Source organism: Pholcus phalangioides, unplaced genomic scaffold, assembly GCF_987345545.1.
Source record: "Pholcus phalangioides strain wild (caught in Gottingen) unplaced genomic scaffold, Ppha-v1.0 ptg000019l_1, whole genome shotgun sequence".
NCBI lineage: Eukaryota > Metazoa > Arthropoda > Arachnida > Araneae > Pholcidae > Pholcus > Pholcus phalangioides.
The window spans coordinates 6651250-6795428 of record NW_028301612.1 but is presented as its reverse complement, the minus strand read 5'-3'; the positions used below and the strand labels follow the sequence as shown (position 1 = coordinate 6795428).

Here is a 144179-nt window from a genome sequence, read left to right as displayed (position 1 = left end):
GCACATTAATCTTGGGGTCCCTACGAGGCTATTAGGATGGATTTATGGAAGAATCACAGATAAACAACTCACTGACTGCAGTTCATCACCAGTGGGTGAGTGAGTGGTCGAGTGATTGAGAAAGTGAGTTAATGCATGAGCGAGTGTCTGTGAGTTGCTGAGTAAACTAGCAAATAAGGTAGTGAGTGAGTATCGGGAGCAGCAGATTGCGTAAGTTCATTTTCTTGTCCTCTGCTTTGCGGGACAAATTTTCTCGTATGGTCTAGCTCTTTCTGGAGTTACGGTTGTTCACTTTGGCCGTGCCTGGGTGAAGACAAATATCTGTGGCTATGAATGGAGCCAAGGCAGACATCTTCAGCTGCGAATGGAGTGGAAGCAAATATCTTCAGATGGGAACAGATTGAAGGCAGACATCTTCAAATGGAGCTAAGGCAGACATTCAGCTGCAGATGAGGCTGAAGACAACATCTTCATCTGCAAATGAAGCTGAGATAAATAAATCTAGGGCGATGCATTGGAAAAGCCATGATTGTATAAGTTGATCAGATCATCCTGTATTTTACGGGAAAGAAAAATTTTCCCTATATTATTTGGTTCCTGGGAGGGGTGATTGGCCCATCTCCCTCCCTATGTATTCTCATTTGTGAGTGCATGAGTGACCAAATATGACGTGCGTGATATGATGTGCGTGAGTGACCATATGAGTGGGAGTTTGCATGTGAATGAGTAACTGAGTGAGTTTGTGAATGAGCAATTTGGTGACTATATTAGTCAACCAGCGAATGGGTGAGCGATTGAGTGAATTGGTGAGTGATAGTATGAATGAGTAATTGAGTGAGAGTGGATGTATGAGTGACTCACTCACTAATTCCCTGGCTTGCTTGATTAATCACTCTGTTAATTAACTGTTGATGAATTTTCCTAGTGGTGAATTTTTGTCAGTCCCAAACTTTTTTTTTGACTTGCCTTTTTAGAACTGATTTCTAAGACGGAACCCAATAGGCCTCTTTTTATATTTATTCACTGATTTTATTTTTCCCGGACTGCCGTGAAGGGACCACAGGCTTTGAGTTTCGCCAACCTTTCATGGTCCAAGTACTTGTTGGAGATGCTTCGCTGCCTAGAAGAGGTGAGAAATGAGGACCATTTCTCACCTCTTCTAGGCAGCGATACCACTTCGTCTGGCTGACTGGTATGAAGGCTTGCATACCGCAGTGCCATCTTCATGCATGGGTACTCCTCTCAGGGTAATTTAACCTGGTATTATTGAAAGCCTGAATGAAATTGTTAGGTGAATAATTCAAGCCCACAATATCATTTGGCTTAGGGGCCTATAATATGTTTATTTTGGTGTACCCCTCCTTCCCCCCCGATATTACCAAAGAAGTGGATGAATAGAGGATTTGACTTTCCCCCCCCCTTTTGATCCAGTGCCAGGTGAAAGCGCTACTACCATATTTAACTTTGAAATTACTCAGGAGTATTCACTCTAAAAGTTTCTCTATGAATTGAAGATGTTGCATAGAGGATCAATAGCAAACGAAGTAGCGTTTTTAAATATTCTCGTTGATAGCTCTGGAGCTGTTGCATTAAATCTAATGCAATTTTTTATTTAAATCACTGTTGCAATGATAACCATCAGCATTGGAGTTTTTGAGATAAGCCTGATGCAGTCCCTTGCAGATGCATCTGCAAGGGACCTGCACCAGACCTTGGTAAATGTGATAGATGTAGGAAATATATACTGCATTTCTATGTATAATTTATCACATTTCTTTGTTTTTTGCAGCTGGTTCTTCTGGTATGAAACGACAAAAAAACGTTGTTTACAAAAATCCGATGCAGCCTGGGCAGTTTCAGTATCCACCAGGACAGTATCAACCTGGGCCTCAACTGTTTGAAGACACGAGCGGTGCTTTTCAACCACAGTATCCTCAGGGAGCAGGCGGTCCTGGTATGTATATGCAGAATATCTCTATTAATACAATATGGTCATTTCTCCTCTTATAGCTTTTACAAAACCGATTAATACACGTTTCTCTCACTTCATAATAATTCTGTCAGAGGTGCCCTTGAAGCAGTGAATAAGATGTAATGATCAAAACTTTGAAAACAAAGCAAACGTATACAAGCCGAGGAAATACTCGAAAAGATTCCAATTACAGTCTTTTGCATATCTAGTTTGGTAAAGGGATTACTGATTTACCAATACCAATTGGTAACAATTTATTCTTTTCCGATTTAATAAGTTCATTTCATTTCATGTCTTTTATTATGCTTAATATCTTGATATGAATCAATCATGTGCTAATTGAGCATATTGGACTTTCAAGGCCATCAATAGCACTATGATTGAGACATCTGGCTGTTCGGCGGCATCAAGAATGAATCGATAAAATCAAAGCTTTGAATGTACAAGTCTAGGATCAGCGATCAATTGATGCAAAGTTGAGTATGAAGCCTGTAATTATGCAGTTGTCCGGCTATGCTTGTATTGTGATTGGTCATTAGAACTTGAGCTATTTGATTTAAGCTCCTATCCCAGACACATTGCTGCAGTGTGCCTTCTCAGGGTGGGGCAGACTTTTTTTTAGGCCCTTCCGGAAAGGGTCATTATGTAAAATAAGTGTAATTTTTTTTGTCCCCCCATTTGGCTTATGGGCCTGCCCAGATGATTTAGGATTCAGTCATGATTTTATAAGTCTAAGCTTTTCTCATATTCTTAAATTATAATTGCCTCTTGTTTCAAACAAAGAACAAATTTATAGGTATTACTTTGAACCCTAAAGCAGAATGTGTCCAAATCTGCGACGTACGTCACAGAACAATTAGCACTACTGCAGAACAATTTGGAAGAATTTTAAGAAAAAGTGCAAAAAAACACTATTACATGTATGGGGATTTTTACCGCAGAACATTTCCAGTCAGCTGAGGGCTCATCGCAGAACAGTGCTAAACATTCTGTTTTGGGGACTCTGAAGGAAAGTATTAATATTAAATATTTAACACTAAACAGGAGGCATATGTTTGAAGAAAATTTGCCAAGACAAAAAAGGTGCGTAAAAAGATGGTACTGATATAATGGAAGACTATCCTGATCTTTCTGTGGTTTTCATGAGAAGGGGTGCAAAATTCACAGGAGCAAAGCCGCATGACATAAATATGGGGCTTCTTTCAGAATTCCCAACACTCCCGACTTCCATTCTCGACTTTCCACTGCTCCTGAAGATGCTTGACACTAGTCCGAGCGAAACGTTGAGTAGAAACTAATCAAGACAGCTGTCTTACAGTTCAAAAAACTCTGATAGCTTCCCAAATGATCAGGCCTTTAGCCAGAAATTTTGTTGAGATGGGAACCACTTGCAGTTTTAGGGGGGTGGAGAGTGATAGAAAAATAGATTTGGAAATCTTTTCCCCCTTTTTATCAGTCATTTTCTCACATTTCGGTTGGAGGGGGGGGGGGCAACCAGACCCGCATGACAGTCCCCTCCCCTTGCTATACCCTTGCAAACAATAGCTGCTAAATCCTATATACCATAAGTTTAATATTGTGACTTGATACAGCACTTCATCTTTCTAGTTCTAGATATACTCTCGATCGGTGGGTCAAGCTATTTCAGAAAATTTTCTTTGCCTATTTAAGGAATGGACAATTGGAACCCAGCTTATGGCTCACCGCAGTATCCCATGCAGCAGATACTGACGGATCCGATGGCTTCGATGGCCATGCAGTATGGACAGACTATTGCTGGTCAAGGAAAAGTTATGATGGAAGAAAAAGTAATTTTTTTCCCTAAGTTCATTATTCCTTCTGTTTTATGGATACAGTCACATTATTTCATTACCGATTAGAATATTTATGGTTATTTGGGGGGGGGGGGGGCTGGAATTGTGGAGTACCACTTGTCTACATATTTTCTTTCATAAGTTAATTAGCATATGTTTCAAATTGTGAATATGATATTGAAGCTCTCGCAACCAGGGCCGCCCTTACCAGATGTGGGACCCCCATGCAAAAATAATAGTGGAGCCCAAGCGTGGATCTATGGGGAGGGGGGGGGGGGGTGATCACCCCAATCACCCTCCCCCAAGCAAAATGTGAATATAATATTGCATGATGTATCTACATTTTTGATTAATTCACAAATTCAAGAAATCTTCAGACTAAAAAACTGGGACATTTTTTTTCACAAAAAGTCAGGACGGACAAAAACTGACTGTCCCGGAAATATGAGACAATGCAAGAAGTATGGTTACATATCCACAACAATTTGAGAAATTACCCCTCCCAACAGGGAGCTCTAGATCTGCCCTTGGTGGCGCCTGAGATGTCTTAATAATTTCAGGGCTCGTTACCCTCAAATTCATATATATTTTGCAAAAAATAGAGGATTGCCACATCCAAAAAATTTTATACAAAAAGGATATAGTCACACGTTGAATTAGCAAGAAACATCTAATGGAAATTTCTTACAGAAATTTTTTTCTTAAATTGATGAAAGAAATCATTTCAAAACCAATTAAAATTGGGGCCTAATGAAAGAAATCATCTGAGAACTGATTTATATTCAGAATCGATGAATCAAAAATGAGAAAAATAAATTGACAGAGAAAATCCCATCAACCAAGAAAATTCAGAATAAATGAAAAAAATAATTCCATACCTGATGAAAATTCAGAATAAATGAAAGAAATACTTCCAGAATTGACGAAAAAGTCAAAATTCCAGAAGCAACAAAAATTCTAAGTTTTAGAATTGATGAAAATTTGAAATAAATGATAGAAATAATTCCAGATTCGATGAAAATTCAGAATAAACAGAATAAATGGAAGAAAAATACTTCCAGAATTAACAGAAAGGTCAAAGTTCCGGAATTGATAAAAATTCAAAATTTTAGAATTGCTGAAAATTTGAAATAAATGATAGAAATAATTCCTGATCTGATGAAAATTTGTAATAAACAGAATAAATGGAAGAAATACTTCCAGAAATGACAAAAAATCAATATTCCAGGATTGTTAAAAATCCAAAATTGTAGAATTGATGAAAATTTGAGATAAACAGAATAAATGGAAGAAAAATACTTTCAGAATTGACAAAAAGAATTCCAGAATTGACAAAAAGTCAAAACTCCAGAATTGACAAAAAGTCAAAACTCCAGAATTGACAAAAAGTCAAAACTCCAGAATTGACAAAAAGTCAAAACTCCAGAATTGACAAAAATTCTTAATAAATGTAAGAAATAATTCCACACCTGATGGAAATTCAAAATGAACAGAATAAATGAAAGAAAAATATACTTCTACACAAATGATGAAATTCCAGAATTGATGAAAATTCAGAATTTATGAGTTATTGTCACCTTCTCATCTACCTATTCACTCACTCTATCAATCATTTCTCTATTACATAAGCAGGGATGGACTTAGTTTGCGGGGAAAGGGGGGCACAGTGATAATGATGTCAATTAATATATACACACATGCGTTAGATCAGTCGACTCTACCTTTGACACTGGGGGAGCAATGCCCACCCCCGTATCTCTGCCCACGGTCTACTAACTTGCTCTTCCACTTACTAGGCCTATGCCACTTTGTGGATGCATTGTGTGGTTAAACTTGCATGGCTGAGTGATGTCTATTAATGCCAATAAATGACCCATGAAGGATAGGTATGAAAATTTGAAATTCAAATTTTCATACTTAATTCAATCTTCTCAACTGCAGTGAAAGTGTTGAACATCTCTAGTTTGTGTGTCTAAAAAAGGTGGACGGATGTCTGATATTCCAATGGCAGCATGGGCGCCAGGTGCTGAAGCATGCACGCACATGACATTCTATCCAAAGATGCACCTGAGTACCTATGTGCATGCATGAGCACATGGGCCCCATGTTACTTTTGAGATATCATTAGATTTTAGACATGCCTCCTGTGTGTGAATGTCGATTTCTCATTTAGTTTAAGGTTTTTTTCGTTATTAATGATTTTCTTTTTTCATTTCTGTAGCTGGAGAAATATGTCTCAGTTTCAAAGATGAAATATTATTTTGCTGTCGATACAGGTTACGTTATGAAGAAATTGGGTCTTATTTTCTTTCCTTTCACTCATAAGGTAACACCAAATATTGATTTCTTCTTTTACACTTTATATGCAGTTAAGGAACTTATTTTCAAAAGGGGGACATTTCCACTTTTTTTTAGAAAAGCAGTTTTTAATGTTTTCTAAATCTTTGCGATGATCTCTGGGATTATGCAACGGGAAATATTTATTCATGCGGGAGTATTTTTTTGGTAGAAATTATGATGTAAAATTAGTTGTTTCTGCCGAAAGAGAACATATCCACCTTGCTCATTTACTTTGATATTTTTCACTCAAAAGGGAACATAACAAAGCGGTTGCCCTGCTGGCATTAAGGGAATTTTTCAAAAAAGCACATTTTTCAGAAGCACTGTCAAAGTCACATTCTACGGTAGAACCTCTCAGTAATGTACACCTGTGGGACCAAAAATTTTGCCCATGAACGAACAGTGTCCAACTAATTAGTTAGTAAAGTAATAAGTTAACAAATAATAAAATACATTGAGTCCCATGGATATAATTGAAAAATCATCCATTAGTGGAGGCATCCTGTAATGGGAGTGTCTGTTATGGGAGGCTACACTGTGGAATGATCATGGTTTCTTATGTTACTCATAACAGAGTTATGACTATACCTTCCTGACTTTATCAGCTCCAGTTTTAATCAAAAGGTAATATTTCCTCTAATATTCTTTTGAAATGGAATATCTCCCAAGTTTAAATCTAGATAACTCCCTTGAATACTGATCAAGAAACATACCTTGGCTCGTGATACCTCAGCTAACTATCAGCAAAAGATGGTCCAGAATCAAGTTTGTTAGCCAAATGTTATTTTCTATGGTAAGTTGTTTGATTCATTCTGCCCAAAGTTTAAAGTTAAGTTTTTAAAACGCCAAGGAATGATATAAAAAAGACAATAACTGATCAGGGGCTTAAAATGAACAGCTTCGAAGTTGGATAAGTGAGAATCTACAGGATGATGAGAGATGCTCAATTTTTTTTCATTTCATGTTAATGTACACAACAAATGGAACATCTACAGAATTAAACATCTCAGTCGAGTTCAAAGGGGGTTGTCATCCATTTGAGATTTGGTGAGCTTATTTCTGCGTCTGATACATTCAGAAAAATAGATAAGCTCCCAAAATGTGTCTAATCTGTTGAGCTTAGTGCTAAGAGTCTTGCACTTAAAGAACTTGTAATCTGAGAACAAAAGATCTTTCAATGCAATCACTGTTGGCTGAATCTTTCGTTTTACTTGAAATGATTCAGAAAGAAAAGTGGAGTAACATCTCTGAAAACAATTCCGAGTTGGACACGAGTTATTTAGGCTCAAGTGACAGTAATTCTGATGATGATTGATGCTAAAATGCAGTACATGATGCAGATGTTTTATGTTAGCATACACCTCCATGCCAGAAAAAAATGTTTGTGAGTCAAGGTGGAAAAAAATCACAAAAAAAAAAAACCTTCATTAAAAATTTATAAACCAAGGCTTTTATTAGTCGAGGTATTACTTATTTGAATATTCTTATACCAATCCTGTATGGTACGTGTTAGGCTATTTCCCACTTTTCCAAAGCAGTCTATTCTGGATAAAATAGGTTTTCCCACATCTACTTTAAATTAAGTAATTGTGAAAATGTTCACTTTTGAAAATACACTCCTCATTTGTAGTAGTACTTTTCCTTGCACTGTGCTACATTTGCTCACAAGGAAGTTTGCATTTGAATGCATAGAAACCCTGTTAGAATAGGACCACCATATCTTTAGAATACAAATGCTCATGTGCATGGTTCAAGCACTTGATACAGCTTGTAGAATCCGATCAAAATGGTAGAGTTGCATGAATCAAGATGATGATCTTGATGAAAAAAAAAAATGCGTCTGTAAAAGAGGGTTGACCATAAACAAGGGGTGCACATTAGAGCACTAATTTCTATGGTTGGGCAGATAGTTGGAATTTGCCTGAAAATCAGAAATAGATTGAGCAAGTTACACTCATCTATAGACCATGAAAGCAGTTTAAGAACTACCGTATATTCTCATGTATAAGCCAAGTTTTTTGTTGAAAAATTAGTTCCTTAATTTTGGGGGCCAGTTTACGCACGGGTCAGTTTTTGAGGAGAAATATCGATCCCCACACTTTACCAAATCATATAGCTACATGATCTCAGCATGGCTAGTTTGAAGATCTGCTATGCCACAGGCTAATTTAGAATGGTGTCAATAATCAGTAGAGTAACTTTTACAGAACCAATGATGTTGTTAAGTTAAAGCTAAAAAATTGAAAATGGCATTGGCATGGATACCTGGTCAACTAATGCAGATTTTACAGCCTTTAGATGTGAGCATCAACAAGCCTTTCAAAGATTATTTGAAGAATTTATGGAACGAATAGGTTAGTTCCCAAGATTAAGAAACAACAAAAAGTGGTGCCTTAAAGAAACTCAACATTTGCCTAAATGTACCAGCAGGTTCACAAGGAGCAAAATTCTGTTTGGACTGAAATGATCAGATTTTTAAAAAAGTGTTGCATGAGTAAAGCGATGGATGGAACTGAAGACAACATCCCTCTTTGAAACTGACAACAGCAATGACAGCACAGTTGAGGATGAAAACAGATGGCACACCATATGATGACAATATGACGACTTAGCTTTTCGATTTTTTAATTGTAACATTTATCAATCATTTGTAATTGTAACATTTATTTCATGTGAAAATATAAGAATTTTTGTCTCCTCTAAAATTCGCTGATTTTTTTGGTGTCGACTTGTACACAGGTTTTCATTTTATTGTTGTTTTGGGGTCCTGAAGTGAGTTGGCTTATATGCACGAATTTAAGTGGTAAAACAATTGAGTTTGAAATGAAAGCAATTTTAAGACAATTTGAAGATTGCATGTGAAACTAGTACATACCATATTTTAATATGTAATAAGGAACCCCCCTTTTTTTTAAAATTAAAAATAGGTGGTTTCTTATACATGGATTGTATTATATATAATAACGTATTACTCAATTCCTGGAAATTTATGATGAGAGTAAATCTAATGATGATGGTTGGTGTAGCTGATTGTGATGTATCAGATGAGAGCAGTGAGGGTTTTTATAATGAATAAAATACTTTTTTCATACCTTAAAATAAAAAAATATCTTTGAAACCTTTTTTTTTATAAATTTAAAGCTTAAAAAATCAGGAGGGTTCCTTATACACATTGAAATACTTTATTTTTGTACAATTTAATTCGCAATGGAATGCTACCAGAAAAAAAAAACTAATTATTTTTTTGTAAATAAGCTGCAATGCAGAAAAAATAGCCATAAGAAAGCTGCAAGTTATTTTCATTTAAGAACTGTCAAAACACTAAAAATTTGAATAAAACTTTGTACACATTTTGCTTGAGTGTTTTATAATGATATTGATTAAGACATTAGACATTATCCTGGAATTGAAAAAAAGAATTTTTTCTAACCTTAATGAAAATAAGAACACAATTTTTTAAATAATTCATTAGAGTCCCTTGTATTAGGAATGAGCTTTATTGAATAAGCCATGGCTTTTCGAAGTAGCTGCTTGCTTCCCAACGTAACTTATCAAGTATCTGGTTGCAGTTGAAAAGTATATTGAAGCATTGTGAAATTTTAAACAACTCATATTTATACCCAAATAGGAATGGTCTGTACATTATAATAATCAGAACGAACCGGTGCCTCCAAGGTATGATGTGAATGCGCCAGATCTGTATATTCCATGTAAGTTTTCTTATTTAGCTAGATTTTATAGAAATTTGATAGTTTCTCTAAAAATATTTTTGTGTATATAAATGACTTAAATTTATCTGACTGTGGCTTTTGTCCTAACTTAATTACACAGGCCTATAATGCATATTTTCACATGATAAAGCTAAATTAGGTTGATATAGTGAAGCCATGGCCATCAGATTAAAAGAAAAACGTGAAAGAAGTTTATGATCAAGGGAAACAGGGAAGTCAGTGGTAGCTTATCATCTAAAAAACCAGCTTAAAGTCAAATTCTCTGAGACCTGGGTACTGACAATTGAAGACAGCTTCTTTCCTCAATTGAAGGGCTTGCCGCAAGAGAGGGTTAGCTCCATTTTTGACTCTTTTGAGTTATGCCCATTTTCTTGTTAAAAAAAATGAATAAATCTTTTTTTTTTTGTTTGGTGTAAGAGGAAGATAACTCCAGCAGCTAGTTCCCATGTTTTTCAGTAGATAGAACTAACACCATGGTAGCTTTGGGCCAAGGAAGGGAGGAGTAAAACTTTCCCTTCTTATCCAACGTAGGTCTGCTATGCTTCTGATGTGATTTCAGGGCGAAATAACTGGGTTTGGACTTCAAATAACAAACACTTTATTTTGTTCTTACTCTCTAAATACCCAAGGAACACCGTCATGTCTCTTTGAGTTGAAATTTCAGAATAACAACAACCTATTGGATAATTCTTCATCTCCTGTTCAATGGCAGCCTTTTAGAATCACAGATTTATGCTCATGAAGCATTGGTTAACCAGTCACACATGTCATGGACAATCATTCTAATAGTGGGAATGGCATCTATAGTCATTGTGCAGATTTTTGGTTCATTCACCATTCTGTCTAAAGGTATGTCTGAATGTATCAGTTCAATGTTTGAAGAAAACAAAACCGTAACACCCCCCCCCCCTATTATTGCTTTGAATACCCACAGATTCCACTTTGCGATTTAAGTACTTATATGTCTGACTTATATGGCCATGATGACCAGTCAACCAAGGCAAAGTAGTGCCCTTGCAGCTGGAAAACCAAGTACATACTGTGAAGTCACAAAATAGCCTTCATTTAAAGATGTAGAGCCTGGGAGTGATCGTTTTAATCATAATGTCATGGTTAATAAGAGCACTGGACTTGGTTCTGCATCAGGTATCACATTTTTTACAAGTGACAAATCTGGAGACCTGGCTACATTTTGTATATGGAATTTTTTCGATTAAATACAGTATTTGAAAAGGCATTTGTATAATTACTATTTGTTTCTTTGAAATTATATTTTTCTATTGATGCATGTTTTTTTTTTCTTCGGAATGCATTCGATCAGTCCAATGTGGTAAGCTCATAAAGTTTGGGATTGAGGGCAACTTGTTGAATTGGACAGAATTGTGGTTGAGAGATAGTTCACAACGGGTTATGGTGAACAGGGAAATTTCTGATTTGACAGGTGTGAAAAGGGGAGTCCCTCAAGGAAGTGTCCTTGGGCCCATACTTTTTCACTTTTTATAGATAAACGTGATGAGGGTGTCGCTGGGATTGTTAGCAAATTTGCCAGATGACGTGAAGCTAATGGAGGTGGGGGGTTAGTCGAAAGTTCAAGTGATGGGGAGATGCTCCAGACAAACTTGAATATGATTGCAGCATGTGATGATGAATGGCACATGACTTTTGTTGTTGATAAGTTCATTACCACTTATTTTGGTTCAAACAATCCACTTTTCACTTATGAGTTGAATGGTATTACTACCCAGGATGCAACTAGGGTCACAGATTTGGGAATTCTCATCGACGAGCGGCTTAGGTTTTCTGAACATTATTTAGCAGGGGTCAGAACAGAAAATAGAATGCTTGGTTTCATTTTCAAAAAAGTCTCTTTGTGTTGTCCTAAGGTCATTCTTTCCACTTTTCAGAGGCTTAATTTGTCCTGCATCAGAGTATGCTGTAAGGTTTTGGAGACGACCACCTACAAAAGGACATGGTTGAGGGGGAGTGTGTGCAGAGAAGACCTGTGCGTGCTCTTATTTGCACACGGCTTGAGTTATGAAGAGAGACTTCATTTTTTTAATATGTTTACATTAGAGGAACACGGTGTCTGGAGGATATGATCAATGTTTAGGATTTTCAATGGGATGGATAGGATGGACCATGAATTATTAATACGACATCAATCAACTGCTTTGACAAGGGGTCACCAGTATCATTTAATAAGGGACAATTCCAGGTTGTGGTGTTGCAGGGAATTTTTCTCTAATAGGGTAGAATAGCTTACGTACGGGGGTTGTGAATTTTGACACGATTTACACATTTAAAAAGAATTTTGATAAACATAGTGGGATCAATTGGGAGAATCTATCTCTGTACTTAAGAATAAGGAACCAAAATCTCTTTTATTATGGACAGTCAGTGCATTATATATTACTAATTATTAGTTTTTCTTTTGTGATATATGCTTTTGTATTGGCTTGCTTTGTTTTATATTCGGCATCCATATTTTTATGGACATTTTTTCAGCCATCTCATTGGGCAATTTTCCTGTTGTGGCCTTTGTGTTTGTATTAGATGTATTGTCCATTAGATGTATTTTTTTCCTTCTAAATGAAGGATGAATCTTGATTGAACCCACATTTCTGTTTCCCTTTTTTTCAGCGATGGCTTTTGTAACATATATATTAGCTGCTGGGTACATCTTAGGATCTCAAAACAGGTATATCAATAGTTTAAAATTATTTTGGACAGCTGTTTTTTAATACGTGAAACTGCCGAAATTTCTATTTAGACTTATCTGTGCATATGTGATATTTTTTTTTACATTTTGGTTAACATGATTGATCTATCTCATAGGTTCACACCGGAGCAGCTGGGTATGCAAGCGAGTTCTGCAATGGGATGGTCCATGGTTGAGATCTTCATCTTGTTTCTGGCGTTATATGTATTGAATGCTCTGTCGTCGCTGAAAGTTCTTGACTTGATTGCGTTCTGTAGCTACAAATATGTATGGTATGTATCAATGTGGATTGTATTTTTTTTTCTTAATGCTTTATGCTTAATCGTTTCAGTGGTTTTGATATGAACAGTTTAGTATGAATGTGCATTAGGCCAGGATTATACCATAAAAATTATTTTTTTAACTTGACAAATGAAACCCATAAGTGTATTGGTTGCATTTGCTCGAATTTAGCTGATAGGCTTTTTGGTTGTATTTTTCCAGTTTTATAAAAGAACATTTATTGTGTATATCAAGCCTAAGACTGGAAGTTGTAGAAGGGCTACTACAGCCCTTATTGTTGGTATGAGTTACTTGGAGAGAAAGATGATCTCAAAGAGCTTTCAATATTCTGAATATGAAAACAAACCATGTCATTTACGAATTGTTATCATATTTTTTCAGAGATAATTTAGCATTATGTTTGTTAATGATGAGATACAATTGTTGAACTGTATGCACTATACACGGCCACAACTAGGGCTGCCCTGGATGCTGAACTAGAAGGGAGAGGGGTGACATTCATCATTTTTAACTGTTCCTTCTACATTACACAAGGGCATCAAAATGCATGCTGGCCAACGGCCGACTCAACACAAGGCCAACAAAGCTAGATCACATGACTTTATCCATCCAACCTAAGGAATATATTCCCTGCAAATATGAGTATTCTCTACAAATATAATTTTATTCCCTACGTTCATCCCCAGCGTGTCAGACAGAATGTGTCGTGTGATCAAGCACATCAAGTCGGCATGCCAAAGGATCTGATGGATAAAACCACATGATCTCTAGCTCCGTTGGCCGACAAAGTATCTAGTTGCAGCCCTGGTACTACAGGCAAATGCACTTAAATCAGTGTTTCCCAAAGTGGAGAATATTACCCCCTGAGGGACAATGGAATGGGTCCAAGAAGGTGGGGGGGGGACTATATGGGTTCAGTTTAGGATCCTATAGGTTAACTTGGAAGAGATGAGAAAAACATTTCTTGAAGAGATGAAACAAATTTTGGGAAACAATGCTCAAATGGTGGTCAAGATTTGTTTAATTGTTAGGGGGGTGGATCAAATAAGGCATCACAAACTTGACACCGCCTTCCCCAAGAAGACAACATGCTTTTTTGATCCCTTTGGTGCAGTGATTATCAAACTTTTACTACGTGCTGCTTCCTTGTAATGATGTTCATTCCATGGCTCCTAAGAATAGTCTAAAAATCAAGAACTTCAAAGCCCCAAACAGGGGCACTTATCAATGTCATTGGCAAGCCGTGATGCTTGGGACAAAGGTTGGCGATGTCCCCTAAGAGCTGTGATTCACACTTTGAGAACCATTGCCTTGGGGTGTTGAGCTATCGAGGTTTCACTCAGAGCTGGATTTAGGCAGATGTGAAGAATGCAGTTGCTCTAGGCCACTAAATTTTAGGTGCCACAAAACAGTATAAAATACTTTGATTACATTTTGACTTTAAAATTCTTAACTTGACATTAACAAAGCAAATAGGTTGAAATTCTGTCAAAAACTCAGACATCAAACCCTATAACCTAGGGTTTTCACAGTTCCTTCTCTCCAAGCCAAGAGACAAATGCTGGTGGATCTATTGTGCTGAGAGTTGGACCAGTGGAGGTGTAAAATATTTGTTTGAAATTATTCAAAATTACACAAGGGAGGCATAAAGCATGCTTTTCCCAGCTGAAAGTATTTAGTTTTGGCCCTGGGTAAACAATCAGCTCTCTAGCACCCAACCAAATTTAAGTATTCTGGGGCCCCACAAGGGTGAAGCTGACAAGGATCCAGCCCGGGACAATTCTCATTTTTTTTTCCACGCTGTCAATTAACTAAAGAAAGGCCTGTGAAAAGTCTGGCCTATGGGCCTGCAAAAGATCTCGGCCTAGTGGCCCAACTCCAGGTTGTGGGAACCATGGTCTGGGGGCAAGGATTTTTTTTCATGACCTCCAAGTACAGTAGTTCAATATTCATTCTGGGATGCCAATATAAATCAGCCATGCATCAGGATCTTCATGTTGCGAAACCCGTTTTAGAGGGCCGCAAAATACTTAAGTCTGTCTTTGGTTCCTCTGCATATTAATTAAAAAAGTCCAGAATTGTAGTACAACAGTTACTGGAAGAGCAGCTGGCAGTTGTTTCTTCATGCATACCATTTTTATTTTCTGTAGCATGGTTGCTGTATTGCTGGGATCTGCCATATTTAAGTCAGCTGGGTACTATTCGTTGCTCGCTTACAGCAGTATTTCGCTTGGATTCTTTCTGGTAAGTTTAACGATGAATTTCTTTTTATTTTGGATTAAAAATGTGTCTGGGCAATAGTTGTTTATCCATTCTGATTTCAATCACGAGAAATGTGTGGCTACCTTCAAGTAGATTAAACCTAACGAGTTCAAAGAAAAAAACAAACGTTTCAAATTATTATAAACCAAAAAGGTCTGTTTCCTTAAACTTTATTCAGACTTCACCAATGATGGCTATGAAAAGTACATTCAGTGAAGCATCTACATAACAATACTCAAAGGGACATATCAAATATCATTTTTCAAATAAGTTATTGTTATAGATAGAATATAATAACACACTGTGAAAACTGCATCAAGACCAGAGATTAATATAAGCGATATTGTTGTAGAGGGTATCATTATGAGAATTTTCACAGTATTTGATGGATTACACTCCTTGCCATTACACATATCGTCTCCCAGAAGCGTGGGAGAAGCCAGAAGCCTCGTGCCAGAAGCGTGAATGTGTACATTTTTATGTTGTAGGTTCATCAGCTGGTTGAGTACCTTATTTTGTCAGGAACACGGATGTTTAAGCCCCCCCTCCATTGAAACACATGTTACAAAGCATTTTAGGGAAATAATGCTCGTAGGGTAACATGGGGAGAATAAACATTCAAATGTCATTTCCCATGTTTTAGAAATTTCTACATTCATACTTCTGACATTGGGGGGGGGGGGGGGATATGTAATATAACTTACAGAGCGAACATGACCTAATCCCTAATCTGTCAAATGGAAGAGGATGACATATGAGCCCAAGGGGAATATGAATCTCTATAATCCTGTCCTAAGCCTAACCGTATTTGAGTTATGGTGGGTAACGAAAGAAAAATGCAACAAGTTAGAAAAAAAAAACCCAAATTCATGAAAAGAGGTATTTGGGCTCAAAATACCCAAATTCATGGTAGAGGTGGTATCACTTAATAGGATTTTTTCTGCAATAGCAACTTGTTGCTAAAATCTGCAACCGGAGATTCCAAAATCTTGCTGAATATTTAATTCGACAAATGTTGATTTCACTGATGTATTGCAAACAAAAACCTGAATTTCTCCTGAACTAGAACACTAGTATGACTTATTGCAGGTTCTTTCAAAAGCTGTTGCAAATGGACAAGTATTTTGTAAATTTGACCGATTCTAGCTAGAAGGATGTTTGGGGAATTGGTGATTGCAGTGTGGCGACATTTCAATTTCATATTCTGCCAATCTTTCAGTGCTTTTAGCTTGCTATCAAATCCAGCTATTCTGATGAGAATGGTGTCACTTATTGGGTTTTTTCTGAATTTTTTTAAATATATATATATGCATAGTTTGTGTGCATACACGTTTTTCAGAAACTTCACAAATTTGGGTTGATGCATTTTTCTCGTATAATCTTTTCTCCATCATAACTCAAAAACTGTTAAAAATAGGACACTATTTTACTATGGTTTTTTATATTCCTCTTGGGCTGATCAATCACCCCCCTTTCATTTGGCAGAATAGGTCACATTCACTCTGTATATGATATCTGATACTACTTTTGTCTTGAAAATTTCTCGTTCATGTATCGTTTTGGTTCTACATTAGTTGAGGACTTTACGGATGATGATCCTACCAAAGACGACGCCTGATCATTATTCAAGTAGTGGGAGACACAACTCATACCTCCTCCTTGCCATCTGCATCGTTCAACCATTGATGATGTATACATTGACTCATCATTTAGCTCTGGCTTCTGTACCCAACAGTGTGTGATTATTTACATTAAAGTATTTATCTTTGCAAATTATTCGTCTCTGAGAATTTTTGTGAATTTTTTTTTTTGTTGCATTCATTGTGTATGATGGGTAGTATTATCAAAAGATTGTATTACATCTGCTGACAGACAATTAATAAGTATTGAAAATGCATTATTTCTCTCCTTCAAAGGTTTCACTGTAGTTGAAAGGATATATATATTCCGATATAGTTTCATAAATTGGTCACATTATAAAATAAAGATGTAATTCGCTTAACGCAACAAATTAATTCTACAAAATAATTACGCAGGCAAAATTGTATAAAGTGAATTGAATTTAACATGTGAGTAAGGGGTTTTCTTCAGAGGTTAAGAAAAAAAAATTAAGGCAACTGACTGTGCTGGGCACTTTTAAAACACTGATTTTTACAAAGCAAGCGAGTTTGAATCAAAATACTGTATAAAATAAGAAAATCCAGTGAAATATCTTTAAAACTTTTTGAGATATTCTAAATCAGTGGTTCTCAACCTATTTTTGTCCATGGCCCCCTTTCAACCATTTCGCATTCCTATGCCCCCCCCCCCCATTTTTCCATTAGAAGATAGTTATTCAAAAATTGTCTGAAGTATATAAATATGTTTGAATTTAATTTGATTAATTTTTAATTTATGAAAATAACGAAGGAGCCAAATAAACGTAATAAAATACAGTAAAAAAATAAAAATAGAATAAATTATTTTCAATCAATGTAAATTCTGCGCTTGCAGATGACACAATGTCATCAAGTTGCTGTAAATATAAATACAACGCCACAACAGGCAAAATGCCCAACGAGGTGGCTGAGAAAAAGATGCCCATAAAAATATGGATGTCATATATTTCAAAAATACAGCAACCCAATTAAAAATGCAATTAACAAAAATTATAAACAATATATATATACATGATTAAATATTATACAATGCCCATAAAGAATACTTATGGTTGTCTTATTCTAAGTATGGATAGCTTCTCGATTTACCCTAACATGTTTATCGTATTTTTTCTTAAACGTGTCAATTGTGTTACAATTTACTACCTCCGGGAGTAAGCTATTCTATTTATTAACAGCCCTATTAGAGAAAAATTCCCTGCGACACCATAACCTTGCATTGTCCCTCACCAATCGATATTGTTGTCCCCTTGTAAAAGCAGTTGATTGGCAGTGTACTAAAAGTTCATGGTCCATCCTATCCATCCCATTGAAAATTTTGAACACTTCGATCATATCTCCTCGACACCTGCATTCATCCAATGTAAACATATTCAAAAAATGAAGTCTCTCTTCATAACTCAAGCCCCGTGTGCCAACAAGGACAAGCGTAGCTCTTCTCTGCACAACTTCAACCAAGTCTATGTCCCTCTGTAGGTATGGTCTCCAAAACCTTACAGCATACTCCAGTCCAGGACGAACTAAGCCTCGAAAAAGCGGAAGAATGACTTTAGGAGAACGTGAAGAGACCTTTTTGAAAATGAGGCCGAGCATTCTATTCGATTTTTTTACCACCGCTGAACAATGTTCAGGAAACCTAAGCCGCTCGTCACTGAGAATTCCAAAATCGGTGACCCTAGTTGCATCCGGGATAGTGACACCATTCAACCGGTAAGAGAACCGTGAGTTGTTCGAACCAAAATGAACGAACATGCACTTATCAATGCTAAACGTCATGCTCCATTCATTTGCCCATTCTGCAATCCTGTTTAAGTTGGTCTGGAGCAGCTCCCTATCGCATTGATTTCCGATTACTCCCATTAGCTTCACAGCATCTGTGAATTTGCTAGTAATCTTATCGATAAAAAGTGAAAAAAGTATGGGGCAAAGGACACTTCCTTGAGGAACTCCACTTGTGACGCCTGTCCAACCAGAGAATTCTCCGTTCACCATAACTCGTTGCGACCTATCTCTTAACCACGATTCTTCTATTCAATTCAGCAAGTTGCTCCCAATTTCAATCTCGTGTAAACGCTTCAAGAGTTTACCATGTTGGACCCGATCGAATGCCTTCTGGAAATCAAGGTAAAAAAACATATACATTTTGGGTGGTGTAGCAGTAGTAGGTAGGGCCTCCAAAAAATGGCTCGGGGATCCATGATGTTCTTAAGTCAGCCACCTCGTTGGACAATTTGCCTGTTGTGGCGTTGTACACTGCTGGCCACCGTAAATGCAACACCCTGAAGGAAGCATGCAAATAATATGAAATTTACAACATGCATTAGCGGAGGTGAGATATGCAAATGATTAGAATTTCAGCGCCGACGCACATCACGCGCGCCTGTGGCGACACTTCAAAGCGCTATTTAAGGCTTGGAGATTTCGACGATTTGAAGTACGGCAATTGTGTTTTTCTTGTGGTTTTTTCAAAAAAACGATCAATTATGCCACGTAGAAAACAGCGATCATCTTTTGATCAAGTATCCGAGTTCAACAGAGGAAGGATAGTGGCCTACCGAGATTGTGGATTATCTTTCAGGGAAATCGGTAGTCGTGTTGGACGAAACCAAACACCTGTAATGCGGATATGTGATCGTTGGATGCAGAAGGGTACGACGGACCGACGTGTTCGATCGCATCCACCTCAGTGCATCACTTCACGTGATGACAGGCGTATTGTGCGTATGGCAGTGACGGATCGCTCAGCCACATCACGAACCATAGCACAGCACATTCAGTCTGTACCGCATCATCCAGTGTCTGCGCGTACCATTCGACGCCGTTTACAGCAGAGTGGTCTGTCCGCAAGACGTCCATTGCTTCGTCTACCCTTGACGCAGAACCACAGACGTCTCCGCCGCCAATGGTGCGATGAAAGAAGGATGTGGACGGCACAATGGAATGAAATTGTCTTTACTGACGAGTCACGCTTCTGTCTGCAACACCACGATGGTCGGATTCGAGTCTGGAGACACCGTGGAGAGAGGATGCTGAACAGCTGCGTTATGCACCGCCACACTGGTCCTGCACCGGGTATTATGGTATGGGGCGGTATTGGATATCACTCTCGCACTCCTCTAGTACGCATTGCCGGTACTTTAAAAAGCCAGCGCTACATCTCCGAGGTGTTGGAGCCAGTTGTCCTTCCTTACCTTCAGGGCTTGCCCACAGCCATATTTGAACAGGATAATGCGCGACCACACGTGGCACGCATTGTCCAAAGGTTCTTCGTCAATCGCCAGATTGAATTGCTTCCCTGGCCAGCTCGCTCTCCGGATCTTTCGCCGATGGAAAACATGTGGTCCATGGTTGCTCAACGATTGACCCAGATTACATCCCCAGCTGCCACACCAGATCAACTTTGGCAACGCGTGGAAGCTGCTTGGTCTGCTGTACCCCAAGAACACATCCAAAGTCTCTTTGAATCAATGCCGAGGCGTGTGGCAGCGGTGATCTCCAACAATGGCGGCTACTCTGGCTACTGATTTTGGCAGGAACCAAACTTCACAGAAGTCTATAAATTTAATCATTTGATGCTTGGTCAACATGTTATCTACAAAATAAATATTGTTGCGATATCTCTTGTCTTTCTTGGTGTTGCAATTTGGGTGGCCAGCAGTGTATTTGTATTAGATCAGTCGACTCCACCTGTGACGCTGGGGGGGGGGGGGCCCGTATCTCCGCCCATGAGATAAAGGTTACGCACGCTATCCGTGAACCGGCTATATTTCCGTAATCGGGTTTCGTGCCAACTTGGCGAAATCTCTGTAACAAGTTTGGCGAGTTTCATATTACCCATAATTCCTCAAGAATTATAGCTATGGTAACCCTAATAAGACGTGGAGCAATGATATTCCCTAAATTATTAATTTTTGATCATGCCACGCACTGAAACTAACTTTAATTGTTATATATAATTACCTTTCATCAATTTTATGATAAATAATCTTTTATTGAAGTGATGAATTTAAACTAAAGGTAATATGAGCGTTTTAATCTGGCTATATATTCTTCCACAGGGGCGCCATGTTTCTTTTTTTGTTGACATCTGGAATTCGGACGCCCTTGACCACCTGTGCGGCTTTGACGAATCAAATACTTGAATTTCGCTGTATTTTATGGTATTTATAACCACGACAGCGATTGGCCAGACTGTGACGTCACTTGATTAATATGAATAACATTAATTTATTACATAATAATATTAATTATTATTTAATGAAATAAATATTCTAAAAAAAACAGTATAAAGGTAATTATACAGTTTATAAAGATTATTTTATCCTTACTGGATTACAGATCTCTTGGTGCTGTTGGAACAAAGTCAATAGTTACCCAGGGCGACCGAGCGTAGCGAGGGAGCTGTGCCCCGCGACCCCCACGCCCGAAGGGCGGGTCGCCGCAGCCTGCTGCGGCGAGGGAGCGAGCGGGAAGCGGATATATCCGCGGCGCAAGCGAAGCGCGCCGCGTTACTTGTTGGTCGATTTTCTTGCTACAGGGGTTTTCTACAGGTATCATGGTCATTTTATCAAGAATGACCATGAATGACCATCTTGCTTGATCCAATCAAGCAAGAGAATCGACCAACAAGTAACGCGGCGCGCTTCGCTTGCGCCGCGGATATGTCCGCTTCCCGCTCGCTCCCTCGCCGCAGCCTGCTGCGGCGACCCGCCCTTCGGGCGTGGGGGTCGCGGGGCACAGCTCCCTCGCTACGCTCGGTCGCCCTGGCTAACTATTGACTTTGTTCCAACAGCACAAAGAGATCTGTAATTCAGTAAGGATAAAACCCGACGAAAGGAATGTACCGACAGTCCAATGAAGTAATTAATAACAATAATAACTTATAATTACTGACTATAAATATAACATAGGTTATATACATCAAAATAATAATTATTATAATAATATTTCTTAGTTTTATTATATTAATTTGTATTTCTTATTATTACAGTATAAATTACTAATTACAATTGTTAATAATAACATTTATAATAAATATAAATTATTATTAATTATCTGACATAATAAATCAATTTCAATTCATTAGTTCTCATTTAATTGTAAAATCGACCTTTTCTGCATATTCGTGACGTCACATAGAGCTGTTCTAACACAGCTACCACATATAAGCAAGTATCACACGTTGGCGAGAAAAAAAATCCGCCAAGTTGGCACGAAACCCGATTACGGAAATATAGCCCGTGAACCATAGAGGGTGCGATGTACAAGTACGCTTTTTTCGAACAAAGGGTATGACGTCGTGCACAACAGAGGACAGCTTCGTACTAAATTCTTCCCATTGACTTACCACCCCTACTGATTCCAACCAGTCTTTGAAAACTTCCTCTCAAAACATCAAAGTTGGTTCTTCGAAAACAAGGAACCAGTCTTTTGTTATCGACCTTACCCGAGGAAAAGTTGCAGTGAAATCTGACTATACGATGATTACTGAAAGAAAACTCTTCCCCTACCGAAACATGTTCAACTAGATCCTCAGAACTAGTAAGAACTAAATCCAAAATAGCAGTACCCCTTCTGATACATGCTGATACAAAAAATTTTCGAGCACCAACTTAAGAAAGTCTCTTTCAAACTGATCTCTAGATGAAAGGTTCACCTAATCAATACCTGGGTAATTGAAATCCCCTAGTATGAGAACCCTCTTACGCTTACACATGTAGGAAAATTCACCATGGATGAAATTTGTATTATTTCAAATTAGTTTATTTTTGTGTAAATGATTATGGTTTCGTTGAGAAAATGTCAGTTGTGGCTTCCAAAATACGCACTCTTGTAGTGATAAAAATCACAAAAAGTGATAGCAAGCAGTTTTATTAATTTTATTCTCTTCATGCGGATAAAAGTAGTTAAGAGTAGCCACACAAATGAATCACAATTGAAAAGTTCAACCTTTCACATCGTTTTCAACAATAATACATGTACAGGGTGATCAGCGAATAAGCCCTTATTTCAAAATTAAATATGTCTACAACAAAGATCAATAGAATTATGCGGTAAACGGTACGTTTATTAGCAAAACTGTAAGAATGTTATACAGAAATTTCGAAAATTTAGTTTTTTTTTAATTTTTTAAAATTTAAAAAAAAAACCGGAGATTTTGGGGTTCCGAAAATCCTCATTTGTGTGAAGAGAAACCACTGCATTCGCCTAAAGTTACTGCATGGGCTGCGGTATGCGCCATGTGTGCTGACAAATTGTTCCAAAATTGTAACGTAACGTTCAGTAGTAATCGTTTCTCGCACGAAGAAGGGGCGATAATGCCTCTGGCGCATACCGCAGCCCATGCAGTAACTTTAGGCGAATGCAGTGGTTTCTCTTCACACAAATGAGGATTTTCGGAACCCCAAAATCTCCGGTTTTTTTTTTAAATTTTAAAAAATTAAAAAAAAACTAAATTTTTGAAATTTCTGTACAACATTCTTACAGTTTTGCTAATAAACGTACCGTTTACCGCATAATTCTATTGATCTTTGTTGTAGAGATATTTAATTTTGAAATAAGGGCTTATTCGCTGATCACCCTGTATCAAGGATATAGGTTCATGTTGTAGCCCTACTATAAACTTTAAAAAAATGAACTAAAATAGGTGTGAAAAATATTTAAATATTTGTTTGAAACATTCATTGCAGAGAAATCATGTACGCAGTCACAGGGCCGGATTAACCATTAAGCAAAATAAGCGGTTACGTGCCCTGTGCGACCGTGCTCTGTGCGACCAAGATAAATATCGTCGTGCCCTGTGCGACCAAATCCTTTTCTATTGTTCACTTCCACAACAAGGGGCCATCCCTTATGTCGTGGCATTATAATTGAATTCCTATTCTATTTCTGTAATCCATCTACTACAGAGATTATGTAACATTTAGTTTAGTATGTGATGGAAAGCAAAAAATATTTTTTTTAATTTATTTAAAATCGTTTTTATATTTTTTATACCGTTCAAATCGTATGAACGTCATCGTCGTTCATCGAGACGAAAACTTGAATATCCATCTTGAGAGTAACATTATACAGTAAGACTTCAGTATAACGTTGACCACGTTTAACGTCACCCCGCCTATAGCGTCAGTTTTTTTTGGTCCTGTTAGTACAATTTGTAAAAAATTTTATTCGTTATTATGTCACCCCGCTTATGAAGTCATTTTTATTCGGCCCCGAGGCGGGACGTTATACCGAAGTATGGCTGTAATATCAATTAAGACAGTTATTTCCAACGGTGTGTTGCGTGTCACGTTAGGGTACTTAGAGATCAGAAAGGGTTGCTCGCTAAGTTCTTCAGATATTATTTTCATAACTTAGGGTTTACGCTCACCAAAAAGTTCCTGTGGAGAACATAATATTTAAAATTCAGCCCATCACATCGTTTGACAAGCTGTTTTCTTACTAGACTCCAAAGACAGTTGCGGTAGTATAACAACTTGATGAAAATGAGTAAAAAAGTAGGTCGAAAATTTATTATCCGTTTATCTTGAAAATATGTTCATATTTGACGATTTCGATGAGAAGATGACTAGTTCAATGTTTCACAAATACTTTCGCTACAGACAATTCGATAACATAACATAGGAAAAACTCAGTCATTAGTCATTACAGTTTTGTGAAAACTTAAAAAGTGTGAAAAGATTTTCTGAAGAATTTGGCGATGGGACAAAAAAAGGTTGGGAAACTGATCTAGTGCAAAATAGAAGTTTTGTTACAGATTCATAAAAGGTGACCAAACGTCCCGTTTTCAAGGACAGTACCAGTTTATAACTAATGTTTAGAGGTGTCGCGAGTTCCGATATCCGTTTCGTCCATGTCAGAAACTTTCCTGACACAGGGGGTACTACAGAAATGGCAACATGACCACCGAAAAAGATTGCTGCAGCAGAGTCCCACATCGATTGGTTAGTGCATCAACTGTTCGGTGAGTATGAAAAAAAAAGTCCGTCGTTCTGAAAATCGGCAATAAATTGTAGGTCCTGGTCTAATTAGCCCTCGTGTGCAGAAAATTACCGTGGTTCGACAAAAATGATCAAATGACATTTTGAGCTTCTACAAATCGCTGTAGAAAAAAATTATTTCAGGAGAAAAAATCATTCATCATGGCGTGGTGATCATATTTCGTTAGAAAAAGATGGAAAATTACAATTTCATAAAGAAAATACGGGACATCACTGAAGAGGTTGGCAAAACTACCAACTGTTTGTTTTAAAATTTCTGAAAAATTAACGAGGGGTGAGCAATGACGGGATAATAGAAATCGCAGCGAATTGAACTCTAATTAACCGAAAAAATGTTTAGTATGGAAAATACACGAGATGAGAATTTAATAATTATCTAAATATTTTATAAATTATAAAAATTACCTTCATTCACAATTTCAGTAGAAATTTTAAATTCAAATTAACATTGATGGAAATATATAGGAAAATTGTATAAAGTCGGAACGGCCAAATTTACGTGAAAGTACGAGAATGTCCCGTAAAATAAAGGACACGTGGTTACCCTACTGATAATATGCTATAAATTAGTGTAAAGTTGAAAAACGCGATTTATACTTTTAATACTATTTCTATGGTTGTCATGTAGCCTTCTACACTTATTATAATAAAATTATTTTTCAATTATGCTGATATATGTGGGATGACTATACGTCCTGTATTTCTCGGAACATCCCCGTATTTTCACGTAAGTTTTACCATCCCGACTTCTTGGGGGGAAAAAAAATGTCCCGTTTTTTCTCTGGCATTTTTCAATCAAGCCAACTTGAATTTTTATTCTTCATTGAAATCAAGTACTAAAACTATCTTCCTAACTCATAAACTATAATACGATTATTACGACTATAAATAAGAATATTCATCTTGAATATGGCCCGTGATACACACGCTACTAAGTAGCACGAAAGTGGCATGCTTTCGTGCTATTTGTAACATGTGTATCACGGGCCTATTTCCCCGTAGTTTTTCTTGAAGAATTGATTTCAATCCACCGTCTTTTACTGATAAATACACTGTCTTGAAATCTATGGCAATAATAAAATATGATTTTCAAATGTTTCAATCTATCAAAATTGTAGAACTTCTCCAGCAGTGACATTCAGAATTTTAAGTGAAAATTTTTCATTTTATCTCGAATGCAATTTAAACTCAGCAGAGAACTGGTTACGCAATTTCTCGGTTAATAGTGATGGATTCAAACAATGAGGAATAATGTTTGCACATAATCAAGACTTGAAATAGATTCTTTTACATGTAAATTTGCGGATGCGCCCACGAAAGCATACCCGAATTTTTTGTAATTTTTTACTTTTCCTCACGAAATTGAGGAATCAAACTACACTAAATTATTAATGTAGCTCAATGAATTGAAACATTTCCACGCCTTCTCCTCCCCCCCGTATCTCCAGCCATGTTGGCATTGCAGTCAGAGTCGACATAATTGAAGTTATTTGTCGTATAAATGAAAAATTTTAACATTAAAATCTACAGGGAGGAATTGTGACCAGTAATATCGGAAAAAATAATTTTCAAGAATAATTTCACCCCCTCTCCAAAATTTTAAGGGATAATTTTGTGCAGAGATGAATATTTATTTTTTATTAAAATAAAAAATAAGTTAGATACGACTACCTTTTCCCAATTTATTATTAGCATTTTATAACAATTTTACATCAATTAGATTTTTTCTTCTTTATTGAGGAATTTCCCTCATCATTGGGGGAATTATATAATTTATGTCAAAATATATTTCCATATGTTCATATTTTATAATTTATCCCGCAAAATTATTTCTTTTAGTATTTTAACGATAAATTAGTCGACATATCAGCTCAAAATAGCGCACTGAAAATGTAAAAATAATTTTAGCCAGGTTTTCGGGTAAAATACCTCACTATGCGTCGTATAAATGTGAAAATCCCATAATAGAGATAAAGAAGGTCGTATAAACGGTATTTACTGTAAAGGAAACAGTTATTTTCCGGATATGATACTGAGGTGAACTCGGAAAGAAAAGTCATCACGTCTCCGCCGGGACTCGAACCCAGGCCCTCTTGCATACCGGGCAAGCATGCAGGTATTTACTGTATTCCTATAGTTCCACCTATATTGGTGATATGAGGGAAGTTTCAATTCAAAGGAAGAAAGGGAATGTAATCGAAAGATTATTCACCAAGATATCACAAAAGAAAGGATTTGTCCCAGTAAAGAATGGAGAAGGATTTGGTCGCTCAGGGCACGACGATATCCATCTTGGCCGCTCAGGGCACGGTCGCACAAGGCACGACACCAAATAAGCATGTGCTTAGGACATCAGTACAAAAGGGGCATCACAAAAAGGATCATATGGATCATATCATATGGTTTTTTTTTTGGGTTTTTTTTTTCCGCGATTTTTTTTTCAACATCGATCATCCGATAGAAGATCCTAAAATTTTAAGAACACTTGATTGTATAGTTGAAGATCATTATCACAAGAATGGCACGAAAGATGAGAAACTAATAATATTGCAAACTAGAGCACATTATTTTGCTGAGTTTTTTTGATTAGCTTTTCACAATTTTCATAAAGTACGCCCAGGGCTGTCTTAACATTATCACACGCCCACATACAAAGCGATTTTTCTGAGATAGGCACTACAACCTAGCTAAAAATTCCTACCTACCTATTTGCATATTTACTCTTGAAAATCGGAACCAGATCTAATTGTCACTTGGTTGCCAGAAGTGCTCAGGTGGGCCCACGCAGTAAACCAAGTTCTACAGAATAAGGACATGATTTTTGTGGGTCATTAGTAGGTCAACTGTGTAGTTTGATCTATAGAAGTAAAAGAAATACTACCAGGTGTAAATTACGAACTTGAGAATGTATATAAAAATAAAAAATACCCAATATATATAACGGTGATTCGTCAGAAATAATATACCTATTGGCAGGGCCGCAACTGGATACTTGGTTAGCCGTGGCAACCGCTCATTTACCACCCACCCACCCCCCCCGTAATGTTGAAGGATAGGTTGAATGGTTAAATCTGCGTCCCCTTTTTAATGTGCCCGGGGCACCAGATTCACCTGCTCCCCACCCCCCCCCCCCCAACTACTTGCGGTCCTGTCTATTGGTAATATTATGGCCATTCTAAGATTCAATGGTTTCTCCTTGGAGTGTTGTTACAGCCTTTATCTCATCAACCGTTCGTCGTAGTGGTATGGCTCTAATCTTAAAAATTCTCAAAATGTGACCAGAAATTACCCTGTACGAGTTTTGAGGATGAAAATACAGTACACACAAAATAAAAAATGAAATTTTTATACGATCTCTCCCCTCCCCGCCCCCGTCCTCTAACTTCAAATTAGACAGCTGTTGCTCTCTCTCTTCTGAGCCCAACAAACAAATTACATGTTTTTAACTGCATTATTCCCTGAGATATTTAAATTCAAAAATCGGAGACAAGTCCGGGCTTAGGAGAATTTCACTGCCAAATGCAAAAAAAAAAAAAAAAAAAAAAAAATTGTGGCCCCCTCTAAAATTTTTTTATGCAGTTGCTTCCCGACTTACAAACTTTTCGAGTTACGAACATAAATCTTGAAGAGGAAATTTAGTTTTCACGAAAAGAACGAATTCTATCACACTCATTTTTTTTTCATTATTTCAGGAACGCGTTGATAGTCTGGATCGTAATCAAACACGATCCATTGAGAGGGAACGGAATTTGAATTAATTTTACAAAATTCATAAATTATTAATAATAATTAGCACGTGGTCCACCTGCTGACACTTCATCGGGGCTCGAACCATATTGAACAGACATAAATTTTTGTCATACTTTTAAAGCGCTTCATCATCTCTTTATCAAATATATGTTGCAATTCGATAACTTTGATCATTTTTCGAATTTTTTATTGCTATTTTTGTGTAATTAATGTAAATTAATAGAAGTAAAGGAACCAAGTACCAGTGGCGGATTACCGCACAGGCGCATGAGGCGCGCGCCTGGGGCCTCGGCAGAGCGGGGGGGCCTCAAAATAGTTGTGTGCTTCTTCCTACATATGAATTTACATGCGCATCAACAAATCTCTTGAACTAAGTACAGTATCTGCTCTCCCTATTTTTTTTTTAACCGCAATTTTTTTTTTTTATGTATACTGTACGTATAAGAGTTATGGAAGAAAAACGGGAACTGAAAGAAAAGAACAATTTACAAGACGCAGCTCTCAAGGGCCAGTTCTTCCCCGACAAAGAAAGAAGAGACATTGTAAAGCGATCATTCAGGGAGGGTCATTTTCAAACAGTATTTCCCTAAGGGCACAAGCAGGAGGAGGGGTGAGAACAGCAGGTCCTAATGTCTGTCCGAAATGCAAATTGGAGTGAAGGCATAAACAGATGTCTCATTCCACAGTATTAAATGCTTTTATGGGCGCCGATAATATGACAGCTTTGGTGTAAGCTTTTGTATACAGTATAATGGATGGCAAGATGGCTATCGGCAAGCGGCGACATCGACAGGAAGAGACACTCGTACTAATTAAAATGAATGTAGTAGAGCTCTTATTGTGATTTTGTCTCCCACTTGTTTGAATGAAATACTATAAGCTGGTTCAAACCACATATACATTTGCAATCTATGACTGGAACCATAAGACCATATGACAAAAAAAAAAGTGGGGTTTGAAATGAATGCTGAATGACATGCATTCTGAATCACGTGATTTTTCTGTTGCTCTTTTAACACTCCCTCCCCGGCTGAAAAAAATCAAGGGGGTTTCTTTTCCTTCTTTCTAAAAAAAAAAACTACATTTTTGAATTGGTCAAGGAGGCTTGGGTAGACAACATCTTTGTGTCAGACCGAAAAGTGTTTATTGTTAATGTAATTGTAATGTGTGTTATTGTAATGAAAAAAAATTTCATGCCGATCCTCAAGATTTCCTTTAGGATTTAGATTGCAGAATCTCCAAAAATAACGGTAAGCAAAACTAAAAATATATAAATTATCTGATAAATTTTTATTTGAGCATTTCAATTCAACTACAGTAGTCTCTCGAGAATTCGGGCGTGCTCTAATCCAGCACGTCCAGTAGTCCAGGATATTTAGGTGGTGTGGTGTCACTTTTCTCCTGATGCCCTAACCCCTTAACACGTTCTAATATTTCTTAATTGCTGATCAAGTCCTGACTATGTCTTTGCACGAAATTTCATATATTATTTCAATGGGTTTCTTCAAAGTATATCCAGCAATTTCGGTAAAATCTGGCACACCGTGGTCTAATACGTACCGGATTAGCGAGAGTCTACTGCAGTGGTCTTCAACCTTTGAGGCATAGCAGGCCATATTGAAACATTTTATAAAGTACGCGGGCCACAATGTTATACTGTGGCATTTTTCGTTATTAAACGAAACGGGGGGGGGGGGGCATAATATAGAAGATTTTTATTCACTCTGAATACAAATAATACAAAGGCAAAGGCCACAACAGGCAGAGTGCCCAACGAGGTGGCTGAAAGAAATAATAATAATAATTCATATAATAATAGTAAAAATAAAATAGAATAAACAAATAAAAAATAATAATTTAAAAAAAAATTTTTTTAAATAATTTCTTTCATTGACAATAATTTTAATTCATTATGAAATAATTTCTTTCATTAAATTTTATTCATTCTGAAATAATTTCTTTCATTAAATTTTATTCATTCTGAAATAATTTCTTTCATTAAATTTTATTCATTCTGAAATAATTTCTTTCATTAAATTTTATTCATTCTGACCTAATTTCTTTCATTAAATTTTATTCATTCTGACCTAATTTCTTTCATTAAATTTTATTCATTCTGACCTAATTTCTTCCATTAAAAATATAATTCTTATATTTACTCTGATATAATTTCTTCCCTCTATTGAAGAAATGTTTTTCTATTAAATATTATCAGTATCTTTATATCAAATCAAATATATTATATTTGAGATATTATCAAATCTTTATTAATCAGTAATATTAAATTACTAAAACTATGACGGATCTCCATTTTTGCCGTGTGGCTGAAGGCACCAGGACGGACATTTTAGATTACTAAAAATATGATGCAGAATTTTACTGCGATTTTTTTTTTTTTAATGGGAGTGTGATTATTTTTCATCTAGTACCAGAGAATATCATTATATTTCCTTATCTTATTTTTGTGTTTATGGTTTTGGTGATGCAAAAATAAAAAAAAGTTATGATTTTCATAATATTGTTCATTTTAGTGAACCACCTCGTTCTTATTAGGGCCAAAAGGGTGCAGTGGTGGATAAACGCAAATTTGTGGGTGGGGGCGGTGGTTGTGACCATGTGTTCAATTTTTCAGGACGGTTCTGATTTTTTTTGGAAAAAATTCTGAATTTTCCCCCTTTTTTAAGCAAATTTATTTTCTTGGTTTGTTATTCAGTCGAAAACGTAGAAAAAATATTTTTTTTCCATTTAATTTTTCTGCTCTCGGGGGGGGGGGGGGGGGGGGGTGACAGCCCGTACCTTTAATCCGCCCCTGATAGGGGGGCCTCCAGATTAGGTTGTGCCTGGGGCCTCCCAAAATCATGATCCGCCACTGCCAAGTACTGGAATTCCACGGCCCCCACAAGAGTGGGCAGGATCGTCGTAATAGCATCATAGGCTTCCGAGCCAAAGGATTTTTTGGAGGCCCTACCTGAAAAATTCGTAAATTGAATCTGGTAACCCTATCTGAAGACCACATAATCCGTGTTTTCACTTATTTGTTCGATTATCCATATTGTCCGAATGTTTTTGTGGAAAGAAATAATTATTTTTTTCTACATAAAATCGATTATTGCAAATGTACAATTTTTGTTACCAAAATTTTCGTCTCATAAAAAAATGTTATGCCAAAAAATAACAAAGAACTCTCTTTCATCATCGCATGAGTTGCCTGAAATTTCGAGATTAAATGGCAGCACCAATAGTATATAAATCAAGCCTCCGGAGAGAGTATGACGTCAGCGGTCTCCGCCTTGGCAGTGCTGAGAACTGCCCCCCCCCCAACATATTTCGTCGGAACATCACGTGACTCGGCGAAAACAAACACCATCCCCCGTTATTTTCTTATGGCATAAATAGGAGTTTAAAACAATAAATGAAAAAATAATTTCAGCTTGGACGAGATAATTCCAAAATTAATGAAAGTTATAATTTCAGCATTAAAGAAAAATAATTTTAGCATTAATGGAAGAAAATATTCTAGAATTAATGTAAGAGATAATTACAGCATTGATAAAAGTGATAATTTCAATAACAAAATTAATGGAAGATAATTTCAGAATGAAGGAAAGAGATAATTCCAAAATTAATGAAAAAGAGATAATTCCAAAATTAATGAAAAAGAGATAATTCCAAAATTAATGAAAGAGACAATTCCAGAATTAATGAAAGCAATTATTTCAAAAGTAATGAAAGAAATAAAATAATTAATAAAGGAAATAATTCCAGAATTAATGAAAGCATACTAAAAAAATAATGAAGGAAAATCCAGAATTCATGAAAGAAAATTCAAGATATGATGAAAGAAATTATTCCACATTAATGAAAGGAATGATTCTAGTATTAATGAAATAAGTAACTTAATCTTTTTTCACCTTTAGATGAGTTCTTCTATCCTTTTTTTAAATCTTTAAAACCCAATATTTAGAGACCGAACTGAACATTTCTATGGAGCAATTGTCAGGCGGGAACTTTGTTTTGACGGAGTGACGTGATTTCCCTGCATTTGATGTCGCTGCAGTCGCGGTGGCTGGATGCTCCCTCCAGTAATATATAATCTCTGTCGTCTGCTTCTCTCCAGGTTACTTGTTTTGGGCGTCTCCTTGGGTCCTGAAAATATTACTGAACTGGCAGTTCGAACTTCCAGTTCTGTTTGTGAGCTTAGCTTGTAGGGAACCGACTTCTTCTGTGTCGTCTGCTCATTAAGAGGCTCTTTGTTTTGGACGCCTCCTTATGCTCAAATAAAATAGCCGAACTTTCAGTTGAAATATCCAGTTCAGTTTATGAGCTTTGTTTATAAGGAACTCAGCGGAATAAAGAATATAGTTTTTCTACTTTAAACTTCATCATCACCACATGAGTCGCTTTTAAATTTGACATTAGATGGCAGCACATTACTATAAAGTGGAGAGTGGAAAAATTCACTTTTTACAGTCTTACCTGTCGTTTGCTTGTGTGGAGGACCTTTGTTTTGGATGTCTCCTTGGGTCTTGTTGAAGTTTGATCTTTCAGGTCAGTTTATAAGTTTTGTTTATAAGGAGCGTAGCTGAATGAAGAATTTAGTTTTTTATACCTGAGCTTCGTCATCACCACATAAGGCACTTCTGATTTTGAAAGTAGGTAGCAGCACCAACAATATTTCTGAAAATGAATTTCTTAAAGTATTAAATTAATTTTAATTCCCTTAAAATTGTTAGTGCCATTGTGAATTCGCTGCAAATGCTACAAGGCAAAAAAAAAAAAAAAACTGCTTTGGTGGCGTAACAGTTCGAGTCACCCAGTATATACGGGTTTTGTCATTGCGTAACGCAGTGACAAAATTGTTCGTGTGAACATAATAATGATTCATTATCAGGATTTCAAGCCCATCGGAAAATATAAATAAGGGGCCATTCAAGTATTACGTAAGCAGATTTTCAGCCATTTTTGACCCCCTCTCCCCCCCCCCGTTGTCAGCAAAACACTGATCCCCCTCCCTCCCCTGTCAGCAGCTTGGAATATTTCATATCTTCAAAAATGGATGGTTGATGACGTAAGCAACCTTCAACCCCCCCCCCCCAACAGTTTGTTGACTTCAATTTCGATGCGGTGAAAATCTGATATTTCGTTGGATGACAAGCTACCTGCAAGTGGCTTTTTGGTTCATAATGTGGCCGCTCTCTCGCAGGCGAACGAAGCAACGAGCGAGTTGGCTTAAACACAGCACAATCAAAGCCTCCTAGATACTACTAGGAGGTACTTCTAGGAGGCTTTGGCACAATACTTCACATAACAGTCCGTACTATATTTAATATACAAGGCGCATAGGTAACGGGGCATATGGCATTTTAATGGCGAACCATTGGTCCTACTTCCATTTGGAAAAAGTACCCGAATAATGCAGTGCCGTCTTAACGCATGGGCCCACCAGGACACGGTCCGGGGGCCTCAAGAGAAGAGGGGCCTCACAAAAATGAAATTTTGGTTGAAATTTTCTGGAATTTACCTGGTAGGGCCTCAGAAAAACCACTTGGCCCGGGGCCCATGATCCTCCTAAGACGGCCCTGGAATAATGTGTAGTACTCAGATATTTGATTCATGTTGCCAGGGGTTATATAGTTATTAAAATAAAAATATTAACTTTTTATGTGGACACCCTGTGCCCCAAAACCCAATTGGAAAGTTGTTTCCCGGTCTTCAACAAAAAAATCCATCGTTTCTACGAGCAATATTCACGAGATATTCGAAGAACGTTGGAAAAAAACATCATTAAATGCGAGGAAACCATTTTACCCGCATTTAATGCTGTTTTTTTTCCGGAATTTCCTCAATTTTTCGAATTTGCATATCTCGATGAATATTGCACTTAGAAACGTGAAATTATTTTAGTTGTCATCGGAAAAGACAGAGCAACAACTTCTTAAGTGGGTTCTTTGGCACACGGGGAGGGTATAAAAAGTTGTTTTTTAATTTTATTACTAGACAACCCCTTACAACATGAATGACATATGTGAGTTGGACCAACACCCGCTATAGATAAGATATCTATAGCATAATATAATATTGTATACCTATATCTTATCTATAGGGGGTGTTGGTTGGACACGTGATTTGGATACTTTTTTCTAGTTGGGTATGTCTCTAAGACTAACGGCTCGCCAGTAAAATGCCATACGCCCCGTTACCCATGCAGTCTGCATATGCACGTAAAAAAATAGTTTGAGACGAAATACAATTGACTCCCGTTTTAACGAATACCGTTATAACGGAAAAAAATATTATGCAAAAATACGCATTGAGCCGGTTATGGACATTTCAAAGTGAAGACGTGCGTGAGAATTTATTACACGTTTCTGAGAAATCAGCAGATGCCCTGACTCTCAAATAAACGGATTCCAATTGCTTTAAATGTGGACATACGCCATTTTAGAATTTTCTTTTCTAATGTCCACAACATTGTTCTTGCAGGATAGGAAAATTGTATTGAAATTACTTGGGATGTTGCAGTCCAGCAGCAGGCTTATGTAGAAGGGCAGTTAATAGGAAGCATTACAGTATAGATTAAAAAAAAACTTTAAAGATGTGGTGTCAATCTTAGAGGAAGTCCCCATACATTATCTGCTTGGATTGCATATAGAAACCAATCAGCACAAACCAAATGACGTTAAGACCGTCTTAAATATGTTTAAAATCACGTTTTTCCTGTTAAATTGAAAGGAATGGCATAAGAACACTTGCGATTGAGACACAAAAGCAAATTTATGCAATTACAGTTTCTTAAGTTATACGGCAATGTAGTTTTAAAAAATGTAATTTCGTGGGTATTTTTCCTCATGTATGATTTGGTCTCTTGGAGTTCGTTATAACTGAATTCGACTTTATTTCTTTTCAGTGGAGGCAATGGGTTGGCACACCCCCCTCCCCAAAAATTCATAAAAAATACCCCAGAGAGCAATCATTCTTTATTCGATTTTTATAAATATATTTCCCATCAGACCACTCAGGTTTAGAGGTGCCGCGAGTTCGATACCCGGTTCGTCCTTGCCAGAAAACTTTCCTGACATAGGGTTAGGGGTACAACAAAAAATGGCGACTTGGCCGCAGCGAAAAGCTGCTACCGCAGGGAGTCTCCCATCGAGGGGGTTAGCGCACCAACCTCTCGATGAGTATAAAAAACAAGCCTGCCGTTCAAAATAAGCAATAAATTGTAGGTCCCGGTCTAATTAGCCCTCGTGTGCAGAAAATGACCGTGGTGCGACAAAAATGATCAATGATCAGACCTCTCAGTGCCGGTTGAAGATAGCTTTGCGCTAAACTAGATGGCTATCCGTCTGTAACTGCATGAAAACGATGGGTTTTTTTTAAAAGATTTCATTTTTCACCCATTTACTTCTTGGATTACATTTACTACCAGCACAAGAATGTCAATGAATGGTCAAGAAATCTTTGTCTGCTTTCCTTATGGCAGCCCTCTTTGAATGAAAAGTCTTCAAACACACACAATTTTCTGTCTTTAGAGTTACTCCATTTTCCTTTAAACCTCTTCTATAGTTTTTGTCAGGGCCTACTTAACCCTCAAGTCGTAAACCCACCGAGATTACATGAACAACTTATTTTATTCCCTTCCTCATGTTAATGTTACTTGAATAGCGGAAAAATTACGAAAAATATATTCTATGCATTTTTTTGTTTGAAATTAAATTTTTTTTAGTCAGAGTGACTAAAAAATTTAATTCCACAAACTTCTTCATGGCCCCTGTATCAGTAGCCGTGGCTCCCCTTTTGCCAAATTTTCATCCGTGGCCCCCTGAGCAAGGGCGTAGCCAGGGGGGGGGGGACCCCCCCCCCCCGAAATGTGAGAAAATGACCGAAAAAAGGGAAAAAGATGGCCAAATCCATTGTTCTGTCACTTTGGTTCCCCCCCCCCCCGAACGAAATTTCTGGCTACGCCCCTGCCCCTGAGGCCATATGGGCCCGGTTGAGAACCACTGTTCTAAATTATATCCTTCAAAACTGGCTCATTTTCAGCACTTGCGCGAGACACTGTAAACCCCACCCTTTATTGAATAGCTTTGATACTATATGTTTCTATGGCCGGGTAGTTTTATAAAAGAGTTTTTATAAATCTTTTATAATGTAAACCCGGTCTATAACTGTTATCTGTGCAATGAACTAAAAGTTTTAGGACACAAAATATTCGCTGAGATATGGCAGTTTTTGTGAAACTGTAAATTTTAACAAAAATTCAATTTTTTTATTTAAACAGCTGTAAAATATTGAATTCTGAACATATGGCCAAGATCCTAGTTCATTGCACAGCTAACGTTATCTGGAACAGCGTTGAAAATTTTCATAAGAATGTCTTGCACATTTTTTGAGAAATTTTGTTTCCCGTGGAATAGTGACAAAAAATATCTTAAAAACTTGTTTGAAAATTGTTCGTTGCCTTTCAAACCATTGTTCCAGATTTAAATTAGCCATAACCTTGTTTTTACTAATTGCATGCACAAGAACAAAACAGTTTTGGATTCTGCATACAGCATTCTTCCGAATGAATTTGTAACAATTTTGAACGTAGTCAGTTGCCTAATCTTGTAGCAGCAAAATCTTTTTTTTTTTGAATGAATGAATTATTCAAGCATAAATAATCTATTTAAGCTTATATGAATGCTTTAACTGCAGATGGAATCTTACACGATCAGCTTCCCCAACACCACTTTTTTTTCGATCACAAAGAGTTAAGGTGTAGTATATATATATGCCTGTGGCAGTTAATAGATTAATGAATTTAATTACTTCTGTCTTCACTACTTCTGACTGACATGATAGGCTGATAACTTTTTTAATGAAAATGAAAGCAATTTCAATTCAGGTGATAGGCTACACATTCTTCTCTTGTCTATATAAAAACTTCAGAAGTTAGAGAATTCTGAATATTTCTCGAAATACATATGAAAATTCTAGATTCATAAGGAGAGTTTTCTTTGATTATATATATAAAATTTTGATGGCATCATCTATATCAGGGTTGGCTAACAGCTGGCTGCATGTGGCCTGTGAAGTGATTTTGTGCATCCCGCAACAAGGTAAAAGTACAGTGAAAAAAATATATATTTGCGATCATTATGTGTGTGAACTACAAACTTCTTATTTCTAGTGACTATTAAATTGATTTTTAATAACAGCTGCTTTTACATCAAAGTTGCACCACTGGTACAGCCCGCAATGCTTTAGCTGGCCATTATGTTGGCCCGCTAAGAGAAGTTGGCCACCCCTAGTGTATATCAGTGTTTCTCAATCTTTCTGAAAACAAGGACTAATAAAATGTCTGAAAGAATTTAACGGGGACCACTAGTGTACTGTATTATGGACTCCGTTGTTCCAATTTTTTTTTATACATTTATCCTGTTTTTTCAAAGATACTTGTTTGAATTTGTAATAATTACAAAAGTCGTAACACACAGTGTTTTCATGATATAAATTATACTATGATAATTATGCCAAAAAGATTGAGGATTCATTTAACATATTTGTCTGGTTTAACATTTTTTCAATTACAACAAGTAATTGTGCCCTTCTTTGGTCATATTTTTTTATGATGATTGGCGATGTCCCATATTTTCTGGATTATTTAAGAGATCTCAGTTCACCTTATTTTTCTAAATGAAATATGATCAGATCAATTGAATATTTTTTTTCGTGAAAAATACTATATATTTTTGTTAAATAGAATTTGTAGCAGCTCTTTATTCCCACGCCCTCCAGCAATCAGCAAATTGCATTTAAAGCAATAAATTAAGATTTTTGGTAAAATTTAGTACTATCCTGTATTTAAGATTGCAATTTCCTGCATTCTCCTTGATGAGAATGCACGAAAAATTGCTAAAATACCTTCATACTTAGTGAACCTAAGACCATGTTGTGAGACAAGTTAGTTTTATACTACTGGCTGGTATTTTGTCCTTGTGTGTAGGGTAAGGCTTCAGCTTGGTGCTGCAGTTATGTAGCACAAAGCCCTGCAGTCAAAAGCTATAGATCTGTAGCTTTAGCAAAAACCACACAGCAGACATTAAAAGGGTTGGTACCACCCCTTAAACCTGGCTCTTAATTCGTGATTTATTTTCATCTCGCCATAAGATTGCTACCGCAGGGAGTCCCCCATCGAGGGGTTAGTGCACCAACCTCTCGACGAGTATAAAAAACAAGTCTGCCGTACTGAATCGGCAATAAATTGTAGGTCCCGGTCTAATCAGCCCTTGTATGCAGAAAACCGTGGTGCGACAAAAATGATCAATGATCCATGTAGCCCTGTGAGATCTGTACTGAGCAGGATGGCAGCGTCCGGTTCACGAAAGTTAACCTCAGTACCCTTCTGGGTGGGACAGGTATATCAATGAGAATATGGTGAACCTAAGTATGAAACTATAATTTATCTAAACCCATATGTATATATTACTAATATCAATTACAATGGGTATATAATTTCATCAAGTCTGTCTGTGAAAAATAGGTTGAGAAACACTGGTCCATATGATAACAAAAACAGAAAAGTTTATTAACACATGATCCGGGGTTATATGGATTCGATCATTTTTTCTGTATTTGTTTCATCTACATCAACAGCTTTTGTCATACCTGATCAATGAATGAAACAAGATATTTGTTTGTATAAAAAAAGATTATTTATCATAATTTTCTCTGGGTTTATGATAATTTCGATCACCTTAACATAATTTACACGAATCTGAAATTTTCTTCTTTTATCACAATAAATAGTTAACGCAGGTTAAAAAATACAATAATTTGACTCCACAATTTTTTTTTCTTCCGCCAGGCAGTATAGATTAAAAGACTTAAACTACAATGCTGGAGAGGTAAAAAAAAAAACAACAACATGCGGTCGATACATGCGAGAGAGAGCATTGGAATACGCATCGAAAAAAATAATCAAAATTGCACACTGATTAATTTTTTTCACATCAGTTCCAAAACGCACACGACATGATCAGTTATTTTTTGTCCGCCATTTGTCTTTGGCTTCTTTGTGTGCATCAGGCACCAGCTGATGCTTCATCCCGCCCAACATAATACAAGTTGCTTCAGTTCCGAGTATTATTGGTTTCACGGTCGCAGGAGGTATTTGTCTTAGAACTCCGCCGACAGCGCCTCGTACTCCCTTGTGCTCATGTTCGACTGTAGCGACTTGAACTATGGTCCTTGCCGTATCTCCAAGACCCTGCATAGGAAAAGGCAAAGAGATAAAACATGCATATGTGAATTTAAAAAAAAAATACAGGTTTTTGTGGGTACCAATACAGGGTGATCATAAAATAACTTTGCCAATATACAGGCCCCTAGAGTCTACAAAAATCAATGAATGCAAAAGAAATTTGAGATACAGATGTTTTAGAATATGTCCTCAAGAATGGGTAGAGAAACAAAAACCTAGCTCTTATGGTTATAGCAACTAAATTTTGTAAAATTAAAAAAAAAAACCACTCACTTTTATGTATTGCAAAAGTGATCACAGCAGTAAAAACCATAAGGTGGTGTAAGGGTACCTACCTGTAGCACCATAAACGCTGGGGTTAGATGGAGACAAAGAAATATATAGAAACAACTAATGCAGACCACATTTCAGCTGCGGGAAGTTGCCTTCCAAAGTATTAGCATACCAACCCCTTAGTGAGATCTTTCTTTATCTACATTTATTATGCTACAGAGGTACTGTTAAAACACCATTAATGGTTTTTCATTGTGACAATCACTTGGTAATGCATGAAAGTGAGTGCTGCTATCTGGATTTTTCAAAAATTGTTGCTGTGACCATAAATGTGGAAGCAATGGCTTTGCTTCTCTTCTCCATTTCAAGCACATACTTTGAAACACCTTTATCTAAAATTTCATTCACATTCATTGATTTTTGTGGCCACTAGGTGCTTGTGTATTAGAAAAGCTATTTTATGACCACCCTGTATGAATCATGTAGCATGATCTGGAATTTTTAAGACATTGTTCATAAAGTGCAGAGCCTTCTTAATATTCAAAATCTAGTATTATCGAAATACATATGCTGACCTCTTTAACCACATTGTATGCTGTTGTCATTCCCTCTCTTATATCCGCTGGCTGACTGGTACGCCTATTCTGGTTGAAATTCCTCGGAACTCTGCTGCTGGCAATGGTCGGTCCTGGAGATACCATGTCATAAGCAACCTCAGCTGCCTCCTGTCAGGGAAAATGGTTAGCTGGTTAAAGAGTAGGCAAGAAAAGTAGATGTCTAATGTAAAATCCAGCAAAAGTGTGGAAACATCACAAACCTGAATAGCACCGAACAAACGACTAGTCAGCTCCAAGAAAGCAGCTGCAGTTGATGTTGTGAAGGAGGAAGCACCTCTCTGTAGGCCTCTGACTATTTGCCCATCTTTCCTGTATTGCTCAACGGGCAACCAGATCAAATCTCTCAAGCCTTGGACTGAAACAGATGAAATAAGTATGCGTTGTTGCATTTGCACTAGTGGTTATCAGACTATTGGTTCATGCATAGGAGGATATAGAGGGGAAGGTGGGTGATTGTTCCCCTTCTACTGAAAAACTACTATATATGGTGGGAGGGCAAGGAATAAAGGGAGCAAAACAATTGCTTCCTTCATTCCCTACACCCCGATTCACCTCCCGCCCATTTGAGGAATCTGTATTTGCTTATGGGTTCACGTGACTCATCATTTAGTGGAATGGCACTCAAAGCAGAACATAGGCCTATTTAACAACTAGTGCAATCAGATGGGTTAAAAAAAAAAGAAATTCACAAAAAGTTTATGCATAATGTAGGTGCACAATTTAAATTTGGTTTAGCACAATTGCATAGGCACCACTGTATGTAATCTACAATGAAATCATAAGCTTGGTCTCAACCATAACACATGATTGAACTTTCATTGCTGCCATCTATTTTCGAACTGCGAGTGAAGTGTAATGAGTGAAATATTTGTACCATTGTAAGTCTCTGGCGAGACTTTTTTTACGAGGAGATTGGCTCGAACTCATGCTTCAAAGTTGGGAACCACTGAAAAAGATTATGGTCTGGAAAAATATCACACCTCAATGATTCACATGCAGCTGTGGCAGAAATCTTCAAAGGTGTTTGCATGAAGCATGGGTGTACAAACTCTCCAGCCTGTGGGCAGTTTCTAAAGTGGGTACAAAGGAATGTATGTGCGCCTCCATAGAATATTTTACACCAGTAATTTAGTTCCTAAAATGAATTTGATACCAATTCAAATACAACTACTTTCAGGGTCACCCTTATAAGACGGATGGGCTCAGTACGAAAATAATTTTGGTACAGATTTTACACTAAAAAATATACATAAAATGATTAAATGAACACAAAAATTAATGAAAACTTTGAATCAATGAAAATTCAAAATTGAATAAAATTTTTAAATTGGTGAAAGAAATCATTTTTCAAAACTCATAAAAATTAGGACCAATAGATCTGATAATTAATGAAAATTTAGAATTGACAAATTAAAATTGCGAAATAATTGAAAGATAAGTAGTAGAAAATACACTGCTCAAAACAATTAGGGGAGCAAGCAAAAAAGTGAAGAAAACCGTGCGAGACAGCCACGTATTGGCATACAATGGATAGTACACGCGTATCAATGTGCAATACAGAAAAAAGACGTAAAAAAATTTGGAATTAAGCTTTAATTCTTTGAAAATATGGAAAAAACATGAAAAGATGATTTAGGGCAACAATTTGGTTACATGTAAGCGATAAAAAAATGTACTGTTTAGACATGATGCATGAGTTTTAATAGGACGTGTGGTCTCCTCGAATAGCTAAGACTGCTGCACACCTGTTTGCCATGGATGCGATGAGGTTATCGATCAGACTTTGGGGAATAGCAGGGTTGTTTGGTTTAAACCACGTTGGTTTAAACCAAGTGGTTTTTTTAAAAAAACCACTTCGGTTTTTTTCAAAAAATCAAATAAAAGTTGCCTAAATATAAATTTTTTTCCTTGAAAATATCATATTGGTTCATTATTAGCCAAAATGTTTCATTTTTACCACATTTTATATCCTTGGGGTACATTCTGATGGTATATCTTTAAATGACATAAGATTTTATAAGTGGTTTTTTTCAAAAAGTCTCATAAAAGTGGCCAGAATATATATATACTTTTCATATGAAGTATCTTAGTCATTTAAAGTTATATATAAAAGCCTGAATTTCTCATTCTTACAACATTTTCTAACCTTTGGCTACATTCTGATGCTCTATCTTTAGCAAATTCATGAATAAGGATTGCATCACACATCTAAATGTAATGGTGTATTATCTCACAGGGTTTTTTTTTCCCTTCACAAAGAAGCAGCTACAGTAGTGACACCATCATGCTAGGGACAGGTGGTCCTATAATCCAATAAACACACCAGCTGTCCTTAAAGGACAGACTAGTGTACTAGTTCTAACATTACCTCACATACATTTTCATTTTCTTTCCCATAAGAAGTAGCACATCTCCTACTGTATATCTCCCAGTCTTAATATTCTCTCTCAATAGTTGTTTTTTTTTATACTTTCACACACACACACACTGTTAAGCCCAATTAATCAAGGTTCTACTGTATAGTAGTAACAGATTTCTGAAAAATAATCAGCTATATACAGGGTGATTATAATTAAAGTTTTGATTCCAAAACTATACAATAAGTACTGATCAGAATGACTTGAAAATTTGCATGGATACTCCTGAAGCAATGGAAGTTTCTTTCGCAAAAGAAAAAAGTGTAAAATGTGCAAGTAGACGATGCTGTACTTGGCCAGCAGTATAATCTATTTTGTGCAACCACATCATTTCAGCACTTCCACAGCATCAATGTGTGGATAGAACTTCTATCAAGATGCACATTGCAATACCAGCTGCTGAAGACCCATTTTGACAGGATGCACCTTAACCCTTGCAACTTCTGGCTGTGGGGATACCTCAAAATGTTATAAACAGTGGTCAGATTAAGTGGTTTAATAAAGCTGAATTGCAAGCACATCCACATTATGACCATGGGGCATACTCTGATTCTGTTGTTGAACAAGAATTTTTGTGCTTTCAACCTCATAGCCAGAACACGCGGTGGACAACATATTTAACATTTCTTAAGTAAGTTGTAGTTATTTGTTCAATTACTTCGTTTTTTGTGATGTTTCCATGAATTATGAAATCGTGAAATGTTATAATTAAGGTATCATTCTGCCATGACTGTCTATCGTTTCCATTCTGCGGGCAAATTTCCCACATGTTGCATGATATCATTAATTTTACATTTTTAAGTATTTTTTCCCCTTTATCAAATAAAATTGAATTTTTTCAGGAATATTCATGTCAATTTTCAAGTCATTCTGACAATCGTTCTTTTTTTACAGTGTTTTGAAATCAGAACCTTAGTTATAATCACCCTGTATATCGTAAACCATTGCTAATTAATCTGCATTATTTATGCTTCATTAAATACATTATATTCACCTAATTTTTATTACTTTTTGCAAAATAGCTTCCTAATTAAGTATACTGAAAGTAACTGGAGAAAAACCTTTATATATTATATGATTAATAATAACATTAAAAGAATTTTCAAACACTCAGTAATCCATTGAGTTAAGCAAAAAATAATTAAATTGCAAAAGTTGGTTTTTGTTAAAATGTAAGAAATATTTATTGATTAATTAGCATGGGAATAGTGTTAATTACATTAATAAACATTTTATTTTAGTTAATTATTGGAAGTTTGAATGATTTTTCAGATATTTTATTGTTTTTAATGTTAATACTACTTAAAACAAAAAAACTGGTTTAAACCAAAAAAACCTGGTTTAAACCAAAAAAACCAGGTTTTTTGGTTTTTTTCAAAAAAACCGGTTTTTTTACCAACCCTGGGGAATACTTTTCCACTCCTCAAGAAGTGCAATCTGCAAGTCTCGGACACTAACAGGCGGCCTTGGTCGCGCAGCAATGCATCGTCCGAGCATGTCCCAAACATGCTCGATTGGATTCAGGTCAGGAGAGCACGCTGGCCATTCCATACGCTGTATTGTTTCAGCTTCAAGCATGTTCTCCACCAGACGAGCTCTATGCGGTCGGGCATTATCATCCTGGAAAACAAAAGAATCTCCAATGGCTCCAGCGTAAGGGATGACATGAGGTCGCAGTATCTCGTCTGCATACCTTCGGGCCGTCAAAGTGCCATTCCGAATGATATGCAGGTCTGTACGTCCGCCTATGCTGATTCCACCCCATACCATCCAACCAGCTCGTCTGTATTGTGACCTTTCACGAACGAATGCGGGGTTATTTCGAGTGCCCCTGTCCCTCCATACCAGAACACATCGGGTGCCACACTCCAGACTGAATCGAGACTCGTCTGTAAACAGCACTTGGCTCCAATCATGTTGCTCCCAATCTCGATGTTCAGCAGCCCATCTTTTTCGGGCCGCACGGTGGCGTGGGGTCAACAGAATGCAGGCCATTGCCCTACGTGCATAGAGCCCTCCCTCATGAAGTCGATTACGTACTGTTTGGCTGGATACCCTTCGTCCTGTTGCCAAGAGCAACCGTCTTTGCAACTGCGTAGCATTCTCTGTTCTGTTTCGACGGGCTGTTAACCGTATATACCAGTCATCAGTTGCTGTAGTGGCGTGTGGCCGACCTTGCCCTGGTCGACGTCTAACATTTCCTGTTTCTTGGAATCGATTCCACAGCCTTGCAACAACACTTCTGGCGACTCCAACAGCGTCCGCGACACTACGTTGTGTTTGCCCGGATTCCAGTCTGCCTCTAACACGCTATGCCATGGATTCCGGTAAATCACGTTGTTGAGACATCCTCAAGTCACCTTGTCTCAAAAAATACTGCGCAATCGAATTTCAGTTACGGCAATAAAACAGATGTTTCTGCAACATCCCGAATTCTGCCCATATCTCCTTTTTCTGGTTTTTGACGTCATGAACTTTGATTTGCATATGAAGTTTTCTTCTTCCGTTTCCTGCTAGGCTTTAAATCATGGATGATTCATTTTATGTTACTTATCGGTATACATCTTTGCGTAATTTTGTTAAAACCATGTGCTCCCCTAATTGTTTTGAGCAGTGTAGTTTCAGCACCAAAATGAAAATTTGGAATTATTAAAAAAAATATCCCAGAATCGATGAAAGAAATAATCCCAGAATTGATGAAAATTCAGAATTAATGAGAGGAATAATTCCAGAGAATCAATGAAAATTCAGAATTAATGAGAGGGATAATTCCAGAGAATCAATGAGAGGAATAATTCCAGAGAATCAATGAAAATTCAGAATTAATGAGAGGGATAATTCCAGAGAATCAATGAGAGGAATAATTCCAGAGAATCAATGAAAATTTGGAATTAATACAAATACAAATACAAATACAACGCCACAACAGGCAAAATGCCCAACGAGGTGGCTGATAAAAAGATGCCCATAAAAATATGGTTGTCATATGTTTCAAAAATACAGCAACCCAATTAAAAATGCAATTAACACAAATTACAAACACTATATACACATGAAAAAATATTATACAATGCCCATAAAGAATACTTATGGTTGTCTTATTCTAAGAATGGATAGCTTCTCGATTTACCCCAACATGTTTATCGTATTTCTTTTTAAACGTGTCAATTGTGTTACAATTTACTACCTCCGGGGGTAAGCTATTCCATTTATTAACAACCCTATTGGAGAAAAATTCCCTGCGACACCATAACCTTGCATTGTCCCTCACCAATCGATACTGGTGTCCCCTTGTAAAAGCAGTCGATTGGCGGTGTACTAAAAGTTCATGGTCCATCCTATCCATCCCATTGAAAATTTTGAACACTTCGATCATATCTCCTCGACACCTGCGTTCATCCAATGTAAACATATTCAAAAAATGAAGTCTTTCTTCATAACTCAAGCCCTGTGTGCCAATAAGGACACGCGTAGCTCTTCTCTGCACCCCTTCAACCAAGTCTATGTCCCTCTGTAGGTATGGTCTCCAAAACCTTACAGCATACTCCAGTCCAGGACGAACTAAGCCTCGAAAAAGCGGAAGAATGACTTTAGGAGAACGCGAAGAGACCTTTTTGAAAATGAGACCAAGCATTCTATTCGATTTTTTGACAACCGCTGAACAATGTTCAGAAATGAGATCAGTTAATGAGAGAAGAAATTCCAGAATTGATGAAAGCAATAATTCTGACATTGATGAAAGTTCAGAATAGTTAGAAGAAATAATTCCAAAATTGAGATGGAAGAAATAATTCCAGAGTTGACGAAAATTCCAAATCAAATTAGTTGAAGCTCAGACACCTTGTTTACTATAATAAAAAATGCTATTTTTTTGGGGAGGGGGGTTGTTTTTTGGGATTGTCTTGATTATTTTTTATTTCCATTAGCGTGCGGTACAACTGCACCTGTTGCACACCCCTAAGGGCGGCTCTGACTACTTTGCGTTACTATTAATCAAATGAATTTTTATAAAATTAAAAAAAACAAAAACTGAAAGCTCTAATTAACCCCTAAAACCCAGAGGAGATTTAAATGGAATCGTCGGTTTTTGCAGATGTTTAGTAAAAAAATAATAATTTTTTAACTAATTGAGTAAAGACAGAAGTAATTGAATTAATTTGAAATTTTTTTAAGCTTATAAAGTAATGTCTTGTCTATAACATTACAGGTATTCCTTGCTTTATACAATTTCACTATAACATGCTGTTTGAAAGTTGATTTCAGGAATTCCAAGCTGCGAAGTTCAGGGCCTGGAGTTATCTTTAATCTTAGAAATGGCTTGCAAATTGAAGATATAACATAGTTAAATCCTCTGATGATGAAAAACGTTGGATTTGATGATGTAGCTGAAACAAATATGAGAGAAATTCTCAGATACAACTCACCAGACCTCACTTATGAACAACATTTAGTAACACTGACAATGCTATGAGAAATTTAATCGAAAAAGAAGCAGTTCCAGTGAAACTAGAATTTCCATATTTGCTGAGAAATATGCGGAATTCTCTGGCTTTGCTACTGAAGTTTTCATAAAGAGACAAAGGATGCGCTGCTTGTCAACCAAATATTGACTGTTTCATTAAAAAGACTTATTGGCCTATGATACCTTCTCCTCCTAACCAGAACATGGCCCGCCACTCTGTCTTAACGAAGAGATATAAGCAGGTAGCCTATCATACCAAGCTCTTCAGGAAAGAAAACATCCACACGCACTAGAATCAATCAGAAGTAGTGAAGACAAAAGCATATTAATTTAATTCATTTATATTGCATAAATTCACGGTATATATTCATAGAAATTTTAATAATTTTTAAAAAAAGTTTCTTTGTTGTTGGGTTAAATTTTGTTTACTCTTCTGAGGAAATTCCCCTCAAGGAAACAACAAATTCCTCTAAAGTAGGTGTCTTCAACCCGTGGCCCATCAAAACATTTCGATTGATTGACACAATATCATTCAAAAATAGGGTAATACGAAGATTTCAACAAAAAAAGTCACCCAGCTTCATATAGATAGTCGGCCGCCATGCTGAAGTGTTAAAAGAAAAAAAGATTCTATCCCATAAAATATGTCATATGGTCACCCTCAGATGTAGTGAATTGTACCGAATCTCTCGTATCATACAGTTCAGTTAGTCGTTTTGGCGGCGAACAAGTATAAAACATAAACTCACACAATTGTACAAAAGAATGCATAGGTCCTATGCCTCCTAAAAGACTTGGCAGTTGGTTTTTCTTCACATCTTGTAGCCACTCATTCGCTGCATATGTCATTAATTTTTCTGCACCCAAAAACCTATCACCAAGAAGAAATTCATATTAGTCATACATATTTTTTTTCAAACTAAAAGAGTTTAAATTTTTCACATACATTATCCTCCGCAAGTTTGTAACTTGTTCATGGAATGTTATCCTTTGCATTTAATATACAATCCTTCACCTATTTCGCCCAGGCACATATGCATATTAATGGCTTACACTCGTGGTTCTCTAAGTTTTGTCACCAGCAATGTCCTTGCCTCAGTGGATAGTTTATCAATGGTTTCCTAGAATAGTCTAGGAAGTCACTTTTTAAAGAACTGAACAAGCTTGTATTCATATCACCAGCTCAAAATGACCACCTCTCATTTTCTACTTTTATTATGACTGAAGATTTAAAATTATGAATTAGATATACTGACAAGTTTCCACCCAAAATGAATGACAGTACAGTGTTTTCCCTAGAACCATTCTACTAAGCAGGCAGATGGAGTGGCAATTTTAGCTAATGACCTAACCACAATTTCGACGTTATACACGTGGACACTTGAAATTTTCATAATACTTTATGCATAAGGTCCCACTCAGACACTCCACCCAACTATGAAAAACTTTGGAGAGAACACTATATTGAGTGTTGGTGAAAGCCAGTGTTATTCGTCTATGGCCCCTTTGAATCATACAGCAGAGTCTTTGTGATTCGAGTTTCAAAACTTTGAAATAACGGCCAAAGTGCTGGAATTTTTCAAAATTCCTTTTTGAAACCTATGTTTTTCTGCCAAACATGCGTTTTGTTACATTTTGACCCATTTTTCTCATAAACGTAAGTAATTTCAATTGGAAGGAGGTCTTGATTTCTAGACTGTGGTCTCCGGTGGATCATTGGTCCCCTTCCCCCACTCTATAGTAAATCTACAGTAAAATCGAAAATATTAATATCAGACCTCCTAGGACAGCCATTTTCAACCAAATGCTCATGAGAACCATGGTTTTTATGGTTAATGTGTAAAGTGATTATCAATAATTTCTTTCTTAATTGTGCTCAATCACAAATAATTTTGGTAAGTTTGATAAATTTTCCTACATTTATATCACTTTTATTGGTGATTATACATAATTCCCAAATGATGTTGGTAAGTATGATAAATATAGAAGAAATCTTGCAGAAGTATCACTTAAATTTAACCACTTAACACATATAGCATATAGACTAACACAGTTTATTCCATATACTGATGGGTGCTCTACACATTTCAAAATAAAAATTAAATTAAATGTTACAAGGATAAAACTTATAAATTGTTATCAGTCTCATAATGTTAGCTTTCTGCACATTTATCAAATGAATCTCATTTTCCACATTTAAACATAATAAACATCACTGATCAAATCTGTCACCCTAGACTGAAGTTTGGGCAAAATGATTAGTAAATTTAAGCAATTCATTGATGATTTATCACATTTTCCAATGCGAGCCCGGATTATACGCTATCACCGGTAAGTGTGATAAATTTGCAAAATTTATCAAATTTACCAAAATGTTCAGTGATTATGTATAATAACCACAAGTAAGCATAACCACTAGATTTATCACATTTACCGTAACATATAAATCTCATAAATTGTGACAAATAGATATTTCTGGTAAAAAAAAAAAACACCATTAGACGTGATTGGTTAGCTATCTTACCCATGTCTGTAAGATAATCTTTTCAATTTGATCTCTGAGCAATTCAGTTGCCCCAAACCCATCAGAATTCCTTGAAGAGCACCCTACAAAGAAGAAGAAAGAAAAAAAAAAAAGAAAAAAAAACCTGAATTATATCAAAAATGATATAAATTAAAATGTATGAAATCACAGCAAGTTTAAAAAATTAAACAAATTTTGTTCACAATAGCGCAGCAGAAAAAACAACAACAAAAAACACCAAATTAGAAAAAAAATTGTCACAAAAAATAGATACACACACATATGTATAAGTAATTTTTTTGTATTACCTGTTCCATGACTACCCTTTTTCCTTGGTAATCTAGCCGAATGAGTACATCTGGTGAGAATGAGAATGACCTGAAAAATAACAGAAATATGACCATCCATGTCTGCATTAGAACTTATATGGAAGAAACATATTATAGTGAAAAAAAAAAATTTCCTCAGCAAATCCATTGTTTTTGCACATGGACTGGCTGATTCCTTAACTGCTGGTTTTAGAGGAAACTTCCAATTAAGAAAAAAAAATTGAAATATTGACACACACCACCCTAAAAGCTGTTTAACCAGTCATCTGGGGGTATACCCCCTTCTGTTTCTTAACCAATGATTTATACGTAAAAAAGCCATTAAGAATCGAGCTCCAAACGCAACCACGATATGCAATTGTTAAAGTACACTGAAGAGCCAAAAAAACTGGTAAACCTGCCTAATATCGTGTAGGGCCCCCGCGAGCCTGCAGAAGTGCCGCAACACGACGTGGCATGGACTCGACTAATGTCTGAAGTAGTGCTGGAGGTAATTGACACCATGAATACTGCAGGGCTATCCATAAATCCGTAGGAGTAAGAGAGGGTGGAGATCTCTTCTGAACAGCACGTTGCAAGGCATCCCAGATATGTTCACTAATGTTCATGTCTGGGGATTTAGGTGACCAGCGGAAGTGTCTAATGTCAGAAGAGTGTTCCTGGAGCCACTTTGTAGCAATTCTGGACGTGTGGGGTGTCGCATTGTCCTGCTGAAATTGTCCAAGTCCGTCAGAATGCACAATGGACATGAATGGGTGCAGATGATCAGACAGGATGCTTACGTACCTGTCAGAGTCGTATCTAGACGTATCAGTGGTCCCATATCACGCCAACTGCACATGCCCCATACCATCACAGAGCCTCCACCAGCTTGAACAGTCCCCTGTTGACATGTAGGGACCATGGATTCATAAGGTTGTCTCCATTCCCGTACACGTCCATCAGCTCAAAGCAATTGGAACTGAGACTCGTCAGACCAGGCAACGTGTTTCCAGTCCTCAACAGTCCAATGTCGGTGTTGTCGGGCCCAGGCAAGGCGTTAAGCTTTGTGTCGTGCAGTCATCAAGGGTACACGAGTGGGCCTTCAGCTCCGAAAGTCCATATCGATGATGTTTCGGTAAATGGTTTGCACGCTGACACTTGTTGATGGCCCAGCATTGAAATCTGCAGCAATTTGCGGAAGGGTTGCACGTCTGTCACGTTTAATGATTCTCGTCAGTTGTCGTTGGTCCCGTTCTTGCATGATCTTTTTCCGGCCACAGTGGTTTAATTTTTTACCGGATTCCCGATATTCACGGTACACTCGTGAAAATCCAAATTTCATCGCTACCTCGGAGATGCTATGTCCCATCTCTCGTGCGCCGACTATAACACCACGTTCAAACTCACTTAAATCTCGATAACCTGCCATTGTAGCAGCAGTAACCGATCTAGCAACTATGCCAGACACTTGTTGTGTTAGATAGGCGTTGCCGACCGCAGCGCAGTACTCTGATTGGTTCCATATCTCTTTATTTGCATACGCATGCCTGTACCAGTTTTTTTGGCTCTTCAGTTTAATTCTTCACCTGATGGTGGATAGTCCGAAAAATTTCCTTCTTAGGGAATCAGTGCCCAGTTAAAAATTAACTACAGCGTGTTGTTGACAAGATGGGACAGAGGAAAGTGAATTTTAGAACAATGTTAGCCTGAAAAAATGGCAGAGTTTACTTTAAGGAAATGTGAATGTGGTTGCCAAGAAATGATAAATATATATTGCTTTTTTGAGCTATGATGCAGTAAAAAACCCAAAATATATACATACTTAATTATCTGATATGATTCAAATCAATTATTCTTCCGAAGTTCACGGGATGGAGCCTTGCCACCCTCCACAAAGAGAGGCTGTGCTATGTATGTTACAGTGAAAGTGCTAAAGCGCTGTTTTATGAATAATCAATGGCCATTTCAGTAAGTTTAATAAATTTTGCTAACATACCACGAATCTATCACATTTACTGGTCATTATGCATAATTGTAAAACATGGTTAATGCGATAAACAAGTCATCGTTGTGTTTACATTATGTATGTAAGTAAAGCTAACATTACAAGACTAACAATAATTTTTCTAATATGTTTCGTGTTTATTTAAATTAGTTTTTATTGTAAAATGCACATGGTACTGTATATGCGTCACATAGCTGCTTCGTGGTCAAATAAAAATAGTGATAGATAATACAGTAATATTAAAAATTGACATCACTTCTGTAATGGCTTTTTTTACATGCATTGAAGTGTGTGAAAAAAAAAAGAATGTAAAAGCAGGGGTCAATGGGTAAATAATGATCTTCATATTTATGTGCAATAATATTTTGGCCGATAAGAGCTTTCTCTCACACATTTTGTGGGAGAAATTAAATTTTCTCTCAATTTTTAAACGAAGAAAAATGGTAAAATCTACAGTTTCCTATAATAAAAAAAATTTGAGATATTTATGACCATGATCATAATATTTATGGATTGAAAATTTGAGATTAATGCATAATTGCTGGTAAATGTAGAGGCAATTTGCATAGTAGCTCATAATTTGTGAGAAATGTAGCAAAATTTATCAAACTTTTCGAGATGACCTGATATTTTATAACTATCACTTATCACCAACATATATGTGCTATATATAGATTCCAGGTGTTTTCCACTCTCCCATACACCCTTCAGATATCTTTCCGATAACTTAAAAAGTTGGACAAATTCCTTATTTGGCAATAAAAATGCATCTGTTCCATACCTTTTTCATTTTTTAAAATATGAATCATAAAAGAAAATTCGATTGAAGGAAGAATTTACGTCATCTCGCATGGAAGAAAAAAAAAATTCTACTAAGAATAAAGCTAAGTGGGGTCAGCAGGTGCCACAAATTTGTTTATTGCAAATTGTGGAAATTTATACTCTTCTTTCAATATTATACTTATACAAATTTAAAAGATAGATGGCAATATCAGTATTTGTGGCCATTTTGTCTCCAGCATCCAGAAGTAGCACAATAATGTCTATTACCCACCATCCCCTTCCTCCTTTTATATGTTCTAACTACAAAAGCTCATCTTTCAACACGTACCATGCTGCATATATGGTGACCACATGAGCCGTATTTTACAGGATACTTTCTGTTTTAAATAGCCCTATTATGAATATTTCTGTTTTTAATTTCATCAAACTCATTAAAAAATTATTTTACTACATCCAGTTAGTAGCAAATCCATTAAAAAATAAAATTAATGACTTAAAATTTTCAAGGGGAGCACATGCCTTAGCACTCTTCTTTGGAGCTGTCTCTGCCCAAGTCCTTATCAGTAATATCTAGTAAAAATTATTCTGCATGCACTGACACATAACAAAAAGATAGACTATGTAGTGTGTCATAACACAAATGGAACTTTTTTTGACATTAATAAGTTATGTAGATGAAAAATCCAACCAAGTTCATAGAAAGATATACCTTCATTTCACACTATATAGCTGTGTCTTATAGTTGATTCAAAGTCACCTCCTATTCAATAACTATTTTTCTGACATACCGATTTCAGTGGGTTTTAATCAATTCTTATGAGAATTTTTCAAGATATGTATATTAATCCAGTAAAAAAAAATTTTAGAATAATGTTTAATATATCACGTTATACTAAACTATTAAATAAAATTTGAATCATCACACAGCATCAATTTTATTTCAAGTGTTTTGACCGTGTCTTAGGCCCGGATAACACTATGAAAGTTTGATAAAAATCCCTTTTATAAAACTTGAAAAATCCAACCAACAAAGCTCATAGGTTACATTCAATCAAATGCAACCAATAATCTTATTGCTTGAATTTTCCAAATTTTAAAAAAGAACTTTTAGAAAACTTTCATAGTGTAATCCTCGCCTTATGGCGCTGTATTACTGGCTTAATTATGGAAAGCCTGAAGGAGGACCCCCAGCAGCCAAGCACCCATTGCATTATCACTTTTTTATTATTGCATCTTATTTTTTCTTAATTCAACAAATAAACAAAATTTAAAAAATAATTATGACAAAATACAGATCAATAACACATAAAGGTGGATTTTGGTGATGTTTCAAGGATATAGAGCCTAATATTGATACAGTTGCTATGGATCATTGATAATTGTAACTGATATTTTTCTTCTAATTTAATGTATTAAATTCAATCTATCAGTAGAGTCGACACTTGTTATAAAGACCCCATGTTACTGTGCCCATTCCATTACAATGACTGGTAGGATAAGCTCTAAATGTTTTCATAGAACAACTATCATGTTTTACTTTTGATAAAACAACCCTCCCAATATAACTTCCGTATTTGATGGGATGAAGGGGGGTTGTTATATCGAGCGTCAACTGTATTAAACAATTTTTTTTCCAAAATTCTGAATAACACAAAAAATTTCTATATATATGCCTCACAACCACCTCTGATATGTAGGAACCAGATTCTGCTGTGCATGAATACATTCTCTACCTTTCCTTCCTGTAAACTTAACCACAAAAATGGACTGTAAAAACAATTCTGCAATGTGATACACTAACCTAAAGAATGTCAAGCTGTTGATATCTCTGCTGTGATTGGATGGAGGAGATACTGGCGAGAAAAGTGGATTTTTGTTTGCTTCTGAACTTCCCGATGTAGGGCTTGAAGAAAACACTGAGTGTGCTTGTAAGTCCTGCAAGGAGCCTTCTTCTAAACAGAAGAAGAAAAGAAAAAAAAGAAAAACAATTTAATTTATTGCTACACAACAAGAAAATTGAAGCTTAAAAAAATTACCCTGTAAAAAAAAAAGGAATACTTGCTTAGTCAAATATGCAAAGACTGACAAAATAATTATATAGGTGATAATTCCAGGACTCAAAGAATCTGTAGTTTGTCATGTGATGTAACATTTCCCTGACGAAGAATAACATATACAAATAAAAGGAAAAATGCTGGATTTTTCAGGGCGACCATTTGACCCAGTTTTCCAGGACATTCTTGCATTTTCCTGTAATTCACAGGACTTTTAAAATAAAAATTGCCAGTTTCTTCCAGTATTTTAGACAAAGCATACTTGAATTTTATTCTTCACAGAAATCAAGCTGATTATTATGACTATGAATATTCTACTCACATATTTGTCATGTTGAATGTTTTTGTGGAATTACTTTTAATCCATTGATTTGCAGATATCTTCACTATCAGCACTTCACTTCCCTACATTCGTAATTTGTTTGGCGATTTTAGCAAATAATTGGAAACTTTTCTCAGTTTTGGTATCATATTTGGCAACAATTGATAATTCTCCATATTTTTGTTAAGAAAACATGGTCCTTTTGAAATTGCAAGGACAGTGGGGAGTTTTCCTCGAATATTTTAATTTTTTTTGAAGCAAAACAATTTGAGTATTTTTGGAAACTTTTCTATCAAGATCCAAAACATTAGAAGAATCTGGTTTACGACTGAAAAATTTTGATAAGGCTTTATAAAAATCGGAAGCCTTCTGAGCAAATTGGAAACACTTATGTAATTATCATTAGTTTGACCTCTCAAAAATTTTGGTTTTGGGGAGAAGAAAAAAAAAAATTTTTTTTTTCTTTAAATACAGTATTATTTAAAAATACTATTTTAGTAAAAATGTTAAGCTATGGGATATCAAGAAATTGACAAAGATGAATTATCAAAGTAACCAATTTTTTTTTATAATAGGGACAGAAGGTATGATCATAAATATATCTTCATGCAACATTTTTACTAATGCTTAAACACAGTTCATCAACTACTACTGTTTTATGGCACTATATCACTGGCTTGAAGGAGGGCCCAGGGCAGCCAAGTACCCATTGCATCTACAATGGCCTTGCTAATAGGGTGCTTTTTTTTCCCTTTTCTTTCCACATACTTTTTTGACCCATTCGGATCAAGTGTGGGTTGTAGTATATAGCTATGCACATTTCAAAAAGCACGTAGAAAACGAAATTCTATCTTAATGTGGTCTCGAGTTACAAAAATCTTATCTGTAATGAGGAGTAGGAGAAAAAGTTGAGAAATTTCAGTAATTCTTACTCTGTGGTGTTCCAGGTGGAGATTCTTTGCTCAACTCTTTGAAAAAGTCATATAAAAACATCAAAGCATCCTTAGTAAGAAACCAATAAAAACAATTGTTAATACTCATTAATAACCAGTGTGAATGAATATAAGTGCACAAATATGTGTAACCAGACAAATATGAAATCTGTCATTCTATAGAATATCGGCTTCGGGCAAAGTATGAAATACTGGTTTCTAACACTATTACATATCCGTATTATTATTATTATTATCATAAAAATGCTATAGCTACTCTATAAAATGCCAGATTTCATACTTTGCTGGTACTACATACATGACCATATACCACATACTGTTAAATACAGATATATTCATTATTAAAAAACATAATTTTATTAGGTCCTTATTTGATAGATACAGATGGATCCTGAAAGATATGCCAAATTTCACAGAGACTATATTGTTGAACAATACATTCAACAAAAAGTTAAAAGAATCTCAATTCCAATGCATGTAATCAATACCATTTTCAAAGGACAGGGTCATTAATTTTGAAAAATCAATCATACATACCGTATATACTAGTGTATAAGCCGAGTTTTTTTGTGGAAAAATTTGTTCCTCAAGTGGGGGGGGGGGGGGGGGGTCGGCTTATACTCGGGTCAGTTTTTGATGAGAAAATATCGACCCCATACAATCAGTAGTCATTTTTTTAGCAGTGTTCGAGAAACCGGCATTATTGGTATGGGATATGTTGAAAACCCCGATAATGTCAAAGCCGAGGCAAAGAAATCGAAAACATCATTGACTTTGATACCAGGTGGGCTAACGTTGATTGTACACCCTTTAGATGTCAGCATCAACAAGCCTTTCAAAGACTGTTTGAGGAATTTGTGGATCGAATGGATGAGTTCCGATGATAAAGAAACCACAAAAGGTGGTGCGTTGAAGAAACCTGACATTGGCTTATTGTGCTAATGGGTACATGAGGCGTGGAATTCTGTCTCCACCGAAATTATCACCTGATCCTTCAAAAAGTGTTGCATCAGCAATGCGATGGACGTTACTGAAGATGATATCCTCTTTGAAAGTGACAATGGCGATGACAGCGTACCCATCATAGGGGCGATGCCGCACCCTCTATGATGATCTGATGGATTACGATGAGCTTGGAGACTCAGAAGACGGTTTAAAAAGTTTGAATCGTTTTCTGTTGTAAATTTCCGTAAGCTATTAATTTTGCATGGAAATATAAGAATTTTTTTTTTCTGAAATGCACAGATTTTTTGGGGTCGGCTTATACACGGGTTTTAAATTTATTGCGGTTTTGGTGGTCCTGAAGTAGGGGGATCAGCTTATATACGAGTCGGCTTATACACGAGTATATACGGTATATCTTCACCAACTTTGATACTTCTTGAAAAAAAGGCACAATACCTATTACTACTAAACCACACATGCATCTCATCCATATTCCTCTGCAGAACTTCTAATGAACTGGTACATGTCGGAATGTGCATGTATGTGTCGCAAGTCTAACGTGAAGGTTGTTATTGTGTAGTGCTTGTTATAGTGCTGTCATCTATTTTCCAAACTATGAGTGAATGTAATGATTGAATAACTGTACCGTTGTGTGCCTGCTGCTCTCTGTGGCGAGACTTTCCGGTGGGGAGAGGTTTGCATTCGCACCTTGAAGTTGGAAACCGTAGAAAACAAACTTCAGCCAACCACCACTGTGGCAATGGTAGGGTTTGAATCCAAGTGCCTAGATCCCTCCCCCAGGGGTCTACGGCTCAATTGTAAAATTATAAAAAAAAATAATGCTAAGTTGAAAAAAATATTTTAATTTACATTGCAGTGAAAACTCGATATAACGATACTTTGCTGACCACAAGGAAAAAGTATCGTTGTACAGGGATTTATCATTATATCATAGCTGCCAACTTTTGAAAATGAAAATTCGGGAGATTTTCGCGCAAACCCGTATTTTATGCTAAAACCACTCCCTAATAAATACAATAGGGATTTTTCCAAATAAAATAGGGATTTTCCAAATATAAAAGTTAGAGCGGAGGGAATAAAATACCTACTCAAAAACTGAAGTCAAATTAAAATAGGGATTTTACACACATGGAAGTTCAACCCTTGGGAATAAAATTCCTATGCAAAAAACAAGTGAAATTGGAGGCCAAAACTTCAATGATGTAAAAATAAATATTGTGTTCAATCAGAAACGCTGTGAACAAACATTCTGCGCGAATGACCCCAAAATCATCGGAAGATGAAGGAAAACATCGTCAATTTTTGAAGAACACTGACTTTTTGTGACACTTGCTTGATGTTTTTTTTTCATTTCACGAGTGATGATGGCAGTCTTTCCATGAACGATGTTTATGTCCGTAACACAACTTGTACAAAAAGGAAAAGTCGGCCCTCTTCTGGAACGTTTGATGAAAGGAAATTCATCGGAATAAGTATCTTTAAAATTGATTAAATATGTTTTTGCTTATCAGTATTCGTGTTTTGTTATATCGCACGTTATAACAAAAGAAATTTTGACCACATGCGCGTGACTATAATCATCAATTATTATCCACGACTATTGGCTCCTAAGCCATTTCCCTGCACGATAAGACAAACAACTTTCTTGTTACCATCAGAGGGTTTGTAAAACTTCCTTAAAAAGGGAATTTCCCCATTTACGACGTGTGACGTCATTTCGAAAGGGAAAAAAAGATGCCCCACAAGAAATTCCTTAGGGATGGTTTTCATATGTGGGGATTTTTTTAATGAAGTAGGGAATTTTAAGGGACAATTAGGGATTTTTGTGATTTTCGTAAAAATTCAGGAGATTTAAGAACTTTTCGGGATGTCGAGCGATGAAGCTAAAATTCGGGAGATTCCCGAAAAATTCGGGAGACTTGGCAGCTATGTTATATTGAGAATCATTGTAGCGATAATTCACTGTACTTAAAAGAAAAGGTTTGAGTAACGTTTAAAAATACGCAAAAGCACTGCTGCAGTGGTGTGATTATGTTATTAAGTTATGGTTAGAGAAAAATTATACTTGTGGCTACAGCTCTTGATAGGGTTATGAAACATTGTTTTAGATCTTTTGCAGTCTAATAGCATTGTTATTACATCACACTTACTAGTACTGAATAAAATGTCCATTATTGAGGAGAAAGAATTATCCTTGCTGATAGGTGGCTGTAGTTTCTGCTGCTATACATGGGGGGGGGGGGGGGTTGATGGCAGACACCCAGGTTTCTGGGGGCGGGGTCCAAGACTAAAAGTATTTGGGGGAACCACTGTTATATATAGCTACATTAACAACCATTAAACTGCAATAATTATTATAGTTTAATTAATGGTTATTAATGCATTGTAATATAACTGATTATAATCACAGTTAATTTTTAAAATGGCTAGCAGGACAACACAGAAAGGTCAGCATGCAATAAATAGATGGCACAAGACTATGCATTAAAACCCCCCGGCTTACAGCATTCAAATTTAAATTCTCTTTTCCAACCTCAGCATTTGACTTTATCAGAGATGTCATTCCAAAGCTGGATCCACACTAGGATAGCTCGGGTTCCTCAGGAAGGGGGGGGGGGTAATAAATATATGCCTGGTTTTTTTTTGTTTTGTTTTCTACTCACACACACAAACTATTTTCTGAAGTAGTCTATAATATGCACCGAGAAATTCAGATTTCTTTAAGGGTGTAATCCGCAGATTATAGGCAGGAATTCAAGGTAGTATAACTGGTCATGAGTCAATTAATGGATCTTTCAATTGGCTTATAGAAATTCATATTTAGTATTTGAAGTTTTAGTGAGAGTTTAAACAAAAGAAAACGGGGCAAATGCAAATAATTAACCACCTGATCAATATTCAGTCTCAAAGGTTTGCAGGAAACCTTCAAACTACATTCCTGTATTTTCTTATTATTAGGATCAGGACGAACATGAACAGCTTTTACAACAACCTGAAAGAGAAGAAAAATTTAAGAAAACGAACAGAAATACAGGTTCAGATCCACAAAATTTCAAACATTCAATGGCTAAACCTTGATACACGGTATGTTGTGAAACAGATATTCAAACAAATTCATGTCCAGTACAAAATGGAAGCCATACCATATTTGCATGCGTTTGACGAGGCATAGATTCACTAGAATATTGGTAGAGAAACTTGTTGATTTGTGAAGACGCTAATTTGTCTTTGATTTCAATATCGTGAATCAACAGTACATCTCGAGATGCATATTCACTATCCTCTGGGTACTCTTCATGTTGGAATCGCACCTAAAGGAACATGAACGCACATATCATGAAACTCAAAAAATGTATATAAACAATAAATGTCATCATGAGCCACTACTTTCTCTATGTAATATCATTTATGCCAATTTATAACACATACATTGTCACCTCATTATGAAAATCTCATTCATTAATTTTTTTTGAAAATTACTTTTTGATAGTTTTTGATTGAGAGCATCATATCTCACCTATTACAGCTTTAAAAATAATCAAACCGCAACGATCTGCTCTCTATAGAGAAAAAAATGAACCCCTTTTGTGTTATTTGATGGGATGCCCCATCCTTTTTTGGCTCTTTCTGTGAAGCTGGGATTTTGAAATGTACGAGGTTTTCATTATAAGGTGACAATATGTATTGTTATGTACATAGTCCTCATTTAACATTTATTGTGCCATTTTTGAAATTTTCCTAAATAGTGTGCATCATTTCATAAATAATGTTAACCAGTCATTATCCAGACATGCCAACATTGGCTTAAAGCTTGTCAGTAGTGGGGGGAGGGGGTACCCCCCCAGACAACATAATCACAGTACAATAAAAAATAATCACTCAAACATTTAATTTTTTTAAAATTTTTAATTGAAAGTTCATTAAATACAGCACCTCATTGGCACTGGAACATAGAAGGCTCAGGCCACATGAGCTCCTGAAGCAACATTTCGAGGTCGCAGAGTCCCTTAATAATTCATGAATATTCAATGCAATCCCAACCTACATACACCCTTTTAGGCCATATATATGGACGTCTAGCAACCCCAGACCCCCATTTCCATTTTATTCTTATCAGAGCTCTTATGGCACCTATGACGAAACATTCTTTTGGCCACAAGTTCAGTGAGCTCGACCATGCACTATGCAAATAAAGCTGGGTCCGGACCCGTCACGTAAAACCCTGTCCACTCCACCACCTCAAACGACGCAAAAACCTGTTTTTATCCCACAGCGTTGGGCGGTTTTGATGAAAAACAGGTTCTTGCATGTTTGGGAATCAAGTAGTGGCAGGCCTAAATGCGGCTTTACTGACTGCCTTTCTTTCACAGACAAAACAGATTGGCTCCGAGTTAGTCTTCTCTTGAACTCTCTCACATGCGTATAAAAATTATAATATTATCTTATGTAAAAATAAAAATTTGTGCATTTTTCTGTAAATCTCACCAAGTTGACAGTGAGTTTGGTGGCAACACTGATGTTCTGAATGATGTCTTGACATCAGAGAAATTTATGGAAAGAAAAGAAAAAATGGGATCTCAGGAGAAACTTCGTGAGTTTTCTTTCTCTCTATAAAAGGGCCCATCAAGCAGAATGTGTTGTAGTTGAGAGGGAAGAAAAACTCTTGGAATATTTCATAACATCTGATTAAGCAGCTGAATGCTAGATGTTGAGTGGGAAAGCATATAGAGCACTTGAATGCCATGGTGTTTAGGGGCACCCAGTAACCAAAGAACTTTGCACAGTATGTCTTTACTGTCAACAAACCTTTTGACTATAAGAATGAAATGTTTAAACTAACATCCAGGAAAAGTTTTTTCTTAGTCAAAGCTTTTCCATTGTTCATAGTTAATATTTTGTTCTGATATGAAAATTAACACTGCACAATGTTTTCCAAAAAAGAAAAAAAAAAGAAACTGGGAAAGAAAGAATGAATATGAAATCTGTAAATACTGAGGGTTGATTTTATTCAATAAAGTAGGACGAACACTGTATAAAGTACCTGAGATTTCATATGCCTAATGAGTTTTTGTAAGTCAAATATTTATTTGCCAGTTAAATCCTTTTCAGTAAATAACCTCTTTGCTTGTAACTTAGTTTACTTTCAGGGCAACACATGCCTAACTCAAGATACAATTGTACAATATGCATCTGACAAGACCTGTTTGATGCGAAACCATCTTTTAGTGTTTAAAAGTAATTAGAAAAGACAAAAAAAAAATAAAGTAATATTTTTCCAGAACATGCTGGAACTGATTTAATACTATGAACACTGGATTACCTTGTGCATTTGTAATTCCATCAACACATCATGATCACGTCCCTCTCCACCTTTCAGAATCCAAGAGCGATTGGAATTATTCCGACTCTGGTCGATGGTGAAATTTTCCATGGTGTAAAGCATAGCAGCAGGATAGAAGTCTCTTGATAGAGGAGTAACTTTGCAGAAAGATATTGTGCTTTTTCCAGCATCTATTTTGATGGATTGTTTTTCATCAGTAGGAGAGTGCTCTGAACCATGACTGCAATGACAGTGAAGGAAAAAGCCAAATCACTTGATGAAATTGTAATTAATGGAATTCCTGAAAATGTATAAACTAATAAAAAAAAATCTGATGATCCTGTCGATTGGTATTTCATCAAAGAATGCTTAAATTTTTAATCAGCAATAGAGTTATTAATGGTTTATTATTGTCATAACCAGATTCTTTAATTTCTTCCTAAATATAGGGTGTTAGCAATACCAATGTTTCCAGAATGGTAAATTGAAAAAAGAAACACTGATTTGTTCAGTGGGCAATCCAAAACTTTGCTTCAGAAAAATCTGAGATAGAATACAAATACAACGCCACAACAGACAAAGTGCCCAATGAGGTGGCTGATAAAAAGAGGCCCATAAAAATATGGATGTCATATATTTCAAAAATACAGCAACCCAATTAAAAATGCAATTAACACAAATTATAAACAATATATACACATGATAAAATATTATACAATGCCCATAAATAATACTTATGGTTGTCTTATTCTAAGTATGGATAGCTTCTCGATCTACCCCAACATGTTTATCGTATTTCTTTTTAATACAAATACAAATACAAATACAACGCCACAACAGGCAAAATGCCCAACGAGGTGGCTGATAAAAAGATGCCCATAAAAATATGGATGTCATATGTTTCAAAAATACAGCAACCCAATTAAAAATGCAATTAACACAAATTACAAACAATATATACACATGATAAAATATTATACAATGCCCATAAAGAATACTTATGGTTGTCTTATTCTAAGAATGGATAGCTTCTTGATTTACCCTAACTTGTTTATCGCATTTTTTCTTAAACGTGTCAATTGTGTTACAATTTACTACCTCCGGGAGTAAGCTATTCCATTTATTAACAGCCCTATTAGGAAAAATTTCCTGCAACAGCATAGCCTTGCATTGTCCCTCACCAATCGATATTGTTGTCCCCTTGTAAAAGCAGTTGATTGGCAGTGTACTAAAAGTTCATGGTCCATCCTATCCATCCCATTGAAAATTTTGAACACTTCGATCATATCTCCTCGACACCTGCGTTCATACAATGTAAACATATTCAAAAAATGAAGTCTCTCTTCATAACTCAAGCCAACACGTGCCAATAAGGACACGTGTAGCTCCTCTCTGCACCCCTTCAACCAAGTCTATGTCCCTCTGTAGGTATGGTCTCCAAAACCTTACAGCATACTCCAGTCCAGGACGAACTAAGCCTCGAAAAAGCGGAAGAATGACTTTAGGAGAACGCGAAGAGACCTTTTTGAAAATGAGACCAAGCATTCTATTCGCTTTTTTGACAACCGCTGAACAATGTTCAGAAAACTTAAGTCGCTCGTCAATGAGAATTCCCAAATCGGTGACTCTAGTTGCATCCGGGATAGTGACACCATTCAACTCGTAAGAGAACCGTGGGTTGTTCGAACCAAAATGAGCGACCATGCACTTATCTACGCTAAACGTCATGCTCCATTCATTTGCCCATGCTGCAATCTTGTTTAAGTTGGTCTGGAGCAACTCCCTATCGCTTTCATTTCCGATTACCCCCATTAGCTTCACATCATCTGCGAATTTGCTAGTAATTCCATCGATACCCTGATCGAGTTTGTCGATAAAAAGTGAAAAAAGTATGGGGCCAAGGACACTACCCTGAGGAACTCCACTTGTGACGTCTGTCCAACCAGAGAATTCCCCGTTCACCATAACTCGTTGCGACCTATCTCTTAACCACGATTCTATCCAATTCAGCAAGTTGCCCCCTATTCCAATCTCGTGTAAACGCTTCAAGAGTTTGCCATGTTGGACCCGATTGAATGCCTTCTGGAAATCAAGGTAAACAACGTCAACATTTTTGCTCTTACCCAAAGCCTTAGTCACGTAATCATAGAAGCAAAGGAGGTTAGTTACACATGACTTCCCCTTCCTGAACCCATGCTGATTATCCGACAATACATTATTCTCGTCTATCCACTTCACAAACTGCCTTTTGATGATAATTTCCAAAATTTTCGAGAGGGAGCTCGTCAAACTCACTGGACGATAATTAGACACCACTTCTCTACTACCCTTCTTAAATATCGGAACAACGTTAGCCAGTTTCCAATCTCTCGGGACGATACCCTCAGCAACACTACTCCTGTATATCTGTGCGACTGGCCCCCACAATACATTAGCACCTTCCCTGAGAACCCTGGGATAGATATCATCTGGTCCTGGTGCTTTGCTTGCACATACATTTCTTAGAAGATTTAGGACCTCCACGTCTTCCACTTGAATATCGTTGAGCGTTTTATTACCCCATGCAACACCCGTATATCGAATATCATTATCTCCATTAAAAACCGACGCGAAAAAGTCATTGAAAGCACTACACATGCCTACATTGCTCTCTACTTTTGAGCCTCCTATCGAGAGGGGGCCAACTGTCCCCTTACATCCATTATTGACGTATCGAAAAAATGATTTTGGGTCAGAGCCAATGTTATCTGCCAACCTAGATTCAACTTGCTTTTTACTATCCCTTATCGCTTTCTTCAACAGTCTTCTTTTATCAGTAAACAATGATAGGTCACCTCGTCCACTTTTATACTCTCTGAATGCTCTTTTCTTTTCAAGATAAAGGTTCCGCACGCTATCCGTGAACCATAGAGGGTGTGATGTACAAACACGCTTTTTTCGAACAAAGGGTATGACGTCGTGCAAAACAGAGGACAGCTTCGTACTAAATTCTTCCCATTGACTAACCACCCCTACTGATTCCAACCGGTCTTTGAAAACTTCCGCTAACCTTCTTCGCAAAACATCAAAGTCAGTTCTCCGAAAACAAGGAACCAGTCTTTTGTTATCAACCTTACCCGAGGAAAAGTTACAGTGAAATCTGACGATACGATGATCACTGGAAGAAAACTCTTCCCCCACCGAAACATGTTCAACTAGATCCTCAGAACTAGTAAGAACTAAATCCAAAATAGCAGTACCCCTAGTGGCTTCTGATACATGCTGATACAAAAAATTTTTGAGCACCAACTTAAGAAAGTCTCTTTCATACTGATTTCCAGATGAAAGGTTCTCCCAATCAATACCCGGGTAATTGAAATCCCCTAGTATGAGAACCCTCTTTCGCTTACACATGTAGGAAATTTCATCATGCATTTTGGCAATGTAGTTTTGATCCCTATTCGGTGGATTGTAACAAACCCCAACAATAAACTTATGACGTCTTTTGCTCTCAAGTTCAACCCATATGGTTTCAATATCACTTCTCTGCACGTTACACTCTCTAGCCTTCAAACATGATTTCACGTATATCAACACTCCACCCCCTTTCCTATCAGATCTATTTCTCAAAAAAGTATCGTATCCTGAGATGTGTAAGAAAGATTCATCCCCATCGTTTGCCCAAGATTCTGTAATGGCTATAAGATCCAAGCCCTCCACAACTATCATAGTTTCTAAAAAATCTTTCTTATTACCCAAGCTCCTGGCATTTATTAACACACATTTTAATTTGCCCGGTGGTTTGTTGTCAATCGAGAAGCCATCCAAGTCAGAGGTGGGTAATTCCCCGTCAATACTGTTGTGATTATCATTAACTAACCCGCATTCCCGACTACGTGGTCTGGGAGTAAAAAACCTGACCTAAGACTATCGTAAACCTCCCAGACCCCTCTCTTATTTAGATGGATCCCATCCGAACGAAGCCACCTATCGGTAAATGCGGGAAGCTCAAAGAACGTGACCCCAAGTGAGGAGCAAATGTCCTTCAGGCCTATATTGAATTGGTGGATCCTACTCCTATATCCCCTACTACCCCTTGGCAGCACTGGAATCACTGCCACATCTGAACCCCCCTCCCTAGCGGATAATAGTAAATCCCGGTATTCTGACAGAGACTCACTAATATTCGCTCCTACCTGATTTGTTCCCACCCACAGAATCACCCGCAAGGGCAACTTTCGGCGATGAAAAACGTCTCGAACGTTGCCAATCTTCCCCCCAGGAAGACAACAGCGCTCGAAACTCCGAAAATCCCTACACACTCGGTTCCCAAGTTCCCTAACCATAGAATCGCCGATGATTAAACCCCTATCACTATCAAACGTGTCAATTGCGTTCCAATTTACTACCTCCGGGGGTAAGCTATTCCATTTATTAACAACTCTATTAGAGAAAAATTCCCTGCGACACCATAACCTTGCATTGTCCCTCACCAATCGATACTGGTGTCTCCTTGTAAAAGCAGTCGATTGGCGGTGTACTAAAAGTTCATTGTCCATCCTATCCATCCCATTGAAAATTTTGAACACTTCGAATTTGAATAGCTGATAGGATTACTTGACTCATGTGATTTATTACAGGGTTCCCATCAAAAACTGCTTAATCATTTCCTTGACCAAAACTCCCAAAGAAAGAAATATACAGTCGAGTACACTTGTAAGCATATCCTAAGTATGAAGTTATCCTAAAGTGAAGCTCGTTTCCGTGTAATGCTTGTTATAGTGCTGCCACCTACCACATATTTTTTTAACTATGAGTGAAGTATAATGTTTAAAGATTTTATCGTTGTAGGCCTGTTGCTCTCTGAGGCAACACTTTTTAATGGGGCTTGCACATGTACCAGCTTGCATTCACACTTAGGAAGTGCTACCTGTTGTTATGTACTGCAGTGGTTCTCAACCTTTTTTGACCCACAGAACCCTTTCCAGTCTATAATTTCTACGAAGGAGCCCCATAAGCCTATTTTTTATCTATTCATCAAAGTTACTGTCTTATTTTTATTACTCAAAAATATTAATAATTATTTTTTTCAAATTTACTGGTTTTTTTTTATATTTTCCTCGAGCGGCTGTGTAGCCCCTGGGAGTTCACATGGAGCACCGATTGAGAACAGCTGATGTACTGTATTCTGCGGGAAATTTCTCATAATTAAAAAAACCAAAAACTCTTTTTACTCTATTTCTGTGAAAACTGCATTGTCTATACTTTTTAAATCATCAAATGTTTGCTTTTTCTGATCCTTTTGATCACCTGGTAGTGATAATAAAAACAACTGTTGTGATCGGGTATAGCAGAAATTTGCACTGTTTTAAAGCATCAAATCTCTACCCGTTGAAAAAAAATATGCAAAAGCATATTGATTAATGACAAAACTTATGAACATTCTTCTTCATAAATTAATCATAAAAATGATGCCAACTTAGAATGAAAACTAATAGCATAAACCCTAATACTAACAGAGAAATCAATTAAATTAAGCAAAAATTTATGGATGTTCAAAATATCATATACTCTAATAAATTTTTAAAATTCCTCAGGACATATAACAACCTAAAATATGCATCCATTCTGTATCAAATTTAATTACGTACTGCATATAAGCCTATTTTGTCCATGACAATCTCAATAATGCACTTTATGCATGTATACAACTGCATGCTATACAAACTAATTGCAACACCTCACTTATAACACACACATCGGTTATAACATACACTACTCAAATCACCAGGGGTATGTTAGAAGCTAAGCTGACCGCAATTCAAAATCTTAACTTTCCGAATATTTTTGAATTATTTTTTTCACTTTAGAGAATTTTTCCCTGATTTTTTATAGCATATTTGCCAAATTCCACAGCATTTGCCAAATATTTTTCATTTTATCTGACTTTGCCGGACCATGTTTTATTTCTATGACTTGAAGGGTCACTAGGAACCCTGTGTTGGAGCACCACTGATTGATTCAACTCATATGAAAAGAGAAATTCTGCCACTTAAAATATTCAGGTATACTGAGCTCAACATGCATAGGCAAAAGTAATTAATAACAATGCCCCACATACACAAATGTAAGTGCTAGACCACCAAACTTAACCTATCTTCAAAGTCTATTCCATTTTTGGTATATATAACAATGTCTCAAATATAAATCATATAGCTCAATTATAAATTGATGGACCAGCAATTGCACAATGGTAGAGAAATTTTCAAAGGAGAATACCTCTCTTTGGAGTCTTGCTTGCTTATTCGAACATGCTTCTTTTCAGAGCCTGTGAGAAAGAATAAACAATCACTAATTGCTACATTAGCATTTGTCTAAAAATAAAGTAGTCTCACAGGATCAAGCAAAACTGATAAGAAAAACTTGATGAGCATAAATTGTTACAAATATGTAGGGGGAATGGTAAGTTTCATTCATCACACCAGCAGTATAAATTTATAGTTCAAAGCCTACAATTAAGCCATTGCTAGAAACAAGAATTAATTAAATAAAGTTTGAATTGAGCTGTAACGTAGTTTACTCGTAACAAAATATATCTAATCTGGAGTCTCGGATTGTTGTTGAAAAATGTTAATTAATGGGTATTGGCAAAACTTTTGACTTGAGTGCCCACGAAAAAAAACCCCCATGAGATTTTTAATCCAATTAGATAGCAAATCAAAAATAGTTTTAGCCATGCTAGTTCACAGAAGAAAAAAATTAATACTAAAACCAGACAAATAATGCACTGAACTAATTTTTAGAGAACTTACATTTTGGAATACTGAAGTCATTGCCACCATATAAATGCCAGGTGATTGACATTTCTCTGAGCGTATGGCACAATACAGCTTGAGGAAAGTGCTTAGGAGCTTTTAGAAGATCAGATTTTCCGGATGGAATGTTGAAGTGATTATCCAGAATTCTGATGGATTCATTAGTCAAAACACGGATCTGTGGCTCTTTATTTCTTGGCTGTTAAATAAACAAATGAATACATTTTTTTATAAATATAGTTTTATTTACATGAATATACATCATATATTAAAAAATCACAGTGTCGAAGTCTTACGTTTGGCCACTACACTTCTGACATTGATTATATTATATTACTCATAATAGTATAAAACATTAATACTCAAACAGTACAGTAGACTCCGTACTATCTGGTCTAATGTGGTGGAAGGGCAAGTGGGATAACAAAAAAGCCAGATAGGCTGGAGTTTTATAAATGCTCACTGCCTACCCCCCCCCCCCTGCGATTAACTTTTAGACGGCCAATGTTCCCGATTGGGATCATCGGTTTTATTAATTAGAAAAATATATTTTTCTTACATGAAAGCACTTGATGAGATTCCAAGTACATGAGATTCCAAACTTTATTTACAAAACAAAAATTTCATTCATTTCAGCCCTTTTTATGCCATAAATTTAATTTTTTTAAATCACCTATTTTTAAGGAAGAATAAAATTAATTTTTTTTTGTTTTAATTTTAATGTTGTTTCTATGAACATGATCAAGTGCTGAAAACATACAGGAAATTTTTTTCATGAATTTTATGGCTGGTATTTCTAAACTAAAGGATCAGAAAAGGAAATAACAGAAAAAAAAATTTAGAAAATCAATTCAAATCTTAATTCAGCCAGTAAAAGGTTAAAAACACCCTTTACCAAAAGCCACTCTTATTCATATTTCTAACCTCTAAGTACAGGCTAGTAATTTATAAATGTTTGTTATGTAATATACTGTACAATTGCATAAGCCGGACATTCTTGTAGTTGGAGGGGGGGGGGGTATGTTTTTTTTAAAACAATTGTCTCCCAGTGTTTCAATTTTTACACCAAAAATACACCATAATCTCGCTCCTCCCCCCTTCTCCTGGCATCACGCCTATGGTATTGTATGTTTAAAAAATTTATTACAGGATAAAGGAAGTGCTAAGAATAAAAATATTGTGCACATTTTAAGATAAATTTGTGATAATGTCTAGCTTAATTGCAGGGAATATAAAATCATGTAAACAGTACATTATATGAATACGTAACTTTTAAAATAAACAAAATACTAATGCAGATTTAATTCTTACAAAACTACTCAAATTATTTTACCCTTCATTGATAAATGATTGCACAAATTGATAAAACTTGTGCAATCTTGCAAAACTTGGAATGCCCTGGCAGACTAAATTGCCTCATTTTATCATGGAGAATTATTATTATTCAACTCGGTCAGATAGTGTGGATCCGGATAGTGGAGAGTTTACTGTATTTAATATCAAAACACTTTCTAATTAAGTGGTTACATCATTATTTAATATATATATATACATCTATTGTGTGTGTCTCCCTCATGCTAGAAGAATGAATGTGTGAATTTTCACTTTTTTTTTTTCAATCAGTTGGTTGGATACCTTATTTTGTATGAAAGTTGTTGCTCTAAACGCAAATGTGTATCCCTATGGAAACACGTTACAAAACATTTTAGGAAAATAACTTCCTATAATGTAGAGTAAATATTCAAACGTTCTTTCTCTTATTATTTTTTTTCAAGGACATTGCATATTCGTGCTTCAAGTATGAGGGTGGGGGAGACAATATATAATACGATAAACATGTTGGAGTTAATCGAGAAGCTATCCATACTTAGAATAACACAACCATAATATTCTTTATGGGCATTACATAATATTTTACCATGAGTATATATTGTTTATAATTTTTGTGATTGTGTTTTTAATTGGGTTGCTGCATTTTTGGAATATATGACATCCATATTTGCTATGGGCAATTTGAATGCTGTGGCGTTTTATTTGTATTTGATATATAAAAATCAACTATAATATTTGCTAGAATTTCACAAAGTCTGGAACTAAAAAGTGATACTCAATTTGGGAAGTTGAGGGGGGGGGGGGTAGAGGGAGAAACTGTTCCATAGTTATCATGTTTTAATAATATGATCTCAAGCAAAAAATTGCTATGGTCTCCACTTTTGTTTTTACCATAAAAGAATTAAAATATATCCAATACAACCAAATTTGTAGAAGAGGGAATTTTACCATTAATGTTTTGCGATCGACATACTGAAGGAAGAAAGAATAGAAATTTTCTAATTAAATAGATGAGATTATCTTTGAATCAATAATGATCACAAATATATGAATTGAAGTCAGATGATTAAGAAGTTTTTTAAATAAATTATCGAATAAATAGAAAGGAATGCATTCTTGACTGTTAAAGAAACTTCATAAATAAAGTGCTTGATACTTACAATGACACCAACACCAGGATCATTTTCCAGAATGCAAAACTCCTCGTCAGTGCTCAAGTCTGAATCAGGAGAATGAGTTCCATTGCCTTGATTAAAATAAAAAAAACCCCACTAATATATATGTATGCTAATAAACTGAAGAGCCAAAAAAACTGGTGCAGGCATGTGTATGCAAATAAAAAGATATGGAACCAATCAGAGTACGGTGCTGCGGTCGGCAACGCCTATATAACACAACAAGTGTCTGGCATAGTTGTTGGATCGGTTACTGCTGCTACAATGGCAGGTTATCGAGATTTAAGTGAGTTTGAACGTGGTGTTACAGTCGGCGCACGAGAGATGGGACATAGCATCTCCGAGGTAGCGATGAAATTTGGATTTTCACGAGTGTACCGTGAATATCGGAAATCCGGTAAAAAATTGAATCTACGACATCGCTGCGGCCGGAAAAAGATCATGCAAGAACGGGACCAACGACGACTGACGAGAATCATTAAACGTGACAGACGTGCATCCCTTCCGCAAATTGCTGCAGATTTTAATGCTGGGCCATCAACAAGTGTCAGCGTGCGAACCATTCAAGAAAACATCATCGATATGGGCTTTCGGAGCCGCAGGCCCACTCGTGTAAACTGCACAACACAAAGCTTTACGTCTCGCCTGGGCCCGACAACACCGACATTGGACTGTTGAGGACTGGAAACACGTTGCCTGGTCTGACGAGTCTCGGTTCCAATTGCTTCGAGCTGATGGACGTGTACGGGAATGGAGACAACCTTATGAATCCATGGACCCTACATGTCAACAGGGGACTGTTCAAGCTGGTGGAGGCTCTGTGATGGTATGGGGCATGTACAGTTGGCGTGATATGGGACCCCTGATATGTCTAGATACGACTTTGACAGGTTACAGGTACATAAGCATCCTGTCTGATCACCTGCACCCATTCATGTCCATTGTGCATTTCAACGGACTTGGACAATTTCAGCAGGACAATGCAACATCCTACATGTCCAGAATTGCTACAAAGTGGCTCCAGGAACACTCTTCTGACTTTAGACACTTCCGCTGGCCACCAAAATCCCCAGACATGAACATTATTGAACATATCTGGGATGCCTTGCAACGTGCTGTTCAGAAGAGATCTCCACCCCCTCTTACTCCTACGGATTTATGGACAGCCCTGCAGGATTCATGGTGTCAATTACCTCCAGCAGTACTTCAGACATTAGTCGAGTCCATGCCACGTCGTGTTGCGGCACTTCTGCGTGCTCGCGGGGGGCCCTACACAATATTAGTCAGGTTTACCAGTTTTTTTGGCTCTTCAGTGTATTAAATATTATGATTAATGTACAGAACGGTTTTTTTCCTTTATAGATAAAAATATATAATTAACATGATTTCTTGAGCATTTGAGATTAAAATAAGTGTAAATACACTACCAGAGTGTTTGGGAGAAGAATATTCTTTCATGGCTTCGACCATCAAATTATGTACATTTTCTGTAGCAGGTGGTGATGATACTGGTTTGGGTTTTCTGTTTGTTTCCTCAGTGACATTAGTTACCTGGAAAATGAAGATTGGACCTAAAGTATCTATCAATAATTATAACTGACACAATTTCATACTTTGTTGTTTCATAATAAATCTTGAACCATCAGGCTATATATAGATTTAGATTTATTATATTTTATAGTTTGCAGATAGCTGTATAAATTTTGATGATACTGAAACATCAAATTCCTCCCAAGCAGGGCTGCAATTAAGAAAGAGCAGGCGGGTCAGGTGTCTCTTAGGTCTAACTAATGGGGTAGGAATGCCAAAACAAATGCTTGCTCAAGGTGACAGAGCAATTTTTTTTTCTAATAGTGATCCTGCTCCTAAGTGCAAGAAACACACTAAAACTTACATTTGGAATTGCGTCCGTAAGATCACCATAACTCGCAAAATACACAACCAGTTGCTGCAGAGCTCGGCAGGAATCAGCACAGGTACGGATATGAATCATGTTATTAGAGGCACAAATTTCAAATTTTGGATCGGACTGAAAAATTAAATAAAATTATAGAATGAAGCATACATTCCTGTATAAAGGAATAAATTTTTAAAAATATAATTTTAGAGAACAGTTCTTGATTCTGAAATGGCCATTAAAAAATAATTTAAAACAGGAAATCTTAAAAATTAAAAACAGTTACAAATATTATTATAGTAATAAGCATAGATAAGTCTCTCCAGCTGAGGAGCCACTGTGAGTATGAGTATAGACCAGTGATTCCCAATGAGGGCGGGGAGGGGTAGAAGCTACGGGTATAACATAGGATCCTATGGGTTAGATTGTGTTGGGGGACAATGGGAGAAAATAATTTCTGAAGGAGGTGATGAGAAAAAAAAGGTTGGAAAGCTATGGTATATACATATAGTGTACTATGTATTCCGCCAAAACCAGTGGCTGGTATCATCAGGCATTACAAGATGAAATTCTTTGAAACAAACAGAATTAAAACCATCATTGCCAGCCTTATAACTATTACTAGCTTGAGAGACTCTTATTTATTAGATAAGGGCCGCAAAAACCTAATAAACCACTTACTTATTGTAATGCTTTTAAATAGGTTATTTCAAAATAGTTTGGAATTGATCGTATAAGCATTTATCGTTATTTACTTGCAACTTGCAAATATTAGTTTACAGAATGTGAGAAAATAGACATTACAAATGAAAGTAAAATTTTATGTGGAGAAGGGTGGTATAAAGTTTATTCTGTACTCATTCTGAGAGACATATTTGAATACTTGAAATTACACACACCCGTGTGTGAGTCAATCACAAATCTTCATTAATTTTTAGGTAAATCAAAGAAATTTTGAATAAAGTGTTAAATTACAATTTTTTTTCTTCCTAATCAAGGAAATGCAAAAAAATGTACATATGAAAATGACATTATTATATACATAATTATAGCCCCTCTCCCAGAGAAGTCAGCACTCCTCAAGAGCAAATCAGCCAGGATAATTCTATAAGGTGTCTGGCTGTAACTTGATCTGAAGAAGTTTAAGACAGAGGATATGAGGGTCTTTTACTTGGGCGAATGATCAATCGTCTCCCCAAAAATCGCCTATAATATTCACATCTGTTGCTAATCGATTGAGTTTGCTCAAGTAACTAAACTAGAATCAGTATCTGGTGGTATGATCAAGGTCGTCTCAAGACCATCGTGGGCCCCAGGGCCAACTGATTTTTCTGAGGCCATACCCAGTAAATTCCAAAGAATTTCAACCAGTTATAATTTTTGGGCCCATGTGTTAAGATGGCACTGTGAGTGATAAAAGAAATACACATATAGACACCCTATGTCAAATTTGTTTTCTGCTGACTATTGATTTAGGGTCTTGTGACCATCTCCCCTAGACAGTTATGTACCATCAGGATTTGCAGCATTGGGCTTCGAATCACAATGGGCATGACACACACATGGGAAGCTAGTCAGGTGGGTGTATGAGTCATTATTAGATGTACATGATTTATTTTGCAAAAATGAATTATACAAATTAATGAATTAAAAAATTATCTCTCACATAACATTATATGGATTCTCAAATGAATTATAAATGCATCAAACAGTGATAACAAACTACTTACGATGGAAATTTAGAAAACACTTGTAGCATAAAAAATATATATGAATACACTAACTTTGCCTTCAGAATTTGTTAGACGAACTGATAAATCTACAAGGCCAGTATCCAACACACAAACATAATCTGTAAGGAAAAAAAAGTGATAACTTGCATGTATATAATGAGGCTCATAAATATTATGAGAAATTTAACACTTTCAAGGTTGAATGTTTGAAATATTTTGGGTATCTGAAACATAAATTAAATGTAGTAAAGTGGATATTCATAGAAATGCTATATTGCCCTGATAAAATTGTCACTGTATTTTCATATACAAAAAATACCTTTTTTGAGGTCAACATTCTTTGCATTCACATTGCTCGATATGAACAAGCAAAGCTCCTCTGATATTATCCTGGAAAAAATATGATAGGAACATTTTTTATTTAAAAAATAACAGACAGACAAGAAACCGCAACATTAATTACAGTAGAACTGTGATGACTCAGCAGTTATTATTCTAATGGCTACTTTACCACACACCACCTCCAGCCATATCCATATAATGCAATTTACTGCCATTAACAAGTCAGGTTGGAAATGAAGGCATCATCTATCAGTAGTCGCCTCAAGCTCATTACGGAAAATTTCTTGTTAGCTATATTCTTCCTCCGGTTTGAACCTGGGACCTGATGGCAACCTACATGGTGGTAGTCGAGCATCTCACCAGCATGCCACTTGGGCTATTCTAATGGCCGGCACAATACTAAATTCAATGGGGATAAACCTCTCCAACTTGACATAAATTGGCTTAATCCTGCTTAAGTTGGCAGATTTCCGTGTAATCACAACTAATTTCTTTTATATTGTCCATGCATTAGCTAGTTCTCAGCCACATCACTGGGCATTTTATCTGCTGCAGCCTTGTATTTGTATTCAGAAAATTTTATAACATTGCTTTTTTATATTTCAATTTTGTATTTTCAATTCTTTATTTTATGATTTCTTCTTGTCTGTTGGCCATCAACATTTAAAAGTGGGGTCACTTTCCACCTTAAAACCAGGCCCGTCATTTAGGGGGGGGGGGAGCGTTGCCCCCTGGCTTTTGAAAATACGCTAAAAATGAAATATATATACATGCATTGAGTACATGTGCTTTGCCCCCCCCCCCCAGAAAAAGTTGAAATAAAGGCCCTGCTTAAAACTCAACCTCGACTATGAAAGTCATAGATAGTATGGATGATACCTGAAATTTTTGAGTGAGATCATTGAGTAAGCTTGATCAAAATTTTTAAGACAGAATAGGAAAGTTTTCCTATTCCGACAACTGCTTTGCTCATTCACAAATAACAAATATTTTCACATTTTCTTTCAATCCGATTCCAAATAATTCAAAAACGTTCCATAAAAAATTACAGATAACACTTTTTTTGTTAATTTTGTTAGTTTACGCATAATTGATGATGGAATCAACGTATTCAATTTTTTTTATGAGAAACATCACTAACTTGACATGCTTATGTCACGCTTTCCTTTGGGGTGTAGAGTTATCAAGGTTCTACTGTACTACACACATTAAAACAATCTTAGAATTTTTTTTTTACAAAAAAGGGAGGTGCAGCAGTAAATGAAAAAGGTTTTTTCTTTTCCCTACTTTTTCTCAATCACAGTGATTGTTAAAAAAAACTCCCATGGTAACATTATAATAAAAAAGCACCAACAATAAAGGCAAATAGCAAGGAATCTTAATTCTTGATTGGCTTGATAATGGTTATGCTATAAAATATAGGTCTATATCTTCTAAAGACAGCACCCATAATGTGTATCGAAATAAGCTAGATTTTGTGATTTTTTTCCTTTTTTTTTATATTTTTTTATTGTGTTAGTATCAGGCAAAGAATTCAAATTTCTCCACCGCAATCAGTTTTTCTCTATGGTAATATCAATATGTCAAAATATTGTTTGATTTCTAAGCCAAAAGTAATATCATACATCATACCTTAGCAAAGACGTTTTTGTGGATGCTGTTATATTTGTTGATAAACTGAAGTTTTCAAAAGTCAGAACAGTTCTCAAAGGTAAATACAATGGCCTAAAAAAAATGGAAGAAAAATAATTAAAAAGAGAAACAGTCACACATATTGACTTATCGAGCGATAACATGTCTAAAGACGATATACAAAACTGATCTTTGTTTTTTCCCCATAAGTATTGTCATATAATCTAATGATTGCAGGTGTATGCAGATGGGAGGGGAGGGGGAGCCATTTGATCATATATTTTATTATTTTTCTTATGTATTACTATACCATTACATTCTTTTGTCCTTTGGTATTTGTCGCTCTGAGTAGCTGATAAGGTTTTCATAAGCCAGAAAATACAATTTTCATTTAAAATATTGTGTAACAAGGAATTACACACAGAAAATGTTAAGCAATTATCATTTTTAAGTTTTGTGATACAGATTAAACTAATAAACTTTGTCCAAAATTTGTTGCAGTTGCCTCATTTTTTTTCTAATGGTTGAGTAAAAACGTTGTAATTTTTCAGTCCAACATCTATATAGAGGGTGATTCCAATTGATTTGTTATTGAATTACTTCATTAAGATAGCTTAATGGAACTATAACCCCAATTAAATAACAGAATAATTCCATTTGAGGTACTTTGTCAAAAAGACCCTGATCCTTAGCCAGAGGTTTTTCGAGAGATTTCGTGGGGGGGGGGGGGAAATCAGTGAGCTTAAATGAAAAAACAATTCATTGTTCTTTAATTCTTATATACTGAATACTATAGTGAAACCTCTCTTTTATGAACCCTGGCAGGACAAAAAAAAATTCACCCTTAAAAGACGGGTGACCATTAATCATACTTTTATTATACAATAGGAAATTATTATTTGACTGTAAAAGAGATGTGACCGCATCTGAGGGATCCATTAAGAGGGGTTTTACTGTGTTTTGTAAAAGAGTCCCTGAACATTTGGTGCAAAGGATCCATGGAGCACAAGAGGTTAAGAGCACCCTTGTTCCTCATAAAAGCATTTGAGTTTGTCAAATAGGATAAAACTGACAATTTATATGGAAAAACTGATGCAGGACAATACATGACACTGATAAATAGAATGCTTCAAACTTATATTTTTGCAAAATTTTGCTTACAAAAAAATAGATTTTGTACAGAGGATACCCCTTCCCCCTTCTCTTTAAATGTAGCAATTGATATTCAGTACCTGTAATCAATGGCACAATTCCCAAGATGTAAATGCAATTCAACTACAACAGCTGGTGCAACATAGCCACTTATAGGATAATCTGTAACAGCTATGAAATCAATCAATTGGTTGAGCCAGAGCTGAGATGCTGGACACATGTGATGCCTTAATGTGGTACCAGAAATCCCTATTGCTATTTTGTATGTCTAATGAGGGGAAGAAAAAAAATAAAATAATTGAGAAAAAATAAATCATATAAGTTCAATAAATAAATTAAAATTACTGCACCATATCCATAGCATCAATTTGCCATGAAAGAACCAGAAAGGAACGATTTCTCTCTTAATATTTTACCTATGATATTCAAAAACAAGAAATACATGTTATTAGTCACATAATATGGGTTCTGAAAAGACATGACCTTTAAAGTGCTTCCATATCTATATATATAAAATTGATTTTCTGTCTTATTTTCGAGGTCGCCAAATTTTGCATATATACCAAATGGGACCCGACTTAAACGATAGGCTACTTTAAAATTTCGTCAGCCCAGGGCAAATGCCCCAAACGGGCAAAAAACTGTCGGGCAACAATGGTTTTTGGGCCTCAACAATCACTTTCCGAACGTTTACTTTGGTTACCATGGTTCCCTAGCAATGCATTTCAGACGTGTGTATGCCTTTACAACGGTTTGTCACTTCTTTACTCCTGTTAGTATATGTATAATAGTTTATGCCTTTATAATGGTTTGCCGCAATTTCAATATACTCTCAGTAATGAGGCTTTTTGAATAGACGTCATAATCATCATCAGCATCGCTTTGAGAGTCAGGAAAAGGGTGATCCCCATAGAAATCAGTGCTAAAATTGTCGATTTTACTGTAGAAATGCAGAAATTAGTGGGATTTTCCGCCCCATCAATAATTTTAAAAATTGTATTGAATTCTCGATTTTTGAAATACTCAGTTCGCTTAGAGATATACGAAGCCCAGGAGATTAAATATGAAGTAATTAGCCAAACCTATACTTTTGAGTTAGATATTCGAGCAATATCATTGATTTCATTTATATCTTCTCAAGTATGAAAATTAATGTCTCCATATTGTCTCTTTTGATATTTATTTGCATAAATTCATGTGGGTTAGTTTATTTTAAAATTAGTTATGAGCCCGTGAAAAGTGAATCGAAAAAATTCCACAGCTTTAACTAAGGATTTTTGGAAGCTGGAACAGACAGATGGATAACTTGAAGTTCGGGGGCGGGAGATCGAAATACCTAGCGCCCCTTAAAAAAGAAAAATATATATTCATTTCTACGTTTCTGTGTAAATCTATATTTGTTTATTTCATGAATCGCGCAGGTCGCCATATTGGTTAAGTTGGACACGGTTTGTATGTCCCTCAAGAAAAAGAGAGGGAGATATCACGTGATCCAAAAAAGCCTCATTGAAGAAAACCCGGGCAGCGCCGGGTATTATAGCTAGCTAGTAAAGTATAAACTCATTAAGTGGCATTGCTGAGCATAGCAATTGAAGCTGTTTGGCTTGTGGGTGCCTTTAGTAGGAAGTCACACATGAGAGTTCTTAACTAGTTCAGGAAAAGGGCTAGAACTGATCCCACATTTGTGTCACATATTACTGTTGAAGATGAAAATTGACAATATTGACTATACCATTATCACCCTGAAATAAAGCAAAGAAGTACTGAATGAAGAGTGAGGTCGTGAGTCAAGCTTGCCTACTTTGACAAGATCTAGAATCATTTATTGGTAAATTGAATAAATTGTTTTTTTTCTGTCCTGAAACTTTTATGAAAATAGATGTATTTCATTGTACCTTTATCTGTTGCTTGATATCTCTCATTGTATGCACAGCTATCGACAACACATCAGTACTATCTCCTCCACAGCCAGTCACAACACCATTGCTTGAAGGAATACCAACTTCTGACCTATATATTATGGGGTCTTGATTTTTCAAATTTGATTGTGAAAAAGGCTGGACAACTTGTCTTTCTATGGGAAAAAGTGCTGAACCTAAAAAAAGAAAAGAGTAACAATCAGAAAAAACCTCAACACAGTATCACAGGTGAATTCAATACACAGTATAATCATGGGTACAGTAAACTACACTTGCTTCCAAAAGTTAAGCAAGTGACTGCTTACATAACATTACGACACCACTTTAATTTTGCCCCTCTAGATTGCATGGTTAATGGAACACAAATACGTGCTACTCATGCATACAGTCCCTTCACGTGGAACCATCAGCACTCAGTACCAGCAGATAGTGTCTTACCAAGTGATATTGCAATCTTGGAAGTAACAGTTGTGGAGGTCGCTCGTTGATTCAGCTTAGCTACTATAGCAATATATACCCCGATTACTAAAACAATTCCCAAGCAAGTCAAACAGCTGACCGGAGACATGGGTCTAGTACCATCTCCATATGATGATCGGTATATTGCTATAGTTCCCAAGTGGAATCCACGAGCAACTTTCCCCATTGTTACATCCATTATTGCAGAATTACTTGGTAAGACAATATTTGCCAGTACTGTGCGCTGAAAGCTCCACATGAAGGGACTATGTGCCCGTGTACCACGCATTTGTGATTAATCGTCCAATCCAGAAGGACACGTTTAAAGTGTTATAATTATGTTATATAAGCCGTCACATGTTTAACTTTTGGAAGCGAGTGTACATAATGTACAAGTATAAGCAACCAGAATATTAGAAAAGATGGGAAAACTGTTGGGTTGAGTGAGTGGATAAAGAAAATCACTCCCAGGAAAAATGTTCAGTTCTCAATCTTCAAAAAGTAGCATTTTGTGAGTTGAAGTAAATTGTGGATATGTGATTAATTATATCAGTGTAACAAGAACCAAAGAGCTTTATTTTTACACTGAGATATCTAATTTTTAATTACTTTTGGGAGAGGGGTATGTAAATGTTGTCTGTCTTTGGTTTTAGACATATATACATGATAAAAAAAATCACCTTTGTGGTATAAAGTGCCTTTGTTTGCAAGTAGACACAAATAAGACTCATATGGGTCACCTTTGAAGGAGGAAGCCAAGAAAAATTTACATTCCTCAACTACAAGTTGCATCTTACTACAATATCCAGGTACAACATTACCAGCATTGTCCTACAATGAAATAAAATAAATACAAAGAACAAGATGAAAAACACTGAAAAGAAGATATTTATTTCAGGCAATCAGAGTGATTTATTTGCACAATTGTTATAGCTTTGTAAATGTGTAATAGAAAAGATACAAAGTACACTTTAATTGCATAATAATGCTTTCTGCATCAATAGCTCCTGTGACCTGATGGTGCTATGTGAGAACGTGCCATATTATAATATCTTACCAACAGTTTTTTCCTGAACTTTATGATTTTTTTTAACTTTCATGCTGGGAAACTAACTCTATGATGAATAAACCAATGAATAATAATAAAAAAAAATTTCATTAATCTTGATTAAAAATGAAATTAACAGCCTTAAGCATGAACAAAACATATACGTATTACTCAATATTGAATGAGTTTCATAGCATACTTTTTACAATGACTAAGAACATCACTGTTATGCATGTCTGAACAATGTAAGACTACCTTATTTGTATCTCTTATGAGGAAAAAAACTATTTCTTTCAGTAGAAACACTGAATGAGTTTTCTCACATTTTGTGACCAGTGTATAGTGACTCCCAACCAGTGTATAGTGGCATTTTAAGGTGCCATAAGATATTTAGAATACTAGTGCTATTTCTAAGGGTTATTAACATTAACGGTTTAGGAATCGCTGTTTTGCAGTATGAATATGAAGAAATAAAAACCAGAGATCAACACTTACCAATAACGAGTTACAAATCGCAACTGCTCCTTTCTGAATGTTCATGTTCACAGAAATTTTAGTGTAGTCAAGGCTTCTAGCAATTTTTTTAAGTCTTTGTTTGTGCTTCATGTAATGCTCACTCACAGAGTAATATATGCCCTCTTCCTCGTCCGATTCAGAATTAGAATCTATGAGAAAAATAACAATTATAAAATACCACTCATGAAAAATATTTGGCAACACCTACTATGAAAATTTTTAAAACATCAACAGCAAATACATATTTTTACCAAGAAAAAAAATTGATACTACTGAAAAAATGACCAAACTTGGCTAATACTCACCAGTCAAGTTACTTGATGTGCAGTTATAAAACATTTTAAAAACGTTACTGTCTTTTAACGCTTGCGGATTGAGATCAAATGCCGGAGCATGAGTGTTAAAGCCACCAGAATCATGACTATATGAAATGCTCACAGGTGCATTCTCCCAAAGAATAAGATCATCACACAACCTAAAGAGAGGGAAAAACTTTGGAAATCAAACCATATATATATATATATATTTATTTATTTGTTTATAATTTTATAATGATATTCTATAGGATTTTGCAACGTACAAAAACAACTCACCTGTTATATAGAAGTTCAAAAAATTGTTTGTCTGGGAAGGATGCATTTACAGCTGGAAGAAAGAAGTCCAGTACAAACAAGCTTCTGTCTATTGTCTGATCGATAAAGTTGAGAATTTTATCTTTGTCTGCTGGCTTTATTAACTGGAATGAGAAAACATTGATGAACAACATAATCTACTATTAAAAAGTGTTTTTTTTGGTTGTTTTTTGTCATCATAATCAAAACAAGAATGTTATCAACTATGCATTATTCTTGGAATTCCCTAATTATTTCATTAAGTTCTTTGCTTGAAATTAAAACTAAACAAACCTGCTAATGACTAAACGCCTCATTTGACAGAGCACAAAACTATCTCAGTGATTAGGATTAACATATTCCTGCAGATTTTAATCCTGATGCAGGGTGTACAACTTCCAGACCATGGGCCAAATGAAGTCTGTGAAGGGTTTCTATCTGGCACATGGAAGGTATTCCTAAAATAAGTTTCAATCCACACAACACAATAAGTACACCAGTTTGTGGCCCATGATGGTAGCAATCTTTCATATCTGGCTCGCAGACAGACAAAAATTGTACACCAATGCTATAAAGAATATCAATGAATAAATTTGATACTAAATTTTATCTCACACTCATTGGATAATTTTCAAATAGAAAAATAACAAATAAAAACCCATAAGGAACAAATAAACATCTAAAACATCAAAGAGCTACATATATGTGATATAATAATAAAATTATCAATGCAAACATGATGACTTGTGTAATTTGATCAAGGGTTGTGAAATTCAGTTGAACACCATCCATAGCAAATGCTGCTTGTAATGTCCTCTGGATTACATATGACCGAATTTGTTTGTGCAATGGTCCTACTTTTACTATCATATTGAACAGTGAACTGAATATTCATTCCTGTAAAATTTGTTACCGCAGGTTTCAGTTGGGTGAGTTATTAGTAAAGCCATTGAATAAGAGAAAAAAATGGTATCATAGTTACTTCATCATCTTCTGAAGAAATTCGTTGGTTGTTCTTATTTTTATCTTGGCTTTCATTGACATTGAAGTCTGAACCATAAAACACAGCATTGGAGCAGAAAGGTGAAGGCTCTTTATCCATATTTGACAATAATGTGTCTGTAAAGCTAACTGGACACAGGTCTTCTTTGTCAGTCATCAATTCATACTCCAAAAGGTCATCTGGTTTTTTTGGTATTATATGCAACACAAGCCTAAAAAATAAGATACATAAATAGAATTAAAAAAAAAAAATCATGAAAAGCAAAAAAAAAAATTTCGTCATCCATCCTTTTAAATCTAAAATGAAGCTATATGATGAATATGAAAGTAGATAGCCAAAAATTTCATTGAATTATTGAGAAATAATTAAATGGTGTCCTCTACCATAAATATTGTTTCTTTCAACTGTGTACATATTATTTACATAAGGGCAATTTTTTCTCTCTCTCATGAAATTGGATCAAAAATGAAAAAAAAAAAGAAAATAAATAAAAATAAATAAAATGACAACCAAAAAATCCACAAAATTCTTAGGGACACCTAAGCCATTAGCTTCACCTGCTAATAAATGAAATATAGTCAGCAATGACAGCAGTTTGTTAAGAATTCATGGTGAAAAAAATTAATTTAAATTTAACCATGTTAAGAAATAGGCCAATTCAATTAGGCATTTTGTCTGTTTCAGCACTCAACCTGATATTTGTTTGACAATCGCAATGTGTTACATATGTTTTGGTAGCTCATTTCGACATGGATGGGCACTGATACTTTGAACAATTTTTTTGTCAATTGCACTTTTCTTTTTTTGTGATTTGTGTTTCTAGCACCTTTTCTTTGTCAATTTTACAGGGAAAACCAATTTCTGACTTGTCCCTGTTTTTTCGCTAGAGCATGAGTTGTATTTTCAAAGAAAAGTATTTTTACTTTTTTCTCCTAACTTATGGTTGAACCATAAGTTATGGAACCATCTCCATCCTTCTGGTTATCTAATGCTAGGAGAAAGACATTTTTACATGTTTCGTAACACTGATCAAAAACTAAATGTTGAAAACATGTGCTTTTTAGAAATAGATGTCTCTGAACTGAAACCATGTGGCAAAGTGAAAATAATTTCAATTACATATTTCTCACAAAAAAAGTAGCCAGGAGAACATTTAATAAAGACACTCCTCTTTTTTTCCTGAATAAACCTAATTTGTGAATTACAATTCTAATTGATTTAAAAGAAGGTTCAAGTGATGGCCATATTCTTCTTAACCATTACAAAATCATCTTAATTCATTACAAAATTTCATAGGTGGCAACAGGTGTTGTAGGATTTAAACCAATGTTTTCTAAATGTCATGAATGGGGAAAAAGCTAGGGAAGATTTTCATTTAGCTATGAACTATTTATAAAATAATTTATAATAATAATAAAAATATGAATTATGAAAGTATACTGTCGGAGGCTAATTTTGTTACAAGCTGCTGCCAAGTTAGGAGGCTGTCTATAGTACTGTTCAGTACCGTTCAGCCCAAAAGAACACAATGTTCTTAGGAAAGAAAATGTCTGTCCTCTGTAGTTTAATGGTAGAACACACTCCCGGAAAGTGTGAGGTTGGTGGTTCGATTCCCCACAAAGGAATGTGACTTTTCTTTCCAATTATCTTCGCTTGATATACAGTGTGCGTCATGTGTACTTCGTATAATTAGTAGAGAGGTTTTCGTTCTATGTCGCCTGGAGGCTAATTTCGTAATGAGCTGCTGCTGAGTTAGGAGGCTGTCTATTGCACAGTCCCGTTCAGCCCTTAAGGAACACAGTATTCTTAGGAAAGAAAATATCTGTCTACTGTAATTTAATGGTAGAACATTCGCCCAAGGTTGTTGGTTCTATTTCCCCACAGAGGAATGTGACTTTTCTTTCTAATTATCTTTGTTTAGGATACAGTCATCTGTACTTTGTAAAGTATACTGATTCTAAAAAAAATAATTGTTTTAGGATAGAAAGTTACCATTTTAAAATTTGAAAAATTGGCTGGGCACAACCAGGAGGACATTTTTTCAACAAATGAAAATTTGTTCGTGCAAATTTTAAAAATCTATTGATGAAAAATGAACAGAGTGGAAACTTTTCGGAAACTGGAATATAAATAGAAAGTGGTGGGAAAAAAGTTCTGTATCAAATATATTAAATATAAATTGCTGGGTATACAAGTTAGGCCAATTTCGTGAGAATGACCTATAAACAAACCTTTTTTACTTTTTCTTTAATAAGATTTATTTGATGATTCTTCAACAAATTCAACTGCAAATTCAACAGAGATTGAAGAAGTTGACAACTATATCACAAAAGAGGGTTTGAATAATAATAATAAAAAAATCATGGAAAATAAGCAGTCTTTTCCCACAAAGATCTAATCTGTTAGCAACACTTTATAACCCCATATTATTGATAGCTTTGCATGACATAAGGCAAGGATTCTATCTCAGAGACTGCACAGCAATGGCCTAAAATCAAGATTTCCTGTGTTTTTTCCTGCATCAACTTAAAACAAACTAGCTGCCATTTAAAAAAGGTCTGAGCATAACAAAGCAACAGGTAAATAATTAATAATGGTGCTAATGTTGCAATAACCATTATTAATTGAAAAAAAAAGATGGTGGCACATAAAAATACATACTGTGAATAAATATTTGGCCATACATTTCTAAAAAGTAATAATAATCTACCCAAACCACACCTTTGAGGGTAAAAAATAAAAAATTGTACTTAAAAGATAGGTGTGAACTTGCATACAATCCAGAATTCTCAGAATGAAGATTTAAATATTACTTTGATATTGTGTACAATTTCATATACATGGCTGTATTAAAAATTTTGTGACCTATACATATCAACATATGCACGAATACAATTATGTACAGTGGTGTCTGGAAATTCAAAGCTGAAATTCTTTGGGACTGTGCATGAATGGAATTGTTAGATAAACATGCATGGGAAGTATTCTCCCACAACTTAACAATTTTCAAATTCTACACGAGTTCTGTGACAGGCTTGTGTCAAATTGTGTGTATGTGTGGTGTATGTACTACTGTATTATAAAAATATACAAACCTAGGCCAGTCAAATCCTCTATCACTAACTGCTTTCTCTGCCTCAGGATCAACAGAAACTCTTAGAAATGATAAAGGATCCTCATTTTCAGACATTTTCAAAAGGCCTGAATCAAAACAGAAATCATATATTGAAGAGAAATCTCAAATAGCACATAAATAATAACTGACTCATAAATAACATTTTACAAATGATATATGAAAGAAAGTAACACTCCGCCCCCACAAAGTAGAATATGCCAAAATCTGTGACGTATGTCATAGAGCAATCAATGCTCTACTACAGAAAAATCTGGAAGAATTTTAAGAAAAGTGTAGTGAAACACTATTATGGGAATTTTTACTGCAGAACATTTCCAGTCACTCGAGAGCTCTTGCAGAACAATGCCAAACATTCTGCTTTGGAGGGTAACACTTTCAAATTTTTTCAATTTTAGGAACAGACAGCATTCCATATACCTTTATATCACAGAAGCTGAAACAAAAATTTGACATAACTAGTGCTTTTTGCTAAACTCTTCATATTTATTCAATTAATTGGGCACTTAAACAAATGGCTAACATATCTCAGACATAAATATAGTGAACAAACACTTCATTTTTTAATTACTTCCATATCGCTCACTTCCTGCTTGGTTACTTTCAGATTTCTTACACACTTCTACATTCGCATACAAACACTTCCAGGCATGAACTAATCTGTTAGAAGTTCCTCAGAGGAATGCTTTTGAGATGCACGTTTGGCTTAGTCTTTAGTAGTAGTACAAGCTATTTATATCATCATAATTACCATGGAAATCTCTGCACTGCAATTCTATCTTCTGCTGAATTTGTTCACTATCAACAGTAAAAGCAAGAGAAGTATCGATCATCTCCATCACAAGAACTTCTTTGCGTAAGTTCTGTTGCCACCAAGGTGCTCTTTCCATATCATGAGGAGAACGAAAATCAGGAATGGGAAATCTAGGAAAATTTCGAAGAATAAAAAGATTTTGGTAAACACAAAACACTTGGTTTCATCACACTAAAGATAAGATTGAATCAAGCAATGTTTGTCATCTAAAACTAAAAATTGAAATTAAAAAGATATGAATGGGATTTATAAAAAAATAATTGCACACAAGGGTAGTGGTCAACACTTCAGCGGATTATGAAAGGCCTGCTTATAGTTGGTGCACTAACGCTATTCAAAAAGTGAAGATTTTTTTATCTATAGTTATATTTTATGGGGCCATTTTCATGATATCCCTCTTCCTCCATGAACTCTAAAAAAGGAATGAGCCTGACGAAGACACAGCTGATTTAAAAGCCATGAAGCCACGCAACAACTTTGGATACATTTGGTCTTACCTAAGGATTGATTGACATAAGGTTGATTCTAAACAGTGATTTCAATAAAAAATAATTCTATATAGTTACACTATAATAAATAACTACAATAATTGAAAGAAAAAGATGGAGTCACCTCAGATTCACGATCACAAAAGGACTGGAAACATGAACTTCCGTTTTTTGAGACACACGTCTGGAATTATTTTCTTCCTCTCTCTGAAATGTAGAAGTAAGTAGGTCAATTCATGATGTTTTGGACATTGATTTTTCACAAAACCCACATTCTATAAGACGAATATATTATACAGCAAACTAAACATCCATGTAAGAAAATCCTACTTCACCCAAATTTTTTACTTAATAATTTTGTTTATGTATATTAAGGTCAGATAAATATCATTTTAGAATATGTGTCAAGCAATCAAAAATAACGTAACATCAGGGTTGATAAAAAAATGGTCTAAACTGGTTTTTTTTGGTTCAAATAGCATTAACATTAAAAACAATAAAATTTCTGAAAAATCATTTAAACTTCTAATAATTAAAATAAAATGTTTGTTAATGCAATTAACACTATTCCCTATTCCCACATAAATTATTGTAGAAATATCTCTTACATTTTAGTAAAAACTAACTTTTGCAATTTAATTATTTTTTTGCTGAACTCAATGAATTACTGTGTTTGAAAATTGTTAATGTTACTATTAACCATATAATATAAAGGGGGTGTTTTCAGGTCCGTCATTTTGAGGGGGGGGGGCCGTTGTCCCCCAGGCTTTTGAAAATATACTAAAAGTGGTGTGTGTGTATATATATATATGCGTATATTGAGTACATGCTCTTTGCCCCCCCCCACCCCCGCAAAAGGTTGAAATGACGGCCATGGGTTACTCCAATTAATTTCATTATATTTAATTAGGAAGCTATTTTACAGAAACTGTGATAAAAATTAGGTGAATATAATATATTTAATGAAGCATAAGTAATGCAGATTAATTAGCAATGATTTACGATATAAAAGGTGATTATATATATCTAAAGTTCCAATTTAAAACACTGTAGAAGAGCCATTGTTAAAATGACTTGAAAATTTACATGAATATTCCTGAAGCAATGGAATTTTATATGGCAAAAGGGAAAATTAATAACAATGTACTCATTGAACTCAAATTTGCTTGCAGAATGGGAATGATGACCATTCAGGCAAAATGATAACTTAGTTAGCATTGCACAATTTCATAATTCATGAAAACATCACAAAAATGAAGTAATTGAACAAATAACTACAACTTACTCAAGAAATGTTAAATATATTGTCCATCATAATCTGGCAATGAGGTGAAAGCACAAAAATGTTCATTCAACAACAAATACAAATACAACGCCACAGCAGGCAAATTGCCCAATGAGTGACTAAAGAACATCATGGATTCCCGAGCCATTCCTTGGAGGCCCTACCTACTACTGCTACACCACACATGCACCCCCGCCCACCCCCAATGAATCGGTACATGCGGGAATGCGCGTGTACGTGTAGTGAAACCTGACGTGAAGTTTTTTTTGTTTCTCTGTAATGCTTGTTATGTGTAGTGCTGCCATCTGCCACCAGTTTTTCTAACTATGAGTGAAGTGTTATGATTGAATGATTTATCGTTGCAGGACTGTTGCTCTCTGTGGCGAGACTTTTTAATGGGGAGATCGGCTCGCATTTGCGCCTTGAAGTTGGGAACCACAGAAAACCAACTTCAGCCAACCACCACTGTGGGGTTCGAACCCGGATCCTCGCATCGCGAGTCTGTCACTATAACCACTCGACCACCACAGCGGCCGAGTGGATCAGACTATGTAATGGTCATGATGTGGATGTGCTTGCACATCACCAATGTTTTGCAATCCGACCTTTGTTCCTAAGATTTTGAGGTACCCCCCCCATCCAGAAGTTGCAAGGGTTAAGATCTGGTGAACTGAAGGCCAGACAGGTGTCGTGCCATTCTGTTATTGTCAAAATGGGTCTTCAGCAGCTGCTTTGCTGGTATTGCGATGTGCATCTTGATAAAAGTTGTGCTATCCATACACTGATGCTGTTGAACTGTTGAAATGACGTGGTTGCACAAAATAGATTATACTGCTGGCCAAGTACAGCATCATCTACTCACCCATTTTTTTCTTTTTCCAAAAATTTCTACAGTACCCATGCAAATTTTCAAGTCATTCTGACAAGTAGCTCTTACTGTACAGTTTTGGACTCAAAACTTTAATTATAATCATCCTGTATATAGCTGATTATTTTTCATTAAGCTGTTATTACTGAACCTTGATTAACTGGGCTTAACCCTCTGACTGCTCAATTTGTGGACCGAAATTGCTTCAAAAATTGCGTAATTTTTTTCACTCAAAAAGTGAAGTTTGAGCGGTAATACCACATGCCTTCAAATGCCTCAATTGAGTGGACAACTAACGACATCTGTTGGCCAAAACGTAAATGAGACGTCTAATACTGTATACAATTTTTTTCAGTGGTTAAACAGGGAAAAAACGGGATGCGCTTCTCAATAAAGGAAGAAAAACACATGCCCGCAGAAATCGCGAGATGAGCAGATTTTGCTACATTTGAGTTGCCCGTGGAAATCGCGGGATGAGCAGCCAGAGGGTTAAAGGTAAAAGTATAAAAAAAAGTTATTGAATCTTAAGACTGGGTGCTATACTGTGTGAGATATGTTACTTCTTATGGGAAAGAAAATGAAAATGTCTGTGAGGTAATGTAACTACTAGAACACTGATCTTTGCCCTTTAGGGGCAGCTGGTGTCTATATTGAATTATAAGACCACCTGTCCCTAGCATAATGATGTCACTACTGTTGCTGCTTCTTTGTGAAGGAACCCCCCCCCCCCCCCCGTGAGATAATACACCACTACATCAAGATGTGTAATGCAATCCTTATTCATGAATTTGCTAAAGATAGAGCATCAGAGTGTAGCCAATAGTTGGAAAATGTGGCAAGAGTGAGAAATTTTGGCTTGTACATATAACTCTGAGCAACCAAGACACTTAATATAAAAAAAATTTATATATAGGCCACTTTTATGAGATTTGTTTTTGGAAAAAACCACTTAATATCATCTTACACCATTTAAAAATGTACCATGAGAATATACCCCAAGAATATAAAATGTGGTACGAATAAAACATATTGACTAATAATGACCTAATATGATATTTTTCAAGGGAAAAAATTATATTTGAATCACTTTTATGTAATTTTTTTGAAAAAACCACTTGGTTAAAACCAACGTGGTTTAAACTAAACAACCCAGTGTAACATGCATAGCAATTTTTTTTTCAATACAATCGTAATGCTGAAAAAAAAAAAAAGATTTACCCAGCTAAAGTGTGATGACTCAAAGCGTTTGGTTCTTCGATTAAATATTGGATCAGGATTAAGAAAAGCTCTGATGCGATCTGTCAGGGAAATATCAACTTCAACAGCCACAGGTGCCAAGTGGAATGTGATTTTATTTGCTGGCAGCTTTGCGAGTCTTGTCTACAAAGAGACCAGAGAAAGAGTTATAAAATGCAGTAGAACAACAGAATAGTAATACAATGCATAACAATAACTTAAACTTATTGATTTAATTTTTCTATTGAAAATAGCAAAAAACTTACTTGCGATCCATAATCGATTCTGTCATATTTAATTCTGACACAAGGCTCCTTTGAATTTCCAAAATTTGTTTTCAAATTATTATGACTGAAAGACATAAGCTAGGAGGGAGAAAAACATACACATATGCATTCTCATGAATAATAAACAAGATGCAAAGATTATAAGTACGTTACACTGTCTATGATGTACTAAACAACTTTACCTCTGTGCATGACAGTTTAGCTGGAAGGCTTCCATCAGCAGCAATGTTGAACACACATTCAGAAACTTCCATATCTAACATAGTTAAGGCTGTGCTGAATAGTCGTTGTGCTGTTGATGTCTTCTCACTACCTTCAAATGTAACGCTGCTTGCTAAAATTCTGGAATGAATGAAACAAAAAACTAGTTTGAAGCCACTACCTGAATTATTTTCGATTGATAGATGGAAAAAAAAAATACAAGAAATTTTTCTAAAGAAATCCACTGCATTTTCACAACTAATGACAATTTTTTTTTTGTGATAAAAAAATGGAATGGAATATATTTGAAAAGTTTAAAGCACAAGGGGTATGAGTGCAATGTTAAGTCTATGTGTTTCATATATATCCCTTGTGTTTTAAACCCAATTTCAAAGCAAATTCTGAATAGCTTTCTTTTCATGTCTGTCACTGAGAGGTTGGTGAACTAAGTACTCGATGTAGGGACTTCCTGCTGTTGCAATGTATTGTGAATTTTGACCTTATCACTCTTACTGATGTGAAAGAGTACTTCTGTGTAAAGTGCGAGACTAACAGCCGTATTAACAGTTGCGTTTCAGAACTACATTTAGGTTCCGAACCATGCTCCAACTCGAAAATGGTGTTCACCGCTCCTGAATCAAGATCCAGCGACCAGTTTTTCGAGCCTTAAACTGAACCTCCGATCTTGGTGATCCTGCAGGGTGGATAGAGTTTCAGGGCATGCGAAGTGAGCGTTATCGTCGCAGCAAACATCAAAATTGAAGTAGTAATGACAGCCATGCTGGATTGTTTTTGAGACAAGCCCAAATGAAATTAGAAATTTAGTATAATTTATGAATTATAAGGTGATGAATGACCGTGTTTAAGCATTAAATATATGGCAAATAATTATCCCCAATCAATGAAAGCCATCACTACAACTTGAAGACATCAACAAGTGGTGAAAGAAGGTGAGTAATGATACTTTTCTATGATTTTCTTCAAATCTCAACTTTATCTGCTAACAAAATGCTCATTACTATTAAATAATGATAGAATTGTACATGTAATATACTCGTGTATTGATATTAATAGCATAAGTATGTGTTTATTAGGTATTTGAAGCAGGGCTGTAGTGAGCTCTCTTGGTGCAGACTTTTCTTAGAGGGGGGGGGGACGAAAGGGTTATTATTATGCAAAATAAAGTGTACATATTTGTGAGGGCCCTTGGGCAATGCCCCAGTTTAGTTATGGTCCTGATCTAAAAGTTAAAATATAAAGGGGAGCACAGTGGGAAGTTTCTTCCCCCCCCCCCTGAAAATAATGAATCTATGGGTCTGAAAAAAAATCACGAATATCTATCTCTTGAATGGCAGGAATGGTCACTTGCATGCAGTTTCAAATTTTCTCAGCATGATGGGGCCCCTGGACGAGTGATTTTTTTGCCCCTAACCCAGTAAATTCTAGAAAATTTCAACCAGATCTCATTTTTGTGGGGGCACCCTCTTCTCTTGAGGGGCCCAGGCATTAAGACGAGCACTGCTTATAACTCTAAAAATGTATACCTAGGCAAAAGGGACCCTTATAGATAAATTGTAACAGTAACACTGTGTCCCCTATTTTCCTTTGGACAAATTTTCCAGCAGAAATATATACATCATTTACAATAGTGCATTTTAATTCCCAACTTATACAATATTTACCAACATTCGAAAATATATATTTGTGTATGAAATGTTTCATCACTAATATGAAAATATTTATATCAATACAAAGCAAAATATATTAGATTTTATTAGCTTTTTACCCCTTCGCAGGAATATTCACTACATGATATTTCACTGCAGTATGTAAAACATGAAATTTTCCTTCTATATTCAACCGATCTTGCTTATAACATTCCCACTTATAATGTTTTCCTGCTCAGTACTGTGACTAATTCTTTTTAAGATTTCCTGTTTAAAGCGTTTTCCTGCTTTCAGCGTTTCTTCATGATAGTTTTTTGAAAAACATTATAATCCGGATCCATAGTGTTTGCACAAATAAAAACACATGCATAACAAAAATTTTGTGAAATTTTGTGGTGCAGGCTCTTTATTTAAAATCATATAGTTAAAGCTCATTTCATTCCATTTGTGTATTAATATTTGGCATATAAGTATCAGTTCACTGGTTTATTAGTTACAGTTAAACCTCACTACAATGATACTCGATATAACAACTAATCCCTCTACATCGATATTTTGAAAGTACTGTTTGGAAATTCCTATGGTCTAATGTTAAACTGCTGCCTCTCGATACAACAGTATTTTTTCTTGATCTGCAGAGTATCATTTTATCAAGATTTTAGTGTGTGATTTGTGTACAAAACACCAATTCAAAAATTCAACATGAAATTACTTTTAAAAACTTATTTATGTGCAGTTCATGTCAGCATTGGGCAATGATTGAGTGAAATTTATAACATCTGAGTAATCTATCTATAATAAGTACTGAGTAATCTTATAATATTTAAGCTTTCAGATAAAACAAGTATTTGGGAGCAAAAGAAGGACAAAAGCACATATCCATGATAGAATATGGCCATTGAAGATGAAAATAAGCCAAAAATTAATCAGTTATTTCATAACGCCATGAAAGAAAATCCCAATATTTATTTAACCTGTGTGTTTGTGTTATACGTACCATTATTTCTTAGCAATCTCAAATACTTGCATATAAATATGAAAAAAATTATTTTTGCTAATTCATTTGTTGTTATTCCGTAGATGAGGAAAATTTTAGCTTTTTTTACGTAGTTACATGAATTCTGATTTTGTGTCTTGGTTATGTTCAAGTTACAGTGTAAATTTTGAGAGCAACAAATTACTCGATTATTGCGATTATATGTAAATACAGTATATTTAAAAAAAAAGAAAATATCCAGATTGCAAACTACCAACGCTGCAAGTAGAAAGAGGGGGTGGAAAATGATTTCAATATAATGACGTCTATATGAATATATGCCAATTGTTTTTTTAATACTTTTTAGTCTTGGCTATTAGTTAACATGCGTTATACTTGGCTATTAGTTTAATCTTGAGTTAAACATGGACATGATTCAAATGTAATACAGTCAAGGGTTACACATAACAAATAATTTTGCCCATACACTAATGCTTGTATTGACTGTTATAGATTTGAAACTTTGTTTATAGGTGATTTTTCTTTTATTAAGAATCTCACAGTTTCAAGGAAGTCGTTTTAACTTTAACTGTTTTCAAATGAATTTAACGTTTCGTGTAAGCTAATAAAAAAAAACTGGTACACATGTTGAAACAGTTTTTATACTACCATACTTTTTAATAAGTGTGCATACTCAAAAAGAAAACCGTTGAATGTAGCATTTTATACGGGGAAAAGGTGGGGAGGGCATCTTGTGTGTAGGATTGCACTAAAAAATAGTATCTTAAGAAATGATGAAACTTTTACTGTTGGTTTCATGCAAGTTCATTTCAACATATATAATTACAAAAAAGTAGTAGTCTCAGATATTAACTTAATTAGCTAATAATAGGAAATATGGTTATTAATGTTTAGTAATTACTTTAATATTCAACGTTCATCAAAAAGGAGTTACTATTAGCACTATAATATTAATTTTTTTTGGAAATCAAATTTACTGAATTTTGAACTTTTTAATTGTAATGTGTTTATCTTATTAATGTTTGCAAAATTGTGATTTCAGGTACAAAACAATCATAATTAAAAAAAACTCAGATAAATTTGGAAATTATTTTTCAAAAAATAATTTTTATCAGTATTTTTTAAAATATAAATTTTACACAGTGTTGAGAGGAGAAAAAATTGAAATTTTTTTCTACAGAAACCTGCCCAATGACCTGTTTTCCTTGATTTCATTCACGATTAATGAAATTTGTATATGTGAATAAATAATTTTTTTTTCTCAAAATAGGGAAATTCACATCTGTGGATTATATGTGGGGAAATACAATTTGATTTAAACAGAGGCAGATTTAATGGCAGGCGTGCCCGAGGCCCTGAGAAACACAAACTTAATACTTTTTCTAATTTAAGAGGCCCAATATTTCCTTTTGTACCTAGGGCCTCGACTGACTTCAATCCGCCACTAGATATAAATTATTTGCAATAATCTGAATTAACAATTCTGTAGCAGAATGAAAAACTATCATTATCGGTATCTCGGGATGGAAAAAAAAACATAGTTTGAAGTGGAATTTCCATCAAAAAGGGGGATGAAGGTAACCATATTATTATTATTTTGCTTATGGAAATGAAAATTGCTGAGAAATGTAGACACAAGAATCCTATCGTCGAGTTTTCTACTTCATTACAAAACCAAAAACCCTACTTCATCTTTCATCCAATCAGCATCAAATCTACTCTTGCCAAGCTAATATATGCCAAATACTCGAAAAACTGAAACGAGTTTCACTTGATACTGTTTCGAGAATATAAATTTTGTGTTGAAAAACAGGTTTCAACTGATCCATTTTTCAGCATGTCGAATGGTGAATACAGCCATAAGTGGATTTCATACTCATGGAACCAGTAAGTATCCTTTGGCACAGTAGGTGATGTTTTATGGACCTCAGTTGATATGCCCAACTGATATTCACTTGAATTTAGAATGAACATGTATGAAAACAGCATGAACAAAACTACACCTACAGCAAAGAAATTCATAACCACTTTATTTTTAAAGATATACCCTATCCACAGCAATAGGGTGAAATGTTAGTCTACAAAAGTGCCTTTTCTGTCACATAAAACAGAAGCCATGGATTTTTTTCAACTGAAATTGAAGTTCAGGATTTTCTGGCTTTTGTAGAATGCATATGGTGTCAATGCACTGATTGTTTTTCATATACATGAATATCGGACCTGACGCCAGACAATTCACTGCACCACTTTACTACATATTGAGAATTCAATTCCCATAAAACTAAAAATATTTGTTTGTGAATATTTACTAGGTCCTCATGTAATGTTACCATTTAGGCCCCGCTGGAAATGGCCCTTTTCTAGTCATTTTTATATTTTTATTACCTTTAACATTGATTCTGAGATCGATCGGCGATATCATGTGCTGCCGATCGACCGCCATGTTATGATCTCTTGCGCTGCCAGATGCCGAATGTCGTGCAATATTTTTAGTTCATGTGAATATGTAAATTTCTCAAATGTTACATCGATTCTAGCGCTGCCGAGTCGTGATACGGATTGGTTCCGGGAATGTGAGATGGGGAAGTTTTCCCTTATATGCCGGTAGTGTGCAACGAACAGTCACGTTGGTTCTTGGACGTTCGTCCTTACGTTTCATTTCATCCCATCCCGCCTTGTTCCAGCCATGAGTTGATGATCTAGCACGGTTCGATCCGTTGATCGTCCTCTTCATCTAGTCAAAAATCGCTTAGCCTGTGTTGAACTGTCTACGATATGCCGGCTCTCATCTGTGAAGGGTTATTCGTTGGGTTCATCTCTTTGGACAGGTGATGCTGTTGCAATGGAGCCTCCCCCTCTCCAAGAGATCACACGGATAAGTCAAGAAATGAAGTGTTCACATTCTTGTGACAGTGACATCCAGAAGGCTGTTGCTGATGGACCGATCGGGTGAGAACGTTTGAAATCTGTGATATATTAAAGTTAAAAAACTCTAAAGCAAATTTACCGATGCATGTTTTGGCAGACTTAAACTGTTGTAAAATATAAAGATTGACGCCGAATTAAAGGTCTTAAGAAAAGAAATTAGTTGTCATATAATTATTGTCATCTGTCTGACGAAGTTATTTTGGAAAGATAAAAATAGAATCCGGGAAGTAACGTTATTCGTTACACTCATATTTGTATAGCAAAAATTTAAGGCAGAGCATATTTCACATTTAGCAAGGATTTTGAAGTGCTGCCATTGCAAAGCATTTGCTACTTAAACCATACCCAGCATAGTAATGATGAAAGACTGCAAGGGAAAAAAAGAAAAAGGATCATAGTTTGAGCCAGAGCCACTATGGTGGTTGAGTGGTCATAGTGATGGACTCGCATCGCGAGGATCCAGGTTCGAACCCCACCGTCGCCATAGTGATGGTCGGCTGAAGTTGGTTTTCTGTGGTTCCCAACTTCAAGGCGCGAATGCGAGCCAATCTCCCCTTAAGAAAGTCTCGCCACAGAGAGCAACAGACCTACAAACAGTACAAATGTAATTCAATCATAACACATCATTCACTTTACTTCTGAAATATAGATGGCGGCACTGAAAAATCAAACACAACACTACATACACACTCAGTTAGGTACACACACAGTTACACTTCCGGTACAACTCACTAGGTAGTAAATCGCCCATAGATGGTGATAGAACTGAGTTGTGCTCAGTTTGAAAGAAAGGAGCCAGAGTTTTTTCGCCAACATATGAAATAAAAGATTGCTTTTCTGCCCACAAATGATGTATATTTACTCTCTGGATAAGCTATGTATATATTTCATTAAATTTTCATTGTTACGCCATTTCAATAACCCTTTTGCAATCTCGGACGAGATATATCATCCAAATGCAAATTAGCATTTGAACTATCATTCCAGCTCTTCCTGTTTTTTACCTCTTTTTTTCATCATTACAAAGCTTTATTGTAGTCCTATTAACAGACGTTATTCCCCCTCCCCGTTCTTTCTATACTCCTGTTTAGTGAAGAGAGAGAAAAAATAGGGGAAGGTGAGAAAGAGACGATGAGGGCGAAACTGAAATATACTGCCAATTTTTTTTTCTTTCTAATATGTGAATAAGGAAACTAGTTATATTGTGAGAGCCTACTTCAAATTAGTTGCTACAAGCCTGTACGTAAAGAGATTATTTACTTCTTGTCTTCATTATCTTATGGCTATGCCTATCATCATATTGAAATCGTAGCTTGCAAGTGCAGAAAATGGTCAGATTATATTCAAATCATATTCATACAAAATAAATAAATTACCTGATTTGGTTTGTTTGGCACAATCTTGAGATCTTTTCTTTAACACTGCTGAAGTCTTTGAAATCAAGCCCTTCCAAAGCAAGGGTTGTGAGTTCATCAAAATATTTCTCGGCACGGGATCGGAGGAAGGCTATATTTTCATGAGACCTGTAATTTAGTAGTATACTATCCTTGTTTGTCGGATCCATGATAGCATCTTCGTGAAGAATAACAACACATAGGCTACTACAGGAGGCTCGTAATTGAGTTGATTCAGTCAATGAATCAGTAAGTAGAGTTTGTAAAGTTGAACCTTGTGAAAAACAATTTCAGAAATGAAATTTGAAATACACTACATGAACATAGATAAAAACAAATACAGATTATAGCATACATGATAGCTAAATAACAATAATATCATTACAAATAATAAGATTTATTTATGAGTAAAAAGTGAGTTAAAAAACTATAAAAAAAGAATGCCAAGTTAATTTTTTTTTCATTTTTCCATATTATTTCTTAATTTTTTTCTAATATATATATATATATATTGAAAAAAATATATAAATATATTCATGTCAACTAATTTTGGCAAAACCATGATTAGTTTGAAGGAAAAAAATTTACTTTTTGACTTTCTTCTTGTGCTACAACCATCGGAAGCACCTCCTGTACATGCTAATCAAGAAAAGAAGTTATGCTTCAGAACTTTTTCTTTTTCTTCATATATTAACAAACATACATCGTATATAACAAACAAAAAAGCCATAGATAAAATAATAAACAAAAAAACAAAGATTACACACTCACACGTATAAGGCAAACTTTCACTTGTCAAACTGCTACTGCAAGAAGACTCTTGGAGTTCCTCATTTATAACTGGCACTTCCATTGGGACTTTATTTTCCATTGTCATGAGATGAAACTCTTCTGAATCATCTGCAGAGATAAAAGTAGCATTGAAGCAGATAAATATTTATTGAAACTTCATGATTTTTTGAAACGGATTTTTCACTTACGTTGATGAAAGAAACATATTTTACAATTTTGCAAGCAGATGAAAGATTTTGCATGGCATTAAAGGTATAAGAGGCATAAAAGAAAATTCAAGGAATTTACATCTTTACATTCAAAATTGTTTTAAAAGCAATTAATGATGAAATTTGGCAGATCACTCTACATATAAAATATAATATTTTCTACAAATGTTTTAAATATTAACAACTGTGGTAACATTTCTATATTTTGTTTCAGGTTAAGTTTGCAGTGAAGAGAAAGGTAGAGAGTGTATTCCTTCAACGTAAAATATAGTTCCCATACATCGGAGGTTTCTGATGATCATTTATATAGAATATTTCAAATTTTTTTATGATTTCGAAAAAGATACTGAAAAAATACCGTTTTGAACTAATGTATATTCGTTTAAAATTTTTAAATTAGAAAAAATATTGGTTACCATTATCAAAAATCCACGGCGAGCTCAAGAACATTTTGGCGCGATTTCCAAGAAATTTTCCCCGCCAATATCACTCGTGCTTTTTTTGGTTGCACAATTATATATTTTATATCGTCATTTTGTTGAATTTTCCAATAGATACAATTTTTCATTGAGTTTTGCATGTAGTTATAGGCCTACACACCCAGACCAATATTCGATCAGTTTTTTTTTCTCCCGAAAATAGCCTCCAGCGAATTAAGATATTCACTCATAGATTACAGGAAGTGTCCCTCTTTCACGACAGCACAGATACCATTGTGAGAGGCTCTTTTTATGGGTATAGGTTACGATTCCAGGCACCCCCCTTTTTTTAAATTATTTATTTCTTGCCGAGTTCGCAGGATAGGGGTTGCTTCTGAATTCCAAAGCCGATAGCGGAGGGTGTTGACATAAGTATCGTCTCTTTTGCACCCACACCAACACCATTTTCTCCCCCACAGCAGAGGCTGTTCCTCCAGATGCCCCTTCAGTGTGTCTCCAGATAATAAGATAAGCAAGAGAAAGAGACCCACAATGGTTTAGGCTTGCAGTGTATTTTTTCCTTCTGTGACAGTTGTATCTTTCTTTTCACCAGAGATAGACATGCTAAAACGTTCTCCATTCTTTTTGGCAATAAAGCATAAAGCATGTTATTGAAAAGAAGAGGAATTTTGGATTGCAGATGGCCTGATGGAACACATGTTGGAGCAACAACAATCAATAAGTAATAGAGAATCTGATAGTTCTACTACTTCAAGTGAGGATTCCCTGGAATGGGAATCCATAAAAAATGACTAAAACTGTAGTGATAACAAGTGGCATCGATGTATATGCGTTCAAGTGTGTGAGCGACAGAAATTTCGGCAAGAAAAGTGAGTAAAAGAATTCTAAATTTTTTCGTATCATTTTTATTATTATTATTTGGGGCTATTCCCAAATTCAAACGTGAAAACCAGGTTAATAGGAGTTACTAAGATACTTTTCAATAAAAAAAAAGATTTCAAATTTCAATTCAGGGGAAGTGTGGGCGGGGTGCATGTGTGGTGTAGTAGTAGTAGGTAGGGCCTCCAAAAAATGGCTCGGGATCCATGATGTTCTTAAGTCAGCCACCTCGTTGGGCAATTTGCCTGTTGTGGCGTTGTATTTGTATTATTTGTCATAGTAACGAGTGATGCGGTTCCCTCGTAGCTTCCTCTTCATTGCAAAGTTAACCTGAAACGGACTATAAAAGCTCAAATTTTAAAATTGTAGCTTATGAAGCCTGTGGTGAGGTTTCACAAAAAGCAGAGGGGAAAGAATGCTCAGCACTATTTACACTTAACAAATCAGGTAGGCATACAGCAAATTTTGCAAAACAATAAAAACTTTTTTTGAAGTCAGATGTACAGATTTCTCCATCATGTTTGCAAGTAAAACATCAGCTAAATAAGGAGGTAAACTTTCATGGAATCATTGTCTTAAAAAGTGGCACTTTTTAGTTTCTAAATTCCAACAAAACAATTCCCATGAAATGAAACACATCAGATGTGCATTAAGTAGAAATTATTTATTAAAACAGGGAAAACTATTTTCTTTTTAGCAATAAAAATGTATATTGCTCCTAATTTAGTCTGCTTAAAACTAACCAAGGGATTGAGAAGACCAGCCACAATGGTTCTGAAGTGACCTTGAATGACCGCTCAGTTTTTTATGCTGTCTCTGCAATTCTTGCTCAATTAGTGCAAAGTCCTCTGGTCTCATTGGCCTGTTGCTGGCAGTAGGAGGGCATTTTGAAGAGTTGTTCTTCTCAGAAGAACCTTAAAACAGATAAGAAAGTCTCTAGATGACTCAAAGTAAAATGAATTCATTTCTTAAAAAAAGAAATTATTTTAAAAGATCAAGACCTCTTGATCAAGCAGAATAACTATTTCTTACATATTTTTTGAAACATTTTTAAATTACTATGATTATAATCACTTGAACTCAGTCAGTTTTAAAACCTACAAAATGAACATAAAGCATGCATAAGGCATAGAAAGTTTATGCATAAATAGTTGAGAACTCTTTCTTACCACCCTTTCTCTATCCATAAATGTTAAAAATAGGCCATAAATAATTTTTACCATGGAAATTCAAAATAGTTCAGCATAGCAAAAATATATTACCAAGTTTTTCTGACCCCAGGAAGAATAAACTTGATAAAACAATCCGTCAATAAAAATAACAATAAAACTGTCCTAGAAATGTCAGCAGTATAAGTGTTTATCAAATGTTTATATTTAATTTTCACATTATTTTGTGGTTACTATATATATTTTAATTTCCCCCCCCCCCCCCCATGTACTTTAGACTGTTTTACCAAGTGGAGATGAAGATGAAGTTCAGAAAGAAAATTCACAATGCTTCTCCGAACCACCAACCGAGCCATCATCTGAACTGTGAGAGGTTGACGGTTTGATTCTCTGCAGAGGCATCGTGAATTTCTTTTATGAACTTCATCTTCATTTCCACTTGGCAACCAGCCATTCATACTTCAGATATTAATTTGTTGTGTTCACATATTAGATAGACAATTTTTTAATTCATTCCACTTTTCAGTTTTAAATTATGAATTTTTAAGAACATTTTTGTGAATAAAATGACTGAGTTGTGATAAAACGAAATTTTGGATGGTGGCGGCTTCAGAAGCAAAACCAACAATGGAACCTGAATTCAATCAGCTCAGGTAAAAAGTTTATGTTATCTCACTATTCACATCTTTCAAAGCTAGTGCATACACTATTGAAATTTGTCCCTCCTGGAATTCCATAGAATAGTAGTTATCGAACTTAAGAAGGTGATTTTGAATTTTTTAAATACTCAGTGATCAGTTCTTTTTTTTTTTTAAAGCACTATTCTGGTAGAAATAGAACACATGGGATGTGTTTGCAAATTTTTGAAGCTCAGGAAAAGCAAATGCAGATAGCGAAAGCTGCTATAGCAAAAAGATTGAAAGCTCCTGCTGTAGAGTATTCTATAAAGGTACAAGAAAATGATAGGAAGTTTCCATATGCTTTGAGAAAACTCAAAACTTATAATTACAGTTTAAACTTCACAATTATGAGATATTATGATTAATAGATGCATGTTAAATACAGAATGAAATGTTTAAGAAATGAGAATACAGTCAAACCTCTCTTTCTTAAGAACTCTATTTCTTGAAAAACTCTATATCTCGAAGAATTAAAAATCCTTGCATTTACTGCACTAAATAAATGCATTTTCACTGCTCTGTCTCGAAGTAATTTTTGAAAAATTCTCTACCTCAAAGGCGAAGTCCAATGATAGTAAAAAGAAAACACAAAAATTCCTTTCCTTTCACATAAATCTGGCTTTTCTCAAAAGGTGAACGAAATTGATCTTCATTTCTGAAAGAGAGGATTCTTGATTTTGTGATCCATTGTGTTGATGGATCTTCCAATCATAGGCGAAAACTATGATTGACAGAGAGTATAGATATCATGTGGACGGCTCGATCAGAATAGCAAAACGTCAGCCAACAGAGAAAATTTTGTTTGTGGGTTCCAACTGCAGGTTTGGAACCAGTCATATCAGTGATGAAGGATCAGATCTGGTGGTTCACTTGAAATTCTCAGAATCTTGGAACAATATCGAAGATGAAATTTCAGAAAATTAAGGCATTAGTACAAAAAAGGTTTTCTTGAAGCAAGAAATTAGCCAATAATTTTATTAGTATATAGTAAGTAAAATGTAGTATGGTATTTTTTTAATTTTTTAATCAATCAAATTTTTTACCATTTTTGACATGTTTTTTTTCTTTTTTATCAAAAAAACCCCTCTATTTTCCAAAAACTCTCTATCCTGAAATTTTTTTGGTCCCATCAGTTTCGAGATAGAGAGGTTTGACTATATAAATAAGGTGATGAAACTATGGAATAGCTCAACTTATCGTTGTTATTAGAAAAATTATTTCATTCCTATGCTTAAATTATAATAGTTAATCATGATTTTTATATCATCATATATGTATTCAAAACTTTCAAAACTATGAATAAAAGGAAAGGAAGAAAAATGAGATAAGAGAATAAAACATGTAAATACTTGGTTTGGCCAGTCCATGTGCTAACTCTATCAGCATATGAACTTGGAAAGGAGTGAGAAAGAAATTGACTAGACCCAGATTGGCTTCAATGTCGACCTGTAAATGAGGTATTTGATATAAATTTTTTATCACTATTGACGAGTTTAAAACAAAATATTTCTAAATATTTATTGATAACAATACATGCATATAGATAAAAATAAAATACTTATGTTTATAAAATTTAAAAAATAACTATCTAATTAATCAATCGAAGAAAGTAAAACTACTGTACAGTTCACTTGGTAAGTATTGAGATAAACTGCTTTGAAATATCAATTTTAAATTGATTTAAAATAGTTATAATGAGAATAATTAGGATAATAAAAAACAATGTCTAGGATATAGTACTTTAGGCCCAACTATCCCTTCATTTTGCTTCAATTTCAGACGCAGCTGCTGCTGTCCGTTGATCCGTGAGATGAGTATTGGCTCTGTGGGCAGAATACCTTCACTTGCTTTCTTATCAGAGTGCAGAGATGTGTGTGGCGGTGGCATTTCTGGTGAACCAGGTGACAGATAAGTCTATAATTTGAACATTGGGAAAAATTGAATTGAAATTTCAGAAAAATTGTATTGCTCACTAAATGAATATTTCAAATCTAAGTGCCTGCATGGAAGTTGGAAACATTTAATACATTGAATTCCAAATAATAACCATTACTCTTGACAGCTTTTATAGCCAACACAACAGAAAACTTGTTGAGGCTAAATAAAAGATTTTTCTTTGCTTGCATACCTCTGATGAAGTAGTAGGCATTCCTTCCCCAGATGTACTTGATGAAGAGAAGAGGGCAGTGTAAAGACTGATGCCTTCAAGCATACACTTCTTGACTGAATAGGCAGTAGTCTGATTCCCACTAGATTCATATGCACTCAAGTTTTCATTGCTTCCACTCGAAGTCTCGACACCAATTTCATCAAAACATTCAGCACTGAAATTAAAAATTTAGAAAGCTAATGTGCGACATCAACATGTATATATTAAAATAAAGAGATAAGCCTAATTAGAATAAAACTAATTACAATTATTTTTAATCTTGCTTTGAAGATGTTTACCAGATACACAATTTTTATATTCCCTTCAAAACATTTTCCAGAGTGCGAACTACAGCAGACTCTTGATTATCCACACAGTTAAGCTGCTCGAGGATAATCCAAATTTATTTAAAAAATTAACAAACCAGGACATGATAAATATAAAAAGAATTTAGGCATCAGCAAAATTTTATTGATGCCAAGCACCCCCCCCCCCCGCATTAAACAAAATAGTGTATTACTTGACTTGTCAGAGACTTAGGAACCCCTTTCCATGCTAGCAGACACACAACCATAATTTTCAATAATTTTGTGTTGCCCTCAGACTTCAATTCAGTTACTATATGTAAAAAAAAAAAGTGATCAATGACAATTTTTTAGTTATCATGGTGACCTAGGATTTGTCAAGCCCTGTAGTAAACAATAACAATCTAACTGCAATGGAAAATATTTGTTCATTCTGATGTGCTATTTTCAGATACAGTACATAACCCTCAAAAGAAGTGAAAATACAAGGCAAAGACAACTCACCTTTTGATTCTAATCTCCAAAGCAACACCAATATCACCACTTTCTAATACATTTTCAATCTTTATAACTGTATCAACAAGCTTGAATTTCATCTTCGCAACCACTGAATACAATAAATTAATGAAATGTGTTTCAAAGATTAGAATTGGAGATTCACATATGCATATACTTTTATAAATTTTTTTTAATGATGATATAGTTGAAAATATATTTACCCAGATTAATTGCTGATACCATGAGGTTAACTGCATCGATTGGCTCAGCTGAGACAAATTCTGGCTCATTTTCTAATTTCTCCTGCAGACATTCCTCAGCCAGCTGTAAGCTTGTTGTCATACTTTCCCACATTGACCCGAACATGGACACTTTATTAAGAAGAAAGTTGAAGAAAGATTAATGTTGAAATGTTGAAGTCAGTTTTCTTCTACCCTAACCTGGATATATTTATTCCGGATTAAAAGCTCAAAAACATGCCAACTTTTTTTGATGTTTAGTTTTATGATCAGAATTTTTTAAACATGATATCATAATTAATACAAATGGCTAACGTGTTACACTACCATCTGTTGAATTTCTCTCAGATCATACATGGCCAAGCTATCCTAGCTTATCAAGCATGCAAAAAGCTAGGATACACTGCTATTCTGGGAAGAGGGTAGGGAATCAAAGCTATAGAACAATAGACTTAACCCATGCTATTCCATAACTATCAGTGATTTTCATCACATTTCAAGAAAGGAAGGACATAACCCATGGCCCCCTCCCTCTCGCTATGGCCTTGTGCGTAGCCCTAAGTTTTAATGATGTCTAAGTCATTCATGTTTCATGATTGTGAAGTGCTGCTGTCAAGACTTTCAAATATAAAGTTTGTATTGTAAGCCTTTTGTAGATGGATGGAGAAAATAGAAGGTGGGTCCTGACAATGCATGTTTGGGTGTGTTCTGAGAAAGCACCTGGCTTGCTTTTCTCTTTCCCACCCATGAAAAAACCGGTTGTGATCACCTTGCCATAGCTTTTTGCCATACCAATTTGGAAAGCATAAAGTGAGTCTCTTTGACATACTGACAAGAATAGAAAATTCATTGTTCATCACTTACATAACATCACATTCATAACTACGCTTAACTCCCATCCGAATTATGCAGGGTTTAAGTTATGACCACATTTTTCGCAAAATGCGAAAGAATATTGTAGAATGCGAAAAGAGTAGTAGTCACTTTTGCAAAAATGCATACAGGAGGTACACAACGAATACAAATCCAACCATAAATCATTACATTAGCATTGTAGCATTTTGCTAAAGTTTTTCCCCGCATTTTTTCTTTTTTGCGAAAGGAATTTTTTATCCATTTTAAACCCTGGAATTATGCAAGATCTCAATTCATAAGAGCATATGTGAGAGAGAGAGAGAAAGAGAGAGAGTAAAGAGCATAATTTACTTGTGTGGCATTTTAAACAGTGTAGAAATATTTGAACATTATCATTGATAAAATAATGTGTATATTCCGATGTTTTAATGAACAGATCTTGTTATGTAACTTATCGCCTAGCACAGCATGAGGAAACAATTACGTTCCTCCTAATCCTAAGTCATACAAATTTATTTGTCTCATGGATTAATCAGATTTACACCTAGGACTTGCTACATAGTTTCTATAGTACAATCTACGATTCTCATTTCTGAGGAAAATAAGTATCACTATTACATTAAAAAAATTCTGAAACTTATTTTATTATGGAAGAATAGAGGCAGATAGAACCTGTTTATTTGATGTTTCCTTCGAAATAACTACCCTGTGCAATTATGAATTTTTGCCATTGTTCATACAAAGATGTAAATACGTATTGCAAGCCTCCTTTTGTCACTTCCTCAGTGCCTTCATCGCTGCTCTTCTTTGGAACCTGAGAATCATTGGCCCTTAACCCTGGTTGGTAAGAAAATTTGCCATTCTAATTCTAAATTTTATGTTTTTTTCTTTGACAATACATGGTGAAAGTGGTTCCACTCATTATTTTTGTTTAAAAAAAAATCAAAGTCGTCGTTAATGGGTTAAGCAAATTTTTTATCCAAGAAAACAGGAAAAAGTCACATGGGACAAACAGGAATAAGTTGGCTGTGGAAGTATTGGAGAGGGAATGTGATGTTTCGACAGGTAATTTGACACATGAGAGTCCTTAAGTGTCTGCATGATTCAGTGAGACGCAAGCAACCAGATCTTTGGAAGGCCAAGTCGTGGGTGCTCCATCCCGACAATGTGCTGGCTAACAGGTCCTTCCTGGTGTCAGATTACTTGTCAAAACATATTCTCATACTTCCACAACCAGCTTATTCCCCAGATCTTGCTTAAGAGGCAACAATTCTTTGGTTTCGAAGAAGTGCAGAGATGGAGGCACTGGAGGATGTGACAAAAGGAGGCTTGCAATCCACATTTACATCTTTGTATGAACAATGACAAAAATGCATAATTGCATAGGGTAACTTTAAAGGAAACACCAAATAAACAGGTTCTATTTGTATTCATTCTGCCACAATAAAATAAGTCTCAGAAAATTTTAAACATAGTAGTATATCATTATTGTACCTGAGTAATACATCGAATACATTAACGATAATCTGAATTGATGTCTTTTTCTGTGCACCAAATAGCATGTAATTTAACATACAGGGTCATATAGTTCTTATGGTGGCTGCAACAATCACAGAATGTGAATGAAATTTAAGACATGGGTATTTGAAAGTATTCCTTGAGAGTAAGGAGAAAAACAAAACCCCAGCTCTGACGGTCTGAATTCCAGCAACAAAATTTCTAAAATTTAAATAGCAACACTCACTTGAAGGACAGTGAAAAATCATACATATTCTGTGAAATGCTTTTTAACACAACAGTTTGATGACAGAATTATTTCCAACCATTTTGTGTTTCCATGGCTGCAGTCATTCCCCCAATCTCACTCTAAGAGATTTCTGGCTGTGGGGATATCTGAAATCAAAGATGTGCACATCAAATTTATAAACTGTATTCGATTTGAAAGATGCCATCAGCCATAAAGTTGCACAGGAGGTTTAACATTACCTCTTTTCATGGTGCATGTTTCATTGTTGTCTACCATCTCCTCAGAGTCATAGCATGTCTCCTCAAAGACCCAGGGAAGACTTTTTCTGCCCCCAATTCAAAAGGTCATTATTATAGTAAAATAAGTACAAATTTTTTGTGGGGCTCCATTTGGCTTGAAAGCCTAGTTACGGGCTTGCAGCTCTTGTATGCACAGTGTGAATGCCGGCCCATACAGCATAAAGAAACAAATTGAAACATGTTGCTTTTCTGTCACTTATCAATCCTTATTGATTGTTTCTATATTTTTATTTGCCTTGCAGCAGAATTTATCACGTTACAGGTACCATTTCAATGTCATTCATGGTTTTTCAATGTGCCATGCACTTAGCAATGCATAAAAGTTGACCATAATTATGAGAGCTTTCCCACCCCCCAAGCCGAGCACAACTCAGGTCTATCGCCATGGGCAATTTACTACCTAGTGAGTTGTGCCGGAAGTGCAAGTATGTATACCTAACAGTCTGAGTGCGTATCTAGTGTTGTGTATGGTTTTTCAGTGCTGCCATCTATATCTCAGAAGTGAAGTGAGTGAAGTGTAATGACTGAATATTTGCACTGTTTGTAGGACTGTTGCTTTCTGTGGCGAGACTTTTTAATGGGGAGATCGGTTTGCATTTGCGCCTTGAAGTTGGGAACCACAGAAAACCAACTTCAGCTGACCACCACTGTAGTGACGGTGGGGCTCAAACCCAGGTCCCAGCGATGCGAGCCTGTCACTATGACTACTCGACCACCACAGTGGCAACTATGAGAGCTAGGGTTTATTCTTCTCCTCACTCTTGAGAGTATAGTTTGAAACAACTAATTTCTCAAATTTCATCCACATTTGTTGATTGTTACGGCCTCTAGGAGCTAAGTAATTTTACAGTCACTTTGTACATACAAGTACTTTTTTTCTGGTATTCTACAAGCAGATATTTGTTAGAAAAAATGCCTATTATGCATTTAGAAGAAAGTCTGAATAGCTTAAATGTAATTTAATAGAACTGAATGCTAGGCTATACAATAATGTTTGTAGTCAATTTCTCAGAGATAGAATTTTTTGAAGCACAACTAATATAGCCTAGGGGTCAACTCAGAAAGAAAAGTCATTATGTCTTTGCCAGGACTCTGCCAGACCCTCTTGTAAACCAGGCAAAGCATGCTACCATCCACACCACTGGAGATGCTTATTCATTTCAAGCACTGTGGCATGAGGCGCTGAAGTAGAGGCATTAGCAGCCTCTCTAACTTCAGCAAATGGCCCCCAGGTGGGACAGTAGGGAGATAGACTTTTTTTTTCTCAGCATGCTTGCCTAATTTACAAGAGGGCCTGGGTTTGAGTCCCAGCAGAGACCTGATGACTTTTCTTTCTGAGTTCACCTCAGCATAATATCTGGAAAATATGCTTCCTCAACCTCAAGTTCTCAATAAAAATAATTTAACAATCTTGAGTTTTCATAGGGTTAAGCTGTTAATTTTGGGAGCGATTGTGAATTTGATCACAATTCTGTTAGACATAACATTTTTGGTTAGTTATGCTACACTGGTGAAATAAATTAACAGAATTTGCATATTTTATCGAATTTCATGAAAAGAACTGAACTGAATGTAAAACCACTGCTTCTAGACAAAAATGCAAATCTTGTACGTCAAATACGTAATCGTACACGTGTGTGTAGGCACGTAAGTTAAGACGCATTTCCTTCGCTAGCACACCTCTGCGAATTTTTTGGTGTTATTTTGCAGCAATAGGTTAATTTCAAATTGTAACAGTAAAAATGAGTAACCACCAACGTTTAGATGATGGAATGAGGTGGCGAAACAGGCTTTATAAGCGAGTGTAAGTTAAGATGCATTTCGTTCGCTAGCACACCTCAGCAAATTTCTTGGTTTTATTTTGCAGCAATAGGTTAATTTCAAATTGTAACAGTAAATATGAGTAACCACTAACGTTTAGGTGATGGAATGAGGTGGCGAATTGTGAGGAGGCTAGAAGCAGGCCAATCTCAAGTCCAGATTTGTAGGGAGTTCAATTTAACGTCCCGCGTCATGTGTAACTTATGGAAACAGTTCCAGGATACACGATCCATCGAGAGAAAGCCTGGGCAAGGTCGTCCAAGAGCCCCGACGGCCAGAGAAGATCGCCATTTGTCGATTATAGCGAGGCGTAACAGGAGTGCTACAGCTTCTCAGCTCTCTCATGACTTGTATGCAGCCACAAGAACTCGTGTATCAAGGGTGACTGTTTCCAAAAGACTTCATGAGAGAGGGTTGTTTGCAAGAAGACCTGCTGTTTGCGTCCCGCTCACTTCTACGGACAGAAGAAACCGTTTATCATGGTGCAGAGAGCATAGAGATTGGAGTATGGATCAATGGTCGACCGCTCTCTTCACTGATGAGTCCCGGTTCAGCCTAAGCACCGATTCTCGCCGTACGTTCATATGGAGAGAACCAGGGACCCGCCACCTACCCTCCAATGTCCGCAAAATTGACCATTATGGCGGAGGAGGCTTAATGGTCTGGCAAGCATCATGTTGGATGGCCGCACACCTCTCCATGTCTTTGAAAGAGGCACTGTGACTGGTGTGAGGTATAGGGATGAGGTCTCGGAGCCCTATGTTCACCTTTTCAGGGGTGCAGTTGGCCCTGAGTTCATTTTAATGGACGATAACACAAGGCCACATAGAGCTCTTCTGCTCGACGATTTTCTAGAGAGTGAGGATATTCGCCGGATGGATTGGCCACTCAGATCTCCAGACCTTAACCCTATAGAGCATGTCTAGGAGAGGGCAATTGCAACTCGCAACGCCCCCCGTCGGGAACCATCCAGGGAATGAAAACAGCGTTGCTGAACGAGTTAGACCAATTGCCGCAGGAAATGATAAACTGCCTTATTTCAAGTATGAAAGCACGCTGTGAGACCTGTATATCTGTAAGAGGGATTATTATAATTATCCCCTATTAACCCATGTTTATTCTGCAACCTCTGTTTCATACCTTCCGACTCCAACGAATGATACGCACGATCATGCGTGTGTATTACAATTATTGCTTGGTTATTTGTTTTGTATTGTATCAATGTATGTACCTATCAAATTTCATTAAAATCGGTACAGTAGTTTTAGAGATAATCGACCAAGTCTGCAAATTCTCTTAATTGCTTACACCAGTGTATTTTCAACTTTAGATAGATGAATATACATAAGGAAGTCATTACCATCATCTGCACATTTCTTGGGCTGTATGACAAGATTCATCCCTTTGAATTCGATGACGCTGTTCTCTGTAAAAGGCTTAGTCCATGGAATTTCAACGGAAACATTGTCGATGCTTCCTCTAAGGAATTCAATGGGCAAATTATAATCTTCGCTAAGTTCATTGAGTGCCTAAAACATAAAACAGCCATTTCACAACAAATTATAATATTTTGAGTAAATTCATCCAAAAAAATTTTTAATACGTGAAAAAAAAAATTAAATGACTCTAAGATAACTACATACAGTTGAACCCCAATTTAACATCACCATTTATTTCAGAGAATTATGGTGCTATAACGAGTTTGACGATATATCAAATAACAGATTAACCCATGTAAAGCCTAGGGAATGAAAAATTTCTCACTGAAAATTTCTGCAGTGAAGCGGCACATTTGGTGCAAAATCAAAGGGGGAGGGCTATATACATATATATTTCCTCTTCTATGCTCAAAGAACACCTGCCTTAAAATGCCAGATTACTGCACAGAGCAGACTAGCGCATGGCGGGATTATCAAGAGCCCACTGTTAGCATAGGTGCCAAGTTTATAAAATGAGAATTCGGGAGGTTTTCGTGCGTATCCAAATTCCATACAAAAACAAATATGAAAGGGATCTTTTTAAACATTTAAGGGATTTTTCATTAGTAAAAGGGAAATTTTAGGAATATTTTCCTGTTGCAGAAACTGTGACACCATACAAGGCACCACCAATCGTGGCCAAACAGTAGGTTAAAGTCCTTGGGTTAAATTAATTACCTCTCAAAAATCAAATCTTGCAAACCAAAAAATCTCAGTCACGCCCGAAACAGGACATATGGATAAAGCAGATACATGTGATCGTGCCAATTTTGGATTTCAAAAGGCTGGATTGACGCTTTGCTAATTGGTAAATTTTGTGTTCTCTCCAAAAATGAAATCTTTTTTTGTGATTTGACGAAATGGCGACAATTTACACAGTGTTTATGAAGCAGCCATTTTTTTTGGGTAAATTCTTTGGGAATACTTCCCCCCCCCCCCAAATGCAGAGATTTTTTACAATCATGGGCAAAATTTAGGAGACATAAAAATCTTTCCGGAGTCTGGGAGATTGGGCAGCTATGGTCTACTGTATCTGGGCTCGATTGTATTACTTTTTTTCTGTGATAATTACTCTTATTCGGGTTGCTGAATTTTCAATATACTGTCTTTGCTTGTTTTTACGAATCCATATAGACTTGATAATTAGTTCGTAACTGGGAGAGACAAAAAAGAAAAAAATGCAGGAAATAAAAACGAGTTAGCCACTCATGAATTATTTGATTTCCAAAAAAAAAAATCACTTATTTTTGCGTGCTTCATCATAGCATTTTGAGATGGTTTTAGTAATCACGGATTTTAGCTTTCTTTCTTTTCATTCACTGGTGACAGTTCACAACTGCACTTTCTCCCCATAGCATTCAAAAAGTACGACTGTACCTTTTTCTTAAATTTCTGCAGCTACGTACTCAATGTACTTTTTGAAATCCTGCATGTTTTGACAATTTCTGTCTTAAGCTGGGATTACAAAAGATCTTTTATCAAACATTTATAGTGTAATCCCAGTATTAGTAAGAGTTTACACATCAATTTCTTTTAAAATCTTTTTTTTTTCATCTACTGTCAAGCACAATATTTTTCATTTGTGCTGAAATCGCAGAGAGGAAAGTAGATGAACAGCAGTTAGCTAAAGTAGAGTTTGATCAACTACCGACATATAAATTGCCTTATCAATACGCTAATGTACATTTCTCAAATTACCAGATTATCCAATCATAATGCAGCATCTTCACTTCATGGACAGCCCCTGTCAACATGTTGGCTTCTTTCCTCAGAAGAAGTTAAGCAACGACTGAATGCAGATTTTCATGTTGGTGATGACAAATTGGTAATTTTTTACTCCCCCCCCTCATATTTTTCTGTTTTCATGTAGTAAAACATCCGAATTGAAGTTTACTTTTTGTTACATTAAACTTGGAGGTGCCTGGAAGAATTAAAAAAAAAAAATAGCGGAAGAGAAACTGAGTAAAATGAGTGGATAGAAATGATAGTTTGTAAAACAGAGTGGATTTTATCGTCAACTCTATGGCATGCTTTTTAGGACAAAGGACAAGTTCGTGGGAAAAAAAGAACATGTTTGTAGATTGGAGGTTCATAATATCGAGCATCGACTGTATGACTATTTGACATCCATAATCTTGATGTGGAATTTTTTTGTCTTTTTCATCGACCTTATTAAGCAGTTTGTCTGTTGTGGCCTTTGTATTTCACATGTTCCGCCAGAGAATGGGAAATGCAAAATTTTTGGGAAATCAGTTTTTTCACTGAATAACGCTCTATATAGCTTACATTACATGTTCCTCAAATTAGTTCTTGCAGAAACCACCATGTCATTGTAATACATTTCGAACGCCTGCAACCACGAATTCTATAATACGGATGCAACTAGGGTCACCGATTTGGGAATTCTCATTGACGAGCGGCTTAGGTTTTCTGAACATTGTTCAGCGGCGGTGAAAAAAACAAATAGAATGCTCGGTCTCATTTTCAAAAAGGTCTCTTCGCGTTCTCCTAAAGTCATTCTTCCACTTTTTCGAGGTTTAGTTCGTCCTGGACTGGAATATGCTGTAAGGTTTTGGAGACCATACCTACAGAGGGACATAGACTTGGTTGAAGGGGTGCAGAGAAGAGCTACACGTGTTCTTATTGGAACACAGGGCTTGAGTTATGAAGAGAGACTTCATTTTTTGAATATGTTTACATTGGATGAACGCAGGTGTCGAGGAGATATGATCGAAGTGTTGACAATTTTCAATGGGATGGATAGAAGGGACCACGAACTTCTAGTACACAGCCAATCGACTGCTTTTACAAGGGGACACCAGTATCGATTGGTGAGGGACAATGCAAGGTTATGGTGTCGCAGGGAATTTTTCTCTAATAGGGTTGTCAATAAATGGAATAGCTTACCCCCGGAGGTAGTAAATTGTAACACAATTGACACGTTTAAAAAGAAATACGATAAACATGTTGGGGTAAATCAAGAAGCTATTTATACTTAGAATAAGACAACCATAACTATTCTTTATGGGCATTGTATTATATTTTATTACGTGTATATATTGTTTATAATGTTTCTAATTACATTTTTAATTGGGTTGCTTTATTTTTTAAATATATGACATCCATATTTGTTATGGGCATCTTTTTCTCAGCCACTTCGTTGGGCATTTTGCCTGTTGTGGTGTTGTATTTGTAATTGTAACAATGGCCTACATTGCCATTGCCTCTCAGTTTGCTGGGTTTCCCCTACAAGCAAGTTTTCTGCATCCCCTGTAGAGTGAAGGTGAATTAAAAGATTAGAATTTCATTAGCTTTTGTTTTAGTTCGCATTCTAGGGTTAAACCTTAAAGACTAAATTTATACGAATCTGATCCATATTTGATATACAAAGAGTTTTTATAGAGGGGGGTTATACACAGATACGCCATTGCTGTTTACTCACATCAGCTGATCAGATAATTGCATCACACACACACGCCATAGCGTGACACACTTTCACGTTAAAGTAATAACAACAACAAAAAACAAAACATGTTCATGTTAAGAGGAATGACCACGTGAATTACCTCGACATTGAGAGAGACATCTTTCAGCAACCCCTTGCCTTTCTTTAGGCTCCAGCTGAGTTCCTGGTGAGTGAATTCCAGGTATTGTCCAAAGAAGCGTCGTATCAAGTGTTTAACGGCTCTCTCCGCGAAGATTATTGGAATACTCCGGATCATTTTGTTGCAATTGCGAAACTCACTTCTTTTCCGATTAACATGAGAATTTTGGAATTTCAGTCAAGGACATCATCATCAAACGGATCCGAACGATATAAACACAAACACAAACACACTCACAAGAAAAAGAAAAATAACAATTGAAACAAAGGCTAACACGCACCAACGGAGTTTTTGTTTTGGTGCAGCAGAAGTCGCCCTTAGTAGTAGTTGTTGTTGTTGTTGTTTGGCGAACGTAAACAAAGACGATGACAACGAGATCTAGCGCGTAGGATTTGTGAGTTCTCTAATCCTAGATCGTAGAGATCATTAGGTGTCTGATCGGCCAGTACCGGCTGACCATATTTGTTTTTTTCCTTTGGGGAATATACGGGAAATCCAGAAGAGAAAAAAAAATGAGACATTGCCAAAACGCGATAATGTCAAATGTGGGAAAAGTTGCCGAAACGGCCGGTCATGGAAATTTTCCAAGTGTAAGCGAATACACTTGGTGATAGAAAAAATCGCCTCCCCCCCCCCCCTTGTTCGCGCCCTAAAAATATCGGTTACTTCAGTTCCATCAATCGACGCCTTCAGCGGCCGCGTAGTTCGCAGGATTCGAGGTCCCTGTCCTGGTCATAGGCGGAGATAGACTTGGAAGTCTGTGAAACCCCCCGTATCTCCGCCCATGGTCCTGGTCGCCAGTTTTTGCTAAAATTATCGAATAATTGCCGCTCATGTTTAATGAAGCATTACTGTAAATTGGGGGCACGGATGAAAAAGACGCTGTGGTGGTCGAGTGGTTATAGTGACGGAACCCCGGGTTTAAACCCCACCACGGTAGTAGCCGGGTGAAGTTGGTTTTTTTTGTGATTCCCAATTCTGAGCCGCAAATGTGGGCCGATCTTCCCGTTGAAAAGACTCGCCACATAGAGCAACAGACCTACAACCATGGCCCCTATACTGAGTTCCTTTGTGTTCCACCAGACCAGACTTTCACGGGCCCCTTTATGATAAATTTATAGGGTGGAAAAAAAAATAATGAGAATCGTTCCGTGCCCCAGGTCTGGGACCGTGTCAGCACCACCCTTGTGGGGACCATGCCTTTAACGGATACAAATATTCAATCATTACACACTTCACTTATACAGCAGAACCTCTCTATAACCGATGAGCGAAATGTGAGCGAACCTATGCATTTTGATGTAAAAATGTATATGTTACTCCAAAAGTGATGCCAGTGATTATGCGTAATCACCATATACATAAAGAAAGTTCAATCAAATTCCACTACGTTCATTATTTTTAACGGTGATTATGCATGATTACTAAATTAAGTTGGAAAGTCTGATAATTATGGAAAAACCATAACCTTTCTGCTCCTCATTAAACAAATTAAATATTTTTACCTATAAATGATATATATATATATATAGGTAAATTATTATATTTTTATTTACTATATTTTAAATATTTTTATATAATATACATAGTATCAACAAACACAACCAACACAACCAATACCATTCGAATTCACCATCGTGGACGATAGTTATGTTCAATTAATTACGTAATTAATTGACAATTTATCATACAGTCGAATCTCTTTTTAACGAATACCATTATAGCGAAAATTTCGTTTTAACGAAGACATTTCTAATACCCCAGATAAGATTACATAGGAACAATGCAAAAACCTGAAATTCCTTTATAACGAAAATTCGTTGTAACGAAGTGTTTTCTCCGGTCTCTTGGAGTTCGTTAAAACGGGATTCGACTGTATTTACCATCACGAGCTTGGGATTGAACAAAATCTTAGTTGAATATGATAAATTCTTTGTTTATGAATAAAACTTAATAAATTAATGTTTTGAAAAAAAAAGTTCCCCTGATTTTACTGTCCGCTATCGAGAGTGGCCGCTAACGCGGAGTGAAATACATTAAAGCCCTGTTCCAAGAGATCGGGGATAATAAAAGTGCCCGCTAACAGGAGGTGTTCGTTAAGGGGGAAGCTCCACTGTAGTTAGAAAAATTGATGGCCGTACTACACATAAATACAAGTACAACGCCACAACAGGCAAAATACCCAACGAGGTTGGCTGAGAAAAAGATGCCCATAATAAATATAGATGTCATATATTTCAAAAATACAATTACACAGAAACGAACTTCACGTTAGATTCTCAACATGTACACGCACATTCCAACATGTATCAATTCGTTAGAAGTTCCGCAGAGGAATATGGACGAGGTGCATGCACACGGGGTGTGTAAACATTCCTTTGCGGAATTTTGAGTGAATTGGTAAATATCGGAATTTGTGTTCTGAGTGTATGCGTGGCTCTAACGTATTTAAATACAAGCATTATCCTGACGACATAATTATGTCGTTAAAATCATATTTCGCGTTCTTGCTGGTGCTGCCATCTGCGATCCACATTTTGAAGTAAAGATGATAAATGCGTGATGCACGCATTCACATCTCGAAGTTGGAACACTGCAGAAAACCAACTTCAGCCGACCACTACTGAGCACAAAAATGACTGAATTCTCCGAAAACTGCGCAATGTGGTGGGCAGAATTTCCACTTTTTTCAAAAAATATGCCAAAAAGATGAGAATGATAGCAAATTATTACCAAAATATCCTAAAAAATTGCCATTTTTGAAAAATTACAGATTTTCAGTTTTGGAAAGATGACATCAACTGTGGTGTGAACCAACACCACACTAGAGACAGATCTTTAGTATGGTGCTGTCTGGACCAGCTCCGTCTGTCGACAATAGTATCGTGAAAAGGCTAAAAAGTGATTCTAAAACTTTAAAACAATTACTTTTAACTGGGGGTGCGCGAGAGCATCTTTTAGGGTGCGAGATGGAAACAATTTGAAACATGTTGACTAATTATTGGGGAATATTGAAATGATGATAAAAATGGAATTTTTCAATTCTTAAAAAAAAATATATGAATCCTACCAATATTTCAACACTTCGTCTGTGGGCTTTCAGAATTGTGTCACGGGAAATTTGAGTTGTAAAAGATTTTTTTTCGATTGGCGATCGTTACGTTGAGAAAAAATACCATTACTTACCTTAACTATTCCGCGGTTTTTAACATTGGTACCTCGTGTTATTAGCATGTACTGCTTAGATTTGATGCTGCCGTGAACACGGAAAAACATCAAGAAATTTAGTCCAAGTGCCAAGTTTATAGTTTTCGTGGCTCGAATCAATAAGTGAAGACCTTTTTATCCAAATGTTAAAAAAATTGTAACTTTTTTTTTAGTTTCGTTTTTGAATTAATTTAAAAAATAATAAAGCAAAAATTAAGCATTAGCCGTAGCCGAAAAGGGCATTAAATAATGAGTAAAAGAATTCATGAAAATTAATCAATGGGTGATTAATTTAATTAATTACATTAAAAAAAAACAACTGAATTTTCTAACAGGTAAAAAATGCATTATCCCAAGTGGGTGCGGGAAGGTAAGTCTCATTGCACTGCGAGTGCAGTTAGAAAAACAGCAGGTTGAGAACCACTGCTTTAAAACAACGGGGATATCTTCAAAACATACTACACGCCCGCTTATGGCTCGAAATAGAGCCAGTCACGGGCTTTAAACTTCTGATTCTGGTAAAACATACTACACGTATTCATGAGTATGCATATCTCCCATTTTAATACAGATCGCTCAAACAAAATAATGTATTATTTGGCAGCTGCTATTGATATTAGAAACTTCTGGGCTAAAGAGCCGTATCCGGATACAAATACAAAGGACACCACAAGCAAAACGCCCAACAAGGTGGTGAAAAAAGATGTTCATAAAAAAATATGGATGTCAAATATATATATAACATGTAGCAACTCATAATAAGAGCGATTGTCACGAAAAAACCTATACATACACCAAAATAAAAATATAAAAACGAATGATTATGATAAAATAACATATTGCGCTGGTCTTATCTAAATATGGATGGCTTCTCGATTCATTCCATTATAAACATCGAACGCCTTTTCACATTGTTTCTTTTTTAAACGTGTGAATTATGGTAGAATTCGCGACTCCCGGGTCGCTTTATTAGCACAAGGGTAAAAGGCAATTACCATAGGTTTCGCCCACATCCGAGGTGGATATCCTCAGTACAGTCCATGGTGGCTGAAAACCGGGAGAATAGAAGAAATGGTACATTTATGTTAAGAAATGTTGATTTTCTCACACGAGAGACATGGATATGTGCCTACGACAAAACACAAATGCAACTTTAACCTCCAGATTATAAAAGATTTCATAGACACCAAGTTCTATTTCCACTGAGAATATCGCCGAAGATGTAGAGTTGTAGATGAACCGTACGGAAATAACAGTTTCCCTGAAGCACGGTTCTTTAGGCCAAATACATAGGCTGAGGTTATAGTAGAACGAAGAGGGAAGCTGTACGGGAATTGCGACTAGGAAGAAAAAATTGATAGGGGTGGAGGAAGAGACGTCCGCGCATAGTAAAAGAGGAGGAGGAGGATAGAGAAATGGCCGGTATATAGGGGTTCGGAAATGTAAGGGTGTGATGATGATGATTATTCCTCCATTAAAGAGGGAAAGAAAGAAAACACACCAATCCGCAGAAAGCGAAAATCTGCAAATCGAGGTGAAAACAAACCGGATCGTTTAGAAAGAAGCCACTTAACGAGTCGCTCGACTTGAACAAGCCGGTTTGTTTTCACCTCGATCTGCTAATTTTCACTATCTGCGAATTGGTCCGTTTCTCCCTTTTTTGTTTTCCCTCTTTAGTGGAGGAATCATCATCACACCCTTACATTTCAGAACCCCCTACCGGCCATTTTCTACATCCTTCTCCTCCTCTGTCTTCATTCACCCCATGCATTTTCTTCTTCCTAGTCGAAATTCCTGTACCACTTCTATCTTCGCTCCACTATAACCAGCCATAGTCTGGAATCCTCCAATTTATAGATGAGTTTATTCAGCTTGCAACAAAGCAGACGCGTAATCACTCTTCTCTCACCTGATCTTGCCCATTATGACATCCCTTGGATTTTCCGAGTTTTAAAGCCCATTTAAAAACTTTACATCTGAGTTTGGTCTATAGGATAGGATTCGTCGGCATGTCCTAGTCATTAAATGTAGACTCGATGCATTATATAAGTAGAGATTATTCTTGAGACTGAAAAGGTATTCAAATTGAACATTTGTAACGTGGTGATTTGCATAATTATAGCACAACCTATCGGGGAATTTCTTTTGCATTTTGTTCAAAGATTATGGACGCGTTGTCTCGCGAGCGAATACCTCTGCTTTCAGAATTTCATTTCATTTTAAGCAGTACGACGCTCTTTCCGATTAAATCAACCCCCCCCCCCGAGCTCAAATTGAAGAAGCTGGATTTTGTAAACATTTTTAATTATTTACCTCTGAAATTCATTATCACTAGAAATACGGAATTTACCCACACACCGGGCATTTGAAAAAGCATTATTTAAATTATTAATTTCAACAGACGATGTAGACAATTATTTTGATATTTATAAGTAGCATTATATATAGGATTATGTACATAATCCTATATTTTATATACATAATCCTATACATAATGGATTTAAATATTAATATATTAGGATTATATACATAATTAAGTGGCAAATCTATATTGGATAATATTTTATCCAATATAGCTTTGCCACTTTAATTATGTATATATATACTGTATAAATTCAAAAAAATTGCTCTTGCTAGTGTTGTCTACGTATGTGTAAGTTTCATCCCCCCCCCATATATTATATATTTTTATTTATTTATTGTTTTATTTATTTTACATTCATAATTTTTACATACATTAATAATTTTTTTTTTTGTGCGTATGTTTTTTCTTTTTTGTTTGTTTTATCATTACGTTCTTTATTTGACATTCATAATTTTGTCTTTTTCATGTTGCACATGTGTCTTTTTTTTAAATGTTTCTGTGTGTGTGTGTGTTCATGTATTTTTTATTCTATTCCTTAATTTCCATGTAAGTTTTTAATCATCTATGCAGGCATATCCGCCTCTGGATGGTAAATATTTTTTACAAAAATTAATTTTAAATTCTTACGTGTGCGTGAAAATGAATAAATTTTATTTGACTTGTTTACCCTGTTAAAACAACAACAACAGCAAATATGCATATCTAAATATTTTATTCATAATTTTTCACATATATCTTGCAGCAAAATTATTGGCATCATGAACAAGATTGCTTCAAATTTATACAACTGAAAACCATTTCGTGAACTAAGTGGCTTCTCTCTGCAGTAGCCTTTTCACGATACTTTGAAGTAGCATTTCTCTTTGTGGCACTTGGAGGGAAATGAGAGGCAAGAGGAAAAATCCACATATAGCCACATGCACATACATTGCAAACGAATAAGCTATAAAATTGAGTGTAATAGGATATGATTACGTCTGATAATTTCAATGATCCTATAGATCCTGTCGTAAAGACGGATCAAAAGCAAATATGATCAACTTTGTAGAACAGAGTTTTGAAGTCACACATCTTACAGCACAGTGAAGTGAAATTACCTCAGAGAAACACCATCATACAAGCGTCTAATGAAACAAAGTAAAGTGCATTTCAAAAATTATGGTACATAAAAAAAATTAAAAACTTGCCTACATTTTATGCTGACAATTTTTCAATAATTTGACATTTTCTATAGAAAGAGCGGAAACATTGAATCGAAACAAAGACCCAAGAGTTTCAAATGCCTGTTAAAAGATTTTACGAACAGAAATAAATTTAATTTTACTATGAAGAAACATGATAGAAAAATAAAAGGATGCTGTTATTTGTGCAAAAAATCCAGTGAGAAGAATTTTGAATGCAACATCAGCATTAATACATGAGAAATACGGCATGCTTTACTCGAAAGAAATGAAGAAGAAGAGTATGCAGAATAAATCTGAAGAAAGCTCAGTTGTACAGTTATAGGCATTAAGGGTATTGGTAAACAGAGAGAAAGGCCGGGAATACTAGGAAGAAAGTGCTATATGGGAATTCGTGTTTTTCCCCCCAATAAATTTGGAAGTAAAAAAAATCAAAAGACCTTTAAAGGATTCAGATATTGATGATGAGTTAAATATTTGAAAGAAGTGGAGAAGAAGAGTGTGCAGAATAGATCCGAAGAAAGCTCAGTTGTACAGTTATAGGCATTAAGGGTATTGGTAAACAAAGAAAAGCTGGGAACAGAAGGAAAACCTCCAAGTGCCCGGTGAATACGAGCTCCAGATCTAATTCTTTTCATCTGGGAAACAGACATTTTCCCACAATCAATCTGGAAATAAAAATCCACATACGTTTACAAGATTCAAACACTGATATTTAGTTTGAACATTTGAACTGTGATTATTTAATTTTCCTTATAGTGATTCATTAAATCTTCAGCAGATGAAAATATTCATTAATTACACTGATATTGCACCGATTACCTTCAGAATCAATTCGGATCCATCAGAAATGATAGACGAAAATATTCAAATACACATTACACAAAAAAAGACGGTTTTAAGTTTAATTCTTTTAAATATATTTGCTATTTATTGTTATCATCTTATGTGTGTGTACTTTAAATATATAAAGAAATTTGACTTGATAAATTTTGTATAGTTATAGCTCAAAATTTTGAGAGGATTTGTTTATGAAATGAAATACAGAATATATTGAAAATTGATATTTATCAACGTACATTTGTGGATTGGTTCTGATTATTCCTACCTAGCGATGCAAGAGTTTCTGGATGGAATCAATTCAAGATGTGTTCCAATATTGTGTGGCTTGTACTCGTAGATTTCTGTGAAATCTGCTGGTTCTCTGAAACCTCGACGCTTTTCCAATCGAACTGGATATAAAAAAAACAGCATATGTCTAAAAGATTCAAATAATCAGAGCAATGCAAAATTTTGAATTGTTTGATTATTTGATTCATTGATGACTTATTCAATCTAATTAACAGTTTTACACAGGAAATATACATTGCTCGATATTCAAATTATACTAAGTGTGTTCTAAATGAATTTAGGTCATCTCTCTCTCTCTCCGAAATAATTTACAAAAAAAAGAGCTCAAGTTGGTATTTTCAGAAAAAGGAAATCTTTCGAGGCTGAAATTTTTTTCGAATAAAGTCAGTGATGGCGAAATAGAGATTTTTCGCCTGATAATTTTTTGGCACAATAAAAATGAACTTAATGAATTTATTCGCACATATTTTTCCTGCGATTTACTATTATTATCTAATAATACTATAATTACTATTATTATCCAATAATACTATAATTACTATTATTATTCTAATTATTACTATTACTATTATTATCTTATTCTTGATGAAAAACTAATCACAGGTCATGGGGTTTCATACAAATAATACAGATTTCTAATTATTTGTTTATTGAAGGGTAATAAAACACCACCAAAAAAAACAGAAAACTTACGTGAAATACCCTGAAATAAAGATACAGGAATGTCTTACTTATGAGACACTCCCGGTCAAAGATGCAGGTAAATAATGCGATTGGCTTATACGTCTGTCTCAATTATGCGCCATTGGTTGTGATTATTTTTGCTCACTTATGAGTGATGCAGAACTTTCTAGATCGAATCAATTTTAGATATGTTTCCACTAACTTTCCCAAAATAGATAATATTTAACTAATTGATATATTTTTAAATACTCTTTTTTTTTTCATAAAAAAAATTCACAAATCATGGGTTTTATATAGGATATCCTGTAAGTTCTCATTCAACCTTTATTTCATCAACCGTTTCGTCGTAGAGGTATGGTTCTAATTTTAAAAAAATGCTCAAAATGTGTTCAGAAATCATTCTGTACAGCTTCAAAAGTAAAAATACTGTGTGACAAAAATATTCAATGCTTTTAAATGCATTTTCAGCTGAGATATTTGAATTGAAAAATCGGAGAAATTGTCGGAAAGGACAGCATAAATGAGGGAAAAGAGTTTTGTCTGTTAGTTTATGCTGTTTCTTTCCCCCACGACTAATCTTCAATATTTGAATTCAAATATCTCGCTGAATATTTCACTTAGAAACGTGAAACTTTTATGTTAGCCTCAGGAGAGACTGCGCAACAGCTTTCTGTTTGGGGGGGGGGGGGGGGTTATGCCATGGTGTTCGTATAAAAATTTAGATTTTGCTGTATTTTATGACACACTCTATTTTCGGAGGATGATGTCACTCCCCGCTATAGATACGAAGGTTTTTAACAGTTCGCTGATGCGAAGATATATTTAAGAAAGAGAGAGAATTCAACTGCCCTTGCGGGGAGTCGAACCCACGTTCTTAAGGGTTCCTCCCACGTGAAAGGACATCAGTTCGATTCCCCTGCAAGGGAAGTTGAATTTTCCCTATTTCCTAAATATATCTTCGCATCTGTCAACTGTTAAAACCTTCTTATGGACAGCGGAGAATGACATCATATTCGGATAAGTCGCCATCTGGTGGCAGTGCCAGCAATTGCGAACTTTGACCTAAGTTGGATTCGATCGTCTATGTATGGCCCGTTTAGTGCACACGAGCTCCAAGGAAAGATTGAGATATTCGTTGCCTTTGTAGTCTAGTGCGTGGGCTACGCAAGGTCAGTAGAATATTTTCTCTTTCCTAAATAGATCTTCGCATCAGCCAGCTGTTAAAAACCTTCACGTACACTGTATTTTCACTCTCAAAACTGCTGTACCTTTACGACGAATGGTTGATGAGATAAAGGCCGAATAATGACTTATAGATCACCTTGTGCATGTAATACTGAAAGTTTCAAAATTATTTGTTTATTAAAAAAAAATTAGGAAAGTACAGAAAAACTTACGTGAAATACCATGAAATCAACGTATGCATATTTCGATTGGTCCCGATTACTTGTATTCACTTATGCAGAACTTTCTAGTTCGAATCAATATTCTAAGTACGTTTCCACTTGCAGCTTGTATTTTTCCAAAATGAATAATATGTGACAGATTTTCAACTGTAAAGTATTAATGATTCATTAAATTACTATGATTAAAGTATTAATAATTTACAAATGATAAAATCTTATCTTGAATGTTTTTTAGAAGAACTTCTATGAATGTAAGAGACCGTGATGAGATTAGAAAAAATCTGCGTTACGTTATCTAAAATATTCCATACTGTACTCATAACCGTACCATTGACAAAAAATAAAAATAAAATACATGATCCCAGCAGCCAAAATCCATTAGTTCGTTTGACTAGTATTTCATGGTATATTCCTGTGCTATACTATAATTTTCGCCATCCCGTTTTCTATGGAAATGGCAAGTTTATTTCAGCTCAATTTTACAAATTTTTATTTCAAATAATTACAAAAGAATAAAACATCATTCATATACAAGTACAAAACAACCAAGGAGACATTAGTCCCATACTGGTTGTTACAATCACAATGTTTGTGTATGTTAAGATTACTGCAATAAGTTAGAATTATTGACAAATAGATAGAAAAATTATAATTAATGAAACAAAAGTAAAAATATGTATTATGAAGATAAGTGAAAATAAACAACAGAAAACAAAAGAAAATAAGAGAAAGGAAAGAGAGAAACGTAATTGTTGTTTCCCGTTTTTTTTAACGAAGCTCACTTGAATCCGTTATCTTCAATAAAATCATGTACGAAATATTCCTAATTTGTAAATAATGTTAGGATAAACACTATAAACGCTGTCATTATCATGTATATCAAACGAAAATTTTCCGCTCTCAAGTACGGTTAAAAATAAATGTGTAAAATAAACTTGAAAACATTATCAAATGGAGTCGTATGTAGAGTCTTATTAGAATAACATAAAAAATTAAATATTCTGGAAAAAGTTCTTAAAAAAAGTAAAAAAGAACAAATGGTGATAGAATATTTTGAAACGAAAGAGATTAATGGGAGATCTACGTTTTTGTAATAAATGCAATATTTTATCACGGTTTGTTTCTTCTTTATTACTTTTTTTAATACGCAACTACTTATAAGAAGACATTTCATTCACATTCGGACTTATTAATTTCATTCAATTGTGATTTTATATAATAACAAAATCTTTGTGAAGAAAATATATTATATTCCATACACATAAAAATTTCAATTATGATTATGCGTAAATTCAAATTTATCCCATTGAGAAATTATTTTTTTTTTATTTGATTGAAATAACTTACACAATGTTTTCAAGAACAGTTATCATAGAATTCACATAACATTGAAATCTTTTATTTCATTAAGCGCGTAGTAGGTTAATCCGAATGGAAAATCAAATTCTTTGTCCTCATCAAAAAGAAAATTGTTTTTAATTATGAAAACAAATGTGCTAACTAGCGTTTAATATTCTCTTTCAGTTTTCTCCAAGTCCGGGATTACACTTTAAAATTTGGATAAAAGCTCTTTTCCAAAACTGGAAAAAAACAACCAATAAGACGACCAGTATGTTTACAGTGTAATCTCGGCCTCAAAGCCGAGATTACACTGTAAAACTTGTAAAAGTGTTTTTATAAAACTTGAAAAATACAACCAGTAAGCTGATTGATTACATTCGAGAAAATGCAATCGATCAGTTTATTGATTGTATTTTTCAAGTTTTATAAAAGCACTTTTACAAAACTTTTATAGTGTAATCCCGACCAAAGGAAAAAATGGTGCCAACAGTCATTTTGGAAATATAGTCCATGCCACTGGATGTGATCATATTATGACTCAGGATTTCTAATAACAATAACCAAATGAATCTATATCCAAAAAAAGTCCCGTTCACAAGTACTGTGACCATACACACCATTTGGTTGAACGGGACGTATGGCAAACGGACAACTGATTTTCTTTTCGACATGATTGGTTGCAAAATGTTCACTCGTTCCATTTTTTTTCTGTGCTATGTGAAACAGGACATCTTTTTTTTTTCAATTAAGCTAAAATCCTGCATTTTTGTCACTCAGCCATGGTAAGGCGTTAGAATTGAACTTTCTAATTAATTTTGTCCCATAGCCCCCTTCAGAAATTTTTTTCTCTCATCGCTCCACAACGCAATGTAACCCATAGGATCCTACGTTATATTTGTAGCTTCTACCACCCCCTGGAACATTCTATCGTTAACGTCCACGTTGGGAATCACTGGTCTAATGTACATCACAAATTACGACATTTTCTTTAAAGTACGCAATACGTTTCATAGAACCCTTGAGAAAGTCACATGGGAAAGAAATTTGAATCTGGTCGACTGAAAGAAACTGATCAAGAACTGAAGGAAAACACTTTTTTTCGTGATGCATTTGCCTTCAGGCCATTGAAAAAGCAGCACCACTCGTATATGGATCACAGCGAATGCTTTGGACTGATAACGACATTACTTAAAGGGGTTGCTGCACGATCTTGGCTTTCCATGCTTTCCTATGGGAAAAAGGTCTTTCCTTTAAGGAACATTTAAAAATTTTCAATTGACTTCAGGCACTCAATATTTTTTTCTCAAACACTATGGATATTTTTATATAATTTAACATGAGCATTTAGGATGTTAATTGTTGGTTTTTTTTTCTTCTCACATTTCCACTTCAGCGCAACATGCAGCTTTTCAAAAATCCCCAAAATGTACCCATATTTAGTGAAATAAACATTTTTTTCAATAATTTTAATAAAAAATCTTCATGTTGAAGTATGTAACACCATGGTGTTGAGAGACACATTTCAAGTTTCAAGACATTTGAATGAGTGGTGTTCGAAGAAATGTTCCTTATATAAGAAAAAAACTTAGTTTTGAGAAAAGATCATTTTACTGTAAAACATTTTGGTGCATGGATCATTTGGATCATTGGATTCGGATCATTTTAGTGCATATGTAATGCCTGCCAGCCGTTTATATTAAAATATTTTAAAAATATTTCTAGTACAGGTAGAACAAAAACCTGAACACAATTAGACGCATGAATGAATGCCAGAACTTTGTCACTGGACTTATCCCTTTGCCGAGATCTCTTCCAGCCCAGCTTCGTGGCAGAGTCCTGAACCCTTTATTTTGAGTGAAAAAAATATGGAAAAAAAACATACAATTTTTACATATTTTCCCCAGACAATTGGGTAACAATAAGACGCAGAAAATATTTCAAATTATTTGAAAATTGAGGAATTCAAAAATGCATTTTTTGGTGAATTTGCGTGCACCAACTTCCTGTAAGACCTGGAAATTTTTGAATACACGAACGTTTGTTAAATATTTCACCCGCGCGATCGTTGGAGCTCGGGCTTAAAGGGTTAAATACGGAAATATTTGTCTATAAGGTAGGGGAAAAAAAGAAAACCTTTTCTACCCTCCTACATAGTCTTGCATTCTGATAACATTACCTTACAGGGGAAAAAATTAAGTTCGGTTAAACATTAGCTTCAGAATGCGGGGGAGGAAAAACTTTCGACGGAAAAAGAAAATTGAAAACATTGTCCGGAAGTCTCCAGATTATTTCTAACGAATTTTACCATTCCGTTCCTTGCAAAAGTGATAAAAATACACAAATTATACCATTATCCATGATTATAATAACCGACGTCGGCGGTATTAGAAATCAACATACTACTTGTATTGAATAATTAACGGCGTATAAGTTCTCATCATCAATGAGACTATTATCCCCGTTAAGTAGAATAATAATGATTGTAACCCAAAATAGCTTTGAAAATATCATACAAATGTTAAAACAATCGATTAATCAAGACTCACCGGAAAAATGCTGATTCAACGTACGTTGGTTTTTCAATAACGTATTTTCATAACATCAACGGCGTACTCAATAAACGACGAAAATTTTTGACGCAAGCAACATGACGGCCGTCCTTTCGAGGCAAGGGAATTCGAGGAAATGTGCTGAACCTCGAATGCGAATGGCTTTTATATCCCACATGAAAATACCTGGTATTATCTGATTGGTCATCAAAGGAAATGGAAGAAAGAAAAAAATGTTCGAGAATTCTCTGTGGAATAGTCTGCCTCACACTATTAGAAATTTATTTCAGTACGTGATTAGAAAATTGTTTTGGCGACAGGATTAGAGCCGCCCTTAGCAAACGTTGGGGCCCGGAGCGAAAATAATTTCGTTGCTCCTTAGCCCCGATATTATATATATTTTTTGTGGGGAGGGGGAATCAGGCATACAAAGATTCATTCATTATCATAGAATATACAGGAATGATAAAAAATATCAACTCGCCAACGAAAATTCAGAATTAATCAAAAAAAAATAATCCTTTGATGAAAATGGAAAATTAATGAAATTCAGAATTGATATGAGAGAGAAAAAATCCCAGAATTTAATGGGAATTCAGAACTAATGAGAGAAAATAATTACCCAAAACTGATGAGGATTGAGAATTAATGATAGGGAAAGCCCAAGAATAAACGGAAATTACAATTAATGAGAGGGAAAGCCCAGAATAAATGGAAATTACAATTAATGAGAGGGAAAGCCCAGAATAAATGGAAATTACAATTAATGAGAGAAATAGCACAGAATAGATGGAAGTTCAGAATTAATGACAGTAAAAACCCTGAATCGATGGAAATTCAGAATTAATGAGAGAAATAATTCAAGAATTGATGAGAGAAATAATTCCAGAATTGATGAAAGAAATAATTCCAGAATTGATGAAAGAAATAATTCCAGAATTGATGAATGAAATAATGAATTAATGAAAGTTCCAGCGTCAAATCAGTAGAAGCTAACACACCTTGTCTACTCCAAAACAATATATTTGATGAATGTAATATTTCCCTCCCTCTATTATCGAAGTGCGGGACACCCCAAAAACCACAGGGCCTTTTGTGACAGCACTTGTCTCACCACCAAGGGTGGCTCTGCGACGGATATCACATCACTTTGGGGAAATTATGGGTTTCTAATGCGATTCTTGGAAACAAAGTAGAAATGTACTATAGACCAGAAGTTCTCAACCTTTTTTTGTCCATGGCCCCCCTTCAACCATTTCTCATTCTTATGCTCCCCCCCTCTTGAGAACACGAATAATTTTCTACCCCCCCCCCGTTTTTCCATTAGAAGATAGTTATTCAAAAATTCTCTGAAGTATATAAATATGTTTGAATTTAATTTGATTAATTTTTAATTTACGAAAATAACGAAAGAGCGAAATAAACGTAATAGAATACAGTAAAAAAATTAGAATAAATTATTTTCAATCAATGTAAATTCTGCGCTTGAAGACGACACAATGTCATCAAGTTACTGTAAATACAAATACAACGCCACAACGGGTAAAATGCCCAACGAGGTGGCTGATAAAAAGATGCCCATAAAAATATGGATGCCATATATTTCAAAAATACAGCAACCCAATTAAAAATGCAATTAACACAAATTATAAACAATATATACACATGATAAAATATTATACAATGCCCATAAAGAATACTTATGGTTGTCTTATTCCAAGTATGGATAGCTTCTCGATTTACACCAACATGTTTATCGTATTTTTTTAAAACGTGGCAATTGATACAAATTGCATTGATACAAATACAACGCCGCAAGAGGCAAATTGCCCAACGAGGTGTTACAATTTACTACCTCCGGGGGTAAGCTATTCCATTTATTAACAACCCTATTAAAGAAAAATTCCCTGCGACACCATAATCTTGCATTGTCCCTCACCAACCGATACTGGTGTCCCCTTGTAAAAGCAGTCGATTGGCGGTGTACTAAAAGTTCATGGTCCATTCTATCCATCCCATTGAAAATATTGAACACTTCCATCATATCTCCTCGACACCTGCGTTCATACAATGTAAACATATTCAAAAAATGAAGTCTCTCTTCATAACTCAAGCCCTGTGTGCCAATAAGGACACGCGTAGTTCTTCTCTGCACCCCTTCAACCAATCTATGTCCCTCTGTAGATATGGTCTCTAAAACCTCACAGCATACTCCAATCCAGGACGAACTAAGCCTCGAAAAAGCGGAACAATGACTTTAGGACAACGCGAAGAGACATTTTTGACAATGAAACCGAGGATTCTATTCGATTTTTTGACCACCGCTGAACAATGTTCAGAAAACCTAAGCCGTTCGTCAATGAGAATTCCCAAATCGGTGACCCTAGTTGCATCCGGGATAGTGACACCATTCAACTCGTAAGAGAACCATGGGTTGTTCGAACCAAAATGAGCGACCATGCACCTATCAACGCTAAACGTCATGTTCCATTCATTTGTCCATTCTGCAATCCTGTTTAAGTTGGTCTGGAGCAACTCCCTATCGCATTGATTTTCGATTACCCCCATTAGCTTCACAGCATCTGTGAATTTGCTAGTAATCTTATCGATAAAAAGTGAAAAAAGTATGGGGCCAAGGACACTACCCTGAGGAACTCCACTTGTGACGTCTGTCCAACCAGAGAATTCCCCGTTCACCATAACTCGTTGCGACCTATCTCTTAACCACGATTCTATCCAATTCAGCAAGTTGCCCCCTATTCCAATCTCGTGTAAACGCTTTAAGAGTTTGCCATGTTGGACCCGATTGAATGCCTTCTGGAAATCAAGGTAAACAACGTCAACATTTTTGCTCTTACCCAAAGCCTTAGTCACGTAATCATAGAAGCAAAGGAGGTTAGTTACACATGACTTCCCCTTCCTGAACCCATGCTGATTATCCGACAATACATTATTCTCGTCTATCCACTTCACAAACTGCCTTTTGATGATAATTTCCAAAATTTTCGAGAGGGAGCTCGTCAAACTCACTGGACGATAATTGGTCACCGCTTCTCAAATATCCTTCTTAAATATCGGAACCACATTAGCAAGTTTCCAATCCCTTGGGACGATACTCTGAGCAACACTGCTCCTGTATATCTGTGCGACTGGCCCCAACAATTTATTAACACATTCCCTGAGGACCCTGGGATAGATATCATCTGGTCCTGGTGCTTTGCTTGCACATACATTTCTTAGAAGATTTAGGACCTCCACGTCTTCTACTTGAATATCGTTGAGGGTTTTATTACCCCATGCAATACCAGTATATCGAATATCATTATCTCCATTAAAAGCCGACGCGAAAAAGTCATTGAAAGCACTACACATGCCTACATTGCTCTCTAACCTAGAGCCTCCTATCGAGAGGGGGCCAACCGTCCCCTTACATCCATTATTGATGTATCGAAAAAATGATTTTGGGTCAAAGATAATGTTATCTGCCAACCTAGATTCAACTTCCTTTTTACTATCCCTTATCACTCTCTTCAACACTCTTCTTTTATCAGTAAACTATGATAGGCCACCTCGTCCACTTTTATACTCTCTGAATGCTCTTTTCTTTTCAAGATAAAGGTTACGCACGCTATCCGTGAACCATAGAGGGCGCGATGTACAAAAACGCTTTTTTCGAACAAAGGGCATGACGGCGTGCAAAACAGAGGACAGCTTCACACTAAATTCTTCCCATTGACTTACCACCCCTACTGATTGCAACCAGTCTTTGAAAACTTCCTCTCAAAACATCAAAGTTGGTTCTTCGAAAACAAGGAACCAGTCTTTTGTCATCGACCTTACCCGAGGAAAAGTTGCAGTGAAATCTGACGATACGATGATCACTGGAAGAAAACGCTTCCCCTACCGAAACATGTTCAACAAGATCCTCAGAACTAGTAAGAACTAAATCCAAAATAGCAGTACCCCTAGTGGCTTCTGATACATGCTGATACAAAAAATTTTCGAGCACCAACTTAAGAAAGTCTCTTTCATACTGATCTTTAGATGAAAGGTTCACCCAATCAATACCTGGGTAATTGAAATCCTCTAGTATGAGAACCCTCTTACGCTTACACATGTAGGAAATTTCATCATGGATGAAATTTGTATTATTTCAAATTATAGTTTATTTTTGAGTAAATTATTATGGTTTCGTTGAGAAAATGTCAGTTGTGGCTTCCAAAATACGCGTTCTTGAAGTGATAAAAATTGCAAAAAGTGGTAGCAAGCAGTTTTATTAATTTTATTCTCTTCGTGCGGATAAAAGTAGTTAAGAGTAGCCACACAAATTAATCACAATTGAAAAGTTCAACCTTTCACATCGTTTTCAACAATAATACATGTAGTATCAAGGATATAGGTTCATGTTGCAGCCCTACTATAAACTTAAAAAAATGAACTAAAATACGTGTGAAAAATATTTAAATATTTGTTTGAAACATTCATTGCAGAGAAATCATGTGCGCAGTCACAGGGCCGGATTAACCATTAAGCAAAATAAGCACGTGCTTAGGGCATCAATACTAAAGGGGCACCACCAAAAAGATATCATATGGTATTTTTTTTAATGCGCGATTTTTTTTAAACATCGATCATCCGATAGAAGATCCTAAAATTTTAAGAACACTTGATTGTATAGTTGAAGATCATTATCACAAGAATGGCACAAAAGATGAGAAACGAATAAAACTAGACCACATTATTTTGCTGAGTTTTTTGATTAGCTTTTCACAATTTTCAAAAAGTACGCCCAGGGCTGTCTTAACATTATCACACGCCCACATACAAAGCGATTTTTCTGAGAGAGGCACTACTACCTAGCTAAAAATTCCTACCTACATGCATATTTACTCTTGAAAATCGGAACCAGATCTAATGCCACTTGGTTGCCAGAAGTGCCCAATCAACTGTGCAGTTTGATCTATAGAAGTAAAAGAACAAATACAAATACAAATACAACGCCACAACAGGCAAATTGCCCAACGAGGTGGCTGACTTAAGAACATCATGGATCCCGAACCCTTTTTTACCCTACCTACGAGCCCTACCTACTACTGCTACACCACACATGCACCCCGCCCACAACCCCCCCCGCGGAACCCCCAACGAATCGGTACATGCGGGAATGTGCGTGTACGTGTAGTGAAACCTGACGTGAAGTTTTTTTTTGTTTCTCTGTAATGCTTGTTATGTGTAGTGCTACCATCTGCCACCAGTTTTTCAAACTATGAGTGAAGTGTTATGATTGAATGATTTTTCGTTGTAGGACTGTTGCTCTCTGTGGCGAGACTTTTTAACGGGGAGATCGGCTCGCATTTGCGCCTTGAAGTTGGGAACCACAGAAAACCAACTTCAGCCGACCACTGCTACCATGTGTAAATTACGAACTTGAGAATGTATATAAAAATAAAAAATACCCAATATATATAACGGTGATTCGTCAGAAATAAGATACCTACTGGCAGGGCCGCAACTGGATACTTGGTTAGCCGGGCAACCGCTCATTTAGGCCTCCCCCAACGCAATGCTGAAGGATAGGTTAAATGGTTAAATCTGCGCCCCCTTTTTAATGAGCCCGGGGCACCAGACTCGCCTGCTCCCCCCCCCCCCCAACTACTTGCGGCCCTGCCTATTGGTAATATTATGGCCATTCTAAGATTCAATGGTTTCTCCTTGGAGTGTTGTTACAGCCTTTATCTCATCAACCGTTCGTCGTAGTGGTATGGTTCTAATTTTAAAAATTCTCAAAATGTGACCAGAAATTACCCTGTACGAGTTTTGAGGATGAAAATACAGTGTACACAAAATAAAAAATGAAATTTTTATACGATCCCCTCCCCCCCGTCCTCTAACTTCCAATGGGACAGTTGTTGCTCTTTCTCTTCTGAGCCCAACAAACAAATTACATGTTTTTAACTGCATTATTCCCTGAGATATTCAAATTCAAAACTCGGAGACAAGTCCGGGCTTAGGAGAATTTCACGGCCAAATGCAAAAAAAAAAAAAAAAAAAAAAAAAAAAAAATTGCGGTCCCCTCTAAAATTTTTTTATGCAGTTGCTCCCCGACTTACAAACTTTTCAAGTTACGAACACAAATCTTGAAGAGGAAATTTTGTTTTCACGAAAAGAACTAATTCTATCACACTCATTTTATTTTTTTCATTATATCAGGAACGCGTTGATAGTCTGGATCGTAATCAAACACGATCCATTGAGAGGGGGAATGGCATTTAAAAATTAAATTCACAAAATTCATAAATTATTAATAATAATTAGCACGTGGTCCACCTGCTGACACTTCATCGGGGCTCGAATCATATTGAACAGACATAAAGTTTTTTTATGCTTTTAAAGCACTTCATCATCTCTTTATCAAATATACGTTGCAATTCGATAACTTTGATCATTTTTCGAATTTTTGATTGCTGTGTTTGTTTAATTAATGTAAATTAATAGAAGTAAAGGAACCAAGTACAAGAATTCCATGACTTCCACAAGAGTAGGGCTGACAAGCAGGATCGTCGTAATAGTATTAAACCCCCCCCCCCCGAGCCAAGGGATTTTTTGGAGGCCCTTTCTGAGGCACCTCTTCTCTTGAGGCTCTTCGGGCACGTCCCGGGGGGGGGGGGGGAAGCGTGCGTTAAGACGGCACTGCCTAAGGTTCACACCAGGCGTCCTCCTTTTTCAGTTTTTAATCTGGTAACCCTATCTGAAGACCACATAATCCGTGTTTTCATTTATTTGTTCGATTATCCATATTGTCCGAATGTTTTTGTGGAAATAAATAATTATTTTTTCTACATAAAATCGATTGTTGCAAATGTACAATTTTTGTTACAAAAATTTTCGTCTCATAAAAAAATTTTACGCCAAAAAAATAACAAAGAACTCTCTTTCATCATCGCATGAGTTGCCTGAAATTTCGAGATTGAATGGCAGCACCAACAGTATATAAATCCAGCCTCCGGAGAGAGTATGACGTCAGCGGTCTCCGCCTTGGCATAAGACGAATTCATATACGTATTAAAGCCGGGTTTTCCTAGGAATAGGTTTGTTGCGCAGCGTGAACCGAATTAGACTATTTAACGCCGACGGAAACGAGTTACATAATCACGCTACGCGTTTGTGTTTTCCTAGCGAGGCGCACCAGATCAGGGCGGCTATATAAAGTATATGGCTTTGGCATCAGCTACTCTGTCGTCTGCATGCTCCGGTTTGAAGGGGAGGGAAAGAAGACACACAAGAAGTGAAGAGAATATCGGCAAAACCGCGGCGCACGACGCATTTGACTCCTCCAGAAGCAGTCGGCCAATCACGCCCGACGTAAAGCGCTGTCGTCAGGCGTATTGCGCTCTGTAGGAAAACAGTCATGCTGCTTTTCTTACTGGTGAGTGGAAGGCGTGTCGCGCTGGGCGAATCACGTTGCGCGTGGCACAGGAAACCTGCTCCTACGAAAGCTCGGCTTAAGGAGTTCTCAGTACTGAGATCTGTGTCCCCCAACATTTTTCGTCGGAACATCACGTGACACGGCGAAAACAAACACGACCCCCCCTCCCACTGTTATTTTCTCATGGCATAAATAGGAGTTTAAAACAATAAATTAAAAAATAATTTCAGCATGGACGAGATAATTCCAAAATTAATGAAAGTTATAATTTCGGCATTAAAGAAAGATAATTTCATCATTAATGGAAGAAAATATTCTAGAATTAATGTAAGAGATAATTACAGCATTGATAAAAGTGATAATTCCAAAATTAGTGAAAGAATTAATGAAAGAGATAATAATAAAATTAATGAAAGAGATAATAATAAAATTAATGAAAGATAATTTCAGAATGAAGGAAAGATAATTTCAGAATGAAGGAAAGAGGTAATTATAAAATTAATGAAAGAGATAATTTCAGAATGAAGGAAAGAGGTAATTATAAAATTAATGAAAGAGATAATTTCAGAATGAAGGAAAGAGGTAATTATAAAATTAATGAAAGAGATAATTCCAAAATTAATGAAAGAGACAATTCCAGAATTAATGAGATATAAGTTCAGAATCAATGACAGAAATAATTCCAGCATTAATTAAAGAAATAATTTCAGCATTAATGAAAGAAACAAATCCAGAATTGATGAACGCAATTATTTCAGAAGTAATGAAAGAAATACAATAATTAATAAAGGAAATGATTCCAGAATTAATGAAAGAATATTCAAAAATAATGAAAGAATATTCAAAAATAATGAAAGAATATTCAAAAAATAATGAAGGAAAATTCCAGAATTCATGAAGGAAAATTCCAGAACTCATGAAAGAATATTCAAGAAATAATGAAGGAAAATCCAGAATTAATGAAGCAAAATTCAAAAAATAATGAAGGAAAATTCAAAAAATAATGAAGGAAAATTCAAAAAATAATGAAGGAAAGTTCAAAAAATAATGAAGGAAAATTCAAGAAATAATGAAAGAATATTCAAAAATAATGAAAGACTATTCAAGAAATAATGAAAGAATATTCAAAAATAATGAAGGAAAATTCAAGAAATAATGAAAGAATATTCAAGAAATAATGAAAGAATATTCAAAAATAATGAAAGAATATTCAAAAAATAATGAAGGAAAATCCAGAATTCATGAAGGAAAATTCAAGAAATTATGAAAGAATATTCAAAAAATAATGAAGGAAAATCCAGAATTAATGAAGGAAAATTCAAAAAATAATGAAGGAAAATTCAAAAAATAATGAAGGAAAATTCAAGAAATAATGAAAGAATATTCAAAAATAATGAAAGACTATTCAAGAAATAATGAAAGAATATTCAAAAATAATGAAGGAAAATTCAAGAAATAATGAAAGAATATTCAAGAAACAATGAAAGAATATTCAAGAAATAATGAAAGAATATTCAAAAAATAATGAAGGAAAATTCCAGAATTCATGAAGGAAAATTCAAGAAATTATGAAAGAATATTCAAAAAATAATGAAGGAAAATCCAGAATTAATGAAGGAAAATTCAAAAAATAATGAAGGAAAATTCAAAAAATAATCAAGGAAAATTCAAAAAATAATGAAGGAAAATTCAAGAAATTATGAAAGAATATTCAAGAAATAATGAAGGAAAATCCAGAATTAATGAAGGAAAATAAAAAAAAATAATGAAGGAAAATTCCAGGATTGATAAAAGAAATGATTCCAGTATTAGTGAAATAAATAATTGAATCTTTTTTCACCTTTGATGAGTTCTTTATCCTTTTTTTAAATCTTTAAAACCCAATATTTAGAGACCGAACTGTACATTTCTATGGGGGAAATTGCCAGGCGGGAAGTTTGTTTTGACCGAGTCACGTCATTTCCTTGCATTTCATGTCGCTGCAGTCGCGGTGGCTGGATGCTCCCTCCTGTAATATATAATTTCTGTCGTCTGCTTCTCTCCAGGTTACTTGTTTTGGGCGTCTCTTTGTGTCCTGAGAAAATTACCGAACTGGCAGTTCAAACTTCCAGTTCTGTTTGTGAGCTTAACTTTTAGGGAACCGACTTCTTCTCTGTCGTCTGCTCATTAAGGGGCTCTTTGTTTTGGACGTCTCCTTATGCTCAAATAAAATAACCGAACTTATAGTTTAAATTTCCAGTTCAGTTCACGAGCTTTGTTTATAAGGAGCTGAGCGGAATAAAGAATATAGTTTTTTTCACTTTGAACTTCATCATCACCACATGAGTCACTTTTAAATTTGACATTAGATGGCAGCACATTACTATAAAGTGAAGTGTGGAAAAATTCACTTTTTACAGTCTTACCTGTCGTCTGCTTGTGTGGAGGACCTTTGTTTTGGATGTCTCCTTGGGGTCTTGAAATTACTGAACTGGAGTTTTGATCTTTCAGGTCAGTTTATAAGCTTTGTTTATAGGGAGCGTAGCTGAATGAAGAATTTAGTTTTTTATACCTGAGCATCGTGTGTATGAAGAATGATAATCACAAAAAATAATACCACTACACCTTCCATTTTTCCCATTCTCCATAACATTACGTCGCTCTTTTCAGTCGTTTATTGGTAATGTCTGGAACTGGAGCTCGGCACCTTGGCAAGTAGTAAGGCCACGGCCCTGCCGCTGACCCATGACGATACCGGCTTTCACAACTTCCTCCCGGATGGTTGAGGGAGGGGAGCTTTTTTTTTCAGTCGTGGGCAGGAGGATTGTTCGGACTTAAGGGGGAGTAGGTGGCGATGGGGCCACGCAGCTTCAGGAGAGCACGTTCTACCTCAACATCTCTCAGTCCCCAAAAAACGGAAGCCTCGTCTTCGTCAACTCTTCTCTCGACCTTCAACTTTCCGGCCTTCCGATTGGAGGCGGAGGGGTCACCAGATAGCCACGTCATGTCTTCTCGATGAAAGCGCGCGAAAATGGTGACTCACCCCTGGGGGGGGGGGAGAAGAGGAGGAGGCTCTAGGGAAGGGAGGGCAAGCAAGTTTCATGTCGAAACACGATCATGATAGAAATCTGGAATTTTGATTTCTTGGTTTTATTTGCCGCTCATGAGCATGGGGAACAGAGAAAATGTCCACAAATGAGGGATTTAATAATTTTGAAATATATAAAAAAATAATACAATTTTCAGCCTCGCTGAAACATAGGAACAGGGAGTATTTACGTGTGTGTGTATATGTGTATGAAGAATGATAATCACAAAAAATAATACCACTACACCTTCCATTTTTCCCATTCTCCATAACAATCGTCATCACCACATAAGGCATTTCTGATTTTGAAAGTAGGTAGCAGCACCAACAATATTTTTTAAAATGAATTTCTTAAAGTATTCCAGAGTATTAAATTAATTTTAATTCCCTTTTAAAATTGTTAGTGCCATTGTGAATTCGCTGCAAATTCTACAAGGCAAAAAAAAAAAAAAAAAACTGCTATTGGCGGACGACGTAACATTTCGAGTCACCCAGTATATACGGGTTTTGTCATTGCGTAACGCAGTGACAAAACTGTTCATGTGAACATAATAGTGATTCATTATCAGGATTTCAAGCCCATCGGAAAATATAAATAAGGGGCCATTGAAGTATTACGTAAACAGATTTTCAGCCATTTTTGACCCCCCTGTCAGCAAAACACTGATCCCCCTCCCTGCCCTGTCAGCAAAATTTTGTCAGCAGCTTAGAATATTTCATATCTTCAAAAAGGTGTGGGTGATGACATAAGCAACCTTCAACCCCCCCCCCCCCCTTGTCATCAAAAGTCAGCAAATCCGAAACCATAGACTTAAGATATAAATAGACCGCGCACGCTATTCATAAAACTTGTCGAACGTGAAGAAAAGATGAGCAGTATTGTCGGGGGAAGAACAGGTTCTGCGCTATTACATTTGGCTCGTTTTCGCAGAACATAGTGATTTCGTGTTAATGCTAGGATGTTGCTGTAACGAAATTTGACTCAATTCGATCAAGTTGATGAAAACTTTCCTTCATTTTTTCCAATGAATTTCACTCATTTTTATGTGAAATATTTAGGGAGTATCAGATTTGAAAAAATAAATTCTATAAAATAAACAAATATTGGAAAACGGAATTTTTTTATTTTCCATTAAGGGATAATTCTTAATAATTTCTTAACACATGGGTTTTTAAATTTTAATTGAATATATAATATTTGAAGGAAGTGAATATAAACAGTATAAATTTCATGAAATAAATTTTTTTGGCACAGTTTTTAATAGCTTTCTAAATATCTATACACACACAGGAAACAAAATATTGTATACAACAAATATATAATGTTTATGTTACTGTAAATTTTATAAATCCGTAGTGCGCGTTATCTTCAGAAATTATGCATAATAGTTCGTAAATATATGCATAATTACCAATATTTTTAGTAAGTTTGATGAATTTCGTAGCATTTATCACTTTTTACGAATGAATCGAATAATTCTCAAAATGAAGTTAGTAAGTTTAATGAATATGGAAAAAATCCACTCTGAAATATCACTTTATTTCAACAACTTAGTTCTGTCCGTATGAGATGCGTGCACTACACATATTTCGCCATAAAAATTAAATTAATAATAAATGCGAAGTTAGAGAGAGATTTTTTTTCATCGGCTTAGTTCATGTTGGCTTTTGCTGTATTTATCAGCATATGCAAACATAACCGTTACGAAGAGGGGTAAAAATACTATTATTTTTAGAGGTTGTTATGCATTTTTATGCAAAACTGCAATTGTCTGGGGGGGGGGGAGTTTTCCTCACATTCTATTTAAATAGAATATTTTTCATAAATTTCAAATTTCTCCTTCTGAAAAGCATATTTTCTTCCAAGTTGAGCAAAACTCGAATGAACTCACTAGCTCGCCAAATCTCGCCAAATCTTGCGGAGACGTATATTTCAGTTAAAACTTCATAAAACTCACAATTTCAATCATTTATTGCCAAAAATTCTATTAAAACATTTAATAATGATTCATGACATTTGAATTTTACCAAAACTTGGAACTTTAATTGAATTAAATCCAAAATGGAGTCGTTAAAAACTGAGATTACGTCAGAAATCCATTGCATCGTCAATTTAATATTCCAATTTTTAATTTATAAGAAGAGGAATAAGCAAAAAGTATTCCTTTGTGAAAGGATACTGGTCCCCCTTTCCTAAACCGCTCAGAACATCCGAAAGCTGCACACGAAAAATAAGACAGCGCGTGTAGATCGTCATACGAACAGCCATAAGGAAAGCATTGCCAGCGAGATTCCCTGACCAGCCTTTCGACCGGAGTCACTAACTCCGGATCTTTGCTTCACATTGTAACCCCTCGCGCGCACTCTATAGTATTATTACTCTGTGTCCGAAACCCCCTTCTTAGCAGTTTGTTGACGGTGAAAATCTGATATTTCGTTGGATGACAAGTTACCTTCAAGTGGCTTTTTGGTTAATAATATGGCCGCTCTCTCGCAGGCGAACGAAGCAACGTGCGAGTTGGCTTAAACACAACACAATATTTCACATAATAGTCTGTACCAAGGGCGTAGCCAGGGGGGGGGGGGGGACTTGGGGGTCTGGTCCCCCCCCCCCCGAAATGTGAGAAAATGACCGAAAAAAGGGAAAAAGATGGCCAAATCCATTGTTCTGTCACTTTGGTCCCCCCCCGAAATGAAAGTGGTCCCCCCCTGAACGAAATTTCTGGCTACGCCCCTGGTCTGTACTATATTTAATATACAGGGCGCATAGGTAACGGGGCATATGACATTTTACTGGCGAACCATTGGTCCTAGAGGCATACTTCCAATTGGAAAAAGTACCCGAATAATGTGTAGTACTCAGATATTTGATTCATGTTACCAGGGGTTACATAGTTATTAAAATAAAAATATTAACTTTTTATGTGGACACCCTGTGCCCCAAAACACAATTGGAAAGTTGT

The 144179-nt window shown here is 35.8% G+C and overlaps 2 protein-coding genes and 1 long non-coding RNA gene across 4 annotated transcripts in view; 1 reads left to right on the top strand and 2 right to left on the bottom strand.

Moving 5' to 3' along the window:
• Window positions 1-16893, top strand: part of Yif1 (Yip1d-interacting factor 1) — a 17440-nt gene extending 547 nt beyond the window's left edge. For both annotated transcript variants that reach the window (XM_089248142.1, XM_089248143.1), the window contains exons 2-9: window positions 1790-1954; window positions 3644-3780; window positions 6008-6112; window positions 9755-9836; window positions 12498-12555; window positions 12693-12848; window positions 15009-15102; window positions 16695-16893. In XM_089248142.1, the coding sequence (XP_089104268.1) occupies window positions 1804-1954; window positions 3644-3780; window positions 6008-6112; window positions 9755-9836; window positions 12498-12555; window positions 12693-12848; window positions 15009-15102; window positions 16695-16862 (951 nt within the window). In that variant the 5' untranslated portion in view covers window positions 1790-1803 and the 3' untranslated portion in view covers window positions 16863-16893. The remainder of the gene's footprint in view (window positions 1-1789; window positions 1955-3643; window positions 3781-6007; window positions 6113-9754; window positions 9837-12497; window positions 12556-12692; window positions 12849-15008; window positions 15103-16694) is intronic.
• Window positions 16894-39077: 22184 nt separating this feature from the next.
• Window positions 39078-117184, bottom strand: Atg2 (Autophagy-related 2). Its single transcript, XM_089248260.1, has 43 exons — window positions 116821-117184; window positions 113137-113305; window positions 107037-107186; window positions 106822-106924; window positions 105992-106187; window positions 105604-105777; window positions 105213-105309; window positions 102758-102928; window positions 100466-100594; window positions 100283-100333; window positions 99677-99968; window positions 92690-92849; window positions 92487-92585; window positions 92203-92364; window positions 88956-89038; window positions 88281-88453; window positions 87492-87597; window positions 84376-84607; window positions 83376-83518; window positions 83088-83257; window positions 82762-82931; window positions 81899-82049; window positions 80736-80935; window positions 78921-79108; window positions 77689-77781; window positions 76034-76104; window positions 75766-75833; window positions 73979-74113; window positions 73512-73635; window positions 72070-72155; window positions 69575-69776; window positions 69042-69090; window positions 62784-63024; window positions 60607-60774; window positions 60351-60455; window positions 56477-56546; window positions 54970-55120; window positions 50378-50447; window positions 50070-50152; window positions 48295-48416; window positions 40867-41021; window positions 40625-40774; window positions 39078-39782 (listed from the first exon to the last, which is right to left on the bottom strand). The coding sequence occupies exons 1-43, from the start codon at window positions 116974-116976 to the stop codon at window positions 39552-39554; spliced, it is 6099 nt and encodes a 2032-aa protein (XP_089104386.1). The 5' UTR covers window positions 116977-117184; the 3' UTR covers window positions 39078-39551.
• Window positions 117185-123132: 5948 nt separating this feature from the next.
• On the bottom strand, window positions 123133-130863 carry LOC149071168 (uncharacterized). Its single transcript, XR_016194688.1, has 4 exons — window positions 130721-130863; window positions 126825-126980; window positions 124692-124844; window positions 123133-124280 (listed from the first exon to the last, which is right to left on the bottom strand). It is a non-coding gene; the product is annotated as an uncharacterized LOC149071168 (long non-coding RNA).
• Window positions 130864-144179: the final 13316 nt, after the last annotated feature.

Coding starts and splice junctions, on each gene's coding strand:
- Atg2 (XM_089248260.1), bottom strand. CDS start 116,976: ATGATCCGGAGTATTCCAATAATCTTCGCGGAGAGAGCCGTTAAACAC. Junction 99,969..100,282: donor CACAAGAAGAAAGTCAAAAA/GTAAATTTTTTT, acceptor GTTTTTCACAAG/GTTCAACTTTACAAACTCTA. Junction 69,091..69,574: donor TGACTTCAGTATTCCAAAAT/GTAAGTTCTCTA, acceptor TCTTTCTCACAG/GCTCTGAAAAGAAGCATGTT.